This window comes from Tyto alba, unplaced genomic scaffold (assembly GCF_018691265.1).
Source record: "Tyto alba isolate M040663 unplaced genomic scaffold, T.alba_DEE_v4.0 Super-Scaffold_8, whole genome shotgun sequence".
NCBI classification, from domain to species: Eukaryota; Metazoa; Chordata; class Aves; order Strigiformes; family Tytonidae; genus Tyto; species Tyto alba.
This window is the reverse complement of record NW_024881329.1, coordinates 15,332,778-15,476,956: the sequence shown is the minus strand read 5'-3', so window position 1 is coordinate 15,476,956 and position 144,179 is coordinate 15,332,778. Positions and strand designations below refer to the sequence as shown.

The following is a 144,179-nucleotide window of genomic DNA, read 5'->3' as shown; positions in this document are numbered from 1 at the left end:
AACACACACTCTTCATCTGTATTTAAGATTCAGCTATAAGAATATAATTTCAACACTCTCAGAAGCAGGCCAGTAGATACCATACATGCTTATATAAACCTTTGCTCAGCAGCTCTCCTGGTCACTGAATGGGCTTGCCACACACAGTTATTTTTTGCCATGAATCCTTACACTGCTATGGAAGACCTAGGTCTCACACCAAGAAAGAGCTGTTTGTGTGAAACGTCTCTGAACAATCACAGTTAATAAATTGCCCTGAAACCACGAGGGCACAGCATGAACAAAAAATTTACAGGTGTGGAACAGATTCTAGCACAGGGGGAGAATCAAACAAGTGGTGAGTGGAATTTTCTCTACATTTGGCAGAATGTTTATAGAGAAAACACTACAGAAAGTGAGAAAAATTCAGAATACCGAATGTATTTTCCAAGTACCTGTGCCAAGAGTAGTAAAAATTTTGATTATTTACTGCATAAATGCTTGTCATATGTACAAGACCTATGGCAGGTCTAACGTGATCATATCAGTTTTAATGATTATTATGCTGCAAGCATGAAACAGTATTGTTTCCTATTTACTTCAATCTAATAAATAGATCATCTTACAAATATAACAGAATCAATTAAACTTACTGACAAATAATTTTAGCAATTAATGTATAAATTAATGAAATAAATGAATGCATTAATAAATTGCTCCATTTACTTATTAATATATACACTAAACAGCTCTACCTTTTGATAAATAAACAGCAAACGTTTTTTTAACCTGAAAACTAGAAATAAAAGCTGAATGAATTTTTATGTTTGGTTTTCTTTAATTTTGCTTCCAAAACGAAAGTAACACCAAATGACGAGAACTGCCTATTTCCATTGCCTTTAGTCAATAAGCTTCATATGATTAAGAAGAGATGCATTCCTGGTGATGAAACCAGAACAGAAAAATGTTTGCAAAAAGGCTGGATGTCTATTAGTGAAAAGTGATGTTAGTCTATCCTTAGGATACCATAGGAAAACAAGATCAATACAGTACAAACTAAATCAAATTCTGCCTGAGTCAGAAGACTGACTGGCTGATAGAAGAAGGTTTTTCATATCTATATTGCTTACAATTAATTTCTGTAATTCTGTGGATCAGCATATTATCAATATCAAGACTTATGAAGTAGCGTTAGACCCAGAGATCAACATTATGTGAAAGAACGCCATTTGAGGGAGACAGGGAAGCGTACTTTACTAGCAGATATCTCGAGTCTCCCAGATGTCTGAAAAGAAAGACTACATCATCAGTCAAAACAAAAGCCGGTTCATGAACTGTTAAACCAGAAACTGAACGCTCTTGACTTCATGCCAGAGAGGATGCAGTTCATCACAGTTCCACATACTTAATCTCTATCATTGTGCTCAATACTGTGAAACTTTAGAAGAACTCTTCTGCCCCAAGGAGTTGATCATTAAAATTAACAAAAAGCAAGTCATGTAGACAATGCAGTTCAAAAATAACACGCCATATTTTATGATATAGATGTACTAAAAAAATTGTAATTTGATATTCAAACTAAGCACTAAATTACAAGGGACCTTAAATCTGCAAAAGATGAAGAAATCTGCAAAAGATGAAGATGCTAAATATTCTCTGATGTAGAAACATGCCAGCAGGCAACTCCAAGGGATTGATAATATGCAACTGCTATCGATTTCAGCTATACATGGATAACTCACAGCTACTTTCAAGGTATGCATCCTTAATGTAGTTTTGCTCTTCCAAGTGTCTAAGTATTGAGCAAGAAGTCATGATCTTGGTATGCACAGACCCTCTAGAAACAAGATTCTGCATTCCCCAGTTGGGGTGTCCCTGCTGAAAACTCCACTAGGCCATACAGTAAGAACAAAAGCAACATTTATTACAACATGCTCCACAGTAGGCAGCTATCCTAAAAATTTCAATGAACAAAACCTGGTAAGTCCTCTGTGCTATAATCTAGCCTACAGCTAGCATTTTCTTCATCACCTCTTGCTATAAACCAGAAGGAAGAGTATGCATTTTATATACTTGCTCTGAACAAAACAGAGTAGCAAATGACACAAGATAGCTTCACAGATCTCAGATCACCAGCTATGAAAGGACAAATATGCTAGCAGTGGTGAAAAAAAAAAAAACAAACAAAAAAAAACAACAAAACAACTGTCTGCAGGCCCTGCTTCCCTGACATTAGATTACTTCAACAAATAAAAAGTTCTGATGTTGTTCACATGTTTTCCTTGGGTATAAACCATTCGTAACTGTGCATTCACCCAGCTGCATGCCAGCGAGCGCATAATTTTAAGATGTTTGTACAAGCACTGTACAGCTGGGAATCTTTAATTTATAATGCAGCTGAGAGACTAATACTTTCGAACAGTTATTTGTAAAGCTGCAGCCTATCTAGAGAGATGCCAGACAAACATCCCTCGGCGGCCATGTCCTAGCCTAGTAGCAAAAGGACTGAGTGCAGTGCTGGATTTCAGGAAGATTTAAGAATTTATTCATCTCTTTCAAAATGGCTCAAACTTGAATAATACTGTACAGTGATACCTAAAAGATTAGAAACGTTTAAGACAATTTTGCTCTTTAAATGAATGTTTGCTTATTATTTTATTAAAACAGAAGCCTCAAAAAGTAGGCTGAAATTTTCCTTCTTTTATAACTTCATTGACTCATATCAAGCCTGAGTTTGGTCCTCAAACTTCACAGAAGTAGTAAAACAAACATGACATTAGTCTACACAAACAATTTCCCAATATGCACTGCCACACTGGTTTCTAATATAATAGCATAGCTAGGAATCAAATTGTGCATGGGCCACATTTATTACAGACAGATACTGACTGGATACATAATGATACTGAATGTCTGATACTTCAGTAAACAATTTCATATTGCAAGTTATTTAAAAAGGGCATTAAAATCTGGACTACACTGAGTACTATCCACAGTACATCTTAATACTTATTTCTAACAGCCTACTTGAATGGTACCTAATTCCTTACATAAATTACTATAAGCTTTTTGTTCCATTCTTTAACAAATGGCCCAAAAGCCTGATCTAGGAAGATACACAATGCTTTCCTGGAAATGAAGAAATCCACACCAGGTAAAAACGCAAGACGATTGGGATTGAAAGGGACTGCACCACAATACCATGTGCTCCAGTAACCCCAACACAGTGACTTAGTTCAACAAGCCCTTTAATTTTCCACTTCCAAATGCCAAACTACTACAGAACAACTACTATGCAGATTTTCAATTTGGTAATTTTTGTTGAACAGGAAAAGGCCTACCATTAAGTATATAAAGACCAGAACCTCAAAATAAAATCTGAGTATCCACTGCCATAAAATCAGACTCACAGATTTCAGTTTGCATCCCTTTCAAAAACTGTTGCACTCAAACCCCATTACTTACTCTTAAAATAACCCACAGCTGTTCATGAATTGTAACACCTATCATAACCTAGTGACACAATTCATAAGATACAGTAAAAAAAAAATAAAATACACATATAGACAGTAACATATCACAGTCATAAAAATCTATTTCCTGCTGTTTAAAAGTTTGGGACTTTGACTTTATCCGCAGAGTGGTACCTGAGAATTGCAAGATAAAGAGCCAAGTGTGCAGTATTTTCCTATTATGCCAGCAATTATCAACTATTGACACATAATAATGACTTTACCAAAGAAGCTAATAGTGTGTCTGGCTGGCCTAATAAATTGTCATCTCTGAATGCAGCTTGTTTTTCTGCTGAAAACTGCTGTGGACTTTGTGAAGAATCTCTGATACGATAAGTACACAGATGCTTACAGCCCATCTTTTTCTCCCCTTCGTTCATGCTATTTTTGTGCAAGTAGCATAGGTGGATTGTCCATGATCACTCTTCTCTTGGAATATTTAGCAGTTAGTCTTTAATATTTACTTTATTTTTAATATATTTTGAGCTTTCTTCCATTTATTAAAACACTCTTCACATGACAAAGATTTCTACCTTTTCTGATGTTCACTAAAAAGCTCAATGCTTGCCAGCTACAGGACTCTCATGTTGGCTCTACACCTGATGCAAGTGGTCCTAGCACAGAGTGTCTCTTAGCAAAAAGATGTTTTGGAAGGGAATATAGAAGACAGACTTTGGAGCAATGTCTAAATAATGCAAAACCCAACTAGGTTTAGGCTATATTTGAAAGTGTTCTATAAAGATGAGATGTACCTTCGCCAACCAGCATTAAACTAAAAATATATCAAAGCAGCTTCAAATATTTAAGGCACAACAATCTATTGGTATGCCTTGCTATGTAAAAAATATGTTTTTTTTACAGATTGCATTAACTCTGTCAGGTTATGATAACTCAATTCAAACCACCTAGTAAAAGGTAGGCTGTCATCACTGAACCACGCTGTTTGGCTAAATATGGCAAGCTAAAACAGTCTAAAAATGTCAGTCAACCTTTTAACCACACATTATGATCCTGTTAAATTTAATTACAACAGAACAATTGAAAGTGAAATCTTTCTCCCAGAAGTAATGTATCTAAATGCTTGTCCTTAGGGGAGATCTTTAGAGCTGTAGTTTTACAGAAGCAGAGGTAAACTGTTAAGACTAAACTAGTGCAAATACCCCAGGTTAACATTTTGATTAAAAGGTAAGAGTAGCTTTATATTATTTAAAATATTTTTCAAAAGATTCAACAAGAATTGGAAAAAAAGTAGGAAAAGAAGTTAAAGGGAAAATGAAATGTCTCTGAAAAAAGATTGTATATACCTTTAATTATACTGATATAATTATGGAACTGAAAATTCACATCCTGCCTTAGACTGGTAGTATAGAGAACAAATCCCAAATAAATTAACTAGGATGTAAGATGCGCCCAGAAGGTACTCCAAGGTAACTGTCGAGACGTCCTCTCGCCCTATAATAAATGTGTCATAACTTATCCCTTAATGAAAGTGAGTTAGTCTACCTTGCATCTGAAAAGGACAGGCCAGCAAATAAGCAGTTGCCACAGGATACTTGCCATGCTCTAGAGCCATGGGAACTTGCTTGAGTGCCCATATCCCAACATCTGTTTACTGATGAGTCTTTAGAGGCTGACTGAACAAGTGGCATGATATTTGAAAGTACAATTACAATAGCAAGAGCAAACAGCCTTTGTGGTAAAGAGGAGCCCTACTTCCTTCTCAGGAGGAGTGTTCATATTGTAAAAAATACTCCACAAAAATGGTTCTTCCAATCTGTCCCAGTGTCAACTGGTGTCAGCTGAAGATCTTAATGTAAATATATTTCATTACCATCTTTTACATAAAGTAAGATTTGTTCTTGTGACCAGTGTTACTTATGCCAACAAAAGGCATGTAAAAAGGGCCTGTGATTTCTTTTACACTGCAGTATCCGGCCATTCTGCAATGAACTTCAGCTGTATTCCTTAATTCAAAGAGTACTGAATGTTACAGAATAAGTTCACCACTCTCTAAAACCAATTCAGACAAAATAAAATACATTATTTTTTTTACTGTTCAACAGAAAAGAAAGATACTACCTTAACCCTTCACTGTAGCCTACCTGTGTGTGTTGCAGCAGGTGGTGTTTTTCAACAGTTGAGGACCTCTTCCTACATCTGTAACAAATGACTTGTCCATACTGGGTTTGTGGAGCAGACTTAAGTTCCTGCTAAACTTAATTCATCTGCACTGAAGTAAGCTACATCTGCACAGCACAGCTCTTTGTGACAATGTGCATTCTATTATCAACACTGAAAGCATATAAAGTTCAATGCTCATTAGGTCTTTGTTTATAACATTCTTACGGACACATCTCTACTTCATATTAGCCTGGAAGTTCTCCAGTCATCTCACAGTGGTTTGTGTCCCAGCAGGACAGACCATTCTGAAGCCCTCCAAAATTCTGATCTCAATCCTATTTAAAACAGCTGCAAACTGCCAGAGCCTTCTCATCAAGGCTGCCCATAAAGTGAACAGAGAAAACACTCCAGAAGTACCCAAAAGGCTTATTACATTATGGTACCCAGATACAGAGGAAGTAACATGGAAAGAAAAAAAAAAAAAAAAAAAAATGGACGGAGAAAAAAACTTGCCATCTGCCAATATCTGAAGGAAGCTAAAAGTTGCAATAACAATTGAAGAGAGATACTTTATTTCAATAGCATAGTCTTGAAACAAATAACCGTGAATACTACCCACAAGTCCCACAACTCAGTGGACACAATCCACAAGAATGGAATCCGTAATGATCCAGCACTTAAACCTGTGAGGAATTCCAGAAAAACCTCAACAAAATGTGCATTTAGAGATCTCTCAGAACATGAAAAGCAAACACAGATGGCTCAAAAATGCCGAGGATTCCTCCAGTCTGAGTAAGAGGAATTAGCCACTCTGAACTGGTTCTCACTTTGCTCAGGAATTGCTCAAAGAACAATACCATAAAATTATGAAAAAGTGCAGAGGCCATTTCTGAAGATCACCAACAGGCATGCTGGCTTCCTCAAAAACATAGCAAAGCTACGCTCTTCCAGCACAGCAAAACAGCTTCCCTGAAACAGCGCCCAGACCGCAGCCTTAACAGCACTAAATCTCTGCTCAGCACAAGCCGCCGCTTTCGTCCCCCTCCCCAGCAAACCTCGGCCCCCGGCGCTAAGATCAGCCGCCCTGGCACCCCCTTTTCCAGCATCAAAACTAAACGGCATTCCAGCCTGCAGGTTACCTGTGACAGCTGCCCAGCAACTGCAAAAGGCTTAATGAGTTTCAACTTGCACGTTAAGGAACTGTTTGCTCCTAAATTTTTGTCAACTTTTTTCAAAGTGGGATTTCATTATATTTGTACTTCTAATAGTTAAATATCCCTCGGTTTTGGATTTGAAAAGTATTTTTCAAGTACCGAATGCTTAATAAAAATTTAATATCAAAATTATATATACTTCACTATCTCTATATAAATATGTGCAAAAATACTCTCTGAAATGTTATAGAATTAATAAGGAAAATATTATGAGTTTAATAAAAAGTGCATTTAAAATTGCATAACTATATCCCTGTAGGAAAGTGGGAATATGAGGCACTGACTGCATGGTCCCTCCATCCTGCTTGAGGGATTCTCATGTTACATACAGCATTCCAAAAGCCTTGGCCCTTCTGCCTCTTAACCACGGCTGAATACCTCTTTGCTTTCATAGCCAGGGGAAGGAGTATTTTAAGGGAAACTAAACTCTCTAAATTAGGGGATGCATCTTCATGAGCTCAAAGAAACATAAGAATTTTGACAATACTGTTTTAAAAAGAAGCATACAAAATTTTCTAATACAGATTTTAAAGACAAATGACATTTTCATGTATCTATATGGGGACTGATTTGCAAAGAACTCATGTATTCATATGGGCACCCCAGCAAAGCAGTATGTTTTAGAACAGTAAGAGCAGCTCCCCACTGCTACTACATCTCTTCTGCAGAGCACCCCACTATTAATTAGCTTTGTCCTTCATCTGTTACTCATGACAACAAAGCCTGGAAACAGAAATTTCTTTTTCTGCCTCCCCCTCTTGTTATATTGCAGAGCATGGCCATCTAGCACAAAGTCTTTATTTGTTAATCCATATCTTATTATGATTCAAGTAGTATGATACCTTAGGAACAAGATCTTGCCACTGAAATAATTTCAGAGGACACCTTTCTAAAAGCTATAACTCAGCAAAGCTGAACCATCCATCTTCCAAAATGTACCCAGGCAAAAGGTAATCAACTCTGAGTCATGTTAATATAGGCAGAGAAGGAAACATTTTAATTAATGAACTGAATGTTTGAATTCATCATGGGTCTTATAGAAAGGAAGGAAAAAAAAAAAAAAAAAAAAAAGGCAAATTACTGTTCTTGGTAAAGACCCCAAGGAAATAAAATAAACAACATTTAACAGAGCTCAATTTTCATTTGTCACTGAAATAATGAATACTAAAATAATATTTAAATGCCCTGAAGATTTCTATGGTAGCTGGTAATAACCATATCATGAACCACCTAGTAAATTTTTGCTTTAAGATGCCTTAGCTGTAGGTATGTTGGTTTAGTGGCCTGAAATAACTATGGTACAAACCCTCAATTATTCTCCTGCTTGTATATCCACCGTACATGGTTGCCCAGGGGTCTGCTGGTGGGCCAGAAGTTCTGACTCAAGGATCTGCTGCAGCTCTGCTACTACAAAAACCTTTGACATTACCTTAAACCAAACAGTTTTACTCCACTCTGCAGGTCAGGCCAGGTGACCCGAGGGATCTCTGCAATTAGCCTGGTACCTAGACCAAGTTAATAATCTGTACCAACAGCTGGATAAAGCTCAGCCTGTCCTAACGTGGGCTTTTTTCACACTTAAGAACACACGAAGTTCAAGCTTGTAAAAGATCATGACCAGTATCCACAGCTGTGTAAGTGCTCTGACACAGGGTGCTCCTTTTGTCCCTCCTGGTGGCTCTCGGTCCATGACACAACTGGGACCTTGAGGCTAGCTAAGCACCAACAGCACTGTTGCAATACAATTGACAGCAATGAAAAATATTAAGGAAGGAGAAAAAGAAAAAACTAAACCAAATATTTTTCTGACATCATCCTCCTGGCTTTATAGGAATGACAAAAGTTTTTGCTTATGATAGCTACTGGGTTTCACCATCATTAATGAGGATGCAACTTTTCTCCCATGGCATTTACTTTCAGTAAAATGACACTGTCACTCATTATTTATGCCACGTAAACATTAAGCTCTTAAAGATTAGAACAGGAATCCTGCTTTCATGTTCTGACCAGCATGACTCAATAATTTTATTCTAAATTTGTCTTGGAATAAGCTTATTCTGATGAATTGAATGATGTTTTCTACTTTTTCTTTTTTTTTTTTTTTTTATGTGTGTGTGTATAGCTGTGTAATACTTGTTTTTTAATCATAATGTACAGACTGCATATAAAAATTTTATGAAAAGCAATGAAGATGCTCTATGTAATACTATACATACATTATGCATATTGCATATATTTGCATATATTCTTGCCAAATGCTGTGCCAATTACTGCTTTCTACTTACTTAAAGAGCAGAGTAGCAATAAAGTGAAAGCATTTGAAGATGGATTTATATGTTGATTTATTCTTCATTTAAACAAACAGAAATCCACCCTGGGAAGAAACAAAGAGGCAAAAGAAAGAGAATAGAGGTAGTATTGACTATAGTAATCTAAAGAATGACAAAAAGTCAGCATAATAAAATAGAAGAAAGCTCAGCTACAATGTTATAGCAGGATAGATTCAAATATATGAAATAACCTAAGTAATCTAAGTGTGAAATGCTAAGAACATATACAAAAAAGTTTGTGTATTTGTTAAATAATTAAGCCATTCTTAAAAGGCCAGTTCAATACTAAACTGCCACATAAAATCTTATTTTAATTCTATCTTAAATGTTTTAAGTGAGAATAAGGTGTGAATAGACCTTATGTTGCCTTTTGCAGAAGATTAATTTCAGTCTTACAGTAAAACAGAGAGAAATTGGCGTTCTTTAAAATGTCATCCTGTTCATCCCATTAGAGCCAGCCACCAGCTTCTGTTAATAAAAATAAAAATCTACATCCAATCTTTGCAGGTTTTTATTCATGGGAAGAAAGGGAAAGTGTAAATCAGGAGATTAATTAAATGGGTTAAAGAGAGATAAATTATACTGAGAATGACAGAAAAATACATCCTAGCATTAAGGAAGGAAAAAAAAAATAAGGAAAAAAAAAAAAAAGGAACACTAAACTTAACATGTTAACTGCAGCAGCTGCACCCAGTGCCCCTGCGCAGAGGTGGGCAGTGCCCGCCTGCAGTCAGCCCCCAGCCCCCATTTCCTCAGCTCCTACCAGCACCAGCCTCCTGTCCCCCACCAAGATGCCTTACAGGTCCAGTAAAGACCCCATTGTATTCATCCCGAGTAGATGCTGAGTTGGACTGCCTTGGAAATCCCTCTTCCTCCAGCCAGTGGTGCAGCAGGTCACCTGCTCTCACCTGGCTCAGCCTTTCATACCCCTGGGCATCCCAATTCCCCAGGCTCAATTCCCTTTGCTAACCTTCTGCCCAGTAACAGAGTAAAAACTGACCTAAGAAAAGAGAGACTCCTCATTATACAAAGATTGTGCCATGTACAAATCGCCTCCATCTGAAATTCAATGAAGTCTAATTCTGATAACAGCTCTATCTATAAACAGGTGTTCTCAACTCATTATACATACTAGAACTGCTACCAATTACTTTCATCAGAGGGACTGCAGAATTAGTAGTCTAATTTTCCACATCATAAAAACCTCCCTGGATTTTATCAAAAGGAATGTTTGATTTACTCTCTCCTTCAATCCTTTTGTACTTGTGCCTGTCCATTCAGAGGGAACATTGGAAGTTCAATTGAGATATTTTAGAATAGAATTTGAGGCAGAAATGCAACCTGGCTACAAATAATCCAGTTGCACTGAGATATTCTGACCTTCCTTATCTGATGTGGCAGAAAGAGCAAGCTGTCCCAAAATACAGAGCCTGGGGAGAAAAAACAACAAACCCACAACACTGTAAAAGAACTCATATACTTAGATGACTATCTGGGCAGTCCTATTTTGTAGCAATTTGTGAAGTTTGTACCTTCTGTCAAAAGAACATGAAGGAAGAACTTTTGACTCTAAGTCAATAGATGTATTACTGTGACTCAACGGAGTAAAGATTTCACTTGTAATTTAGGTCTACATATTATTCTTTCCTGACATACAATAACAAAAAAAAGGAAACCTAGTGAAAGCAGTGGCTTGCTCTTATTGGCGCAGCAGGAGGAGGAGTTTGAGCTATTAGTTCCTTTCTGTCCTGGTCTATGCCAGTGACAGCAGAAGAAACCGGGTTCATGCTTAATATTTCTTTTCTTTGAAGCATCAGTTGTTTTAAAAGTGACAATCTCAGAATAGATATTATTAGATATTTCCTATAAATAAAGATATACAACACAAGAGGAACCAATGACCCTACCTGCTGATTTCCAAAGCATTCAGGGTAGCACACAAGCAGGCAGCATTAAAACATAACGAAAAACCTGAGGCCATTTCTGTGAAGGAACACTCAAGAAATCTAGGCTCAGAAATCAATGAAGATCACTAAGTTTCCATGGGGATTTTCACATACATCAGTAAAATGGCATTAAATTCCTACAGCTTTATTCTCCTTACATCTCTATCACCAAAAATTCTTTGTGTTAAGAATACTGATGATAGGATGGCAAAACATGTCTGTACAGTTATATACAATGCTGGCAAAATAAATTATCCAACAAGTGCATAAATTAATGTTCAGATATTTCAGATAATCAGGTAGTACAGCTTACAGAAATCAGCATCATTTTAACACATCCTAGATATTCAGTATAATTAAAAAAAAAAAATAAAATCAAACCTTTTTCCCATTTTATTTGTGTAGACTTTAATTTCTCAGACTTTTTTTCCCAGACTGGTAGTTATTGCAGAAAATTATAAAACAACGATGCTGTTGCTGACAGCAACCACCTACTGATTTTACAGCATGGAAACGTTTCAGATTACAGTCACTAAAGAACTGTACATGTGGGTGTGTTTGTTTAGGTGTGAAAGAAAGCTTAATTAATCAGCTGAAAGTTTATGAGCAAACACACCTAATGCTATTAAATTCTGCCAGAAATTTAGTATAGTAGAAAAGGCAGGAAGATTTCACTTCCATCAGGTTACACCTATTTCCCTTATTATAGTCCAATAATTGTCAGAAATCAAATTTAAAAATATAACTGTGAAACATGACCTTGAACAAGTGTCAATTCTGAAAGTCTTGAACCAATATTAGATCAATGGCTTGTGTTCCAGGCGGTTCCACTGCTCAAAAGGTGCGAAATGGAAGTAGACCTAGTTTCCTTTATTTATTAGATCTATATCTTTCTCAAATCATCTCGTACACTAAACCATTTCTTCTAAATAGAAAATAAACAATTTGCTTTTCAAATTACGTAATAGGATTTTAAAAAAGAAAAAGGACTCAAGTGAAGTGAGTGCAATAATGTACTTTTTAGAATAAATCTAAGCTGATATAGAAAAACATAATAAAATTTACTGTCTTTCATCCTATCGCATCTGGAACGACTACATGACTAATTGTTTAAGACAGGCCAACTTGTGCACCTTTGCAAAGGTGTAACATGAAAGAAGAAACTCCATTCCTTTCCAAAGCTTTTGACCCAATCACAATGTCTACCCATTTTCTAAACTGCTGGTTAGGAATAAAGAAAATACAGACTGAAGGGTGTACTTGAAGAAAGCATATAACACTAATGCTGCCAGAAGAAACCGCTGCATATATCCCCTACCCCAGCCATATGTTTCCACATACATATCTTCCACCTTCGCTCTAGCACACACACTCCTGAGCTACAAGGAGAAGCAGAATGAGAAACAATTCAAGTGAAACCTAAGGTGTGCCAGGTTAGCAGGGCCTCTCGCCCACGTAACAACGCGACCACACAAGCGCTTGGCTTCCCGCTAAGAGCGGGCAGGCTGACCAGGGCCCCTCCTTCTGCCACATTAAGGCTCATAGCTCTGTGGAATCACAGCATTACCAGGCTGGAAGCAGAGCCGATGGAAAGCCCCGTCCTTTGGGGCAGGAAAGGAGCCGGGCTGCTCCTCGCAGGGACACAACAGGCTGCACAGAGCAGATACCAAAGCTGAGCTGGCACAGCTCAGCGCCCAGCAGCAACTCCCAGGAGGATGAACAAGCTGTGCATCGCTGGCCTCCTCACTGCTGCATCTTGGCTCCGGCTCTCAAGGCTCAGAAGCAGACAATCCCGATCGTGCACAAACAGTCAATCCTCTTCGTCCTTTCATAGACCCTTGAGTAGATTTATTGGTCTTGGTAACTACTTCCAAGAAGTCAAATAGTGACAGTAGTTATGTACCAGCAGGATGCTCTCAAAAAAGAAAACACACCTATGTCCCCACCCCACCCCCTGCCCAAAACAAAGAAATAAAGCCCTAATGGAATTAAATGGTTCAGTAAATATTTTGGAAGTGAAGGTATTTGGAAAAATAATACAGGCTGCCCATACAGAAATAAAGCCTGATGGAACAGTAAAATGCCATCTCAGAAAGTATGTCTAAAATAATCATATATTTTTCTCTCTCAAGAAGCCCTATTCTATCTGGGTGTAACTTGCTATAGCCCTGCGGCAATTCTGTATTAACTACAAATTCAGTCCTTGAATCCTAGAAATTCACATCTGAGAAGAGATAGGAGAATGGAATTCCATATATGCATGAGAAAATCAGCATTTTGGCTAGTAACAGAGCTGGTTTCTAATGTTGTGTTTCATTAGTAAAGCTAAGGGAAAAAAAATAAAAACCAGTGACTGCTCCATGAAAAATTAGGAGAGAGGTATTTTATAAACCTTTGTTAGTTTAGCTGTTATGAGGCTATTGCATAAGTACTGCATACTAATTTTATTGGCTCATAGCACATATAATTTGAAAGTATTATGTTACCTGCATAAACCATATATGTGGTTCAGAATGTCAGTATAATCTGTCTGTGGGAATGGTAATGCATGGTTCTGGAATAGAGATGGTGTACATAAATTATGCAAGATATTTTCTAATCCCCACAATATTTCAAGGAATGGGACAGCCATTATGTAACAAGAAATGTCTCCTACACCTTTCTGACAGATGGGACATGAACATTATTGCTTTTCCCTGTTCCTTCAGGGCAGGTCACTCTCTCAGTTCACTACAGTAATGTGCCACTAATTCTAAAGGCTTCATCATTCATTCAGATTTCAGCATTTGATTGTGGTGGAAAAGCTACCATTTTCCATTTGCTTCATATGAACTTAATTACTTTTTACTATAGGAGTGCCAAAGGAAAAAAGATTGCCTAGATTAAGCCTACAACAGTGCATGTGATGCACAATTTTGTTGGTAGTATCAAATGGCTACTTGCTTTTTCTGAAAAGTTGCCCTTGAACAGCTGTGAAACATTCAAAACATCTTAGTCTCATAATTAAACAAAGACGTATTTGTGATGAGACCCAGGAATATAAATAGCTGCATCAAGTGGCCAACTGCCACAAGCTCCCTGTATCACCCTGCACAAGTCATTTGATTTCTCTGGACTTCAAGTCTTCCCTTCACTTGATGGGTTTATAGTGCCATTATTTACTTTCTTTAGAATTCTGTTCAATTAAAAGATATGACATTTGGCTGATACCTTTTAAAGTGAGTGCATTTTATATTTAAATCAAGAATTTCACAATCCAGAAACATGACTCGGCAGTGAAAATACTGTTAAACTGTTATTTTTCTTTAACAAAAAACACTGGTATGTCCAGAAATACAGGCAGGCCTACAGATTGTGATTTTGTAACAATGTATTTTAAGAAGTATATCAAACAGCATGGCAATTCATATAAGAATATGAAAATCCTATTTTTACCATTACATTTCAAGAACACTCTTCTTGAGACCAGTTGCTTTAGTTGGACAAACCATTCCAGTTATGCTGTACTACTGCATACGACAGCCTCAAAATGGGAGACTAAAAGAATCAACATATCCAACCTTTGCAGTGACAATTCACACTACAAAATACGAAGCTAAATACAAAGAGAAACAAAAACCAAAGGTCTCTTCTAATTTGTTGGAAAAAAGTTCCTTCCAGACCTTAATCACTAGCTGAACTTTTTACCTCGAGTATATGTGCAATGTTCACTAAGCACTGAAGTCATGATCTTCAGCATAAAGAGCAAAATGCCACTGTGCCTGAAGCTTTTGTAGTGACAAGGATTCATCAGGTGTGTTAAGATTGCATGTCACAGCTGCCAAGATGATGAAAAACATTTGCATTTTTAAGAGGCTCTGTATTTTAGGTTTGTTTGGATATGCCTTCTTGAAGGCTAAAGGAAGAAAAACTTAATCCAACATATGGGTTATTTTTCTGTAACTAGAAGACAACAAAAATCTTTTTTTTTTTTACCTTTTAAGGATTTTATCTATTATTTTTAATTACTTCTGGAAGAAAATGAAAAGATTAATGTAAGGACATTATCTCTACCAACACACACTAATTCTAATTTGCTTCTGAGAATCAGAATACTTTTAAAGCTGCCTCTCTTGATAGCCATACATTGTTTTAAAATAATGCTTCTGGTTTAGCTAACCCATTTCTTGGGCCAACCGCATGGGATACAGGGTTTTCTTCCCACCTCAGATACCTTCTAAAGGAAATAATAGTTTGTTGACTTGTGCTCATCATACTCAAACAGAGTTAGTACTCACACTGTCATTTCTTCCAACTTATACTGCAAAAGTCAAAATATGCATTCTATAAATTATCTTAATTTGTCATTGCTTATAATTTGTTGTGTGTTCTCAATTACTGCAAACTAGCAATAAGCATGGTAATGCAGTTAAGCCAGGTATTTCTGGCATTGTACTTCTGCAAAGCAGAGGTAAAAAGGACTAAATAAAGCACACAGCAAAAGGCAACTGGATTCCATGAGCTCAAGGACTTTAGATCATCATCGTATCAGTTAAATCACGGTAGAACAAAACCACATGCAAGCGTTTAGAGACCACGCTTTAATACAATGTGCACATACACACAGAAGAGGTCCAGTTCACCGAAGCATTACAAATCAAAATGTAATCACTTTTTTGTGCTTGAAGTGCTCTGTGAGGAACTGAAAGGTTAATGAGCAAGGTGGCTTTAATTGCTTTTTTCTAAATACCTGACCCATAAACTAAACACAACTGCTTTTAAAAGCTCCATATTCCAAAATTTCTATAGTAAACCTTCTTCTGTTGGAATTTTCTATTCGTGGAACTGGACTATAAATAGGGATATAATATCTTTAATAGGTTGCAGACACCATACTCTTTTCAAATATCCTGAGTTTGCTAGAGGCCATAATGACAACAGTGAAATAGCTTAGATACCACTGGGAGCAATTTGTCAGTGCAGTGCACAGGGCCCAGTGTTTTCCTGTTGTAATTAGTGGCTAGTGCATGCTCACTAGTACCTGAAGTTACTGTAGTCAGTGGACATAGGGTTGAAACTGGAATTACTAGTAGAGTGTGCATGTGTCTGTTTCTCTAAGTTGTTCCTGTTCTTGGTAATTTATTTCATATTTCCAACAACAGTCTTGAACTAGCAGTGTCAGCAACACGTGTTTTTGACATTACTGAGAACAGAGACAAGAATGATTTATGCCATTTTCCCCCTTCTCAGACTGAACAGGTATAAACACTGTCATATGTAGAAAGTCACAGGACAAAGAGAAAGTTTCAGAAAACTTGACTTAGATGGAAGGTGTGAAGATGAGAATTTTATGTTACCTTAGGAATCATTCCTCAGTTACTTATAAGAAACAATTTTTTTCACACTATGAATTTCTTACATTGGAACTCCTGCCCTACATGTTTGTACAGTCTTTCAAAACCAAGTGCAGCATTTCTTCCTGCTTTGATGGCGATATTGTCTGTTACATTTCACACCAAAATTCACGCTCTATCTTGCTCAATTATAGTCAATGACAAAAATCCAATTACAAACGAAATGAAGAAGTGTTAAGCCTGATCCAGATAAAACTTACTTTCTCACTTCTATTGGATGGCCTCCAATAGTCTTAAACAATGATTGCTTCAAAATGTTACAACTGCAGCTTTTGTCATTATGAGCCATGTGTTCTACCCTACTCTCACCACTCAGAAGATCAGGGTCACTAGGTGTGACAAACAGCAAGATGCAGAATTTCACAGTGGGAAAGGGCCACACCAGTACAGCACCTGACCACTATTTGGGTGAGGTGCTCTGCTGTGCAGCTAAACCAGTGTTTTTGTCAAATCAAGAGCAAAAGTAGGACAACAGCGGCTGGAAGCAAGATGACAGCAACTCACACTCAGCTGTACTGTCACAGCACTGTGAACTCAATGCAAACCTCACACAGTGACTTCATGCTTTGAAAGCCAGTATCCCCCCTGGCCTGTGCTGTGTGACCACACACTTCAACATTTCAGTTGACTCTGAAACAAAGAACAATATGTTGTCTCTAGTAGTAGTGGCAGAAGTCTCCTTGCAGTATAAACCATTTCTCTAGCTGTGTCTGTCTCCTTGGGCCATGAACTATATCCATGCGCTGACAGTAAATATGATGTGTGAGATGAATGATGACACATGCCCAGTTTAAACCTGCCCACTCTGCTACCTCCGGAGCTCACAGGCCTGCTGCCGGTACCAAGCCAGGCTCTTGGCCTCACACAGCAGGAACTCTTGCTTAAAAAAAACCAAACAAAACCTGCCACAAAGCTATTGGCAGCAACAGCAGGAACATGCTCCTGCTCATGTCACAGGTCTGTGCTGCAACACGGTCACACGCTGCATCCAGGAACACACGGTCTTGTAAAAAGCCACACATATTTGCAAACCTTATATCAGGAAGATCCAGAGTACCCAGATTTATACCAGTAGCCAACATCATAAATTGTTGCTTCTTTGCTTATTTTTATTTTTTTTAATCCTCGCTCTTTCCCCTAACATGCCATAGGATTTCACTTGCTTAGACCCTCTTTCAGCCAAGAAACTTTTGCTTGAAATGTAAAAGCAGATTTTAGGAAGACACCCAGTCTCTGCAAAGGATGGCAAGCAAGCAATGAAAATCAGAGTGTTGATAAATTCTTCCATTAAGTTAATTATCTTACCATTACAGAAAACTGAATCTTTCTTTCAACTGTGTCAAGCTTTCTCTTCCTGCTGCAGGATCTTATCCATGTTTTTTTAAGTTAAATGACAGCTTGGAATACCACTTGAAGGTGTAGGGGTTTTTTTGCCTCATTGAATTTTGGCTCATGCAGTAACCTGTTATAAAATTCATTTTAAAATAGGGGAAAGTATTTACTTGTCTACTCCAGTAGTAGTAAGAAATTCTAGTTTCGCATTATAGAAATTATTTTCTGTACTATGGTCATCCTGGTGTTCCCTTAATATATATTATTTTTCAACTTGAACAGGTCTTTGTGTACATTTATGAGGAAGAAAAGGGGAGATGCTTGTTGCATCTGGGGGAAAGCCAGCCTATAAACAAAAAGGCAAAAGACTTAGGCAAATTAGAGGTGAATTCAGTGCTCAAACTAACTTGAAGCAAATAAACAAATGATGGGTCAGATTATTTCATTGGTAGAATCCAGCAAAAAGCATCTTTGTACTCAAGAGTGAGTCAAAAAAGGATCTAGACATAAATTGAACAATGACATTTTCTTGCTTATCACTTCCAATGCCTGAAGATGCCTGTGTAGCTGCCGAGACCCTTCTCATGAGCACCATCAACCCTTCTAAGATAAACACAACCGCTTTGGTAGGAGAGAAACCCTCATGGTGTTTCCACAGGTAGGAAGAAAACTCCATCCGTTTTCTCAAACATTTGGGCAAGACCAAGCAGCTGACTGTCGCTTTTAATATATAGTTAAATTTAGCTTTCCTTACACCTTACTTTTTTACTATGTAAAAGAAATTTAATCTTGAAAACAGATATCATTTACAAGGCCAATTATGAAACACCTGAACTCAGCTACTTGCACCTTAACATTAAGAATGGTGAGGCTGTGAGAGACAACAGTACACAATTTTTTGTCAATAGCATAATGATTTAAAAGCCTTTTCCCAGAGCACGGCATCCTTTCCTAGTTGAAAGGGCAAGCTTAGGCTAGCGCAACATTAAATAGCTGATGAATGACCTTGTTGTCACACTTGTTTTAGGGATTGATCATGTCCAATTAATTCCTAGAAGAAATCAATTGTTCTTACCTAGCTCGTTTACATTCATAAGAAAACAGTAATGACTTCACTGACTATGCTTATTGGAAATACAAGTTGCATTTACATTTCAGCCTGCTAGTATTTCAAGAGGATTCATTATCTCCTCCTATGAGAGTAAAACAAATAAGCCCACATAATTTTTCCCAGTTATTCAGCGTGCAAGTCTAGTATTTCACTAGGCATTTAACTGACAATTGGATCATATAACAATTAGTCTTGTATTGCTGGCTGATTTTTATGGGAGTAATTTTTATCATACACAATAGTAAGCACATAATTTTCTTCCATTGCTAACTTTATGTTGAGAGAAGCACTATGTACAGAAACTCAAGACCACAATTACCATTTCCTGTTCAGATCGTCATAAAGTCTAACACACCATCAGAAGAACAGGGATACAAATGTGCAGGTAAAAGCAGTTCATATCATTTCATCCCTGGAAACGATCCTTACGAAAACATTCGAACTGAATCTTTGTGGTGGGATTTAAAACTCATGAAGACTGCCAAAAACCTAAATAACGCTTTATCAGATGCTGGGATTAGCCTCTTTGTGAGCTACATGCTATGAATAGCCCATGTCTGATCATTCATCCTGGACTTGCTTCCCACAGGGAGAAATATAATAGGAAGGTGCATTTCAAGTCAAAATGCACAATTTGATTGCTATACTCTCTGTTTGGTGCATACTGCTATTATTTCTGGTAAAATGTCCTAGTTAAGAGTTACAGTAAATTGATCACATAATACTACAGGAATTTATCATGTAATAGAAAAGGAATTTAAGAGCTGAATACCTAGTATTATTAATAAAACAGGTCTGTGGATAAAGACAGTTAAGGGATACAGTCTATATTATTACCTGATCCTACATTACATTAAAGAGCTGGTAAAAACAGAACTGCAAGGACAAAATAGACTTTCAGTGGGATTTTTCAGTTGGAAACTTCTGAGTGGGTAACACAACAGTGGGTACTTACTCCCTGCGTCTCTTCTGCCTCTAGAAACAGCCCACAGGCTTGGGTTCTCCCCTTGGCTCAGAAGTCCAAGCCCATCTGTGCAGAGAGACTCTGCTGCCACCCTCTGTGGTATCCGAGATGATTCAAAACACTAACTGTAAATAAAATGCCAACCACTAAATATTTAGGGACAACGATCTCTACTTGTGAAAGAACTGACACAATGAAAAACTATCAGGATATAATTAAATATGTAAAGAAGTATCAGTAACTCTAAGGTATTGGCACACAAGGAAATAAAGCAGTGTTGCTATACGAATGACTTCAATATTGAAGTAGTAGCTACATTAATGAGTTTAACGTAGTTAAATAGTTTTGATGCTACATTTGAAAAATGATAGAATGCATCTTAACTATGTGTTTATCTCTGGTTTAGTTCATTGCTACTGGTATCTTTTTTTCTGAGACATTTAAAAAAGTATATAAGTAGGGGAGAACAAACATGCAATTGTTTCCAGATTGTCTAGCATCTCTCAATCTGAAATTCCGTTCAGGCACATAACTGATTAATAAAAAGTGATGTATTTGGTCAAAATAACATTTAATCCTTCACGAGACAGATACAGTACTGAGGGAAAACAGCTTGCGAGAAGGATTTATATTAATTATTAACTGATAAAAATCTGTATTCCCTGACTATACTTGTGATTATTCAACTCTGTTTTATACCAGGGCAGATAGGATATTGTTCTTTTGCTCTCACCCCTGTTAGAGCAACCCCTATTTAAATAAGCACAGTTTCCTACCCTGCACACACAGCTACATTTCTCATTCACTACCTTAATTTTCTTGCCTGTTAAACCATCGATCCAAGTGGTCATTAGGGAACACAGAGGCTGAGTGCTTTAGCAGAGCAGCCAACATCAAATCAAAAGTCTTTTGATTTTTATTTTTTTTTAATCATAACACTCACAGACCCAACGCTGTCCCCAGCAGTAGGAAGGCCATGCAGTTTTGCTGAAGGGCAAATCTACCCATTCTCCAGGGCCTTCAGAAGAGAGCAGTTTCCTGCCTTTTCTCCTCACCATCTCCACTGGCATTTTTTTTATTTTCATGTAACTGCACATCAAATTAAATAAGCTTCTCAAGCAGATGATTCCCATGCTAGTGCTCTCTGCTGTATTCTGCATGGCAATAGTGTGGGGCCTTCACTGGCATGCTGTAATTGGTCATTCATCCAAACTGTTCATGAGGAATAGAATTTAGCTTTAAATCTTCCATTTTTCAGAAACACTGTAACTAAAATTATCCATACAACTTTATCTGAGCTCTCTAGTTAAACAGTACCTGAAAATACCCTGCCTTATGATCAAAGTATTAGTTTGTCTTCATGACCTAAAAAATACTCTCTTGTACACACACAAAATGTCTCGTCATTGTCACTGAAGAACAAGAACGTGAGATCCTTATTCACCTAGCTGATGTGTGGGGGAAAGAAGCCTTGCGTGCAAAACGATTTGATTGTGTTGTTGGACTGGCCATTTTGAATTTAACAAATGTTCTTTCAGTGACAATTGAGTTCATGTAGTCATCTGAATGCTACCAATATGCTTCTATTTTTTTCATAAATCCACAACTTACTCTAGACCATTTTTCCTTATTCTAGCGTCTAGATATATAGTGAAAATTACTAGAAGAACATACGATTTGTTCTCTTCTAGATTTTGATATAGTAGGGTTATTATACTGTGACACTTCACAAGAAAAATAAGAAAAAAAGCAGCTTAGTATGCAGACATCTCCTAGTATGCCACTTGTGAAGTTATGGTACTGTTTGACAAAGGTAAAACATTTTTTCTTTACTACTAAAAAAAAAAAATAAAAAAAACCCAAACAAAAAAAAACAACTAAAAACAACCAACCAACCAAAAAAAAACCAAAAACCCAACACAGTTGTAGCAAAATGTATCCAGCTTAGCTATTTATTGGGCAAGTAAAATCCTCCTGATTCACTTCACAATCCTTACCAATCTTCTGAAACAGGAATATAACAATTTCTTCAATCATCATTTTAACAGAGAAAAAAAGCAGAGATCTGTTCCTCTTTCTTAGTAAAAAAGGGAAGTGGTCGAGAATGAGGCTATAGTCTGTCATTTCTAGTGTCTTACTTCCCACAACAGTTGAGATTGTTAAGGGCAAGAGTTTGCAAATTTGTGCTGCAAACCTCAGCACACAAATACAAGCTGCAAATACATCAAGTGAGGAGGTTACAGACATCATACTTCTTCCTTTCCTGTTTACAGTTTTATTAGAGTCCCAAAAAACTTTAATTAAGTGTCATTTGCACAACTACCTGACAAACTTGACAAGCATGCTGAAATAACAGGGGATGTGGACTGGTGCATTTATTTCAATAAATGCCATATGGATTTTGGAATTCAGTAATAATGGATCTGGCACCTCTTTATAATGTATTTGGGACAGATCTGAACATTTTTCTGAAATTGCTATAACCAGGTGCTTCTGCTGCACTGAGGCTAAACTACCTTTTACTATTCAGGTTTCCCGTAAGGAAGACATAATTGGAAATCAAGTCTATATGCTCTATACTGGCCCATTCCTTGCCTGCCCCTCCCCAGTTATTTCTTTACTTTCTTAATAAAAATCACACTGAAGGGCCTATTATTTCCTAGCTACTCCAACAGAAGATTCTTTACTTGAACTTAGCTCGTACAAAGTGTAATGATACGTTACTTGGAAAGAAGACATTTGTCTCCATTAACTGAATTTTACAAGAGAAATATTAAGTTTATCAAAAAGCAAGACTTGAAATAGTGCAAGTACAAACTTTCTACAACATCAGATTTATCCTAGAAATAGTTAAAAGCCACTTCAGAAACTTAACTCATGGTCAACATGCTCAGTACATTAGGGAACATATCTAGCCTGACCAGCAAAAACAAGACTTAAATCTCATTGAAATTTGTCACAAGCCTCGGGTACCTGCGAACAGTAAGTTTTTAAATAGTTGAGATCAATTATCCCTCACTAAGAGAAGGAATTCCAGCAGCTTCTACCCAACTTTTCCCACTATATGTCTATGCAGAAGGAACACTGATAAGGTTTGTTTTGTTACTGTAACATTACTGCAACATTTGATATTCACCTTTAACATAGAGCCAGGGAGAAGGGAATGACTTTGACTAGTATCTTTGGGTATATCATTCATCAGGAATCTCTGATAGCAAAAAGTATTCTAACAGACAAAAACCTTTATGCCTGTTAAAAGCGTTAAGAGCAAGCTCAAGTGCAGAATTTCCATACCAAATGCCAAAACTACATAACGCAGGGAACCATGGCTAGACAACGTAAGTTCAAACTTCATGCTTTATACTTCTACAGGTTTTTTTTCTAAGCAAGTTTTAAATGCTTACAGAGAACATTCATACTCTTTTGATACCACAGAAATACTCTGTCCCAAGGTCCACTGACACAGGGCTGTCTTTTAAGACTGACCACCACCACCAGTCCCAGGAGGGGGGACAAGCCTGTTTAAGAGCAAGCAAGACAACTGTCACAGCTGTAGCTCTTAAAATACGTTCACCTGCAGATCTCCATAACTTTACTGCCTCACTGACATGATGAAGCAAAGAATCCAAAGAAAACAGTCATATTTTTGATAGGAGATTAGCAGCATGTCCTTCTAACTATTTAAAGTGTGTTACTCTTGAGTATCTCTGCTGTTTTAGAAGATGAGGAAGAGTCAGAACTTATGTATGTTTTAAATTATTTCCCTGCAAGTTAAAATAGTCATTATTTCTTTTCCCAGATAAACAATATTTATCCCCTGGTACTAACAGATTCCATTTCAAACACTCAAAATCCTTCCTACTCTAGTTTTATCTTACAGAAGTATCTGCCATAATTGTATACAATATTAAACACTATAATACAGACTACTACTCTAATTAGCTTCAATCCAGTTTATACTTAATATCCTGTTTGCATTTTTGAACTTGTAAGCAGAAGCGAAGCACCTTATAACCCCTCCTAAAGGGACTTCAGCAACAGAGAGCTATCTCAGCTGACCTTGCAAGTATGAGAACATGGGCTACAGGAACTCTTCGACAGGTGCTCCACACAAAAGATCAATGTCAACCTCTTTTTGTGGTATTCACCTATATTTCCCCCCATCCTCCTCGACTATTCTCTTATCACACCGCTCACTTTTGGCAGTACAGAGCTAACCACATGTGAACATGTTACCTTTGCATTACAATACTCATTTTAAATGACAGTGATCAGTTAAGATGAAAACTACACTATCAACTTTTGCTTACACAATCTGGTTGAACATAAAAGAATGAAGAAAAAAATTGTCATCCATTAAAAAAGTTTGTTGTTCACTCATTTTTCTGCTCCACATAACAAAAATAAAAATGTTACGGACTATGGAAGAAGGAAGAAAGCCACACAGAACACCCTACATTCTACTGCAGTTTTCTTAGGAAATGCTTGGATATTATCATATAATATAGCAACTAATAAAGCATTCTAATTTTAGAATTTTTCAATAAGCTTTCCAGTTGGCTTTCTCTCACTTTCACTTCAACCCAGGGGCTAAGTCATGTGCAAGAGCTAAAGAAGCATAAAAGCAGCCACCAGAACAGACAGCCCAATGAAGAGAACCACTACAAAATTAACCCTGAATTTGGAGTTGTCGTGTCTGAAACTCTATCTTCCCTTTGAGCTTTTGGTCAGCCTCCAGCAGTTAGAGACAGGACTACCATGATCTTATCTGAACTGTAATATCTAAACAGGAAACTATTCTACACTTGAAACAGAAAGCATTTTCTTCATTTTATTAGGTGAGCAGCAAGTACGGAAAAGAAAAACGTTTCATGCAGTGACCAAAATTAACAGTGAAATTCCAAGAGAGCACCAGGCCTCCCTGAGAGATTTGACATGCAGTCAGAAGCAGTGTGATCAACAGTCACAACGCTTGGTTTTCAACCCCAAGTGAGGTACAGTTTTCTTGCTCTTCTATCAAATAGAGGTAAGCAGATTTGCTAGATTTCAGAAGTTTTCATGTTGCTTTTACGTTCACACACTAGCACTCTGCTTCTTTCCTCAGATATTCCTCTACTCCCATCAGTAGGTCAGTCCAGACACTTAGGCCACGAACATTGAAGTCTCCATCCTGTGCCTTCAGCAGTTTCAGAGCAGCTTGGGTCTGTCCCCTGAGTAGCACAGATCCCTGACAGAGGCAGCTGAAGCGCTCCCTCAGCTCCTCCCAGGACAATTCAGCTTTGTCAGGACAACTTTTAACCCACTGTCCCTGAAATGGGTCATAGAACAAGTGGCTTCCCCAGCTGGTTAAGAGGTCCAAATAAGGTCTGCTTAACTGGGAGTAGTGACCAGCTAGGGAGGCAAGAAGGGAGCCAGGCAGGAAAAGGCAGAAGGCAGAAAATCGCCCTGGCTTCTCCAGAAGCCAGGAAAGCAGGTAACCGGCAACGCATTCCTCTCCCGTTGCACTCGCCTGGTTTGTGTCTAGTCTGTTCCCATCCTGATCCCTGTCCCCGGCCTGCTCAGCGACGCTCCCCTGCCTCAGCAAGAGCAACGCCGCCGCCACCACCCCGAAAGCCCGGGACTGGGGGAGCTGCTCCAGGACACCGGCCAGCCAGGGCAGCTGCCCCGCAGCCCCTCCAGCCGGCTCGACCTCCTGCCCTTCCTCTCGCAGCCGGGTCACCAGCAGCTGCGCCTCCGCTTGCAGCTGCGGCTCCATCGCCGACGGGGCCCGCGGCGGGTGGCGGGGCAGCCCCATAAGGCAGGAGGCGGCCTTCCGGCGGGCGAGGAGCGCCAGGTCGCGGGACTCGGGGCCGGCCGCCGCGCCGACGGGCTGCAGCAGGCTGTGGAGCAGGCGGCGGCAGGCGGCGGGCGGCAGAGCGCGGTTCTCCAGCAGCGCCAGGCCCAGCAGCTGCGGGCAGCGTCCCAAGTGGGGGAAGCCGAGCAGAGGGCTCGGCTGACCCCGCCGCAGCCGCCGCCCGAGGGCCTCCCGGAGCCGAGACCGGGTGCGGAAGCGGTCATGGAGGTGCTGGAAATAGCGGGCCCACTCTAAAGCCCTGTCCAGGGTCAAGGAGTCCCAGTCGCGCACCAGCGCGGAGCGGGATACGGCCAGGAGCGCAGGCAACTGCTCCACCTGCTCTAGCACGGCCTCCATGGCGGCAGGGCGCCCGCTTGGCGCCACCGGTTTGAGCAGAAGTCCCGCCTCTCCCCGCGATACGAAGCCAATCCGAACCGGGGAGGGTGGGGGTTTGTAACTCTATTGGATGAGTTTCACATCAATCCGAGGCGGAGTTGATCTTCCGTTAAAGGAGACTAACTTCCCTCAGGCGCCCGTCGTTTGTGTCTAATCCCTCAGGGAAAGGCGGGGGAATGGAGCCGAATTAAAGCGTTAAAAATCGAGCAGGATTAAAAAACAAAAAAAAAAAGAAAACAAACCACACAACCGCTCAAAGGATTAGAATAAATCTTATACTAATATTCCTAAATATCCCTTAAGAAATAAAACTCCTCAAGAGCAAACATCCCCTGCCCGGCATTTGTGGGTATTTCCCAATTCCTGTGGTATGCCCCATTCCTGGAGAACATCCATGGCCGAGCTCAGCATAGAGCTGGGCTGGCTTCTCTGTGCTGCCAACAGCTCTACACCCTGCCAGGGCTAAACCCTGCTCAGCCCACACAGCAGTGCTGGCCCTACTGACCTACCAACTAATGGCTTTATAGCTCATTAGTGGTTCCGCAGGGTACCCCGCATTTCCCAGTACCCGCACTAAGCCTCTGGCTGCCTGCAGAAGTAATGGTTAGCACCTACCTTAACCTTCTGGGCATCAACACAGCCAGTTTGCACACAGATGCTCACCAAACATCATGTTGGAAATATGCTGTTACTGCTCCTCTTTGCAGGAAGAAGAGGTGATCCCTTTCCCACCTCTGGCAGCTGGAGGACAGTTTTACATGGCAGGTGTCCTGGTTTCAGGGTTATTAGGTGTAGCTTGCAGGATGCAGCCTACCTGTGGGAGAGACTGTCCGCAGGTATTTCTCTCGTGTCCACTGCCTTAAGGGCTTCTGCTCAGCTGGGAGATGGGTCCTTTCCCTTCATCTTTATCCCCACAACAGACCCGCCATGTTCAGCGTTCCCTCACGGTGTGGAAGGGAGCAGGCTGGCCTAGCTTCTGCAGGCACCTCCTGTACCCCTGCTCCTGAGGGGGTGAAGCAGTGGCGGGAAAACATGGGAGCGCTGGAGCTGGTAGTTCTGGGAGCCCCTCAGGGAGTTCACGAGCCCCCCTGGCATAATCCTGGTCACTGGGCAGGTGCAGAGGCAGCAGAGAGGCCCGGTGAGCCCCAGTGCTGTTGGCTGGGGTCGGAGCTGGGCTGCAGGGAAGGGGTGCCTGGGGCCGGGCTGCGCAGGGTGGGCCCGTGGGAAGGCATTCCCTCCTCACACACTGCGGGCAGGACATGGCCCCACAGCCCACCTCTGGGGTGATGGTAGCAGGGGACAACACAAACCCCACTGCCAGCCTGCCTGGGCGACTACTCTGGTAAGGGCTTTCTGAAAGGCAAGAGCAACACCTGGCAGAGTAAGTGAAGTTTGACTGGAATTTATTCCTGGAATTAGCAACGGAAACCAAACTTTAATATTGTGAGCTACAGTACTGTAGGGAAAACCATAACACACTTCCTCTTCTGCAGAACTTATGTTTTCTTCCATACATCTTAGTGCTGGAAATGGTTTCCCCTGGATTTGTTATCTGAATGAATTGCATTGTGAGGTGATGGAATAAGTATGCATAACAAATATTCTTAAGATCAGATAGTAATGGATGCAACTCTTACAGCCTCTGAGTTATGCCAGACTTTGAACTAACATGGGTGAAAGACAAGAAAAAAGCCCACAACTTGCTTCTACTGCCTTCTTTTCCACTAAGAAGAACTGAAGCAGGTGAACAGAGCCACTGTACCCTCTAGACTTCCATGCCTTGCTTGAAACATGCTCAGATCTTGTCCTTTACCTGCAGACCCCTGCCCTAAAGGTTACTGCTAGCTATTGGTGACTGGCTTCTCTAATTCACATCATACTTCCAAAATAAAGCTAAAGAGAGAATAAGAAAATTATAAGTAAGGGTTTAGATACTGGTCTTTCCGCTTCAAACACTCTCCTGGACTGCTTTGGATGGTTGTTTAGGAAAGATGTTTCTCAAGTACTCTGAAGAAAACAGAAATCTTATCCTAGCTTTTATCCTATTTTCTTATTTCAGTCATGTATTTAAAAAAACATGGGGTTATAGACTTCGTGGTCTAGATCACCTGTAAGCTAACAGCCTAATACAGGAATTACAGTGAAATCCAAAGGCTGTTTTGGTTGAAGGAGCTTGTAACAATCACTCAGTATCCATGTATGGAATGTATTTTAAGGTGTCATTCTAAAGTAAATGCTCTTCTCCTGAAAAATCTTTAAGTTTTCTGTTAACTATTTCTGGAGTAATAAACATAAAATTGGATACGGGTGGCTAGACATTTGTTACACTGCTAACAATGGAATTCTTTTTGTTATTAATAAATTCATACTTACCTATTGTCTACCATACCCATATATTCTAAATTAAGGTACATGGTAAAGATGGAACAAGCAAACTTTTCAGTTATATACAATTGAGTGCAACACTTTGGGACATTTAAATTAATGCTTTACTAAAATGGAAAAGTGATAGAAACATAAAGTGGTTGGGATATGATTAAAAAGGGAAAAACAAGAACCAGGGAGCTACAGGCCAGTTAGTCTCACCTCTGTGCCCGGTAAGATCATGAAGCAGATCCTCCTGGAAACTGTGCGACAGCACATGGAAAATAAGGAGGTGATTGGTGACAGCCAACATGGCTTCACTAAAGGCAAATTGTGCCTGAAAATTTGGTGGCCTTGTATGATGGAGTTAAAGCATTGGTGGACAAGGGAACAGCAACTGATGTCATCTACCTGAACATGTGCAAAGCATCTGACACTATTTCACACAACATCCTTGTCTCCAGCAGGTTGAGGGAGGAGGTTCTCCCCCTCTACTGTGCTCTGGTGAGACCCCACCCGCAGTGCTGTGTCCAGCTCTGGGGCTCCCAACATCAGAAAGACACAGACCTGCTCAAGGGGGTCCAGAGGAGGGACACATAGATGCTCAGGGGGCTGGAGCAGCTCCCCTGTGAGGCCAGGCTGAGAGAGTTGGGGGGGTTCAGCCTGGAGAAGAGAAGGCTCCGGGGAGACCTTAGAGCGGCCTCCCAGTGCTGAAAGGGGGTACAGGACGTCTGGGGAGGGGCTTTGTCAGGAGGTGTGAGGATAGGACGAGGGGTAATGGTTTTAAACTGAAAGAGGGTAGATTTAGATTAGATGTAAGAAAGAAATTCTTTATTGTGAGGGTGGTGAGACACTGGCACAGGTTGCCCAGAGCAGCTGTGGCTGCCCCCTCCCTGGAAGGGTTCAAGGCCAGGCTGGACGGGGCTTGGAGCAACCTGGGCTGGGGGAAGGTGTCCCTGCCCATGGCACGGGGTTGGGACTGAATGATCTTTAAGGTCCCTTCCAACCCAAACCCTTCTATGATTCTATATTATTCTGAACTTTGGCCTCTCAGGTAGGTTTAATACAGCATCTCTTGAATTAAGTGCTGTGGCATACAGGAAATAATAATAATTAAAAAAAAAAAAAAAAAAAAGAAACAGCTTCAGTGAATTCTAGACCCACATTCTATTTCAATGAGGGATATTTCTGGAGGTGTGTACACTCCATGTCATAAAAAAGAGAAGAGATGTTTCCCTTCACATCAGAAAACTTTTCACAAGAAATCTTTCACATTATTTTTCTTTATAGCATAAAGTATATGGGTTTCAGTTGAATGAAATCAAATAATCACATTTGCAGCACCAGGAAACTAACAAAAACAGGTTGTGAAAAATCTAACCAGACTGGAAAAATCTCTGAATTATATGGTATCTGGAATACTCTTGCATGTGAAGGGAGATGGCCTGTGTGTTCAAATAAGTCTCTGTAGAGCTGACTGAGAAATGGAATTTCCATTTTATGAAAACTCTGATTATTTCAGCACTTGGAGTTGTCTCAAATTAGGATGAAAACTCTAAATATCAGCATTTTTCATCAAGAGGATACAGTCTGACAGCTCTGTAATGAAATGTTTCATGAAAAAAGATATTTATGTATTTCTAGGCATTGCAGCTGCATTTGGAGTCTCCAGTCATGATGGGGCACAGTTGGATGCATATAATGAAAAATAGAGCCCGACCTGAAGAACTAGCAGAGTTCTGCATAAGGTAGTATTAGAAGAACAATTCAAGGAAGAAACAAATGAAACAAGGTAACACTGAGACAGTTATGATTCGTGTAATAAATTGTTACACTACTATAGCCCTTAAAAGTAGTAATACTTTTTCCACACTCACTATTGAAGGAACTCCCATTTTACTCTAGGTTTTTTGTTATTATTTGAGAGCCTGGCCACTCAGAATGTGTTTTGGGATTTTCCACTGTATGACTGGAATCTGTTTATCTGTTGATTTATCTGTTGATGCTGGCCCCATGCAGTAATCAAATTAAATTAAACAATTTCTTCCTCACAGGTGAATTATTTTCCTATAACTTTTAAGCACTAGTCCTCTTTCTTCCATGATCTAGTCTTAGTTCTAGCTTGAGTAACCCTATTATTTTTCCTATTAACAGCAAGATTGTGAAGTATCAAGGTTTGCATTTTGTGGTTCCTGTCTATTAATTTATGCTAAGTCTTTTGTTACCTGATAGTATCATTGAGTTTTGTAGTCATTGTTTAAAAGCATCTGTATAGTGCTGAGTTGGTTTTCTCCCTGAGGAATGCCTGTGGGATAGTGGGGAGATTCTCAGGAGGTGAGCACAGAGAGTTAAGTTTGGGGAAGGGAATGGGAAAAGTATAGTGAATGGATTTTCAGATACCTGAGTATGTTTGAGGGGTGCTTTCCTGTGTGACTTGATTACTTTTTAAGGAAAAACCTAGAAGTTTATTTCTGGGCCTCATGTAGGTCTTTGGTTGGTTCATATCAAGTCTGCTTCCCCTATTAATGACTCTTGCAGTAGTCTGATACTAGTTTAGGCAGTGTCTGAATTTGTATCTCATGTCACATAAACTATGCAGTCTTTTTATTTTTTCTAACAGGAAATGGAACACACAAAGATGTCTTAAAGAAAAATCATAAAGTCTATACGTATGAGTGCATGAGGCTTCCTTCTATGAAGGATGGAGAAATATCTTAAAGTAGCCTTTTTCAACTATTTTGAAGAACTATCACTTCATTACACAGTCAGCAAAGTAATCTCTTTGTTTTGTCTGATTTTAAAGCAAAGAAGGAAATAAAAGAGAGAATGGTGCATGTTTTGTTTGATAGGCTGGAGTAGATTTACAATTGCAACACAGAAGATTGTTTAAGCTCATTGCGATATGCTTCATGCAAGTAGTTATGATAGAGTGAATGGGGGGGTAGCCAGTGTTTCTTGCATTGTGGGTTTTGGTTCTGTTTTGTTTGTTGTTTTTTATTTTTTCCCCAATAAGGTCTTTTATTTAAATTTCTAAAATGAACTTTAAAATAGGAAATTATTTGAGAGTATTCATCTACTGTTCTGTAAGCTGTAGTAAATGTTTCTGCATTATAGCTTTTGACTGATAAGATATATGGCCAAGAAAGTTGTTGAGCAAGTAAGAAAGTGTCTGTTAGATAGAGAAACTGGGAAGTCATTTCCACAGCTCCCTGAATACAAGCCCACTTTTCAGTGAAGCACTGCAAAACAGTTCCACAAGCCCTGCATTTCGTATGAATTACTGTACTGTTTTATCTAAGTGGAGAAGTCAAGTAAAAGATTCATATGAAGTTTAATGGAATGAGTTTCTTCATTCTGGTTATGGAGCCAGTAAAATTCACCCTGGCAGTGAATCTCAGTTTTGAAGCAAAATTGGTCAAACTAGCCAGAAGTCTGGATTCCATTGTTGTTGTATTTTCCTTCCTCTCAGAAGTCATATTGGCTGTAGCACAGTTATACTTTTTCTCCTGAATAGAAACTTAAGACACTTTACTCAGTATACCTAGCATTATAAAAATGAAATGGCCTTTCCTTATGTAGAAGATGTTATTTCAAATTACAGAAATTAATACATTGAGAGATATATATGCTCATCTTCTATATTTCTGGCACTAATATTCACTTTGTAACTGTAAGGAGGTTTGTTTGGCTGCCTAAGATTGCATGCTAGGCACAAGCTTGCCACACTCGTATAATGGCATGTATATTGAAGACTCTGAACTGGTGGACCATTCTTGTACAATTTCTTCCTGTTTCTGCCACAAACTTTGTGGAAAACTGTGGTTATTAGTCAAGCCAGTACCTGGCAGATTATGTCAACCCTTCCATAACATCTGGTGAGTTCCTTAGAATTTTTTTGTCAGTGTAATTTCTCATATCTCAAAAACTACCAAGGCTGTAATTGGCTTTCGGAATAAGAACAGATCAAATTGAGTAATAAAGTTATTGAACCCACTAATTTCTACATCAGTGTGAACCTCAGCCTGTACAAAAGGCATATCTGGCAAGAGTGGGCTTTCCCCTGAACCCTCCTTGTGCTATGCTCCCATTAGGATAGAATGGTAAGTCCTGCATATGCTGGTTGTAGTGTATCAGTGCAGTAATTGCAATACCCATTTGTTATGGGTTAGACTTGTGATTTCAGTAACCAATATCAATGATCAAGCAGCAGTTTTATACTGCACTAGAGTGAAAATTGACTCAAAATCAGTGTGCTGAGAGAGTGCTATATGTAACATATGTAATTACTGAGGTAACCTAAAAAACAATAATTAGGGAATTTGCCAATGCCTTACTATACCAAAACTGAGTTTTTAGGAAATTGATATAAACAGACAGACTTTGCTGCCTAGCCCCGTTCCTAATTTTGATGCTATGAGTCAGGACTACGGTAGCAAAGCTACTAAACTAGGGTATAGCTCTTCAGTATTATAGACATAAACATAGGTAAAATCGAGGGGCAAACTGTGCCACCTTTTTCTAACTGTGAATAGTCAATTAGAAGTGGTGAAGTTACTACACGCTTACAAAGCTCCCTCTTACCAGATGAGTCACATGAAATGATTGTGTGTGCACACCAAAACCAGTTGCAGTTGTTAAATGTGTATTAGCTACTAGTTTTGCCTTAAGGTTATTTGAGCCGATGTATTTTAGCTTCCATTTGCTGTGGGATAAGAGCATGCATGCAGTTAGGTACTGTTGCTCAGCTGATGAATGGTAAGGTATTAAGCTGTGTGCTTTGATCACTTGCCATTCTTTGTGATACCTTTTAGAGAGGTTTCATTTGCTGCCTGTTGTGGTGGTGGGTTGGATAGATCACAGCATTTTATTAGGTTATAGTATTTGTCTACGTGCCTTTTTCCAGACTTTTTTTCCTTTAAACCAAGAAAACTCTTAGTTATGAATGTTAAGTACTTTTATTGTAGGATCAGGTGCACAAATTCAGCCTTCTGAGGCAATTTGAACCCATTCCCCCCTTTTTAGGGTACCTGTTAAGAAGTGTCTTAAAGAGCTATCTGTTTCAGAGACCATCTATCAGACTCCTCTGAAAATAATATTCCAAAAAGCTTGAGTCATAAAACAGTGGCTATGGCTAAAAGTTTGTAATTTTGGTATATAATGCTGTGGTACTTGTATGAAGTCAAGCATAGTAGGACTAAGCTTAATCTGGCATCACAGGTTTAGAAGTGTCTTTAAGAGTATTGGCGGGGGGGGAGGGGGGGGTGGGAATCTGTACATTTAAGAACAGCATCTAAAAATTCTTTCCTATTCATAGATTCTGTATGTTTCCATGACAGTTAAATTGCTGTCATTCACGAGACTACAGGGAGAGCTTATAAACACACTTTCATCTTGAAATTGGTTATATTTTTCACTTATATAAAAAGATACATAAAACTCGACACAAGACAACCATGTATAGAGCTATTTATACGTATGTCTGGGTTCTAGTAACATAAGTCACTTGGATTTTTCACTTTCATTGTCTTAATATCCTGAGAATATCTGTAATTATCAGATAGACTATTATCACTCCTTCATAGCTCTGTATTTACGAATAATACATGTCTGTATATACAGAGATAGCTATATTAAAACACACACATGCACATGCTGGATAGACATGTCTTTTTTTGAGCAATCAGGCTTTTAAGTATCTGTTGTTTCCATTTTCATGTCTCCAAAGCTTTTATGTGAATTCTTCCAGCACATTTCTCATTATTCTCTCAACCTTTCCTCTGCTGAATGGCTGGGGCTTCCAGACATATAACCTGAAATGTCCTGGGAGAATTTACATAAAAACAATAAAGCCAAGGAAATGGAAACCACAGAATATATACATAAATTTTTTTCAGTCTTTGCTAAGAAGCTCATTGGTTAATCTTTGCAAAGGAATTCAGTTTTCCATATTAACATCCTTTTCACTGTGAAGTAAATGTGGGAGAGTCAGATGGTAAGAATCATTACTTAAGTGAGTGGGGGGTTATATGTTAATCTTGTTAATGATGAAAATATTGTACTTTTCTCTTTCCTAGTATATCAAGAAGAACATCCCGTGAAAAAAATCATATAAATGGCTGAATCAAGCAAATGTTAATGCAAAATTTAAGAAAAGTTTAAGGGTTTTTTGTTTGTTTCTTTCTCTAAACACAAGCAAAGCATTAAAACTAGTACAGCTGCTTATATGATCAGTAGTACAGTAAAACAATTTCAGCTTCCATAGAGAGCTTCTTGTTAATAATGAGTTGTGTACCTGTCTCTGTGAACTGCCTCTGACAGGTTTTGTCAGGACCTTCCTGAAGGTAAGCTTCTCATTGCACACAAACCACTACCATTACTTTCATATTGTCCAGATATTGATAATTTCTGCATTTATAAGGGCAGGCCATATAAACACAGACTTAAACTGTCTTCCTAGCTCCAGAGTTTTTAACTTAACGGTGTTCTTTAAGAAGTTTTTCCCACATTTTACAGAAAATACAGGTATTTAATTAGTAAAAAGTCTCAGAAACCAAACTATTTTGATCTGGTGTCACAGTTTTCTACAACAGTTAGGAACCGTGTATTTCATATTAATTCCATTTTATTTTGGTTGTCTGACTTGGTTTCTGGTCCAGTGCTGAACCACACTTAAGGATTTGTATAATGGCGAAGGTTGGAGCCTTTGTGTGCATCCAAAAAGCATCACAACACAGGTAATACATGTATTAGCAAATGCTAGTTCATAGCTGAACCTGAGGCATTGCCATTAGCTTTCCCAGTAAGACAGGAAATTAGCAGTGCTGAAACAATTATCTATACTTGCAAAAAAGAAATCAGTTAAAAAAAAAAAGAAGCAGAGATAAGATTCTAGCACACAGGATATTTTCATAAACTTAAAAGCCAGCAGAAAAAAAATTGCTGTGTAGTTCATACCTGTGGATAGGAAGAGGGTGGTGGGTGAAGATGAATTTCTAGAATTAAGGAAAAAGTCTAAAAGAGAGGTCTTTATGAAAGATCTCATTTTGGGGATAAGAAAAAGGTAACAATCACCCAGTAGCAAGCCTGGAAATAATCAAATTCATATTAATTCAGTTTGTTCTAATGAAAACAGCAAAGCCACAATTCTTAGTTGATAGGACTGCTGCAAGTATCCTCATATTTCTTGATATTACAGTAGCTTTCCTCAGTTTGAGAGAAATCCATTTTTAATTTCATCAATGAATAATTACTCTATAATTAATGTGTTGGAGTTTTATATTCTGCATTTTGCAAATAACGCTTATGAAACAATGAAAACTTTTTGTTTGTGTCTGTGTTTCTTCTGTGAAAGAAAGAGCTTCAGGTTCTGTTAATTGATAACTTATGACCCTTGAGAGCTGGAATTGGTTCCCTTGCTTTTTGTATGAAGAGTTGGATCTAATAGCTCTTAGAAAAGGGACAATATGGATCAAGTCTTCCAGACAAAACTTTCCTATGACTGACCGTTCAAAAACACCTAAGGGAGTTAGGCGCCTTGCCACAATAGCAAGTCAATGGGAACCAGATGTCTGAGGGTCTTAAGAGCTCTTGAAAATTTGTGTATTAACAAAGATGCTTGTGTCCAAGTTAGGGATCCTTATTCGTCTACTGAAAGCATCCTGTGCATCTGGAAATAGTCATGATCGAAGCTTTACATGGGAAATTTAACAATTTATAATCTAGGTGTAACCCACCTAAATACTGCAGTCCTAGTGGAGAGATGCTACAAACTATAGTATAGAAATTATTTATCCAAGAGAATAGTCCAGAGCATTTCCATGGGAATAATCTGAGTAATTTTAAAATCTCAGTTAAATTTACTTCTATTTTTTACTGTCTTTGCTATCAAACAGTTATTTCACTATGAATGAAGGGTTTTCTACTGACTGAAGTTATCAAATAAAATGACATGGGATAAATCAACATACTGATTTTATCTAAACTAGCGTTTTTTGTTTAATATTTTTTACCTAACTCTTAAATGAATATTTTAAAATGAAATTACTTTAAAGATTTAAAAAATGAAACATTTATTCAAAACAATTTTCAAAAAGCATTCTAATTCTGTAGTACTATTGAGGAAGGAGGGTTGCTTCTACCTCAGCAAATTTTTACTCTAAGTAGAGAGTTTGTCTGGGAAGTTTGACTTCAGGTAAGGCACTTTCCAGCCCTCCACTGAAATATTTTGAACCTTCTCATATTAGTTTGAATGGATGTTCACTGGTTTGAACTGATCTTCTCTGAGTCGATCCATTCAAAGGACTTGGAAAAGAAGACAGGGTCCTGTTGACAAAATCAAGATATGTGGCCTGGTTCAGAATTGCCCTTTCTCTTGCTGGTGTGGGAAGAACTGCAGAAGACAAAGAATTGGAAACGTAGAGACTGCCTGGTAGGACACAGTGGTTCTTCAGACAGTAGGCTTAGCGTGGGTTGATATCCAAACAGAAAATGTTTGTTTCTTCCTTTGCTTACGTTCTATTGGTTTGTTGTTTGTTTCTCTGAATATATAACTGTTTCTAATAGCATTTTGTTCTTCCTGGTTTCCAAGTCCTCTTCTTCTACAGTTTTTGCAAAGTTCTCGCATGGGAATGAATTCAACGTGTATTTAGGCTTTGTACTAAACTTGTAAGGTTCAAGTTATACAGAGGACATTGGTTCTAGGTCATTTGTCCTGCAAAGAGATGCCTTCTGCCTAACTTGCTACTATGGCTGATGCATCTTATCTCAGGTAATTTGAATTAAATAGTTTGGTGGGAAGTAATGACAAAGATATTGGTCAAAAATACTATGGGTGTTGTTGGATTTTTTTTTTTTTTTTATTTTGACATGTTGTTTTAATTAGTAAACTGCAAACAGTGACTTCAGTCCTGTTCCGAGTATTCCTCCAGTTATAATACTAACAGACACAAACAGAAGTTTAATCCATCAGATTTGGTCATGGATTTTCCATTAAATTTGTCCCCAAAATGATTTAGCATCCCAGGTCTTAACAGCTCACTGAACATACCCAGTCAGTTGTAACTTGTCTGTATACAAATTACTGCCATGTTCAGCAAAATCCATGGAATTGTTCTGAATCCCTGGGCAGAGTTCTGTTGAACTTTGCAAAACTGGGAGTCTTTGTTAGATTTTATTTTATTTTTAGTGTATTTTCAAGGAGAGATATTCCAGACTTTTTTTCTAAAATTTACACATTGTGGGCCTGGCATTCTTTGTATTTGCTCCACTTCCACAGTAGTGTAAATCTCTTGGCTTCATTAACATTTCTCCTGATTTCTGTCTTTTACACCACTTCATGAAGAAGCAGCCAGTGAACTCTGTTTATTTGTAGGTTATGAAATATGATTATCTGTTCTACTTAGGCTACCATATTTATTAATAGATTATCTAGTTTTTATTTTTGGAGTAATAAAAATTACAGTTACTCTAAGGAATTTTTCTTTTTTTTTTTTTTTTTTTTTTTTTAATCTATGTCCAGTAAGACTTAGTGTATATTTCAGCAGAAGACGTGTATCACCACTTATGCCGTGGTAGATCACTGCATGTTTTTGTTTACCTTCAATTTTTTGTCTACAGATCAAAATCTCCTATGCGTAACTACTGGGATGGAAATGAAGAGATTCCTGTGATGGATTTAGTCCCTAGCACTTGCATATATTAAGACTGAATTATTTCACATTACTGTCTTTCCCATCTTGTTTTTTATTGAATGAAGCCTGAGGGCCACAGATACACAGTACAGTATTTGGTAGCAAATTCCATATGGAATTACTAGCATCTAGGTATCTCATGCTGTCATATCATTCAGACAGCTGATCTGCATGTTCGGTCTTAGTTGTTTGGTCTACTTGTTCCTAATTCTTCTCATTTATCAGGCCTACAATATTTTGCACAAGTGTTTTTTTCACATTTGATGAATTATTTCTTGATTGAATTCTTTTGTGGGCTCTTTGCCTGCACTTGTGACAGATGAAGAAAAAGCAACATACTAAATTAAAAGATCACACAGAGTGATTTTTAATACTGGAATTCCGATCCTGGTCTTATTTGCAAGCATGTTCACAAGGTAAAAAAAAAAATAGCTTTCTATCTATAGCTTTCTCTCCTCATTGGTTTTGGGCATCTGGCTTCAAGGTTGGTCTGAAATTTGATCTTACTGAAATTCTCTCAATGCATTTCAGCAACATATGTCATTAATGAAGGGAGCTGGGTAACCAGTCTCACCACTCTTTGTAATTCCGCTTGTGACAGGCAGCAGGAAAGCAGAACAGTTTTGGCCAGCCCCAATTAGGAAAACGTGCCCAAGGCACAGGCTATAGCATAAACAGAGATATGTCAGGCTCCTCCCTAGAGGAAAACCAAAAGTGTACACTTGGCAATGACACTTTGCTTTTATTCTGAACAAGAAACCTGTTGAAAAAACCCAACTCCTTATTTTGACATTGGTATGGTTAACAGCAAGGATAAAGAATCGTTCCAAATAAAGAGAAAAATAATCTGGAAAAGGATGATCTGTGGATTGCAGATGCTGAAGTAACATTTATACAAAATAATAACTTCCTAATTTAAAAATGTGCATAATTGAAAAAGCATAATTTTGTCTGAAAGAAACACACTAAAAATATAAACACTAGTCTTTTGTCAGCAACTAGGTGTTCCCTTATCACACTTCAGATTGTAATGCTGTGAACTGGGAAGAGTCTTCTGAAGGAAACTGCTGCTCCACAGCATGCCCTTACATGACGAATAATGTCACAGAAATGATTCTGGAATTGAGCAAATTCTTCACGTCAAGAATGCTTGCAAAAGAGGTAATACATTTAAAAAGTATTATTAATCATTTCTGTTTAATCCTCAGTCTGTGACATCAAAATGTTTAATAGGTGTCTTTTACCTCCCAACCCTCATGAGATATACTTAATAATCATTTTATAGATAGGAAGCCTGAAGCATCTGGAAGATTAAGTAACTTTCCCAAGATCACACACAGATTTCTTGTTTTGTTATGACAGCAAGTGATAACCAGAGCCAAGATTATTCCCCAACTGCCTTACTTCCCTTCTCTAATAGCATATTACCAGATATGTGGTTTGCAGGATAAGGAAGAAGGGAAGAGAGAGAATGGAAATATGTGCGGGACTCTTCTATAAATTGAATTAATAAATCAAGCCCATCTTTATATAATTCTCGCTGTCCACTAATGTGGACTTTACAAGAGAAAGTTTTTATGGCTATGCCTATTTTACAGATGGCAAAACTGATATAAAATCTGATTCAGTGAAACCCATACTACAGATAAATTTGCACGTCTCAGAAAAGGAATTGAGTCTCCCAACCCCCATGAGACAGGAATAACTTACGCTCATTAAATTAACTGGCATTCGCCCTGTTTCATTTGGCAACGTAATACAATGTAAAGGGAATGGTGTTCTTTCAATTAGGAATGCTTCGATGATGCCACTTTAATAGAGGAATGGAAAGGAATGCTGGACTCAAAGCATTCCCTAAGGTATAAGATTGACTGTTTGAACTGAGCAGTTGGAAAAAAAACCCTGGAAATAATAGAAATAGAAGTAGTATCTCAACAATAGCTTCTGAAGAAAATTAATTTGAAATGTTGATAAAGAAAGTGTAGGGTTGAAGGATAAATGCTGAAAAGCAGTGTCGGAAACAGCGGGACAAGCTGGGAGAACTATGAAAGTAGTGTGGAAAAAAAAATCAAACTCACAGAAATGTAGGCGAGCACCTAATCTTCACCTATAAGGACCAGCCTGTCTCTTTTCCTTTATATTGCTGGCCAGGCAATGAAGCTCTTGAATTTTGTTGTTACAAAGGCAGATTTATTAGAAATTGAGAATGCATCACTTCAAATGGTATAGAATTAATTTTCTGCCATTTTTTACATCATGGACAGAGTAATGTGAGAAAAGTTGAACTGAACTTATGTGATAGCCAAAGAATCTGCTGTTTTATGGGGTTTTCACATGGAAACAGGATCCTAAACTGGACTGCAGAAGTTCTTCCAGTAACTAGGCTAAAGCAGATCTATGAAATTGCTGTATTTTCACTAGTCAGTCAGTAGGGAAAGAACACCTATTTTTCTTACACAGGCCTGTAAAGAGATACCTCCGTATGCCACATACTTGCTTCTGCATCGAGATAAGCATTTTCAGTTACAGGTATCGGATCACCAGCTAGCCTATTGAAACACATTTTTCCCCATTCAGTAAAATAATATGATAATGTCTCTGCGAAGTATGGACTGGAGTGGTATGGGAAGGTATCAGTGCAGATATGATGAAGTTATAAAGAATTTGAGATGAGTCCATATGACTGTAAGAAGAGATTTAAAGCTACAACTGTAGTTATCTATACTTCTCTCAGCTTTGAAATAACTGCTGATAATTTATGTCTTACAAACTAGGTGCAAAAAAAGCCTCATCTGATTTCATTAATGTTGAAAGGGAGTTTCACTGCGGGTGACATTAGGAGCAGAACTGGGCCCTGCTTTACTATAAATAGAAACTCAACAAAATATATTCATACAAAGTCCAATAACAAGGGGAATAAGTTAACAGGAAGTGAAATTGAAGCAAAGAATGTCCAGCTGGAGACAGTGACAAGTAGTGTTCCTCAGGGGTGAGTGTTGGAACTGACACTGTTTAACATCTTTGTTGGTGACACGGGCAGTGAGACTGAGCGCACCCTCAGCAAGTTTGCCGACAACACTGAGCTGTGCGGTGCGGTGACACGCTGGAGGGAAGGGATGCCATCCCAAGGGACCTGGACAGGCTGCAGAGATGGGCCTGTGCAAACCTCGTGACGTTCAACAAGGCCAAGTGCAAGGTCATGCCCGTGGGTTGAGGAAATCCCAAGCACAAATCCAGGCTGGGCCATCAGTGGATTGAGAGCAGCCTTGCAGCGAAGGACTTTGAGGTGTTGATGGGTGGAAAACTGACCATAAGTCAGCAACGTGTCCTCGCAGCCCAGAAAGCCAACCATGTCCTGGGCTGCATCAAGAGAAATGTGGCCTGCAGGTCCAGGGAGGGGATTCTCCCCCTCTACTCTGCTCTGTTGAGACCCCACCCGCAGTGCTGTGTCCAGCCCTGGGTCCCCCAACATCAGAAGGACACAGACCTGCTCGAGCGGGTCCAGAGGAGGGACACAAAGATGCTCAGGGGGCTGGAGCAGCTCCCCTGTGAGGCCAGGCTGAGAGAGTTGGGGGGGTTCAGCCTTGAGAAGAGAAGGCTCTGGGGAGACCTTAGAGCAGCCTCCCAGTGATGAAAGGGGGTACAGGAAAGGTGGGGAGGGACTCTTTATCAGGGGATGTGGGATAGGATGAAGAGTAATGGTTTTAAACTGAAAGAGGGTAGATTTAGATTAGATGTAAGAAAGAAATTCTTTATTGTGAGGGTGGTGAGGCACTGGCACAGGTTGCCCAGAGCATCTGTGGCTGCCCCCTCCCTGGAAGGGTTCAAGGCCAGGTTGGACGGGGCTGGGAGCAACCTGGTCTAGTGGAAGGTGTCCCTGCCCATGGCGGGGAGGTTGCAACTAGATGATCTTTAAGGTTCCTTCCAACCCAAACCCTTCTATGATTCTATGAATATTAATGGCTTTAAGAGAAACCTAGGTGTGTGTCAGGAGAAGGAAGACATTGAAAGGCAAAGAGAAAAAGATCGCAGGCAGGATTTTGACCAGCCAGGGTAGAAGCATGTGGTCAGATGTTACTACTCTGTTAGAACATTTTCTGTTTAAAAGAAATTTTGAGTTCTTGAATAATTAATTGGTCTTCTGGTATTCTTGATCTGGAAAAATTGTTACTTTCAAGGAACTCTGACGTGTGCATCTGGACTGTTTGTATATTGCCTCCAAAAGCACAGCATTTATCTGTTAATTCCTATGAAAATTAGTTTGTGTATTTTGAGTCAGATACTATACAAGAAGCAGCTGATAAAATGATTCCGGAACAATTGTGACACAAGAAGACAATCTTGCTATGGTAGCTGTTGTCATTCTCAGAACCTCTTTTTCTCATTGCTGTTCTTGTGCTGGTGGTAGTAAAAGTCTGATGTTTCTATGTGACCTTAGATAAGATGTTATTTTAATGACTTGTCCATCTCAAGTAGAAACCAACCACAAAATCTGGGGCTCTTGTAAAATATAAACCACAGGAACAGAGATCAAATATGCATTTTCCCGTCACTTCATTTCATTTGGGCCAGTTCAGACAGGCATTATAGTTTCAGTTGCTATATTGTCTCCTGAGTCACTCTTGGTTGCTACATTATCTCATGGAGAAGGCAGTGCAGTATAAGGTGTAGTTAAACAACTTGGAGTTCTGTATATGAGTATCATTGATTTCACTTCCAGAAGGAAGGAAGGTGTTATGAGGCCTGTCTAATCTACCTAGGCATTTAAATGATCTTTATCAATGTAGTATCTGAGATCATCATATTTAAGAAAAAAAAAATAATAATAACAATCTGCCTTGTTAATGTTTAAGGCACTGGTATATTTAGCGACAGATCATTGTACTTCACTTATCAAACAGAACATAGACTTTTTCCTGCTAATCATTGTGTCAATCCCTGTTTTTTTCTTTGCATGTCAACTGTGTGCTCTGTATCCATGAATAAACTACTATGAAAGCCAAAAAATAGCTTTCTACATAAATCAGAATTGTGAGGACATCATGCCAGTAGTGCATGTTCCATAATGTATGTCCCAGTGATGCACATACCATACACCTGTAGCTTCTGAGCAGTCTATATGTGCTGCACAGTACGTCTGTTCAAGTATGTGTACTCATGATAGTAGAAAGCTATCTGTTATTGGGTCAAATTTCATCCAGGTGTTTTCCCTGACATTGATGAGGATTACTCCAAAAGATCAGAAGTAGGTATGTTTTAGTAAACATGATTCAGAGGAAACAGTTAACTTATATTTAGGCTTACAATGATGAAAACTTGTCTTTCTCAGATTACAGCAGTCAGTCTAACATTTAGGTTTAAGACAAAAAAAGTTTCTTGAAAATTGTAATTATTTTAAGTCATCTATAATTATATGAATAAAAAGTATATTTCCTGCATAGCAAGTTTACAAGATGAAAGGACAAAACATGCTACTTCCATGGTGAAGGAATTGTTTGCAGTTCATAGAGCTTTAAAATGGGTATTCCAACACAGGTTTGAGAAAAGTTCAATTGATTATGAAGTCATTGTGTGCATTGAACTAAATTATCAGAGGATGGAATTAACTTACAGCATGCTTTATTTTCATGATAATGAATATGGAAAATCCTGCATAACTGAATTAATTTTAAGTTTTACACATTCATGTTTTTTCCACATATTCTTAAAATCGCCAAACACAGGACACATTTTGGCTAGGAGTTATACATTATATTCCAACTGGTTTAGAAAAAATTGCAAAATTAAGAGGTATCTGGCACTGATTAGTGCAGTATATTTCAGTGAGTTCCACAAGGATATATTTATTGATCACAGGCCCTCAAGGCTACTGACTACTCTGCCTTTTTTAAAAGTCAAGGGAGACAGGGAATTTTTAATGCAAAGCACTATAATATTAGGACAATGCTAGGTCATTTATGAAACACATTCTGCACTCATTGTTCCTGTTTATATTCCAGCAAGCTGACTCAAGTATCAGCAATTTTTATTTACCTTTGACTCCACATCTTTTGAATTTAACTTCTGTGAGAGAAAGAATAGAGTAAATGTATTTCTGCATTCCAAACTTGCGTAATTTTCAATTAAATAGTTTAATTGTATAGTCCATTTAGTGGCAAAGAGCAAGAAGATCAGCAGGTATGACATTCTCTACTCAATATACGCTTTAGTCATCATTTCTGCTACTCATCTCAGTTGCTTATAGCTGACCAGGGTATGTCCTTTTAATGGCTGTATGTGTTTTAAGAGTTGATATAGAATTGGGATGCCAGTCATAAATTACATTGTATCCATTATATTTGACCGATTCTATACTGGTCAGTTATGACACTAATTACATACTGAAGAAGGAGTATTTGAGAAATTTGGAAAATCACCAGGAAAGCATGACCTAGAGATGTGCCATACCAGATGTTTGTGTCTTTTCTCTGTCTCTTGAGACCTTCAGCCTCCACTCTACATTCTCCCTCTCCAGCTCCCTTTTCTTCCTCCCATTTAATGACTGCTGCTTCAGCTCCCTGTGCATTGATAACCATTTGGCCTAGGTAAATTTGTCTCCCCATTTGTAAGTGACCTGCAAAGTACCTTCTTCAGAAAATCCTGATAATGCCACAGAATGATATAGCATCTGCAGGTCACCAGGGATGGTGGTTGTAAGACAGTTTTAGAAAAGGGCTGAGGAATTTCAGGGCTTAAAATAAGCCATTGTGATCATCCTTGCTGATCTTGTGCTCCAGCATTTCATCTCTAAATATCTATGCATCATGATTTATAATGTGCAAGCAAGTTAGAGTAAATCTTTCAGAATCTTTAATCCTGAATTTTTGTCCCAAATCATAAAAAGTTTATGATATCTTTAGATAGAGTTTTCTGTATCTCATCCAACTACATATATCTTCTATCTCTTTTGAGAGTTAATATTCCCTTCCTACTGCTGAAATTATCTAAATGACAATGTGTAGAACCATTTTGTCCTAGTCACGGTAATAATTTTGCTCAGTCTTCCTGCATGTGCATATGACTTCCAAACAAGCCTTACCTTACTCAGTCACTGTAAGTCCTCCTCCTCTCTCTCCCATGTCTGTCTTCAAATCATCATTTATTCATATGTCCACTCATCCTCTTAACTATTTGGAAGTAGACTGCGTCAAAGATATTCTCAGAAGATGTGGACACTGGAAGTTGAAAGTGTGGGGATCTAATATTGTTTATGTAGAGGAATAATGAAGAAAATGATAGCATTTCACAAGGAAACTTTTGTGCATTTCCTCCACAAAGGTTAAAAAGGATATTACTGAAATAACCATATGTAGAAAACATATTTGTGCTGTGGGCCCCAAAATTACTGTGTCAAATTTGAAAGCCAAATTCTAATGCTTAAGTGTGAAACCGAAAAGTTGTAGTCCTGCTTGGAGTGCGACTCTCAGTGCATTCATAACTGTGGTGTCAGTGCTGAAACTTCCATAGCATTTATATAATGTACATTTCAGATGTGTACTTGGCACTGTGTTCCACTCAGTCTTGCTTGTGTAAGATTTGATTTAACCTTCAGTTTTTTGGTTTTCTTAACAGTTGTACTAGATGTCGCATATGGCTCATCTACTATTAATTTTTTATGAAGCGATGGTGAGAAACTGGTGACTGAAGTAATAAAATGTAGAATAAGATCCATAGATAGGGTATTTATGAATGCAAACTATTTTACGATGACCTGATGTTAGATTATTCTTTGGTACAAATTGACCGTATCAAGGAGTGCACAATCGATCTTGGCTTCAAAACCTTACAGCTGCTTTTTCAGCCCTCCCCGCTGGTACAGACACAAATGCACATACAAGATTTATTGCATGATGTCTGGAAAATCCTCAGATTAACTCCCTGTGTAGAATTTCTCCTAAACTTAGGAATCTTGTAACTTCAAGAGTACCTGTGAACCTTGAGAAGCTTTTACTGGAGATGAACTGCTTCTTAGGGGAATGTTTTCTGTATAAAGTGTCAGGACTTTTAAGTATAGAGGACACCTTAACAGAATTGGTCTTTTCATCTCAAGCTGTTTTTTATACTGAAGGGACACATAAATTGGATTTAAATTGTGGCTCATTAAAAAAAAAAAAGTCACTCACTCTGTAAGATAATTAAGTGCATACAGGAATCTGATCATTGGCTTACCATCCATTCTGCTTCAGTGCATTTTTAGGATATCTGAGAGGTTTTTTTCTCCCCTCCCCCTCCCTTTTTTTTTTTTTCTGACCAAGAAATTGGATGAGCCACACAAAACCATCATGCCCAGGGGCATCCAAATTTTTCTAGCCACAACAAAACTAGGAGTTCATTTAATTCTGTACTGTTACATAGTACATGGCTAGAGCTCATCACAGTTAAATACATGGGCATGCTGATGAAATGCTCTCATTTAAGTAGCACTCATCACAGCAGTTAATAGTCCATCAGAACAACATCATATGAATATAACGATACAATAAATAACAAAAGATGAGTGTATTCTGATTGGCTAGAAATGAACATCTGCTCAGAGAACAGGAATTTGCTTACAGTGCAATTATTGAGAAATAGCCTAGCATTAATTGTGCAAATCAAATTTTCCCAGAAGATCAGAGTACAAAGGAATGAATGCAAATAAAAAATAAGGGTCAGCTTGATGTGCTTTTCAGAAATCAGGTTAAAACAATTCTTTCAGCATAATTATACATAATGTGCTTTGGCTAGAACAATTTAAGTAAGTGGATATAGCCTGTGAAAGAAAAAATAAGTGTGCTGTTTGACTGAAGCACTCTTATGGAAAGTGATAACATGATACCATTAGGAAACTCAACAAGACAATCTACATCCATGCATTAAGAGAAGCAGAAGTCTGAACATCTGTTTCCCACTATTGAATTAATGAAAGGGGCTCCTCTGTGTAGGGAATAACTGAGTAAATAACACTTGGAGAAGGTTATCTCTGACATTTTAAAAAAATATGTTGAAATGTGACAAAAATGAAAGAAGGTGAGAAAGTAATGACTGAAGTAAAGGTGTGCTAGGAGTTAGCTTGGCAAATGAAGCACAGACATACAAGAACAAGCAAACCCTCTACTCATCATTCTTCTAGAAGTGTAATCTAAGAATGATCAATTTATGAACAGCATACGGTTTTTGTTCAATCAAAATAGACTACACGGTGGCATGAAATTGTTTTGGAGAAATATGTGATAAAGCAGGGTTCCCCAACATGGCCCTTTAGCCAGGAAAAAAAGAAAAAAAAAAAGTGGCAATTAAAAGAAGTGCTATTAAGTGTTAAAATGTTAAAGAGAGTTTTATCTTGGATGTGAAATTTTCCTTTCTCCTCCTCTTTTTTTTTTTTTTTTTTTTTTTTTTTTCTGTTTCCATAATCAAGCGTCTTGGAAAGGCAGTAACAATAATAAAAGAGAAATGGACCCAAGCACCAACTTGCTGCCAAGGGCTGTAATACAATATCTCAGCATTTCAAGGGTAAATCAGTGTGAACCGCGTTTGCCGTCCCTCTGAAAAAAAAAAAAAAGTAAGTATTTAACTTCCGTTCAATCTGTGCGGACTGCTGGAATATAGGAAATCGGTTTCTGAGAGGGGAAGGAAAAAAAAAAAAAAAAAAAAAAAAAAAAGGGTTTCCCAAAGAGAGCTCCGAGCGGAGCTGACAGAAGTATGAAGAGCGGCAGCGCGGCTGCTGCCGGTGTGCTCAGCGCAGCGCGGGGGGACGGCGGCGGCTGCGGGCGGCCGGTGAGTGCGGCCCCGGGAGCCCGTCTGTCTGTCTGTCCGTCCGTCCGTCCGTCCGTCCGTCCGTCCGTCCGTCCGTCGCGGCGGCGGGTGGGGAGAACGCTGCTTGCCCCAGCGGGGCTCGCTGCCGGCCCCATGGCGGAGCCCGCACCCCGGGCTCCTTTAAATTGAGGGCGTTTCGTGTCTCTCGCCGGCTGCCTTCGAGTTTAAAGAGAAAGGGGCCGGGGAGCGAAGCGGGAAGGTGAGCTTTGTCCGGTGTGCTCGTCGCTGTGGAGGATCTGCTTTTGTTTTTTTCCCCCCGTGTTCTTGGGGGGCCCGCGGGGGCAGCGGCAGGTCTGGGCACCGCGCTGCCGGCCGGCTGCGGCTGCCTGAGCGGTGGGGGCTTCTTGATGATTGTGGGGTTGTGTGGTGTTTTGTTTTGTTTTGTTTTGTTTTTTTTTTTTTTTTTTTCCTTCTGCTTTCTGGCTGTCCGGAGTTTGAAAGCACCGCGGAGGGCGGGATGAGAGCGTGCGTGGGTGTGAGGTGGAGATCCGCGGGGGGTTCCCCCGGGGCTCGCCGCGGGCCGCCCCGCGCATCCCGCGGAGGGCCGGGGGCTGCGGCGGCTTTGCTTGGTCCTGCCCCCGAGGGGCAGAGCTGGGAGCAGCGCTTCCAGCGCTCATGGCAAAGCCATTAGCTCAGCTTCAGTGCGCAGGAGCCCCGAGGAGGACAAACGCATCGCGGCTCGGCGGCGGGTGAGAGCGGGGGGGCGGCTCGGAGCGGGGCGGACAAAACGGGGGGCGGGGGATTCCCCTTGCGAGGCGCCGGGTGCCTTTCCAGCCCGTCTGGCGGGTAGTTGCTACACACCGAGCTTTACATTCCTCCGCCTCCCAATCTTTGGTTTATTTTTCGGGGCGCTCCGCGTAGCCCGGGGGTACCGGTGCTGCTGGTCAGGCCGGGGTTCGTACGTTCGCAGCGCCCGCACCGGAGCCTGAGGCAAGTGTTGGGGGGGGGAGGCGGCCAAAGGCTCCGCAGTGCGGGGGCTGCGCAGGGGCGCTGCCGGTCTGCCCCCTCCGCTGCCCCAAAGGGCGGGCGGGATGAAATCCATCTCAAGCCAAAATCCATCTATCCAGGCTCTTTCTTTCCTCCTCGGGCTCTAGATCCAACTCTCAGGAGGGCAGAGTTTGACTTTGAGAGGGCTCTGGTTCTTCACTAGTAGGAAATGAAGGTTGGGGTCTTCCTTATCTAGGATTGCTGTCAGCATCCTGCTGCAGTGGTGTGTGTCAGCTGAGCCTGCTGGCTTTATGTGCTCCTGGGGGAGAAGGGCTCTTGGGGCACTGGGGAGGATGCACTGCAGGCTCCCCAGTGCAGTTCCAGCACACTTCTGACATGACTTTGAAATTAAAAATGAACAAAAGTATTCTTTGGTTTCCATGTACATTAAATTATGAATGGTTTCTTCACTGTGGAGTAATTGATGTGCCAAATGTAATGGTTTTATGATGGTTTTGTGATGTGGATGTGATTTAATAGGAAATTAGCTGACATTTCTAAATTCATTTCATATGGTACTATAGGCCATCTGATCAGCATTATACTGTAGTACCCTTGTTGGAACCGCAACCAAACCTAGGTGGAGGTGGTGAGGTGAAGAAGAGTCAGTACTATCCTTAAGTTTCTAGCTCTTACCTACTTGAAGCTACTAACTTATTTGGTCACTTGATTTTACCCACAGTATTATTTAAATTGGCACACTTACTATCCAAAGTATCTCTTCAACTCTACTTTACACCTCTCAGTTAAGCTTCGTGCTAGTTCAGGACAAGATTTAGAAATGGAACTTCAGAATTAAAAGCAAAGCTGGTGATTGGGAGTCAGCTTCTAATATTGTCTGCATAGTGTGCTTGAAGCTAGAGACACGCTTATACTCCCTGTAAGATGTGATATGTCAGTTTAAATAAGTATTTATTTCCTTTTCTAGTTGGTGGAGGTTGAAATTTCTTTTGTATTAATTTCTGATGGCTTAGACAAGCAGAAAGACATACAGTAAGAGCCAGGCCAAGAGAAGTCAACTTGAAAGTTCTTGGATTGTCTTAGGAATCAAGCTCAGTTTCCAGAAGTTAAAACTTTATGAGTAAGTAGATATTGAACATTCCTAAAGTTTTGTTTTGGTCTGTGTGAGAAGGACTTTTTCCTTTCCTTTTAGTAGAGGAGACATTATCAAGGCAACAAAATTGTTTCGACTAGGCATAGCCCTGAAAATGTCTAGGCTTCCAATGATTAGCTCAGATTTTTAAGTGCAGTTAACTTCATTTTGGTCTGGCCACAGACCAAGGGCCTTACAGGTCTAAAGTATCAGTGAGCCGTTGTGCCAGGTTCTCTGTCCTCTGCTCGAAGTACTGCACACATTTGTAACATGTATATTCATAACGTAATCACAAGAAGCCTTTGTCCTTTAAAGTTTACTTTATCAGTGTAGATCACATTTTGATGTAAGCCCTCAAAAATTCTAATTGATTAATGAGTTTCAGATGGTGGTTCCCCTCCAGTGCCCCTCCCCCTGCTCCTAACATGTACAGTATGCTCCAAGTTAATCTGGGAAAACTCCAGAAACCTTGGGCTAGTTTGGTTGTGGTATAGTTTATAAGAATAACAAAATATCTAGAAAAATTGATTTTCCTTACAAAAATATGCTTGCTGCATTTGTGATCTTATCTTTTATCTGCTTATTTATGGTAGTGAGAAAACTAAAATTACAGATATATATATTTAGGATGATGTAGACAAGAATGACCTGATGTTCCTTACAGAAGTGAAAGCTCTGCAATAGCTCTTCAAGAGGGAGCTATGCAATCTATTAGCAGAATCATTTTAAAAGTTATTGTGTTTCTTTTTACACACATAAAAGGGCAAAATGAGAGTGATTATTGTTCCAGTAAACTGGATATTGCAGATGGTAAGGACTGAGTAACATCTACCAGTGAGTGATAGGTCTCTGGGTTATTTTCCTACTGCTTCTTTTAGTCCATTTTAAAGTTTTCAAGTAAGGGAGCTTTCACGATATCACTTGGGGAAATTATTCCACTGTCTAGCAGATCTCACCATAGGGAACAGTTTCCTGACATGAAAAATATCAATTACAGAAGTTGTTAGTTACCTCTGTGACTCTCAAAGGAAGACATTCATATATCTTTCGCCCCCCCGCTCCCCTTTCTGCATGTATATGTGTGTATACACATATGTATGTATATTGGTGAGGGGGTGGAAAAACAAGAGCAGCCTGTGGACTAATCATATACTCTCCAAATCCGAAAAATATGCCAAAACTGAGACAGGAAAACTGAAATCAGTTTTCTAATGTGAATATATTCATACTTTGATGTGCTACGTGTGTAGAACGGGCACTTGCTCATGTGAAAGTGGTGACTCCAAGTATGGGTCCCAAGTTGTGGGCAGCCTCATTTCTGCTTGCACAAATGTGCATTTTGTTGCTGCAACCTAATCTGTTTATGAACATTGAATCTTTTACTTAAGCCTCTTTTGCACCTAACTTGCAGTTATATTAAGTAAATGCTTCACAGTCCACTTTAACTCCAGTAAAGTTTAAAAAGTTCTGTTCTTTTCCATCTGCTTGAGGTGATTAGGACTAGCAGGGAGATCCAGCAAAGACCCTTGCCAGATACTCATGAGCTCTGTTCTGGCTTTTGATCCTCTGTCTCCTCTCTTTCCAGGATGGCTGCTTTCCAATAGCATTACCTTCTCTCTAAGACAGCAGGAGATTGTCTGCAGTTATAGCCGATACCCTTCTGTCAAAGCCAATGTGCAGTCTAGTGCTCAAGTTCCAGTTCCTTCAGAAAAAAACTATTGCAGTGCTGCTTTAAATTGCTGTCTGCTCTCTGCCACTGACAGTAAAGCTATTGCACAGTTGCGTGCGTGATGTCTTGTTTCTTCTACAACTGATAGCTATTGTGCTTCCTCAATCATATTACAATTTTACATATTACATTTAATTCTACGAAGATTTATGAAATAGTCTCTGAACCCAGTGTCCAAGGCAGAGTTATTCCATCTTCTGTTCCAGTTGTTCCAGCTCTGTAGAGCAACTAGGCCACTGAATTGGCATATGTGTGAATCTTCAGTCCTGGATAACACGGGTTTGTTTGCCAACTGAGCAGAGCCAGGCAGCTAGCTGGCCTGCTAGGCGATAGTGCCTGGGCGGGCCAGGACAGATGCCTGTTGCACAGTGTCACAGTCAAGCTGGTATGCTGCAAAGGGGACATCATGTAGGACCCATGTCACAGATGATTTGATGGATCTCTAAACAGAGTTCTGCATTTGCTTTATGATTTTTTTTTTTTTTCCCCTCCGTAGACACTTTTAACATCATTTTATTCTTTTATAGCTGAATACAAATAGAAAGAAAAACACTTGTTTCACTGCATACTTAATTTCTATGCTAATTGTTAAACCAAGTCATAAAGAACAAATGACTCAGCAAGACTCCTTCATCCTTGACCTGGAAGGATTGCATCTAGGAGCAAGTTGAAAAGAGTGTTTGGAGCCTCCTTTTGTTTGAGAACTAATGCATATGTTGTAATTAGGATTAAGGCCAAAGCAACAATGAAACTTGGGTAATAGAGAGAGCACTGCATAACCAGCAGCTACTCAGAATAAGCCATTATGTACATATGCTGGAACTGGATGGGTAATTTGGGGTAAAAACTTGGTGGTTTGTATGATTATTTCACAGGGTGGAACATGTGCATTTTCTGTGTATATATCTATGCATACACATACAGTTTTATATATACGTTTTTACTGTATAGATAAATCTTTTTCCTCCTAATAATTCTTGGTTTTGGTTGAAGGGACATATTATCACAATTTTACAGGTAAGGAAGGTGGTTGGAATAAGAAATTGAGTTGAATCCAGGAATCTGCAGCTGTGAGTGCCTAATTGTGCAGCCAGTTTTACTTTCTGGATTAAACAGTTTTTCCTTCCTGGGTGTTTTGAGTACAGAGTGTATTATTCTTGAATCCTTTTGTTCTACCAGTTAACCCCAACAAAAGCTAGTGGAATTACAGAAGATTACTTGTTTGATTCTCATTGCTTTCATCTGATGATCACTGACAACAATCAGCAGATAGTGTAAGTTACACTGCTGGCAAAAGACAAGCAGTGAGCTACAATATACAGAAAACTAAATGTACTATTGTAAAGCAAAATAAAAACTTCACTGTTTGGTAGAAGCAAGGAGAGAGAAATAAACCCTTTCAGTGTGTTGAATCTGTTACATGTCACTGGGTGTACTGTAAACTATCCCATGCTGAGTTCTTCAGCTAGACAATAAGTCTAAGAATTTGAGATGTCATCCTCTTATTGAGAGAGGTGGAAAAAAGGGCTGTGCTGCATAAATACGACCTGTAACAAAACCAAATGCAAAGTAGTTAAAGACCTTTCCTTGTCTGCCTTCAGAATAGTAGGGGGAAGAAGTTGCTTTTTGAGGAACAAAGCATTTAGAGGTAAGTTTTGAAAATGCATGTGCATATCTCATGTCAGCTTCAACAGTTTATAGAGAAGTGTAACATTCTGGAAAATACTTGACATGTTTGTGTTGGCTAGTTTTCAAGAGCTTTATATATGATGATTTGATGTTGCTGTTAGAAAGTAGTGAGATCGGGAAAACAAATATTTTTTTGGCTACTTTGTTCATACCTTATGTCTGCCAAAAGGGTAGGATGAAAGTCGTTGCAGCCAAAGAGGCTTGCCTCAGCTGTGGTGGTGTATCCTTGAATGCTACTCTCTGCCTCTGTGGCAAGCTAGTCCATTTTTCTGACCAAATTCCTCACTGCTAAATTGTCAATTTACTTTTCTCCAGCTAACCAGAAAATAAATATGTTAAGACATTTTAAGGAGGTGAATTGATGGTATCTGAGAGAAGAATCAAGAGCTTGGCCTTGACTAGAGATGGGATCTTCAAAGGGGTCTCGAAGGTGGAGCTCAGGACCCAATTGCTGCTGCCTTCACCTAACTAATTCAGTTCAGCTTCTTCACAGATCCCGGCTACTATATGATGATGTTTTAGTAGTTAATGTATGGGCTATTACAACCGATGAAGTAGATGAACATTTTAAAGAAGTTTATGTGCTTCAGCACTTAAGTATTGTGGAGGCTTAAGTTAAACTTAGAAGTTCAGTAGCATTCAGTGTTTACATAAAGAATAATTACAATATCCCTTACAGAATTTGTGAGAGGAGCTACAGGTAACAAATTGCACTCTGCTCCTTGAAGGGTGGTGGATTTTTTTTTATTTTGTCTTTTAAAAATCCAAGGTAGGAATTCTATTAATTTGGTTCTAACAAGAAGGTATTTTACTGAAGTGTAGGGCAGGTTTTTAGAGAAGTAGTGGGGAAAGGGATTTTTTTTTTTTTTTTCCAAACATGAAATTAAAGAAGACTTAGACAGAGGCAAGGTTGGATGCTATGTGATTCATCTGTGATTCTTCAGTGTTCTTCTCAGTGGAGACACTTTATCAGTACTAACTTTTTAATTCCTCAGCTTGTTTCACAGACTGATGGGGAAACCCAAAATGCCTCCATGTAGCTGCTTCAGAATCCTTCCCTCTCCTTCCTATAGTCTTAAAAAAAATGCACTTTCCAGACCTTAGAATTAATTGCGCCTCACCAGTGGCAGCAGCCTGTATCTTATCTGCCTGGCTGTCAGACATATTATAATGTGGTTGGTTATTAATTAGTTCCAAATTTCATAAGGCACTTCATATACATGGTCTTGAAAGTGATAATATAGGTGGACCTTTCCTGAGGTGAGAGAAAAGGATGTTGTCTCTGTAGATTTCCTCTTAACACAGCCCAGCTCAGTGTGTGTACTGTGCATTATACTCCTAGCACTATACCCTGCTTAGGGTCCCATGACGGATATTGCGGTGTGCATCCTTGAAATACAAAATTACAGACTAATTTAGGTTGGAGGGAACCTCCAGGGCTCATCTAGTCTAACCCCCTGCTGAAAACATGTATGAAGTGTGAAATTATTGCCAGTGAAGAGGTGCTGTGTCTAACTGGTACAGTACAATGGTGCTTATTTTTTCAGATTTCCTTTCCCAATCTGTATGTCAAAAGAAACAAATTGCAGCATTTTGTTTCCTAAATATTTAGGTACATCGGTGTTAATAAACTGAAAAAATGATGCTAAAAATGGATGTATTTTTACTTTGCTTTATATGTGTATTGTATATGAAGTGAACATTCAGGAATGATAAATCTTTTTTATTACTTTTTACCGATATAATTTCAGAGGTAATTCAGGATAATAAACTAGTTTTGGTTCTGGGTCTCGCCCTATTAATGGAGTTGATAGATTCCAGAGATTAGTCAAAAAAAAAAAAAATTAAGGCTTTTTTTTTGCAATGAAAGCATGTTATAGAGGCTTTTATACTTGATTTTTTGCATGTAATCTTTGAAGACAGGGTGGTATCAATTATCCATCTTGCCTTTATTTCCATCCAAAATTAAGCAGTGATTTGAAGCATGAAATTGTGTGGTTCTAAGTGACTTAGAGCAACTTTAAGTATATTGTTGTTGCAATTCATTAGCTGTTAATATCATCTAGTCTGAAGGAATCTATTTTGAGAGTGACATTCTGGATTGATTTTTGCAGAACTAACAGCCTAAATCTTCTCCCTCCACTCCCTCGCACCCTACCCGAGATGAACAGGTATGATTTGAATTTAATCAAGCAGGAAACCATAAATCCAACCTGACGTTTTTACAAAGTCAGTTTTCAGAGCAGAGCTGTGCTTAAATTACATACTTTAGTCTGCCTTAAACTCATAAGCGTTCAAAGGAACTTTGATACATGAGGATTGTTTTTTTTTTTTTGTTAGAAAAATATAAAATCTACTGATTTATACAGAAATGTGTATTTATACAAGGGAATTAAGTCTTTTCTTATGTCTATTTTCCCCCTTCCCCAACTGAAAAAAATGTCTAATTTCAGTAAGAAGTGTATTTGTAGTGAGAGCTGTGCCTATCTCAAGGGCAAGCCAAATCTGGAATTTGGGGTGAAGTACTCTCAACAAGACCTTAAGCAGATATATTTGCAAACAAGGAGTTTAGTTACCCAGGGTATTGTTTAAAAAATGCTGGAGTATTTTAACGTAAGGATTAAAATACCCAAATAGGTTTTTAGACATTTGGAAATGTCAGTTACAGCACAATTTTATGGAAAGACAGGTACTTTTTACATTCAGTAAACATTTTCCTTTTTTTGGCAAAGGAATTATTTTCAGTGTCCTTGTGATGCCAGGCCACAATGGAATAGTATAACAAATTGTTCTGTTTCGTTGTTGTTTTTAAAGTCACTGTTACCTCTGACCTGACTTGAAAGGTATACGATGAACAGAAAGAAGCAGTGTTTGCAGGGTATTGTCAGCTGAAGCTGGCTGACGCGTGTAGCCACGGTTGGTGTGGATTAGCCAGGTGGCAATAGGCAAAGAACTGTTCCTTACAGACCTCCCAGCCCCACTTCATGTCTGTCTAGTGCCACCTTCGTAAGAGTGCGTCACCGGGCTTTCAGCTGCCCACAGCATGCCAGGCGAGAAGGTATTGTAGATCATTGCTGAAAGCATTAGGGTCCAGGTCTGAGTTTCTTTTCAGAGAGAAAAATAACCTGTCCTTAGTACATTTCTGCCACAGATGGGGGAATTAGTCCTTCAGGAGCAGAGATATAAGTCCAGTGGGCCTAACGTCTCTGGCTGCTGCAAGATTGAGAACACTAAACTAATGTTTAACACGATGTATTGTCTTACCTGAAACTAAAGTTTCAGTAGGTTGTCACTGAAGCAGAGGAATAGTTGTATAAAAGGTGGAAGTGAGAAGTGTGGGTGACTTGTGCTAGCTGTTGTGCTGCTTTCTGAAGAAATAGCGCTTTTCAGTAAATATATTTGGTGTGGTTCTGTTTTTCTTTAATTATTCTAAAGCTGTAGAATAGGCTGATTGCATTTGGTAACTGCATTTGTTAATTGTTACTAAGTTTGCTCTAGTAGCATAACTCAGTTGTTCCTCTGTTTTTCTTGGGCCTGATCCAAAAATCTCTGAAGCTTTCCATTTATTTTAAATGGTTATTGGATCAGGCATTGTAGTGAGTTGTTGGTGTTATGTAAAATGTTTATTTTTATTTGATTTTAATCATTCCTTGCAGAATATTTGGTTATGTGTTGGCAACATGTATGGCTTGGTGAGTACAAAAGAAGTTGACATTTATCTGTATGATTTAATCCCTTGCAGAGTGATCCATTAACAAAACAAAACTTCAGTCATCAATGTTGTATTCGTGTGTTAGATCCACATCTGTTTGTCTGACATCTAATTTCTTACAATCATAGCTACTGTTGTCTTGCACAACTCTAAAAACAGAACCCACAAAACTTTATTTGGTTTAATGGAGTACTTATTTTTTTTGGTTCCTTTTTTTTTTTTTTTTTCTATGATAAAACAGGTACACCAAGCGGATAAGCAATGTGCACTGCTCTGAGCCCGAAGGCACGTGGGCCTGGCCTCTCTGATATGCATCAGTACAGCCAGTGGCTTGCAAGTAGACATGAGGCCAACTTGTTGCCGATGAAAGAGGATTTAGCCCTGTGGCTCACAAACCTACTGGGTAAGATACAATAAGATGACATGCAGATACTGGGCAATAAGAGAACTCTGTACACTGTTAGCTGGGAATTCAGTTCTTGAGAGTTATTTGCATTTGAAAAATAAAGGTAGTTATGATTAAGTAGCTATATCCACATAGTGCAACTGTTAGCAAGGTCAGAAAAACTAACAAGTAATTTGCCTCCACAGTGTTTCTGTGAGTAGCATAGTTGAACTTTGTTATTCATTTTGTGATTATTTTTCCTCAAATTTCCTTTCAACTGTTCTTTTGCATGTGTTTTCTGTATTAATACCATTAAGCTGAATGGTTCTAATTACTGCCATCAACTACGTCTTCCATTTTTATCGACTGGCATTCTAAAGAGCATGGGTGTACTGACTGTCCTGAATGGAAGGAGCCGTTAAACAGTTCTTTGCTGACCAAGCAGTCTAGTGATCGATAATTGCTGCCCAAGGCAATGCATGCTAAGACTTGGGGAAGCTTGTGGATGGAGGGGCCTGACCTAGTGACGGCAGCTGGAACCCGGCAATTTACTGGTTGCAGCTGTATGTCTTGGTGTGTGAAGCCAAAACATGTTGTTGATGAAGGAGGATACAAACCAAAAGCCAAGAAAAAAATGAAGTACACATGAAGAGGAGCGAATGAGAGTATGTCCCTGGCAGGAGGGAGAGAGACAGTTCTTCAGGATATACAACTCATTGAAGAAGGTGGAATTTAGAAACTATGAGCCAGGAAATAGTATGTTGTTTGTTGAGAACATTCAGGGGAAAATGGATTTTTTGAGATCTCTGTAAGTCCAAAGGATTCTACCAAAGAAATATACGACTTACAGAATACCTCATCCTGAGGGAAACATGCCAGCAGTTCCTCTCATTAAACAGAGAGGAGGAAATATTTCAGAGGAGGTGATGTTTACATGAAAATTTAACTGATGTTATTTTTGAGGAAAATTTGGATGAGTGTTTCTAAAATTGGTGTATGTGGTTTTGGGGTTTTTTATTTATTTATGTATTTTTCTGTAAGTCTCTTCTGGTGAGACATAGGCAGTGTCTTCTCTTGGCATATGCTGTAGCTGAACCATCTCAGTGGTATCATGAACAACAATAGAATACATCTAGTGCCTTTCATCTGCATGTTCTACATTCCTGTACGCCCTCTTTTTTTTTTTTTTAAGAGGAAGGGGTGTATCACTATGAGAGGTGTAGTCAATGAGTACAGTGTCAGTAGAATGCAAGAACACACTATTTTGCAGGTAGGCAATACCTGCAAAATACCTGCAATACCCATTTCAGAGCTGGAAAAGTTATGAATCCACAAGTGCAAAAGTGGCACTTGTTTTAAATTACATCTTTGTGTGGTACTTCAATTTAAATGAATGAGTTTTGAATATAAAATTCTCTGGGCAATGCCAGAACAAAATCACAAAATCCAGAAATCTTGACTTTTCATTCCAATTACCACAAGACAGCAATCCAAAAGACTGTTTTTTGAATCAGAAGAAGCCATTTCATTAAGAATTTAATATATTGTTTAAATGATTCGAACAATGAAGTTTTAGTGAGCCTCTCTAAAACAAATAGAAGCTTGTTTGCAGTTCATAACAGAGTTGTCACAGTGACAAATTTAGGAATGGGGTCACTTTTTTAGCAAGAAATTAGCAACCAGCAGGAGGTTCTGAAATGCCAACTATAATTAAAAATCTGATTTTTCGTATGGACATCAAGTTCTGCACTGCACAACTAAATGGGCATAACCGTCTTTTAATTAAGCAGCATACACAGTTCATTTGCTTAATGCATTCCCCCACACCTTCTCACACCAAGCTCTTTTCTCGGAGTTTGTCCCAAAGAACTGAAATTAGTGATTTGTTGAAGTGCTTTGAATTCCTGTGTAGACGTTGTTATTCAAATTAATAATTCAATTAAGTTAAAATTCACATTCAAAATAAATTAAGTGTAACTGAAATAAAGCAATTAATATTCATATAAATGTATTAACTTGGAATTAAAATTTGGTTTAATTACTGTATAATTTAGGTTAACTTTAATGAGAGGAGGGACATGTGAGCATGTTGCTGTAAAATGAAATATGTATGAATTTATAACATGCCATTACCTTGTTGTGGAAACCTGTTTGTTTTCTCTCAGTTTTCAGCATCCAAAAAGATATTTAAGACTCTTTTTTGGTTGGTTAGTTGTGGGGCTTTTTTCTTCCACAGGAGAAATAATGTACTTTGCATTAATGGTCAATAGATTTTTATGCTCGTGGCTGTGCAGATCACATATATCAGATAACATTCTGTGTATCCATACCCTAGTTTGCTCTGTGCTGTAACTTGTGTGGCCTCATTGTAAGTGCCTTTATGCCAGTTTTAATGCAATAGAATTTCTCCATTTAGAAAGAAAATTAATATGCATTTGAATTAATTTTTGCCATGTTAGGTCATGTTTTATTTCATCTGTATTTTTGTTAGTCATTTGTTCTATGACTCAACAACGACACGTAATCTTTTCAAATAAATGAAGACTTAAAATATATATATATATTTTAGTCAAGAATAGAGCTGAATCTTTTTGAGGTAGTTTGATCAACTGATGGTGCTTTTGTAAACTTTTGTGGAGAGGCAAGTATGTCCTACATAGTGTTATTGGAAGTTAAAATGGTGATAGTTTTGCAGCAGCAAAGTCTGGTGTGGGTATAAAATTACAAACAGAAAAACGTTAGAAGGATATTGCACTTCATAATATGAATGAAGGATTTTAATATTAGATGGAAATTAGGCATTGCTAGAATTTTATCTTACCAAAGTGATAAATTGGAAGGCTGAGATACATGGCGCAGCTGGAAAATAATGCTGTAAGAATTTTTAACCCTAAGATGTTTTAGTAATCCCTAGTATTTTTGTATGCATTTTGCTATTTATTTTTGAAACCATCTCAGAAAAACTCAGAGTTTCTGAGGGGAGAGTTTGTCATTGTAGCTCCACTGAATAGATTTTATCTGCCTGTGTTCTGGGAACTGGAAAAAGGACAGTGCAGATGAAATCAATGTGTCAGATGGGATTTACGCATACAATATTGTGCATTATAACATTCTCAAAGTGGGATATGTCAGCATTGTAGGGTGGGGAATTGCATGCTGGAGGGGAAGACTGGAGCTATGGATGTTGTGTCTCTTATCCTTCTCTCTGCTGAGCTCTGATGGCTCAGCTGAGATCCTTTCAGTGGCAGTGTTGAAGAGATGTGTTGACTCAACTGCCTTGCAAATCACTATCATCTCTCAGCCTTGTTTTTATTATGTATACAGCCAATGAAGCACTCAGCAATGCTTTCACTGCTGACACATTCCAAATTTGGTAGGTTACGTGTATACTTACTTTAGCAAAATGCTCTTGTGGATACTGAGAAGTTCTGTTCCACCTTGAGCAAGCTTCTCATGGGAATTAGCAGAGTTGGGCTTTATTAATCTTCTAGCATAGGCAAAATTGCAGTTTGGAAGCAAGTAGGGTTTGCTTGTCTGCTGTCCTCTCCAGTACTGTCTTGTTTCCTTTTGTACGTCTGCAGAAGCGAAAGGGCTGATGTCAGGAGGAGTGGGCCTGTCTGTACAGCAGTCTCTAGATTAGAACAGGTACAGAGGGATGGTTTCTCTGTTTCCTCTTTGGCTGTTGTGTAGACCTCTGATCTTTTTTTCTCCATTCCCAGAACCCATTTGCAAGCTGCAAAAGGTTATATTGTTGCTTACCCCATCTAGCTTCAGTTAGCACGTGAGATGATGGAATAGACCTGTAAGATGTGCCCTGAGGACATGTCTGTGGGCTCCAAGGTTTCAGTGCTGAGGCCTCTTTTGAACAACTTTCTGGGCTTCAGAAGCTTGTAGGTAAAGAGCTGGAGAATGCAAGGTGCTGGAGAATTGGACGTGTAAATGCTGAATGTTGTATGAGACGTAAAAGTTATTTGGGTGCAAAAGTGTAGTAGACTTGGAGAAAAGGAACAGAAAGGAGAGGATGTTAAGAGTTAGGATGTTAGGAACACTGAATTGAAGATGAGGCTTGGAATTTAAAGGTGTATGGGAGGGGGTGTAAAGTTTGGGGGATGAAGATGGGAAGTCTTCCACAAGAAAACAGTCTTTGATTCTCAATTAAAGCAAAACCTGCTTCAGCCCAGTGTTCTTGCTCATATTGCTAAGAGGATTCTGTAGCAGTACTTTTATTTTCAACATCAGCGTGTTCAGCTCAAGTCAGTGGGAAATGCAGGTTTTATCTATTTGAATATCAAGACATTCATGATACTGATACTACTAGTGATCCTGCTGGCACTGATTCAGGTTCTTATTTAATTGAGTGGTTTTATATTTTTCCTGAGTATCAACAAGCCTTCGGGATTGTTTATATGTCCCACTTCAAGTAACTGATAATGTCTCAATGCTATCGAAACTATTTCTCTTTCTGTCAGCTACTGTAGGAAACAGAATAGCCTTGTCAGAGAAGAACCAGTTTTGCATGTGCATAATATCATTGGCCTTTGTTTATTTTTATTGAGTTTTGTTATCTTGGGTTTAAATGCCACACAATTGGAGAGGGTCAGAAGTTATTCCACTGGTGCCTCAGTGTTGTAGAAGCTCATTCTTCTGCCGATGTGTTTCAGAGATTCACCTGAGTGAAATGTTTCTATTTGTAAACTAGTAGTTTTGTGTTACCACTGAAGTGTACAATTAAAGTAGTCGATGAGCTAGTTGTGAGGCTGGAATCACTGTTTTGCATTGTAGTTATTAAACTAAGCGTGGAAAAACTCACTGCAATAATAGAGGAACCAACTAGTCTGTGGTGCTTTGTTTTAGTCTTTGAGTCCCTCTGCCACCTTCTGAAGGCCCTGGGTGTCTGAGGCTGCCCGTAGGGAATGCTTTATCTTTGACCTCTTGGGCACACACCCTGGGAATTGACTCTTTTTAGTTACTCATTCACAGACCTTCCAGTCTGGTTGCTTTAGGACCCTCAGGACTGGGTGGCTTTGCAGATACCTGCCCACAGTTCCCAAGTGGTAGGTGTTCAGGTATAACAGTTTGTCTTTTTAAGGGGCATCTGGTAATTGCAGTAGAAGAGAGAGTAAGCAATGCTTGTGAGATTCAAGAAAGCCTTCATATTCCTGTTTCTTTTCCCCATACTTTTAGTGTTGTTTTTTATTATACTTAATGTTATTACCATTCTATAAAAACATTGCAACTGCTTTCTTGTAATTATAGGGGGAGTTATACATTTTTAATGGAGTTTAATGCTTTTTCCATACAAATATACAGAGCCATTTTTTTCCTCAGGCTATGAACATTACTCTCATTTGAATCAATACATTTCAACTGTTAAATATGTCAGAGTGTCTGTTTCAGCAAAGAAATGCCACCTTTTGGAGCCATAAAATACAGTGAATTGAAAGCTGACACCTAATATATTTTTCATTGGATACAGATGTTCAATGCAAAACTCATTCTTTCAGCTTTCATAAAAGGGAACAGAACTAAAATACTCCAGCTTAGTGTACAATATGCAGTGACCAAACTGCTAATGCTATTTGGCATTTAAAACAGTATAAGCGTATTGCTAAATAGCAGAAGAATATAGAATTTCTCCATGTCAGTGTAAAGAGAAATAGATATGTAGGATGTGATTTTTTTTTTTTCTGTGTGAAAAATTATGCTTTCCAAAATAAAATAAAAATCTTGAGTGGATAAAAAATATTTCATATATTTTTATCGAAGAAAACGAGTTTATTATAAAATGCAATACTCTATTAAAAATAAAGCAGTTCCTATAACAGTTATTTTTCAAATTTCACTTTCTAATGGCTCTATACCTCTTGCCAAAAATGCCGATGGAGAAAATGGGAGAATATGTAGAGTAGAATGGTGATGAAGGCTTTTGAGGTGCCGAGGAGTTCACTTTTTTATTTGTGGGCTACTGCAGTTTCAGCCATGGCTTCAGCTGAGTTGGAGGCACTGCTAAAGTATTGTCAGCTATGTACAAGCTCCACTGAATGTCTGCAGTGCTGCTACTGCTCTTTTGCCTGGAGAAGTCATTTAGGTATACAGGAGCTATAAAGCGGGCTATATGACAGAGAGAGTTAAGAGGGAATAAAAAGGAGAAAAATCTTCACATTAAACAGATAATTCTGAAATAGAAATGTGCTAGAAAGCCCAAGTTTAACTTCAACCAAACATATGTCTACTGTTGTATCTGAAGATGATTTGCTGCAGAGATCTTTATCTTAGTTTTTGATTTTAACTGACCAAACTAACAATTTTTTTCCCAAAGCATGTTGAAGTATCTAACAGTTTTCAGGCTAGGGTCTAGAGAAACTTTCCTTTAGCATTTTTGTAATCATACTGCTTTATAATACTGCTGTCTTCAGTGTTATAAGTGACATGGACTGTCTGATTAAAATGTCCCAGCAATATATTGCAGATATACAATATGAATTTTTGATTATGTACTTAATTTTTGTTACTTTGGAAAGTTAGTTTTCCCTTTTCATCTGAATGAAAAGGTATACAAAAGCTTTACTACTTTTCTAAATTGACTTTTACTAGGTTTTTTTGACAAAAAAATGTCGTGAACCTGTTCTAAACAGATTAATGTTTTCAGTTTCCAGACATCTGATGAAAAATAAATTTCCCCAAACTAACTAGAAAACCAAAAAATCCCCTGGTTTAGTCAGGCAGCTGCTTGTTGGTCAAAAAAATCTGTGTCAAAAAAACCCAACTAGCAGTGGGCAGACTTCTACCTGTTGTCCTGCCTGCTAACAGGCTGGTTTTCAGGAGAAGGAGTGGATCTGGATGGGATGAGGAACCACTCTCACTTCAGTTTTAAATTTTTTTTTTGGCAGGGTAGAGTATTGTTACTGATGATTGCTGTGTAACAACCTATGAAAAACGGTTTGATAGTATTATTCCTGTTCCCAAATGACTTATGTAAATATCACCAAAAATAAATACATCCTGTCTTAATAGGAAGAGCAAGAATTAGTCCTTGATGCTCTCTTGATATTAGTAGAAGGTAAGAGTGCTGAAAAATAGAGCTTCTGGTCAAAAAACTGTCCAAAGAGAAGGTGAATTTTCCAGTAGAAATGCGAAAATGGAAAACATTGAGTAAAAAATGGGAGTATTTTTACTTGGAAATAATGTTAAGATCCTGGAAGTGTAGTCTAGGGCAGTAAATGATTCCCTTCTCACCCGGCCTGCCCAGCCTGGTCAGAATGGACATCTCATTGTGGGACTCCTGGGATCTGCCCTGCCAGAAGGGTGTAATTACGGTGTAATGGAAGGTCATCTGCTCTGCTGTAGCCAGGGAGAATGACCTCTGGCAGCAACAATACAGCATCATCTAGCATGATAATAATTGATACATTTTCAAATAAGAGTAATTTGGCTTTGTTCTTTGGGTGAAAATTTTAATCTGTGTAGCAAGTAGATACATAATGTGAAATTTCATTCTTTCCCTTTTTGTAAATATACCTGGCTACTGAAAAAGCTCTTTCAAAGGAGCATAGCAGTTGTCAACTTCTTGCAGGATGAAGTCTTAAATTAAAAAAAAAAAAAAAACAACAAACTACAATACTTCTTCACGTGGTTTTCTATTTCTGCTAAAAAATAAGCTGCACTAGTATTAGCAACTCTTACACTATAGCTACCCATGCACACTGGTGTAAACCCTTTGTCTGCTGTTCTGTGTCTTTTAAAGCACTATGCTAAAAGCAGTGGAATCTCACAAGTAAAGTGAGATATGTCTGTTATCTTAGAATCATTTTTCAAATACTTTCTCAAAAAAAGCTTGTTATTTTTGAATAATTTCCTGTATGTCTACCAGTGAAGTAGTAGTGAAGTTATTCACTAAATATTCAAAGTAATGCAAGTTTTTCAGTTACAGTGTATTTCAAATTGTTGCCAATATATTTATTGATTTCTCTTTTTATACAAATGTAGTCAATACTGTTGCATGCTTTCTGCCATGTTAACTTTCTGTTTGCTGTTCAGGTAGAGAAATAACAGCAGAAACATTTATGGAGAAATTGGATAATGGTGCCTTACTTTGTCGGTTAGCTGAGACCCTGCAGGAGAAATTTAAAGAAAACAGCTTTGATGCAAACAAGCCTGGCAAAGTAAGTGTCGGTAAATGTTCTAGCATGTGTTATCAGTATCTGAGGTATCTGATTGTTTTGGTACTGACCTTTCTTGTGCAGTTAAGAGATTTCATTTGTGGAGGCTCTGCAAATGCTCAGGGAGGTGATTGCTCTGTGCAGAAAAATGACAATATAAAATTGTGGGAATGAATATATCTTCAGTAAATATTAAAGTAACTGTGAGAGGCAGTTACTCAAAAAATGACTTGTAGCATGTGGCAGATAATACACAGAACAAGATCTAGCAGTGTGATGTAGTAGCTAATAGAAAATGTGATCCTTGTATTTATTTGCAAGGGGAATATTAAGTAGCTGTGGGAGGTGCCTTTTCCTCCATCAACAGCTCTGGGGAGGCCAATAATAAAATTCTATAGTTAGTTTTGGTGCGTTGAGTTTAAAGGTCCTGCTGGTGTACTGGAAGGGGTTCAGTTAAGAGTTTCAGGGATGATGGAAATGTGGAGAGAGGATGTGGAAAATGTGAACCTTGGTAAGGTCTTTGTGAAGAGCTTTGCAAAGAACAGGTTAAGATCTTGCTTGACTGCAGTGTCCCTTCAATTGAAATGAGTTTCATAAGACAACCTTACTAGGAGAAATTCAAGAGTGTAGCAAGTTTCTTTCTGAGAGAAGTTAAATAGTTGACACTTCATTTACAGTGCAACTGTTCTTATTTTTCTTGATACATCTTCCTTGAAAGCTGAAACAGGCAAGTAAACAGTAGGTAAAAAAGAGCCCAAGAGCAGAAATCACATAATGCATCTTCTATTCTAGATCTTTTCATAACTACTGCGTAACAGAAATTAGGGCACAGCATAAATGTTATCAGCTGTTCTGAGAACTTGACAGCCTTGTGTCAGCTGCAGCTGCATACATTGTTTTTCTTGGTTACAAGCTCATAATTTTTGTTGTGGAAGGAATTATCTGGACTAAGGCAGACTCTATTTATTTAATTATTTTTTATCTTCTGTGTGTTGGGGGATGTGAGGGGAGCGTTGATTGCTTGCTTTGGGTTTTTTTCTAAAGAAAAAGGAAGAGATAGCTGGGAAGAAGGATAAGAAGTTAAGTAGAGAAAGAAGGAAGCCTTCCTCCACAAAGGGGGAAAAGACAGCTGCAACTCATATTTCATATTTCAAATTATAATCGCAGTTGGGTTAGTAGAAGTACTGGATGACTTCTGAGTTCCTCTTTGTAATATGGCCCAGCTTGTCTTCACCTAAGTGGTGGCCTGCTAGTGTCATGGGAGCTCCCAAGTCGAGAAAATACTTATGTCAGTCTTTTCATTTGAGCCTAGGAACTAGCTAGGCAGAAAGAAGAGTTATTTGTTTTGGTTTTTTTTTCCTTTAAACAAACAAAGGGTAACATTATTGACAAAAACTACTAAAAGCTTTAGTGAATACCCAAACGGTAAACTTGGCTACACAGTTCTAAAGCATTCCCTTTTCATATCTTGCCCAGCTGGCATACTAGAAAATCAATTAAATCATAAAGTGTAAAGCATTTTTTTATAGACTGATACCTCAGAAAGCCATGTGTATTATAAAATTCTCAGGAAAAAGAACAGTCATAAATTCTACTATGAAGTTTTAGTGAATATTCGGAAATTCAAACAATATGTTTTTGTTAGATATCCAACTACTGTCTTTTGGGAGTTTGGTTGATTTGTTGTTTTTGTTGTTTTCTTTTTATTATCAGACTTTTGTCTGATGGTGAGAGTGACCATTTGGAAAGATAACCCAGAAATGTACCAATGTTTGGCTGTTCTGTGTTTTGCTACAGAAAAGAGGTAGAGCTCCTTTCTTGTATTAACTTCCTCAGCTGAAAATATGGCCTTCCTTACTTAATTAGCTGATCCCCTTTTTATGAACCTAAGTTACATTAGAAGCCAATTAGACATTTGTAATCCCATATATTGTAATTACTTAGATTTGTCAAACTGGTATAACAGGCAGTGCACTTAAAGGGGAAATATTCTGCTCCACTGCTATTTTCTCAACGTATGTTATTTCATACTTAGTGTAGTAAGAATTCAAGGAAATGGCAGAGTAATAGATTTGTGTCATTGTAGAGTATTAGGGAGCTATTCATCCTTTCAGATTTTAATTCCCTGTGTAGCAGTCCTAGGCAATAGGACTAGTCTACACACAGGAAAATTTGACTTGTGGTGCCAAGGAAATTTATAAGATTATACTGTATGAAATTTAGCACAGTAAGAATTCCACAATCCTCCTCTGAATCATTATTATGCACTCTGTTAATAATACTTGTGGAATTTTTAAGTTATTTGGCTATTAATCTGTGCACAGGAAAATGGAAACATTATGGTCTTTCACCCAGGTGCCCTGGTGATTTCACTGGCAGCTGGAAGAAACTGCTGACTTCTACAGAGTTCAGCCACTATCAAAATAGATAATGTGCTTTTTTTATCCAGATATGTAATTTTAATTTTTTTTTTTTTTTTTTTTGATGGAAGCAGAGTGATATAAAATGAGTGGCTGCCAGAAGGATGAGCTTGCAGGTAGCACCAGGTTACAGTTGGGTAACGAGACAGGATAAGGCTATAATGGGTGTATGTGTATAATCTTACAAAGTCTCTCCAGAAGCTTGAAGATATCATCTGTTCTTATAAGTGAAGTTTTTCCTTGTATGTGAACTACTTCCTAGATGGCAAAACTCCATAGAATATTTTAGATTTAGTTTTGTCTTAGAGGAAGATGATGTATCTTGTTCTGCTTCATATGTACTACTGATCATGAATTCACTTGTGCATCTCTTTGGGGATGTCTGGCCAGTTTAGCAGCTATAGCAACATATGTAAGAAGACATTAAAAAATAATATTGCATGCACTGACTCATCAGTTCTTTGCTGTAATTCCATATGTTCGTTTTGCAGTACTCTGTAGAACGGCAGAGGTTAAATCCTGTTGCTTCTGGGTTAACTGCTTTTGCAGTATGTTTCTAATCACTAAGTTTTGCAGTTTGTTTCTTAACAGGACTGTATCATTCCCTTTCTTATTAGAGAGGACTGAACTTTCCTCAGCTTTCAGGGACCCCCTCCATCAGCATCAGCCTTTTTGAGTGAGAAATAAATCAGGAAAGCATAAACTAAAAAAGTTATGTCTCCCAAAATAGTGAGTTTTCCAAATCAGGAAAAAGATGGTAGTATTGATATAACCATTTCCTTTTTGTGTCTTGTGGAGACAGTTCTGGTTACTGGGGAGATTTTCAAAAGAGTTAGGAAGTGACTGGTAATATGACTTGTGAATACATCTTTAAATAACTGAAAAACAGATTATAAAGGTGTGTGATGCCGAAGTAAAGTCTTCTTTCCTTAGAAGTCGGGGGAATGCAACAAAGGAGTAACTTTTTATGAGTGAAGGAGATCAGTGGAGTAGCTTCTTATGAGTGACTTATGAGTAGGATAGGATTCTTCAGTGTGGAAAGAGGTAGCATGGGGGCATATGATGGCACCTGCAGAATCAGGGCTGGCATGACAGTTGTTCAGTGTTTTCTGTAGAAAAACCATAGGACTTGGAATGAAGCTAGCAGGAGTCAAACAAACAAAAAGGGGTCTTTGTGAACCATTTGGAAACTTCTTGCCAATGAGTGCTGAAGTTTATGTGGGTTCAAGAAAACACTGAATAAAGTAATGGAAAAGAGATCTTTTAGAAGGCTGAATACATAGAAACCTCATCTAGATGAGGCATTCCCCATAGCTGAAAATGGTTGGAACTTGAGAAGGTACTGAGTGTTGTAACATGTTTGCTATGGTTTTAGTCTTCCCTGGTTACGTATGGCCAGTTTGCATCTGGGTTAGATGAACCTTTAGCTGACCCAGTAGGGTCACTCCTATGTGTTATTGCTTCTTGGGACTGATTACCTTGCTGGTTGTGCAGGTGGACATGGGCAAATCTATTCTTTCACAAGGGTCAAACTTTAAAGACATTAAATTAAATTTGTACTTTTTGTTCCTGTCTAAAGACGCCTCTTTTGGATTGAATGCCTGCGGCTAAAAATAGCACCTGAGTCATACTCTGCTTTGGTATCTGTTATCCAGGGGAGTAATGTGTGATTGAGAGCAGTGGAGTTTGGCAGCCTCTGGTGCCATTTGTGCAGTCTCTGCTCATTGCTCGTCTGAACTTAATGCCATGATAGGCACTTTTGGATAACATAATAGATACTCTGAATGTGTCTTCCATGAGTCTAGCTCCCTAATCTTTTGGTGTTTGATTTGTTAATCACTCAGTGGTAAGTTATTAAAAGCATGTAGGTTTCTAAAGATGAAGCATTTAACAGTTGTTCATTTCAAAGGATGTTAGGTGCTAGGTTCTTTTGCAAATCCCAGGAGACAGTGTTCTTCATGATTAAACAGCTAAATCATGCTTCAAAACCTGATAATTCTGAAAACATTGATGTCGCATCTGATCCTTTGCTTCAGGCAGACAAAACTTTGGGTTTTAAATGAAAATGGATATTTTTAACAGGGAGGGCAGTACTAGACTGGTCCGACTGTAGGATATATTTTTAAAGAAGTCATTTTTTTTCCCCTTTTTGGAGCTTTTACAGTCATAAATAAATCTAATTGTGTAGATTTATAAAATGACAAGGAGATGATGGCTATCAATCTTAATAAATGCTCAAGATTTGTATGGTAGTAAGTTGTTGGAACTACCTGTGCTGCTGCTGCTAATGATCTACTGTCTAGAAGCTACAGACTTATTATTATAGCAGGAGTTATTCTGTAAAAGTGATTCATGTCACAGGATGCCATTTTGTAATTTTCTTCCATTGGCTTGGATTTCATCTCCATGCTCTCCTGGCAGTATTAAACTTTTCCTGACAGATAGTTAATTTGAGAATTTCACAGCTGTACAAACAAATTCAGAGCATCAAGGCATGTGCAGTATGCACAGATCACACATTTGCTTGGGTTTAGTTGAGTAAGCACATTAATTAAGATTTTAAAATAAACATAAATAAATTGTGTTAATAGTTATCACCATTTTAATAGGCAGGGCATAGTAGTCTGCCCACCATCCTTGAAGCTGCCTATATATTTATGAACATTCTACTGAAAACAATGTTTTCATGGCAAATGAATGAAAACAGGTTGAAGCTGAATCATCCATTTTCTCTGAGTTCTCAGGGGTTAATCAGATAAATATAAACTCAATCTCTCTTAGAGATAATTTTGAATTATGAATTGGAATCTAAAATTCAACCTAATTTTCAGGAAGCTGTGATCTAGATTTTATTTGACTTAAAAAAAAAAATACAAGTAAGTACAAAATAAATCCAGATGCAAATATTTCTTAAGTCCTAGAATGCCTAATTCAAATGTGCATTTAATTTTATTCTTCCAAAGGGGGCTGATTTAATCAGATTAAACTGAATGTGCACTGAAATAAAGCTGTTGTGTAGAAAACAGTGAGTAAATTTTGTCCTTGGATGGGCATCTCTGCTTCCATTGAAACTGTCTATCAAACACATGAACATGTATGTGCAGAAATTACTATTTCCTAACATTAAGAGAATCTGTCCATGTTTTACCCATAGACCTAGTATCTGAAGTTTATTTTGCACTTGTTCCATATCCAAAGCTTTCACTTACTCCTGGGAAATGTACTTAGCAAATTTGATACTTGGTGGGTGTAGATCACTGTGACAGCATTGGCTTCTCAGAGTCATGCAGGTTTACCTAAGATTATTTTTGGCCTAGCGAGAGCCCTTTGAGAGTCACATTCTGTGTTTTCAGAGTTACAATTAAGGTATCTGAACTGCTATTTGGGATGGAAATTTTTTGCCTTTAAGTTCTGATATTGAAGTTGGATCTCAGAGACAAAACAATTCATCAGTTTCACAACTGAAAACTCACAGTTTGATTTAAATGTCAAGATGTTTATGTTTTTAAAGAGAATTATGTATATTTGTGGAAATAGAGGCAGAATCCTGTAAACTGACGGACTTGAAAAGCCAGGGAACGGACTTGGATTCTGTCAATATGGAAAGAAGGTTCTTATGGCAAAAGGACAAGATTATAAACTAGGGGCCAAGTTAATTTCCCATTTCAGCTGTAATCTTACTGTTTTCTTTTCAGAGAATACATCTCCATGCTTTCATTTTACGCATCTGTACTCTGGGAATACTGTTCACTGTATAATAGTGACTTGATTTGTGAACATTATGAAGTGCTTTGAGTACTGCCGCTCCAGTTGGTGAGCTGAGAGTAGTATTAGGTAGTTCCCATTATGAAAACAAATTGGTATTTGACTTCTCATTTACAGGAAACATGGAAACTCATGTTTCTTTAAAGGTAGATAGAAAACAAACCTTTACTGCTGAACTGACTGCTTCAAAGAGCTTTGTGTCTGCTGTGCAATGAGGACATGAGCAAACATAGGGAACCTGGTCCTCCTAAAGTAGGATCTGGACCAGTGGTTTAGGGTTTGTTTGACTCACATCCTAAACCAGTGAGAACTGGGATTGAGTAACAGCTCTGGGATTGCTCTAACAATTTATAAGAAAAAAACATATGTTTATGATTGTTCTATCTTTTCAGTCATTCCTTTGCATGAAGGGAATTATGTGAATGGAGAATTTATCAGAATCCTAGAGGTTCACGAAGAGAAACAAATGCCTCAGAGTCTCCAAGGCATGCATCATCAAAGAAAGCAAAGTGTCTGGCAGCAGTTTAGAAATGAAGAAATTTGGTTTTAGAAAATCTTGTGTATCTTCATACTGATATATTATCACATACGTTAAATGACAAAGGACTAGGCTACTGTAACCCTCATTTGTAAGTAATCCAGGAAGATCCATTCAAGTCTTGGTCAAGGTGAGACATTTGTACAGATACTGTAACATTAAACTGTTATTTTTGTTTACAGAAGACTATATACATCTGACAAATTGTAGAAGGTATAACAGGCCATATTGGTGTATTTTCATCCAAACTGATCAAATATCAAACCAGGAAGACAACAAGGGAAATATTTAATAATTTCCTCAAGCAGATATCTTGGCTGGTGGACAGGAGGCAGGCTGTGCTTGGCATAATTCAAAGATTCAGTAGTTAAAGATCTAACTAAACTGGAATAAAGGAGTAAAGACCACAGTACTTCTGAAGGGCTCTTAAAAATGAGGATACTAGTTAAAAATTATTTGGGCTAGGTGTCATAGTTCATAAAATCAACACCGAAGCTCTTTCAGCTTCCCTTACTGAAGATGTCAAAAAGTGGGTGTACTTCAAAATTATTCAGGATATTAAAATGCAAAAAATAGGTCAAACCAGATAAGTTGATTTTTCTTCTTCAAGTACAAAAGATCCTGCCCTGAGGCAATCTTCCTCTTGGCAAATGATTGAGGTGCTGTGCAATGAAAATTAGTAAATTCATAATTTCCTTCCATTTGGTCTTTCTGAAATAGAATACTTGTTGAATTGACTGCATCAAACTATTCCCAATTAAGAATAAGTTGAACAGATTCCTAAACAGAATCAGATATGTGTGATTGCTATGAGAACACTCATAGGTACAATAGAGAGAATTGCTTCAATGTTTTTTAAATTTGGAAAGGGTAAAAATTTTCATGCCTAAAAGTGTAATTCAAGTTCAAATTGAAAGGGCTAAGAATACATTTTCTCTTTGGATGGTCTCTTCTATTTTTTTTTTGGTCTGCTTTGAAGTGTCTTCCTTTGAAGTATATGGACCTTGCTCTTCTTAGACCCTGGATGGCCAAGCTGAAAGTCCGATTTAATCAGCATGGTGGTTTTATTTTTACTGTAGGCTTCAGTTTCTCAAGCTGTCCTGTAGATGTGAGGGATTCCCAGCAAATACAGTATTCTGTAAACTGGGTGCCTTGAGCCTGTCTGCCTAGTGTAAAGAGTGCTCAGCTATAGCAGAGCCATGTTCAGGTGCTCTCTGTAAATTATAAATCTGACTCTCCAGCTGAGAATCGCATGAATGTGTTTAGGCTATGAACAGATTCTTTGTGGTCTGGGGCAGCAATTTGCTTGTCTGCACACTTGTACTTTCTGGAGGCTTTTGTTTTGCAGTAAAATCATGTGGAGCCAATTTCTAATCATACACAGTGTAGATAGGGCCCTCAATTACTTGGGAGGGGAAAAAAAAGTGTAGCGTTGTCTTTTTGTGTATTAATCTTTATCATGGTACACTGATGTGGATATGAGAGGAAAAGAATAATCTTGCAAAATGACTCACAAGTGCTAATCCATCTGGAAGGAATCATTTCCACAAGACTGTAAAGCTGTTTGTTAGAGAATTCCTTGTACCTTTCTCAGACATGTCAATAGCTTGCTGAGCTTATGTTCAACTGGATTGCTACCAGGTTTTGTGCAGATACTGTGATTTGCCTGCAACTGGTCATGTGGACAAACCCTGTATGCCTCAGCAAAGAACTCGTACAACTAAAGCTTTTCTGCTTGCAGGAGGATTGCGTGGTAGAATAAGTTCTGTTTCTCACCAGATCATAAAAGGAGGTTTCTGAACAAATTCAGGATATTTTATAGTTGTCTGCTTGACACCTTCCAGGTGAATACATTGAAAAACTTCATATAAGCTTTAGGTGCACTTCAAGCCATGCACTGTGGTGGGGGCAGAGCTATGCAATCCTGGAAGGAACACTGAGACATCATGTCTCTCCAGATCGTTCTTCCCACTGATACTTCTTGTCCTTGGGAAAACATGTCTTGTTGCCTTGTTTGGCTGGAGCACAATTAATCCCTGTGTGAATTGGCCTTGCTCTTGAGGGACTCTGAGGGAGGGATTCTCCTGCATACCCTCCTTCTGCTCCTATTTGAAACTGCAGAAATAATCAGAATTTGCATTTCAAGGTAATTGTCATGGAAAAAGCAGTGCAGATTTAATCAGTTAACTGTCTGTTAGCTCTTGCTTTGGAATGTATCGTAATGATTCAGACTGCAAATCAGATCAAGAGGAGAACCAAACTTTGATTTCTAGTAATATCATGTAACTAGAAGACATCTCAAGCTTTTTTCAGAGATATTTAAATAACATTTGGTTTGTATGGAATATTAATTCTTAGACACTTCATCAAACTTGCATTAAAACTGGAAGTTTTCATAAAATTTTTTACATTACTTCAGTCCAGGTACTGCATGTAGGGATGGCATATTTTCTGAGAGAAGTATAGAAACAGGCATTTTTATATTTGCTGGATTTTGCCTCTTATGTGAAATGCATTGTAATATTCCTATTATTTATTTTGTTAAGTCATTCAAGCAAACTGTAAAAATTTTTGTAACATCTTTCTATGTGGATTTTTATCTATACTATTAGGAATAGGCTGGAGCAGAAATGTAAGATTAGGGACTTGAATGGAAATTAGCAGGTATTTTTAAAAGCTTGAAAAAATATAATTTAGTCCAACTATTTTGGGACTAATTGTGCAATTCTTAGGTCAAACTTAGTATTAATGGCTTTTAGGGAATCATGAATAACCAAGAACGACAGAAGCTGGTCCATTTATGAACAGTGAGTCTTGAATTTACAATAATGAGCCAAAATTTCTGAAACAATGGGAATAGTGAATATACAGCCATAAGTCATGACTGCATTGCAAAAAGAGACAACAGAAGTCATTGTGAGGCATAGGCACTAGTTTAAAGATATCATAATTATGTCTAATTTGTTTATTTAAATAAACATGTATTCCCATTTGGGCTTGTAGATGTAAATTGGCCCCAAATGCTTTAAGTATACAGTAGGGCTTTGTTTGCAACTTTAGAGGCTGATTTAAGGCTGGTTTGGAAATTTGGCTGTATAGATTAACATTCCAACATGTTTTTCAAATCATGGACATTTTAAAATTCTGCGCCAGCTTAGAATTCCCAGGGCTCTAGAAGTTTCCTTGTGGTTTCTAATTGGAAAACTAACAGAAAATCAGATTCTTTATCATAAAGGCAAAGATGCATTTTTTTCTTAAAAATTTAACATACAGAGCTTTGGAGAATCAGTGTTACCTGCACTGAGCTACATGTGAAATGCTTTCTGAATGTTTTCATCATCTGCATAAAAATTATATCTTTGTTAAACATCTGGAAATCCAAAAAATGAACAGATAAACTATCTGAAAAAATTCTGTCTTCCTTTAGACTGCATAGATCTTTATCACAGTCTTCCTTGACACTTGGCTCATGTTAGGTAAAGCACCATTTGGAACTAATCTTACAGAACAGGCTGGGAGCCCCCCACCCCGCCTCACACTTCAAAAAGTCACAAAGAGTGAGATTGATCATTGAGAGAAAAATAGGAGGAAAAGGAAGATGAGGCATGACTGTAATACAGTAGTATATCCAGCATTATAATTATTACATCAAGGAATTTGAATGGCTTCTGACATTTGTTATTCAGACTGCCAGTGAAAGGTTACCCACTAAAATTCCATAGATCAAAGTAGTATGTTGCCTATGTGAACTGTATTACACCATACTGCAAGTGAAAGTATGGAAATATCTTTATATATGAAATATTAGAACCTATAGTGTGTTTTGATGGACTTTAGCTATTCCTATTGAAATTTTCTAAGCATTGTCTTTAGCTTGTGTTCTTCTGGAATGATTAAGTGGAAAAAGTGATTTTAAAATTTCTGAGACTAAAATGAGTTGTTTTTGCCAAAATTCAATATTTTTCATGTTTAACTTTGAGAGAATCATATCCCCTTCAAGAATGTAACATTTGATAAGGTGTGATTGTGGGTTAATAAGATGCTTTTAGAAATATGTCCTATGAAAATCCACTCAGATTTGACCAGTCTATATCTCATATTATAATATAATTATATCATAAGATTGCTACTTAGGCATGTAGTTGCCATGTTCATTCACAGGTCATGCTGTGTGACAATGAAATAGCCACAAACAACTTACTCAAATGCAATCCTCCTGTTTTTCTAATTAAATTATAATATAAATGAGGGTAATTCAGAAACTAGGATTCTTCAACTCCTTCAACTAACTCTATGTTAATTCAGTGCTGACTTCGGTAATTGTGATAGGGAAAAGCTCATGATCACGTGAAAGGTAAGGTGTAATTGTCCTCTGAGAGAGCAACTGTGAGAATTGCCCTATTCTGTTCTAAACAGATACTATCTAAGAAACCTATTATGAAATAACTTTTAAAAATCTCAGTCTAAATATAAATTCTGAAAATCAGGGGTCTAAGGACGAAAATTTAGAAAATTGTAGGAAATTTACTGAGGGGGAATGAACTATTGAATTCGAGGCTTTGCCCCTTGCATTTGTTTTCAGGAACAATTCAAGGAGGTCTTTGCCATGACTTTCCTAGTTCTCTGTCTTAGTTTCTCTCTTTATAAAATTTTGATTAAACTTTTTTTTTTTTTCAATTATTACTGCAGTCTCTCTGTAATGATATTTAATGCTAGTCTCTCTCTTCAATGTTATTACAGCATTAGAAAAAACCCAAACCTCCTCTGATTTTTGCATTTGGCCTGCTAGTCTTTTCAGACTGTAGATAAGTAGAATTAACGGCTTTTTATTTGTGGTGCCTATGTTCCTGGAGTTTGTAAATTACTTCTACAAGATCTTTGATAGACTATTAATAAAAATGAACTTGTCAGTAGGAATTGACATGTTATAGAGTTAGATGTCTGGAAGTTTTGAAAGTCAATTTATAGACCTCTCCAAGCCTTTGGACTATAGTGACTTAATCCCATCCTCAAAGACACAAACTGAGTACTGGGCAAGAACAGTGTCTGACATCTGTTTAAACGGGCTTTTTTTGTCATCTTCCATGGGTTGTGCCTCACCTGCTCCCTGGTGGAAGGTTCCTGGTTGCTGGTCTCTGTGTGTATCCAGTGGCCCAATAGCCAGCCTCTCATAGGTGGCCTTCTGAATCTGGCAGACATCATGATTTTGCCTCCGTATGTTGAAATGGGCATGACCCTTGACTATTTAAATTAGACAATAGTCAAGTAATGGAATGTGCTTAAGATGGTGAATGCAGATTGTGCCTTGCTAATTTTTGACATTATTTGCTTGTGGGTATCCCAGTTGTCTGGTGCACTGTATATGAATTGAATCATCTCTTGTATTCCTTGGCTTCCTAACACAGTGCTAGAAGTAGGACTTGTACTGTTTCCGTTAAATTATTTTTTTCATAGCTATTTATTAACCCCATCTTTTTTGGAATGTTAGCCACTATTTTCATTTTTGCTATGTGGACAGCTAGCTGTGTCTTGGACAAAGCACTTAGGATAACAAAGTCATGAACAAAATCTTAACTTTTAAAACTGTGTTGTTGTTAAATTAAGCTTATTCACCATCTATGCTTACTTTTAAGAAGTGTAATGCTATGTGGAAGAAGTGGAAGAACGTATTCTACTTTAATAACATGGCTAAACTATTCACTTAGTTCTGTATTTATTTTAACATTGTAGTCTGTATGTTGATATAAAGCCTTCATGATGTTAATTATTTTTATTGGCATATCATAAATCTGTTAGGTATTCTGAAGTGATCACAAATGCTTTCTTAGGATCTAGGAAGTTGATAATGAGTGATTTTTGGCTTTTGATGATCTCTCCAGTGATTAATCAGGGTAAAAACCTGGTCAACCCATGATCTTTAAACTTGAATTCCAACCTGCTATTCCACTGAAGTGACATGTCTCTACAGTACTTAATATGACAGTGCAAAGACTGTCTTTTACTGAAGGACAATATTTTGCCAGTTGTTAAGTTAGTTGCTTAGGGATGCTTTCTTTGTTGTAAGTGCAGTGTCATTTTTCATTAATCTGGAAGCTATTCCTGGTTCCATGTCTGTTGAAAAGTTTGGCAATTTTTATTGATGTCTCCTAAACCTTCAAAATTTCTATGTTGATTTTTTTTTTTTTAATTTTTTTTTTTAATTTTCCTAGATTTTAACTTCTATTGCAGCTTTGGGAGGGCTGGAGAGAACTATATGCTTTTCTTAGGTTTTATTTTTTGCAGTGAGAAATGTTTAATTTTAAATTCTATGTATGTATTCCCATAATCTGAGTTTCTTCTATCCATTTTGCATATGCATTTAGCACATACTTTTGATGGTTGGCCCAGCTGTTATATTTGGAAAGTGTTCTCTCCCATAGTAAATGGGGTGGAGGGAAAACAAAACTGGGCCCACCGTAGTTATTTTACCTTGTCAGCATTACAGTTTCATTTATTTAATGTCTTTTTCATACTTGCCTATATTTTATGGCTCTTCACTAAACCTGGATTTTGGCACTGCAAAGCAGTCTTAAGGTAAACTTAATTTTCCTTTGCTGAAATGAGTGTCTGGGACACCACTTCTGTGATTTATAAATAGGATCTGACACATTTTAGGTTTGAGTTCCTAAAGAATTAAGAATAGCAAGTGAATAAATGATGGTTGCTTAGGGGTATTGCCACTCTGTGGTGAGGTGAATTGTAACAGCTCAATAAGAGTAAATTCTTGTAGCAATGGGCTCCATTTCACTTACGTTTAACAAAACAATAAAAGAAAAGGTGCAAAATCATGTTTACAGAGAAGACTTTGACAGAACTTTTTTGTATTCCCTGTCTGAGTGAGCTAATCCAGATTTTATAAGGGGAAGGTGAGCTTTTCTAAAAATACCTGAGCGAAATGAGGGAAGAATTTAGGAAGGAAAAGAATAGCTCTCTGGCCAGTAGCAAAGTTAAAGGGAAAATTTTAAAAAGTTCTGAAACAGATACACGTTCTGTCTAGCTGCCATACTCACATTTCAGTATAAATTTATGCTTATGTCACACTAAATAGCCATATGAGAGGCACCACTGCAGTCAGATGCTGTAGCCTCCATAAATTTTTCCCCCATTTTGGTTCATGTAGGTCATCAGGTGATAAAAGCAAATTATACCTATGAGTGCCTAGCTAACTTGGAACTCTCTTCCATAACAAATAAAATTGCTAATCTTTTTCCTTTTATTCAAGTGAGAATGACAGTTCAAAAAGATGTGAAATTATCTATTCAAAAAGGGAGGTATGACTAGGTATTTTGAAAATATGGCTTAAGTCTACTAAAAAAAAATAGGGGTTTTAACACTTACTTGTGGACCCTCATTTTTGAAAAACAGTACAAAAAATACATTTTTCCATGTGATTTCAGAGCATCAGTGTAAGAGAGTCCCTTTTGGGTTGAGAAGCAAACCTGACAGCATTTTTCCAGGATTGCATAATCTATTTCACTCACACTTCCACATCCTGCATTAAACCACATGCATGCACATCAACAAGACAAGATTGTAAAAGGAGTGTAACTGGGGAATTGTTTTCATGATATTTGATAGGAGTAATTGCGACCACTGCTGTTTCAAAGCAACTGCGGTTATATTATACTATGTCAACAAAAGTCACTTTTGCCATATGGAAATCTAATTACTTCAGAATGATCTGTTAGAAAACAGTTTTGAGATAGTCAGGCCATTTATACAAATCAGTGAAAAATATTTGTGCATGCAACCTTTCTTAAATAAGATCTTTCATGTGTTTTAGGTTGAACATTACAGTGATAGTTTTGGAAATATTAAAAAGTAAATTTCTATTTAAAAGGTGGTAGGGAAATTTATTAGGTGATAAGAAGATATGAGTATTTCCCTGTGATTTCTGTGATAAAACTGGTTGTTGAATGGAGAAGAGGTTTTTTTGTTGTCCTCTTCAGCAAGACCCTGGTATTGTTGGAAATAAGATGAAATATAGAATGCTACATTTTAGTGAGATCATGCGATGTCAGGGATATTTATCTGTGTAGTATTTGTTCCATAAAATGACTTAACTTTTCTTTTTCCTTCAATAATATAGTTTGTTTTCTATAAACCAGGACAGACCTTGTTTTTACACTGAGTGTTTGTCATTTCAGAGTTGTTTAGGGCACCTGTTAATCAGACATCTTTTCTGTCACTATGAAACTAGAAAATATTACAACATTTATTAAAGTGTGCTGGTTTTTCACCAAGACTCTTACTATTTGCTGTCAGTAGCTGTTACTACCAAAATGTACTTCTAAAAGACACTGTAGTCTCTATAACTGTAAAAGAAAAATTGCAAGCTCTATGAATGTCTAAGCTTTACAGTGAATTTGGGTTGACTGATGTGTTTAAAGGTTTGTCTCAGTTGTCAAGGTACAGAAGTGTAATTTATGGATAGCCCGTTATGTACATGAAGTTTTAGATGGTTTATCTGCTGACCAACTGCATAGATTTCTGACACATAAACCATCTGTTCTGAGTTGCTTTTCTTGAAAACATTTCTGTATTCAGCCATTACCATCTACCTAAATCAGAAGACATAAAATATTTAGACTGAGATTTATTGATGTGTCTTCAGTACTGGGAGCAGCAGTGGCCCAGGGGAAGGCAAGAGTTGTTTGCGTTCCTTCCAGGCATTGCAGTGCCTTCCCAATAGCTCCTTAAAAGAAGGGCAGGGCTGGTTCTCCTGGCTATCTCCTCACTTCTAGCTGCTTTTGTGCTGCTGAGGGCATCTGTGCCAAGGAGCAGCTCCTGGGCTCCAGGACTAGAGCTGCAGACTTGCTCGTGCCCTGTGGGCTCCGGGCCAAGTAGAGCAGATTGGTTGTGCCTGCACTGGGCCCAAGTCTCCTCTGGTTGCCAGATGGCAGCCACCAGCCATATAGCACAATATTTCTTTATTTTATGTTCTTTTTTCTAGTTCAAATTTCCTGAAATAATATGAGGGTTTTATCACAGACTTCCAGAACAGTGCTTAATACCCTTAGCATGACATGAAAGAATAGGGGATGTGTCAGGACAAAGTAGTTTAAAGTCTGGGCTGGAGTTGGAGAACTGAGTGGAAGGAAAAAAAGCTAGTATGATTTCACCTGTAATGCCCTTCTGAGCTATTCCTCGGCTCATAAACAGTTTTTGTCTTGCAGAAGGCTTGCAAGTTTTCTGCAAAGGAGAGCCTGAGAGTAAAGTAACATGTAGGTACAGTGGAATATCCAGAGATGAGAACTGAAGAGTGAACTGGGAGGTGATGTGATCTGACATGGCAGGCCTGCTTTCAGACAAAAAGTAACTGCAGCTTTATCTCCTTTCTGTGCTCTCTGAAGTAGTTTATGCACAAGCCTGCAAGTACAAGGACTACTGGAGATGGCTTCTTGTCATCTTGTTCCTGTCACAGTGCTACTAATCCATTATAAAGTAATTCAGGATTTCTGCTTTAAATTGGGCATTATCATTCAAAATTTCCAAAGAGTATGGTTTTGCCAGATCTAATTTGTTTTTTTTTCTCCTCATGCTGACCTGTTAACTCAGTTGGTTCAACATCCATGTATCACTTCAGATACTTCAGTCCAAGCAGAGGTACTATGAGAAAGGAATTTAATTTCGTTGGATTTTTAATGGTGTTAAACCCATTTATAGCTGCTGGTAATTTGGTTGTGTAAGAATATGATTAAGTATGTACAGTGGATGTTTTATGTAATTAGATTAAGGTACAGTGCTATGAAATGGCACCTCTTTTAGTCTACTGACAGAGTTGATTATAAACTAGCTATGTATTTCTGAAGGGGGTTGATGGCTCTGAAACACTAAAAAACAGAATAGTTGAAGTCATGACCTGAAGGAACCAAAATACCTTAATAATGATGACCAGCCTCACCTGGGACCCAACCTGCACTCTCTGCCCATGGCCCAGGAGCTCCCTGGGACCTCAGCCCCACTTCTTGCCCGAGCCATGTTGTGGACAGAACATCTCTAGCCTCGCTCCCTGCTGGCTGGGCTTTGTGGCTGGAGCCTCAGCTTCTCCTGTAGCCTTGAGTCCAGACGTGTCTTCTGCTGTTTCCGACTTGTCTTCCTGGTCAGACACTAGACCTGACTTGTTGCCTCATCTTATCACAGTACAGTTGGCTAAAGCTGTTCTGTCCCCAGCACTGCCTTACTTGAGGGTTGTGGGACTGCACGGCCACCAGTGAGGGCTGCCACTGCCTCTGCTGGCTCACCCTTGGCTCCTGGCTTCAATTCCTTCTTGGAGCAGCCCAACTCTTGCTGCTCCCTCCCTGTGTCCATCTTGCTCCATAATGCTGATAGTCGAACATCCCTGCCCACAATGCTTGTTCCTCTTCTGCACTGGAGGGAGTAAATTCAGGTTAGACCTTTGCTGTGGAAATTATTTTGAAGAAAGAACTTTAAGGTTTTTGCAATGTTTTGCGTAAGATTTTAGTAGAAAATCATGAAACAGAAGGCTTGTTTTGACAGCTTTCCACTGAATGCAGTCTGGACTAGGTAACCTTCCTCCAGCAGGCTGCCAGAGAATTTTGTATGACTCCTTTTAACAGAAGTGGGTGCTCTTTTGAGATTATTAGATTTGTCCAATTAAAATCTCCTGAAAAGGTGTTGGGGGGCAGAGATGGACAAATGCTGCATTACATCTTCTGAAAGGCTGTAAGTCACAAGGGGAAATTCAAAGTGTGAAGCAGTCTGTGGAGTGTAATGAGAATTTGCCTCAGGGTACAGATACTCATTGTTTCTTTGAAGAAATGAGTGTTATGTGAAAAGGGTACTAGTCTAGAAGTGTATCTAGTGCTAACAGCATTTTTTTATTTTAAATCAAAGGAAAAAAAAAAAAAAAGCCCTGGTCTGTGAGGAGCTGAACACTTTTCTCCTTTTTCCCTGCCTCTCTTTCTGCTCAGAAGACTGGAAAGGGATTAAATAAAACCACTAACAATTCCCTTGTGCTCCGATATGTAAGGTTGTCCCATATCTAGAGCCCATTGGAAGAGTTTAGGTTTCACTGTTTTTTATTTATTCTGGTTTTAGTGAATACCTGTCTCTGCTTCCCTACTTTGTTCCTCCTTCCCCTCACTTGTTCCACAATGGTCCAGGAGGTGATGTGGTATCTGTGACACAAGGTTTACTTGGATTTTTCTTTAAAATATAATGTAAAACTTGTCAGTAATACAGTGTAGAAAAGCATTAATATCTCCTTGTAAATATTTTGAAACGTAAACATAATTTTTGCAAACCAAGGAAATGTTAAGAAGTGTAATTGGAATAAAAATCAGGGGGGAATGAGAGCTAGATGGTGATGAGGAACAGGTCTAAACATTTATAATGCATGTGTGTATGTCTAAGACAATTCATAAGCTTCCATTTACATATCGATGAAATAGAGTGGTGTTTATGCCTGGAGCCATTCTATTTGCAGTTTATTTGGTTTACCAGAGTATGTAGAGGTGAGTAGTTCTGTACATGTAGATGTATTCTGCAATTACATTGCTGCTATCGTATGTCTAATATAAAATCATATATAAACTTTCTAAACTGTCTTTATATACATTAGTATGCTACCAGCAGCTGTTGTCAGGGGAAGTTGTAAGCGGAAGCCTACTCCTGTGTTTTTTTGTTTTTTTTTTTTTTTTTTTTTCCTTTTTCCCCTCTCCACATTTCCAAGAGTTATTTTGGACTGTTAAAAACAGAATCTTGGACATAGATCTAGGAACTAGTAGAGACACCATTTTCAGTTTTTTACCTCTTAGCTCACTTGCCATTAACTACTGACTCCAGAGCAGAAGCGAATATTTCATAAATCAGCGTTAGAAAAGCAGCACATTCAAATGTACATGGCATCTGAACTCCTCCATGCTTTAGATATTTCTAAAGTTACATAGTAACAATGTTTCATTCTTTCTTCATTTTGCCACGGGTGATGGCTATTTTTTATTTCAAGAAAAGAAACCTTAAATGAGAACTAAATGGTAAAGTATTCTTTGTATGTGTCTCAGTAAATATACCAATACAAGCAAAAAGCTTCCTGTGGTAATTACACTGTTTGGTTCAGATACTGCCATGCTATATCAGTAGCATCTCCTCTGGTATTGAAATCATGTACATGAAACTACTCTGGTACAATGGGAGCCTGGCTCCGTGTTAGACCTTGATCTTGTAAGGACCTATTGCTTTACATTATGATTATCTCCTAACGTAGATCTGAAAGTTTTTCACCCTTAATTTTGGGAAAGTTCAGTTGAAAGCACTAAATCCCCAAATCATAGTTGCTAATACAGATTCAGCTCTGAACTTCACATCGGGTAGCCTGTTGTGATGCTTTTGAAAAGACTTTGTGGTTGACAACTTCGTGCTGCTAAAGAACTTCTCATTCTTCTTTACTTGGAATTCTTTAGTGGACAAGGAAATATGTTGGTGGCAGTCAGCTATCTGTGCAAAGCCTGCATATTGCTGTCTGAATAATTAAGTATCATACTAGCATGTATCATTTATCTAAATAGAGAGCTTCTTTTTTTCAGACCTTACCAGTTCGGAAGATTCCATGCAAAGCCAATGCTCCTTCAGGGTCTTTTTTTGCACGGGACAACACAGCAAATTTCTTATCCTGGTGCAGAGATGTGGGAGTGGATGATACCTGCCTGTTTGAATCAGAAGGTTTGGGTATGTATTTGTTTATATAGTAGTTGGTAACTTTAAATAACTTTTCTTTTGTGGTTTGCTCTGAAAGACAGAATGACTGTCTTAGTAGATCCTGACTCCAAATCTGACCTGTGTCTGACTGTTAATTCTGCCTCTTATCTGAAGCATGAACAAAGTACATGTCGCTTAAAATTCATTTAAATCGATTTGAAGTGAAGCTTGAATGAGACAAAAATCTTGCTATGATTTCTTGCATGCAGTTGATTTTTCACCCTACACACACTTTTTTGATCATGGAATGCTGTTCCTTAGTTGAATATATAAGGTGGTACTTTTCTGTTTTGGGAGAGTAGGATACAAGTGCATGCTCAGTTTTGGCTGCAGACATTTATCTATTCGTGCAGGTTCAATGGGTTGTGCAGGAAGCAAGAAAAAAATGATATTTTTCTCTGCATCTTATACTGACCTTTTTTCAGCTGATTCCCTTGTGCAGCTCTGGACAAAAATTACCCAACACTAGTGCTTCAGGGCGTTCCATCAAAAGAATTGGACTGCTTAGAAAATCGCTGTTCTAATACTACATATTCTTCATTGTTTTAACTCGTCTTTCTTCAAAGGAAAATTCATGAATCTTACCTTGAGAGTTTTTTATCCAAATATTATGAAAAGAGGAGAATGAAATGTTTGTTTGTTATGTGAACTCAGATAAAAGTGTAAATCCGTTGTGATGATAGCTCAGTTTATATGGAAGACAAATGAACACACTGTACTGAATCAGGAGGCTTCTTTGTTCTGTTGCTCAAAAGGTCTTTGACTGCACAGTTGAAGTTCTTATCTGTGTTGCAACTGATCTGTTACCCTTCTTTCACAGTCTTGCTCTAACAGCACAGCTATTTCTGAAGCAATTATTTTTTTTCCATTTGTCTGTTCTTTTATCCTGTGAGGGTTTTTAAATTAAATCAAACTATTTTATATGTCCAGGAAAAAATGCTTGGCAGAGAAGAAACTAGTATCACAGAGGTGACAAACTATGAGGAGGATATATGTATTGTCTCTGCTTTGTTAATTAAATCCTCAAGATAAAACTTTTATTGGATGTGGTAAATTATGTGGAAGATGAACAATTGTATTTCCAAAGATTTGAAACGATGGAGAAGTTGGACATTGTCTAGGATAAAGAAACTTGCAAACACAAGAAGGAAAGAGACCCAGACCTCCAATGTATGAGATAAGCAGAAGAACCTGTGGTTAATGCAACACTTTAGACTTGTTACTGCTATGGTAAAAACAACAGTTGACCATTGTTCGAGTAGTAGGTTAACTGTGTAATTGAGAGCGTGTTTATAAGGGATTTTCTTGTGCATTCTTAAGAAACCAGATCTCATTTAGAGATGGAATTGGCATAGCTGAAATACTGACATTCCCTGGGTAAGTTCATTTTTACACATACACAGTGCTTTGCCTCCTACAGTATAACACTGAATTCAAATGCACCTGAAAAGTTGATGTTCAATATGGCCTTCTCTCAGAAAAGTCAAATGTGCCCAAATACACAGTACACAAACCTGTGCTGTTTTAGATCTGTTTGATTAATGACTGATGTTCTTCATGGATTGAAAACTAGGTTCTGTTTTTTACCTTCTCTGAGTGTTACTGTTTATAGAATGTACTTGCTGAAAAGACTTACGGTGCTGAAAATAGAATTAGGACTTGATAATAATTTGACCTATTTTTCTGAACTTGAGAAGGTGATAGTATGACATTTCTAAAAAAATATAAAAATAGAAGCTAATATTGTCCCTTGATTTGAGCTAGAACTCTTAAAAGTTTTTGTTTCTTTTGAGGTTTTTCTAATGCATTAGAAATAACGATGAATCATAACAGTTGTCAATCTAAAGCTTTTATGTTCCTCTTTTTCCTACAAATCACTTCTCCACTGCACAGGAAGTAAAAATTCAGTGAAGGTAAGTAATATCAAAAGCTCTGTTCAAAGTGGTGACAAATGTGTGTGAATGACATCTATGTGTTTGCACTGACTCATGGAATTATGCTGTTTTTTTGATAATAAATAGTTGTGGTGAAGTTATGATTACAGAGGTAACTGTTTTTTTTTTTGTGTGTTTTATTGTGTTTGTTTATTTCCCCATGACTAATAAACTGTATTGATGTCTAAAATGCTAGTGATAAAGCAACTATTTTCTGTCTATATTGAGGAACCTCACTGTGCTGCTGTTCTTAATTGACTTGATTTTTAGCCTCCTTTTTTACATTATTCTGCCTGCCTTACGTTATGTAAATACTGTGTTATTTAATTAGATGCCCATACTTATATCTTCTCATGTCACTGTGTCACATAAAATATTCCTGAGGCCTTTTTCTGGCAAATTCCTCTTATAACATTATAAGAGTAATTTTGAAGATTTATGGCACTGAAACACTTGAGTGGTGGATTTATGACACTACTGATAAAAAAAAAAAAAAAAAAAAGAAAAAAGAAAAAAAAAAAAAAAAGAAGGTCCCAAGTCTATTCAGAGATCAGCAAAATTGAATTTATACTACCTAAGAAATTAATTGCTATTATTTCTCATTACTTGAAAATATGTTCTCATCCTGATGAGTTCTGAAGTCTTTGAAATCATGCCAGTATGACCGCACACAAATGCATCCAACACTCCCCCTTTTGTAGCGCTGACTGAAGTGATGTGAAGGCATTCCTCACTGGAACAGAACGGTGTCAGACAGACACTGGCAGGTAGGTGCAGGCTGTGCCTGAGGAGTGTGTGGGTGAGTGTTGTTAATGGGAAACTTGGGTGTTTCTAGAGGCTTGTTTCTGTGAAGTGTTAACGTTCTAGGGCTGATCCATACAAGCAGGTGAGTACACCTAGTCATGTCACTTGGAGTCCTTGTCCATCACTTGTGGACTGATCTAGTAATTTATTTAATTATTTGAAGCTAAGCATGGGTTCAAATGCTTTGTTGGATTTGAGCTATTCGGCTGAGCTAAACAAGGAAACCGGATCAAATTCTTCAAAATAAATAAAAGGAAAAAATTTGGTGTTTGTTACGCTGATAGATATGATTATGCCTTCTCATCAGTGGAGGTACTTTAAAGATCCTTGAGAGAGCTCAGAAGTTTGAAAACAATGCACTTGTACTACTAGCTTTTAGCTAGTAGCCTATAATATGATGTTTTTTGTCTTGCTGAGTGTTATGATACTTTAATGTAGTTTAAAATACAAACAAACTGGAAATATGTTTTTCTGTGAAGATTTATGATACAGCCAGAGCTGACGGGTAGCCATCTATATGTATTTAGTCCTTTGAACTTACCTTAATGCATAAACGTATGAGGAAAGTCTCAGAGTTAATGTCTTTGCAACGAAAAGTGGACGGTGTACCTGTTGTATGAGCTGCAGAAAAGATATTAGTGTCTGTAACAAATACAGCAACACAGCATGTAGGAATAACCTTGATTGCTCCAAAATAGAGGTAAGTGATTCGTGCTCTCTGCACTTGTTGATTGATTTTTCATATAGTTAGTGTATTGAAAGAAGGAATTAGCTTTGTTGATACCAAAACCTATAATCCAAAGTACACACTTTAATCATCTGAGCAAATCTTGAGATACGCTGTCTTTCAGTGGGGTTCTTTTGATCTACCAGAGGTCAAACTTTGTCCCATATCTAGGACCTGGAACATGATGCACTAACTCTTTGCAGTCTAAGAAGAATAATGCTGTCTGTAACTCCTCTGTGTCTGATATGTATATTTTGTAAGTTGCCCTTTGTAGGTTTTAGGGCAGCAGATAGACACAGCTATGGTAATTCAATTTATGGAAGCATTCTGGGTGGAGATATTTGTAATTATGGTGCTCAAGCCTGATGAGTGTGATACTCAAAGAAAATTCTTCGTGACAAAATAGTAGGAATGGTAAGATTTTCTGTGATTGCTTTAGTTAAGTGAAATTTAAGCATAAGTTGTGAACTTCTGTTGATAACGCAGTGTTGTTGGATGATTATAGGCTTTGGAACCAATGAATATTCTTCATCTCTTCTATGATAAAGAGTCTACCCGGCAAGAAAAGGGTTTGCCACCAAGTGTGCCAGCATGCTCATGTGTGTCGTTTGTTATGGGAGTTGGTGGATGATATTGTTGTATGAATGTTTTGTGCTTGTATATTCTGTAACTGTACTTATGTGACATGGACTTCTTTTGATGCGGCTTACTGATCAGAGTTTAACAGACAGGTTCCCTAAACAAAAGCATCTAGTGTTTTAGTGGAAATAATAGACTTAAACATATCTCTATTTTAATGTTGTTCTTTATAAGTTGTTTTTTTAAAAAAACCCACACTAAAATATTGATTGCTTAAAAATATTTTATGCATAGAGACAAATGGCTTTTTTTAAATTAATACTTCGGTTTTTGTAACATCAAATCAGTTACAGTAGAGTATTTTGACCATTCTTTCACAGTGACACATTTTGAGCTTGTAACAGCATGTTAAATTTTACATCTAGTCACATCAGAATAAGTCTTTGTCACGTCTTTCACAACATTTTACTAAACAACTCATAATACTGTTGAATATGTCTCATTTTGAGGACTATAAAGGCATCCTGGACACTGTGTTTTTACCATTGGGTTATCATCTTAAATTCATGAATTCCACTAAATTATTAGTGCTTAGATGATCTCGATATTAATTCTAGATTAATTTGTTGTTATCCATGGATCTACTCTGAAGCCTTTACTGTTTTGAGACTGCCTTAAGAGATAGTGCTGAAATGGTGAGTGGGGGAACACAGCTCTTTGCTTTAAGTATGTCAGATGCAGAAGCAGGGATATGTTTGGGGTAAATTGAACAGAGTAAGTCTTGTCAAAGCAATGTTTAAAAAAACCAATCAAACAAAAAAAAAAAAAAACCAAACAAATGAAGAAACCTCTACTGTAAGATCAGAAGAAAAAGTATTAAAGGAGAAAGTGAAAGACAATAGAAAAAAGGATCAAAGTATCAACCTTTTGAAAAATTTCCCTGAACGTGTGAATTCGCATGGCAATTGGAAGCCTATGAAAATAAATACTAAGTCCCTTGAGAAAATCTTTTTGCTTCTGGTGACTGACAAGTGTTCTAGAAGCAGAAATCATATTAATTTTTTTGATTCAGCTATGCCTGAAATCTTTTAAAACAACAACAACAACAAAAGTTTATCTTTAGAAGAAAAACTGACTCCACTAAACATGTTGTATAAAAATGTTAAGAGCCCAGGCTTGAAACTTGGCAGGGAGGTGTCAGGATTTGGTTCTTGTATCATGGCTGGGCATTTTGCTAATTTGAACAAACACACATTGTGAACAGTCTCAGTTTAAATGTGCTCAGCAAACACCTGGTCTCCATGTGCAGAGTGTGTTTGGTCTCCTCACAGCCACAGGTCTGGTCAGCACTGAAAGCAGAGGCTGTTCCTCCTCTGCTCCTTCTGCTTCTCCAGGTAGCATCCAGGCACTGGGGAAGGGAGCAGCAAAGGATGCAGAAATGTGGTGAACAGTAGGTAGGAAAGAAATGAAGTACAAGAAGGAGAACAAGGGGTGGGTCAGGAGAGGAGGACCTGTAAAAGGCAAAAGGGCAGCAACAAGATAGCAACAGTGTGGAGAAAGATGTTATGGCCAGAGAGGAGCAGGGATAAAAGCTTGCTAGGAGCTGAAAATGAACTATTGTTAGAAATGAGTGGCTGGAAGTAGGTTGAAAAGATGCAGGCAATGAGGACAGCAGATAAGAAGGATTTCAAATGAATGAGATGGAAAGCAAAAGGGTCTGTAACTGTTGGAACACCTAAAATAAGCTGGACTTGTATGCAGTATTTTGAAATCTTCACATTGCTTTCTTGTCAAGCAAATATCATCAGTGAGATTCGCTGGCAAGGGGATATTTCCATTCATCTTATGCAGTAGATCTGCATAGCATATGCATTTCTACATTTACAAATTGCTACTTGCTTATAGTCACCTATTGAGATGATTGACCTTGCTAATGTTTGATAGTGAAGGACTGGCCAATGATTTTCCAAGAACATTGTTTTCTTCTGTATATGAAAGTTTGAAAAATTGTAGGACATTGCATACAAAAAAAGTATTCATAGTGCAAAGTGAGATACTTGGGCTATAATTAAAGCTGACTGTACTACATTAGTTAAACTACTTAACTGTTATGATACACCTACCAACTTTTCATGTGGTCGTGGGCTATTTTTAGCCTCTAAGAGCTGTGTTCTCTTTAGGATGGACCTTGCTCTGCCAACATGTTGGTATGGTATGGTTCATGAAGGGAAAGGAACTCTTACAACTCTTGTTTTCTCCTCGCGTGCTTCATGTGCTGGAAAAACCTGCAGACGTTTGGAGAATAATGCAAGATGCTGAAGGATAGTATCTTGATGTTGCTCCTGAATGGCATCAGAAGTGACTGTGGCTGTATCACGTAGGTCGCACGTGTAGTGGGATGATCTATATTGGACTTTGTGATGAGATTGCTAGTTGTGTTTGCTATGATTTCTTACAAAATGTAGGATTAGGAAACAGCAATATCATGGAGATCGGGCAGTAAGTATTTCAGAATAGCAGCTAGATAAGTGTGCTTTTTTTTATCTAACACCTATAACTTAATTCCATGTGTAAGATGGGGATAATAATACTACTTACATCGTAGGAGTGTTAGAGAAATCTTAATTTTTGTTTTTTTCTTTGAATTCTTCACAGCATACAGCAGCACTCCTGTGCAAATGAATTGTTGACTGTAGACTTTAAATGATGTGGTGTGAATTGTGTATATGGCTGTAGATAGAATGAAGATGGTTTCTCAAAGTAATTTTTCAGCTTCCAGTACTTACTATGTCTAAGTGCATATAAATTGCTACAGTTACAAAAAATGTGTTGTTTAGCAAATGTCTGTTTGCCATATAGGATATCTGGGATTAAGCAACTGGTCAGGTCAAAGAGTTGAGGTGGTGCCTATTACTGAAATGCAACTATTAATGGAGATTATAGTAAGTAAATCAGAAAATGGTAGCTGTAGTTCCCACAGGTACAACAGAACAGCATGGGTACAGGTGCTACATTTCAACATGAGCCTGTAACCAGTCGCAGAATGAATTGCCTGTAGTCCTCAAATGATATTAGTTGTCATTATATATATATATATGTACAATTACATGTTTATAAAACTGTGTACAGGTATGTAGTGTAGTTAGCCATGAGCTGTACTACAGTCAAAATTTAAATGCAAACATAGATTACAGTAGAGTGAGAATTTAAATGTGAATCGAGGACTTCTACAGATTTTTTTTAGTAGCATACTTACTTTAAATAATGAAATAAGGGATTTTCATGCTTTGTAGTGCCTCTGAAGTAGTTTTCGCTATCTCTCCTATCAGATATCTTGAAGTGCTTTGAAAATATCAGTTTACTCAACTTCTAGAAGTAAAACTAAGAGAAGTGCAAAAAATGTTTCTCTTTCCATTCTCTAGATGGAAAAAGGTAAAGGTACTTTTTTTTCAAAATGTTTAGAAGGCAGCCTTTTGAAAGTGACTGTAGGTATGGAGTTCTTTCAATTATTGTGGAATAACACTAGACAAAAAGTATCTCAAAATAAGTACTTGGAAATAAATGCACTTGAAAGTGCTACTTGTTCCAAAAGGCAATGGTCGTATTTGCTTGCTCAAGGTTATACTGAACGTTTGGGACCAAGACAGGTGTGGAAATGCCTTCTTATGACTCTCTGGCTTTTGCTGTAACTCCTGAGCAGTCTTCTGCGAGGTGGTAGCCCATTAAACAGCAGCCGTGCTTTTGTTAAAACTTGGGAAACTTTGTTTTGAGAACCAAATTACTTCCAGTGGGTACTGCAGTATACAAAATAAGGTTTGGTTTTCCCTGAAGTTCCCAAACACATATGCTGGTATAGTCCTCAGGAATGCTAACATTTTCTTGTTGGAAGCACTGTGACACTGTCTTCTTATTAGATGACCACTTGTTTGTTTTCTGTGGTTGGTTATTGCCTGCACAGCTCTTCATCCTCTAACAATCATTTCACTGTGTCACGTTGTTCAATGTGAAATGCATGAAGTATGTCTAGATGATATTGAGTCAGATTTGCTAAATGACTTTGAATTTTGGTTGGGTAGAAGAGCTTTAAGCATTGACAGAAAAACTTTTTACCTTTCTTAATCAACTCCTCTTCCAGTTCTATTTATGGATCTTTTTGCAAATAATGTTACTTGAGCCTCACTTTTTCTCCTCCTTTCCAAAGTCATTCAGATGTGCATATGTGTGAATTCCAATTCAGAAGTATCAGACTCTCTCTGACTATTCCAAAACCGATTTATTCTATTTATATTTTTGGGGATGCATTATTTCTTAAAATCAAGTTTTATTTTGGGACAGTCCCAACTAGTTTAAAACCAAAGCAGCAGAATACATTTATAGGCTCATTAACGTAACACTTCAAAAATACTGCTTACTAGCAAAGGTAAATGTTTCATAAAATTACTGTTTTGTGCCAAGGAAGAATATTGAGAATAGCTGAACGTCCAAGTCTGCATCTTTTATATTCTTAATAACAGATGGCTAAAGGATGAATATACTTTTCCTAGTGCAGTGCCATTTTAGTTTTCATGCTCTGCAGTTTCACTTCTGGAAATATATTTGGATGAGATTAAAGAGGAATGCATACATCTCAAAGTGCTACATATACATGAGTAAAAGATACTGGGATGAGCATTCAACTCACTCAATTTACCATACGTTTTTTCAAGTTAGTAGAGCTGGAAGTTGAACTTGCAGAAGCTAAAGGTCTGCCACAGGGCATTAGTTATTATAAATGCTTAAGTCTGTGGATTCCCATTCTGGGTCTCATACATATACAGCATAGGACAAGGTAATGACTTTCAGAGCATTAACTAGACATTGAAATATCTTTTTCAGGTATGGTATTTTTTTCTTCATGCATTTGAGTTAGGTGAGTCTTTAGATAACCAAAATGTTTATACAGCAGATGTTTTGACCTTAACTCAACAAATCAGTTTTGTTGCTGGCTTTTTATTCACTATTTTTTTTGTGTCAATTCAATATGAAATATTAAGATTTGTAAATCAAAAGATTTGTAAAACCTGAATGTTATCCCCATCATGAGGGTTTTACTGCAATAGGTGTTTCTGGAGACAAGATGACAATGTACTCACCATTCCTTTTTTCTCTTCTTTTTTTCCTTTCTTTTTGGAATTTTAGGGAGGTTATTATGCAAACAGCCACAGGCCTTTCCTCATTTATTGGTTTTGGATTTTGCTTATGTATTTTGTTGGACTTCTCCAGCAATTGGGGTGGGGGGGAAGGCATTATCTTGGATTATGGTGGTATTTCTTAATGAGAAGTTCATGCTGTGCTACAGCTGCTTCTGAAGCTTAAAAAATACAGGTTTTATGTGGAATTGAGGCATGGAAATTTGCGTATGTGTGTTTATATATACAGAAGAAAAGTCTGGGATTTTTTGGTTAGGATCTTTTTCTATGATGAGCTGAATTCCTAAAATATTCTAGTTGCATATTTGCTTTAAGTGTAGATGTATAACAAATTTAGGACCAAATTTCTAATGAGACATATCTTTGCTAATGCAATTTTGTTATTTTTGTGATTTAAACAGGCTAAGAAAAATATTGATCTAAAGGATAGGAATTCTCTTAGTTTGCAGAAACAAAAGTATCACTTTAATATTATTACTTTATTTTTTGACATTTTACTAATTTTAGTGTTCAGCCAGAGCTCATGATTATTTTTAAATAGTTATGAACTGCTTGCATGTTGCCAAATAGCCCAAATAATTACACAGTGATTTAGATTAAAAATGGTATTGTCAAAGGAACTAAAGTATAATGAAATGGGAACTTGCTAATTCATCTGCACTCTGAGAACCACTTCTCAATCCTATCCTTTTTATTGCAGAAAAACTCCACTGTAAGCCAAAGAAAACCAAGCTTTATCTGAGTCAAGAGTTACAGATGTTGATGATTAGGTTCCATTCATCACTAAGATCTTTAAAATAGCTTTTATTTATAAAAGTTTTCCATCTTCATTTTGCTTTTCCAGTTCTCCACAAGCAGCCAAGAGAAGTGTGTCTTTGTTTGCTGGAACTTGGAAGGATTGCAGCAAGGTAGGTGAAAATATTTAAAGAATTAAGAAATGCTTACATTCTTGACAGCAGTAGCTATTGAGAGACTTACCAGATCAGCACATCTCATGGTAACTTTTATGCTCATTAGGTTCAAGGAGAATGCTTTTCTTGAGGTCACTCAAGAATATCTTGTGGGCAGTTGTTAACAAATACAATGAAATCTCTGTACCGTCACCTCAATGAAGGCATTTTTTGGCTATCCTCATATTAGGAGGGGAAAAATTGAGAATTTTTTTTCTAAATAAAGCTTTGAGCTGTTTCTCCTTCCAATAGTCAGCTCTCTCTATAAAGAACTGAGACTTTACTGATCATAAACTGACCTTCATATGACCTAAATCTGACCTAAGCAACAGTGACTCTTATGTTATTATTTAAATAAATTTAGCTTTGATTTTCACCAACAGAAGCAATACAAGAATTGAGTTTACAGTCTGTTCTATCTCTGTCAGATGCTTCTAGCCAGGCTGGACCTTCAATCCATTGTAGCGTTACTTCTGATGTCAAGACAACAGTGGCTTTTGCTAGACAATCAAAATGACAGTAATTAGAATGTGATTTTTCCCTCTGCATATGCAGATTTATCCAGCATAGCACATAGGATTTGCTACAAAATATATGAACAGCAGTGCAGTTTTGCATGCAAATTGCACTTGCATTCATCCACCTGTATCAAATTGGGGTGCCTTGCTATTCAAATAGTTTAATGAATTTCAGAATAATTCCTTGTGGTTACAATCAATGTGGAGGAGACCCCCTTTTATTCCTACCTTAAACTAGTATTTTCATGTCATAATTGCATTATGGGTATTCATATTTTGTGAATGCAACTCGGCTGGGAAACTGCTCACCTACAAATTTGTCTCTTGGTCAAGTTTCAGAAAAGCCCTTGCTGTCACTGGAAGCTTGCATAGGAATAGTGTTGGCCAAAAAGGGTTGATTACCAGTTTTCAGGAATTTTCTTATCTCTGAAACTTGGATTCAGTCCAACATGGTCAAAAAAAAAAAAAAAAAAATCAACTTCTCATGAATAAGAAAGTATTCTCATCTGTAGGTGCTCAATTAAATTGATTTTCGTGAACCTTATTTCACCTGAGCAAACAAACTGTGCTTTCAAGTTCCCCGCCTTGGGGACAGACCTTCCAGCATCCAAAGACCCTCTACCCAGGGTGTAGCTGTCAGGAATGTCTGCCCCAGGTTGATTATTTGATAGTATCCAGCTTTCTCAGGGAATGCAGGTCAGTGCTTAGACAGTGTTGGATTCTGCTAAAGTTGCTTGAGTTAGAGTAATCTCCTTCTGCAATGAGATTTGATTTCTCAATAGATCTACAAGGGAAGTAAGATAGAATGTCACCCTTTGTATTTGTCTTTTGTCTTAAGCTTCCATGTCTCAGATGTTTTCTGTTCCAGGGTTGAAAACAAATACTGAACAAATAAATGAACCATGTTTTCATTTATTATGCATATCTATCCTTTTGCCTTGAAAATATTTTTTATTATTTTTTATTTATAATACGTGTATATCACCACACATCATTAGTGTATTTTATATATTATATTTATGTTACTGGATTTTATTTTTGATTATAGCTTAGGGGTCAAATAACATGTCTGTCTACTTGTTCCTGCTCTAATATCTCTTCAAAAACAAACAAAAACCCATTTGTAAACTTGCAAGTTTCCAGGGTGCAGAAAAACTGTTGGAGGGAAACATCAGGTTAATATAATTGGAAAACAAATAAGCGATGTCAGTTCTGCATGAGCTGTGGTAAACTAGAATTATATGGAAAAGGAGAATAGATAGCTACCTCCACTAAGCATAGGAAAGAGCACTTTAAACTGACATTGTTGTGCTGCTCTGAACAGTAGAGGAGTCAGATGTACACTTGCTTTTTAAAGCATACTGTGTCTGCTGACAGTCTTAGGGGCCTGCTTTCCAGAACAGGACCTGCAGAGATCTTTGAAAAGATGCCTCAATATGTTTTTAAAGAATGAATTACTTTTTATCTTCCTTGTCTGTTTTAGAGGCAGAAAGATACGTTCCAAGTGGTTTACTCATCACGAAGATCCAGCTCTTAGCGCACTTTGCCCAGCTAGATTACTGTTAGTCTGTAAGACAACCTAGGCCTTTCCGCTTAATGCAGATAGGCTTGGGCCTGAGGCCCAACGGAGCAGGAGCGGGGCGTATTGGAGAAGGAGATAGAACTGAGCTCTGTTCTGCTAAACTTGAACCCATTCAACAGATACTTTGTGGATGAGGGGAGACAGCTGATAATTTACCTACTCTCTAGCAATGCTTTTAGCATATTCTCTCATAGTGTCCTTTTAGCTAGAGACGTGGGATGGGTGGAGGGACTACACAGTGAGTGGGAAACTGGTGTGACCGCTTGGCTCAAAGAGTGGCGATTCAAAGCACAGATACTGATAAAAATAGAATCACCTGATAAACTATCTTGGATTTCAGTTGTTTATGAAAACAAAGTCCTGAGGTAAGCTATGAAATTTCAATAGCTAAAATGGGCCATTATGTGGACCAGCAGATATCATGTGGGTAGAATGGGAGAGGGAAGTGTCGTACAGGATGAAATTGAGCGTTGACAATAGGCAGGGCTGCTGCAGTGGGTTGCGCAGGTCCAGTACTCTCCCAGAGTATTTTAAAGTCAGAAATTATATAATGGAAAACAGCTAAATTATCTTTTCTGCAGAAATAATTAAGTTCTTAGGTAACTATTAAACCCTGGGGGGTTAAACAACCCCCACAGGTCTTTTGAAATTACTATTGAGCAATTTCAAGATGTTTCTGCTATTGTATTTAATTTTTCCCTGGTAAAAATGGGAAGTGGTGCTCTAAGAAGTCTATTGGAGATCATGTTACAGTACAATGTTGCTTCTTTTGTAGTTACGAGAAGGCAGGCTAGAAAAGGAAATTCTCAGCATACCTTCCAGAACAGAATTTGCACCTCCACCCCTCCCAGAAAATATGTGTATTTTACCATTTCAGGTTTTCAGCAACTTTGCTTCAGGTTGATTCGATATGTGGAATATGTTTGTTCATTGGTTTTATTTTTCAATTCCTTACTGGAGGAATTCAGAATACTGGAAGCACAGGGAACTTTAAAAGTCTGTCACAATGACAAAAATTGGACATTATGAAAAGCAGTAGAAGCAAAGAAGCAGCATTGCTTAGAGTGGAAGAGTTTTATTTGATGCGTAAGGCTGCATGCAGGTGTAGGCTTAGAGCCCGGTGGGAATTTAATGATTTACAGCCTGTCGGCATCTGCAGACAGACAGGAAGTAAATGGATTGTATGTAAGTGCTTGTTTCAGTGTTGGCTGACTTTTCATTAGGCAGACTGCACCAGCTAGAAGCCAATACAAGCACAGATTTGGTTCTTAGTTTTCTTTATATTAATTTACTAGGCAGTAGTGTGTCTAAATTAAAAGTTATCAGAAAAATGTGATAGTATGTGCACTTATGCCCTTTCTCTGTACACCTTTAACATTATTATGGTATTTAGCTTCGATTTTTGTAATATATTTGTTACTTCTCAATATTTTAGTGTCCAGGACTTTACCTTGATAATTCAGCATAGTTCTACATCTCGGCTATGGACTTTTGTACAGCAGAAGAAAATATGGTTTCATTTATGCAAGTAGTTTGCTATGAGAACTCTACCTGTCATGATAACTTTTCCAAGCTGAAGTCCTCCTCTGAAAAAGGAAATATTTCTATTTTTCTGGGTTTTGTTCAGTGTTGGCAAATTAAAAAAAATAAACAGAGGGGAATTAACAGTGATTAGGAAAATGGGATGGGCTTGTAGACTTCTGACATCTGTCCAAACTCTGCTGCTTGCTGTGAGATACTGGCTTAAGCTTTTGAAAGCAGTCATTGTTTTAAAGAGCTTTGCTCTCCAGTTACTATGTTTGAGATGCTCCATGCCAAAGTTGCATGTATTTTGTTTTAAATGCAGCTACATGTGTTTAGCCACTGTAAACACAGATCTGAAGATTGGCTGTCTAAAATAGGTTAGAATAAGGATTAGCCAGTTCTGAAAAATATTGGTCATGTCTCGATTTATCTATAAATTCAGTGCAATAGTTGAGACCAGAATAATCTTTAATCCCTATTCATCTGTATTTCTTCAAAAAATCCTAACACAAACTATAAATTGTTAAGTAATTTGAAAGGATGTTTGGGGCAGGGGGGAAGCCAAAAAGAAAAGGAGAAAAAAAAAAAAGATGTACTGAACTTGAGTCTGCCCTACATGGTATAGCAATTTTTGAGGCCCAGTGTTGTTCATAAATTAGTCATTCACCAACATATATGTTATCATACAGAGAAGTTGAAAAAAAACATGTATTTGATCAACTGAGAAATTACATCTCAATTCATTTTTTGTATTAATTTGAAATGATGGCATTTAATGATAGATTTTATACATGTTTACTAATGTATGAAGCATTTTATTATTGCACAGTAGTGCAATACAGAAAGTATAAATTCTTTCCACCGTTTGATTTTAAAATATGTAATGCTTGATAAGGACTAGTAATTTGTTTGCATGTTTCCAAAAGGTTTGGGGTTGAGCCTCCTGGATTAATAAAGTTGGAAAAAGAGATTGAACAAGAGGAAACACTTTCAGCCCCCCTTCCGTCTCCTTCACCATCGCCGACGAAGTCTCCTGGGAAAAAGAGCACAGGGAAACTGTTGGATGATGCTGTAAGTTGTGGAAGAAAGCTTATTCCTATCTGACCTGTTCTGGTATGAATTTATTTACAAAGCACACAGAATCCTGAGTTTAACATCCCACTGTATTTTAAAGATTTGCAGGCTGATAGAGTTAATGTATTTTTGACCACAATTATTTATGCCTGAAGTTTGGAAAAAATGTCACACTGTATATGAGATCTGCAGTTTAGCCTAGCTTTGTGCACGGGGCCAAGTTCCCTTCTTGTTATTCTGTTTTCTTTTTCTGTTCACTTCTTATTCATCAACTCCCACTTGGTGTTTTGTCTGAGAAAAGACTGAGTCAGGACTAGGAGATTTGGCCCATACTGACTTGCACAGAATATTAATAAACACTTCAAAGCTATCTCAGCCTAATTTTTATGCTGCTGTTCTGCATGTTTCTTTCATGGTAAAAAACCAAGCATTTTTTTCCTCATTGTTAGAAATAAAATATCTTGCTTTGAATTTCATTAAACTCTGCACTATCCTGCACTGCTAATAATTCTGTTGCAAACCCTAGAGGGGTTCATCTGAAACAGCTGGGATCAGATTAAAATGACACATTTTGAGACCACGAAGAGGTTAAATTTGAAAAGTATAAATATATTCTATAAAAAGAAGCAGTTACTATAGTAACTGCTATATTACAAGGTAGATGTGCCACCCGGGAGTTACAAAGCACTTCTTGAAAAATCCATGTGCCACTTCTTTGTTACAAAGAGCAGATGGAATATAATGTTGGTTCATTTTATTGAAATACTTTGTACTATATGATGCAAATAATTACATTTAATTTTCTGTACGTTTTGTATTTCTTCCTTAGCTCTGCAAAAGCACTCAGTTATGTTTCAACAGAATTGACAAAGAACAGTTATGTGTAGAAGGAGAGTGGTGATGGTGTATCTTGTAGGAACAGAACAGAGAGTATGAAGGTTGTCTCCAACCACCTCCTTTAATTTAGAAAGCAGTAGGGATAGAAACAGAATGGAATTCATCCAGCTAGATTCCTGACCTGCACTGCCCCAGACACTCACACCATAAAAGAGCAGCAGTGCTCGTATAGTCCAGACACAAAATAAAATAGGATATAATTCTTCCCTCTGCTTCCTTATTTGATTTCCAAATTCCACGGAATAATACTTCTGTGTCCTTTGGGATAGTAAGGTAATGGAAGCCTCAATAGCAGGATCAAGCAATGAAGGTCTCATTATTGTGTGTTTTACGCCAGTATAAATCTGTTGGCTTTCATTCTGCCCAGGCCAAAGATGGCTCTGTTTTGTTTACACCATTCAAAACAACCTTGACCTTGTTAGGTCTGGCTACTCTGGGTTTTTGCTTGCTTATATGAACCCTGGTACACGCAGCTATTAAGGCGTAGTTCACACTATCCATTTTCAGCTTCAAATTTGAGGAGTCTCTCCAGAGGTGATAAATGCCATAGGATAATATGTCAGAAATCACTGATTATCAGGCACCATTCAGAGGGCTGTTGCCAGACAGTCCTCTAAACACAATCCAGGTCTTGGTGCCACATTCCAAGAGATACAGGAATGTACCTTTTACATCCTCAGGAACCTGCACTTGGATTTAAATCATCAGCCACTGACTTGATCTAAGTTATTCCTATTGTACACTGGCTATCTACATAGTTTGATTCTACAGAAATGGAGGCTAATGCTCACCCATGTTAATATAAATCACTAGAATAATCAATCATAAATTAATTCAGTGATTGTACATTCAAACTGAGGACAACTCATCTGATAGTTAAGAAACACCTTTTTTCTGTAAAATACAAGTAGAGTTCCTCTGCTAAGTGTTATTTTAGAAGAAAATTTTTCACAAAAATATCATGCCCTAATTTAAAAAGAAAAAAAAGATAATCATAAGAAAAAACCGAATAAAATAATAGTTATTCACATAACAATATTGAACAACTTCAATAATAACTGGAAAGCCTTTAAATCGGTCAATGGGGCTAGTTTCAAAAGCAATTTTGCTCCCTATTCTAGTATAGAAACAATAATTGGTTAACTTTTCAGTTCTTTCTGGTTTGTTTAACATACTAGAACTTTATTCTAAAAGTAGATCTGAAAAACATTTGTTGTGATTCGGAAGCCTTTCCTGTTCATTTATTCAAGATAACCAAAACACCTATCAGAGTGCCATAGATTTGCCTTGATTTTCTTTTTTTTTTTTTTGTTTTTTTGTTTTTTTCCAGAAACAGTTTAACACTTTAATTTATTAGCTATTCTGAAAATATTCTTTCTCAAATCATTTTTACAGGCCTTGGTTTAAAAACTGAATTTGAAAAGGTCTTTGTAATATTATTTGAAGTGGACAAAACCTCTAGGAAGTTCCTCTGGCATTTTGCATTGTTTGGCACTGAAATAGTAGCTCAGTCATCCTTCATGAAAGAAAACTACAGTGTATGAAAGTGCCACACTTGTTACTGCTGTTCCTATGCAGTAGTGCAATTTGAATGTCAGAGTTTCTCAACCAGATCTGCTCTTTTGGCATTGATAGCTGTACTACTTTCAGATCACTGAAGAGTGTAAAATATATTTTTACTAAGCATTATTACCTTTGGTAACACATGCAAGACCAAGTTTTCACAAGACCCTGAAGTCCAGCTGATGTAGCTGATAAAAAGCAGGAAGGTAGCTTTTATTGGTATTTTCTCAGCCTTTATGGTTGGAAAAGATAAAGTACTCATGAGGCCCCTTTAAATTACCCTTGATTGCACTAATGCCCTCAGATGGAGATCATCAAAGGGAAGTTAGCAATGCTGAGGAACATCTTGGCATGGATTTGAGATAATGTCACAATATTCTCTATATACTTTTTTTTTAAGGTGTTACTGCACTGTTTGGAAGTGCCAAGGGAAGGTATTGGGAAGATGCTTCTGTATTTATTATACCTATTTAGAAGGGAAAATACATCATATTGACATGTTCGTTTTGCCTGTCAGCTTCATAGTTGAGTTGATTCATCATAAAATACTGAGAAAACATCTACAAAAGTTTTTTGATGCTGAACTCAAATCAGCAATCTGTTTGACTTTAGTTCAACACAAAATTTGCGCTGTTTAACTGTGTGACACTTGTCTCTATTTTTAGGTCATTGCAAGAGTAAAACTGTTCTTAATACTGGAAGCACCATAGTCTGGGATTATGGTAATATTAAGAAAATTAAGAAAAACTAAGAAATTATTATCTGTGAAGGCTTAGATCAGTGATGCCATGTTACACCAAATGTCTTCTTGAATGTTTTGCTACACATACTGTTTTAAACAGGTTCTATTAATAAATTCCCTGTTTTTCAGGTGAAACACATTTCTGAAGATCCACCTTGTAAATGCCCTAATAAATTCTGTGTGGAGCGTCTTTCACAAGGAAGATACAGAGTTGGAGAGAAGATCCTCTTTATTAGGGTAAAGGTTTTATTTTTTATTTTGCAGAGAATTGCTAGTATCTGCTACTTTCCACTTTGCAACTGATATCACTGATTAACAGGAGAAAATATTTTCTTATTAACTAACACTGACTAATTTTTATTATGCTATCAGGGAATAAACAAACTACAGGGGGTTAACTGACCCAGGGAATTATTAGCGTGTGGTAGATATCCCCTCACTTTAGGTCATTGAATTTGCTTTGTCTTTGATCAGTGGCAACCAAAAGTCTTCACAAGCGGTGATGGCGACTACTTCTCAGTTTGGTTTGCAAGAACATCCACTGCACTAAACCAGCCTTTCTCTCACTTTGCTTTGACTGATACTATTAAACGGGTTAGGAAACAGATCAAAGACTTCTTGATCAATGAATTGCCAAATCATAACTAAGACATATTGCTGTAGTAGGGTGAGCAAAGCATTAATGTCCATAGTACTTCATTTGATGAACAGATATTTCCAAACCCAGTGTGGTATTTCAGACTATGTATGTAGTATATTAATGCCCATTGCACAAAGTTAATTGTTAATATAAATATTTGCTAACATTAGTAGCTGGCTGAATTTAGCACAAATATACTATCCAAATGTAATTTTTATCCTCTTAATCTTCTCTATATATGCTTATGGTAATAATGAAATTATGCTAATCGTATTATTCTGTAATAGTAGGTTAAGAATCTGATTTGTGCTATGTTTCTTTCCATTTTCCTCTCCACATGTGCTATCCTTGAGTAAAAACTTGAAAGAACGATAGCTCTTGTTCTCAATTAACTGTTATCCCTATTTTGCTAAAGGCATGCAACTGTGACCCAATAAAACTGAGCATTTAGTGCTTGTGAGAATAAAAGAAGTCAGAGGGACTCCTTCCCATCTGTAGAAGTCAAATTCCTAGTTCAACAAAACACCAGAGAGCTTGTTCTGTCATAAAGTTATACTTAACTTACAATGAAGTCAAATTTAGATAAGGATTTAGGTTTTCTCATGTGTATAAAGTTGAGAACATGTTTAAGCATTGTGCTGAATAGAGATTGAGAATTCCCAATTAATTCAGTAATAGCCCAGAAAGAAGAAATAATACAGGATTTGTCACAGATAGTTTGAGATTTAACATGCTAGTATAAAGGATTAATAGCTTTTCTGTTTCATAGCCAGTGAGACTTTTTTTTAATTCTGCAGTATTTTTACGTACTAACTTTATTATTAGCTTACTAGCTTCAAACGACTTTGAAGAAGGTAATGCTCATTAACTAAAGATCCCAGTAATCCGGCACAGTTCGACACTTATGTTTTCTTCTTTCTGATTTTAATTTCAAATAACAATATCTAAGTATTTTTAATCTTCTAGTTTTGAGAAACTTAAGTTTTTCTGCCAGAATGGTGAGTGTCAAATTCCCTTTTCCTGGCTTCTTTATTGTGCAGTCTAGTCCAAGTCAGATTTCTTTCCAAGTTTGCAAACAAAACGCCCTTTTCATATCACGCTACTGCATTCCAAGTTGAATTGTGCCAAGAAATAACAGTAATATAGATTAGACATTAAGCTGCATTATTAGAGATCATTCCTACAAAACTGATATCAGTGGAAACTTGCCATGAACTTCAGTGGGAGCAAGTCTATATTCCTAGTTTTTTTTCAAGTTGATTGTCTTTTGGTTTTGATTGGTTTGAACCTCGTTTTGGAATGCTTCACTGCATCACGGTACGTTTTTACTCTTCATTCTACATGTTCTTATTGTATAACTAAGTAGATTTGCTAGCCTTTCTTTGGAATCCTTTGGACACTTGTGACAAAACACATTAGAGGTGTGTAGCTGACTACTAATTTTGTTTCTATTTGGCACTTGATTTGATGCCACTGAGGTAGTTCCTCCTGCATTGTACGTTCTTTACACAGCATGGCACAACCTGGTATATGCTATTTGTTTATAACCCAACATATTCCAGTTGAATTGAGATAGAAATTTCCTTCTTTTAAGTTGACTTAGTATACCCACTACTGTCTCTATTAGCTGTCTTCAGCAATCTCTATATGACTTAAAACCTACATAATTTCATTGATGCTACAAGCATGCCATGTGATAAAACATTACAAGAGCTAAGTTTAAAGCTCCTATTACTTATTTATTTATGGTTAAGTTTTCTTTTTTTCAGAAATTAATAATATTATATCCATAAAAAATATCTTTAATTCTCGTTCTACAAGTTCTGTAAAACAAAAATATAAAACAAAAAAAAAGCACATGCAAAAAAAAAAAAAACCAAACAAAAAACAAACAAACAAGAAAAAGCATCCAAGACCCTCTTTTTGTTAATTTATATCTGTATATGAAACAAGTAAAACAGGAATAGCAAAGAAAATAAAACCTGGCAGAACATAGAACTCATGCGAAAAATCACACAAAATATTATACGTGTAAATCTAAGGTAATTTTAAGGAAAAAAACCTGTGGAATAGGTAGCAAAAGGCAGGAGGGATAGTCCTTCAAAATTTCTGTTGTACTGTAGTAACTTCTTAAGGTAACGGTCCCATTAAAATTACTTCAAGAAAGATATTTTTTTTTGTATTATGGAAAAATGTTTACATTTGAGATGAAAATAAGCCATGGAGATCCATGAAGTAATGCAAATGATGAAAATGCATGAAAACTTTAAGATACTTAAGTCTGCTGATAAAAAAGTGTGTCAAAAAAGTAGTTCTTTATGCATGCAGTAGTTCCGTAACGCATAAATTGAACATGTTTACCATAACGTCGAGGTGGCTTAGACACTAAAAATTTATTTTCAAAAAAAATTTATCTGCTCATGAATTTGTTAGCTTTCCTGTCATATAGGAATGTAAGAATCTAAATTCTGCTTACCCAGAAATGTTGAAGACATGTTTTGTAATAATGGTTATGTTAATAATTTGGAGTAAATTAGATTACTAGTTTATTTAAAACTGAGACATTGGTTTCGAATTAATGCAATCTCTGTCTGTGTGCCATATACAATCTATTATTTGCCTACTCATTCTTAGGTCCTACCATTATGCTGTGAAGTGTTTTATGGAACAAGCCTTAATCTTTCAAAGCAGAACTGAATTAATAAGCCTATTTTTGAAAATAAATAATAAGTCATGAAAACTTAACTTGTACAAATGTGTGCTTTATAACTTGGAAAAAAGAATCCTAGAGTATGAAGTGCTTTTGTTTTGCAGAAGGCAGTAAGTTATTTAGATTAATAGAGATTTTTACAGTAAAAAAAAAAAGTCAGCTAGACTTCAAAAAAAGGTAATATTTTTGGAACAGTTTCAGTGGCAAATACTCTTATATCAAGTTATCTTGGGTTTATTACATTGTATATGCAGAAGGATGTACACTTTCCACAAATTAGCAAGTTTCTCTCAGAAAGATCTGTCCTGTTGGTCCATACCCATAATCACATTCAAATCATTGGGTTCAGCACAACAGAAGAATTCTTTCTTTGTGCAGCTGGACTCAGAGTAAATGATATAGTGGGTCCTGGCTTTAAAGTCTATCAGTTTTCCTATAGTGTTCAGGTGTTCTCTACCTTGAAGACAAGGTGATAAGCACGTGATTGCTCTTACACCTTTTGACCTTGTACTTTTAATCATTAACTTCACTTAGCATTATTTTGCTGTAGTAATAATAAAATACTTTTTTAGTAGTAGCTTCCTTTAAATCCCAGGAAATTAAAGGTATTATTTGCCTGCTACAGCACCTGTGTAAAAACTTTATTTTGAGATTCGCTATCAAAATGCGTGTGTATATGTATGTGTAATGTATGTGTGTGTGTGTGTGTGTGTATAAAATCACTCAGCAGACAACCTGGTGTATGCTACTGACTCATCCTGGTGAGAAATATGTTCTTATGTATAAATATGGAAGCATGCTTTACTCCAAACCATCCAGGTAGGAATGATATACTAAGAACTGGAAACAAGGAAAAATGGAAAAGCAGATTGATTATATAGTTCTCAAGATTCAAATGTCTTGTTCTGTTTTTCCAATCCAAATACATAAGTCATACTCATGGCTTTTGCTTGGTCTGCTTTTGTGTTTTGTTTTTATTTCAGCATCATTTACCTGTGTTTTATTCTCTTCTTTATTCCCAGGATTTTAACAGTTGTTCTGTTTTTCCTAGGCTTGTTCACTTCTAGTCTACAGAATAGTTTACCTGTTTAGCACAGAAATTTCTTTCCTAGAGCTTTATCCGTATCAAATACCTTTCAGGGACATTTAAAATGTCAAAAATGTAGGCAGATCAGGAGTTTTAACTGAACTAACTCCAAAGAAGATGTGGTGGGATGCCTGGGAGTCATCTTGTGAGTGAATTCTGAAAACTTGTCTCGGGCCTCAGGACAGTGACAGTCCTTGGCCTCTTCTTGGGGCTTCTAATCTCTGTTTCCTCATGCTGATAGACAAACATGCTAATTCTCAACTCTAGACTGCAAGACCCAGGGAAGGGCATATCCAAAGTCCAGTCCTAATTAATGTCCCAGATGTAAGGTGTTTTTGGCGACCTTCCAGCAGTGGGTAGCTGGACACATTTTTGCTATGTGCCAATTCCTCTCTAACTGCTTTACATTCACAGAGTACTTGGCACATTTCAGTCTTACTTTGGCTAGTAAAGGTGGAATTCTTTTTTTTTGTTTGTTTGTTTGTTTGTTTTTTGGTTTTTTTGTTTTTTTTTTTTTTTTTTTTTTTTTAAAAAAGGCCTTTAAAGGGCCCGTAAAATTCAGTCCTCAAGACTCAAAAGCTCTTGGACAGACAGTGATACTGAACATGTCAGTGGGGTGACTGGAGTCCAGTGCTGCCTATAGGACAGTCAGAAAATCTGTTTTTTTCTTTATGCTGCCATTAATCTGTTGAGTGACATGAGGCAGACCCCTGCTTTCCCCCAGTTTAAGTTACAGCTTTCTTGTTCTCATATTTATACATTCTCTCTTGATTCTCCCTTTAATTTTTTTTCTCCCTTCCTACCTTGAGCCTGTCTTATTCAGGCCTATCAGATTTCATGGAGCCAGAAGCCCATGGACATCTCTGTTGACTTTGTACTTGATGAAGCTATGTTTGAGCTGAATACAAGAGAAGCTGCAGTTCCACTATCTGGTTCTGTGAAGACTTGGTATTTCTAGTTAAATGGTTGACAGACTTCTACTGAGGGCTAGACAAACCCATAAGGTATTAGAAACAAAATGTTTCCCCCCTGTCCCCCTTGATTTAATTTCCTGTATTTTTTCCTCAACATGGTTCTTTTGCATGACCATTTGTGTTAATTTAATGTCTAGAATTTGTGTGTGTTGGAGATAGCTTGGAATGCATATTGTGAGTAAAAAGGCTTTGAAATGATTCACTGTAAACTTCTTTACCAAAAAGAAAAAAAAAAAAAAAAAAAAAAAAAAGCTGTGTAAATCAAATTCTTAGCCGCTAATTTAATGGAAAAATGATGGAGTTACTTCTTTCTACTTTCACTCAAATGGTGTTCTCGTTAGTCTTGCTTGAAAATGTTTTGACAGAATGTGTCTCTGATGCAATATTCTGACTCAGTGGAATGGACAGGCTGTGCAATACCTCAGTGGTTTTTCTCACTGGCTTAGACCTGTTTGCCTTAGTGACCACCTTCTGGGGACAATTAAATATTGTGTCTTCTTTAATTACCAGTGTTTCCCTCTATGCAATATTGCATAGTGAGAACTCCACTTGGATGTTTGAAAAATCTTTAGCAAATCATATTGTGCTTTCCTAAGATGTAATGTGTCTTCAAGAAGTGTCACGTTCTAGTTCATGAAATGACTAATATATGTGCAGTGATTTCCTGCCAAGGTATTTATAATGTAGACTGCTAGAGCTGAAGTTATAAAAATATTGGGTTCTCTGTATTCAGTGGAAAGAGAAATCTCCCTTGGATGGTGGATCAGAGCAGGAGGCCAGGGTAGGGTATTCTGAAGCTATATCTGTAATATCTTTAAAAACACCATCCAAAAATTCAGCTGATGTGCTTAGTGATGTGATTCAGGCTTCAGAAGACTTTGGTGTGCTCTTAGTGCAGTCAGTGCCTACAAGAGCTGAAGATGGCAAAGCGAGACCTCCTTGGGTGCCTGAAGTTTCTCTCTGGCAGGGACAGGCTGGGATGAAATCGCCCTGCACACCAGGATCAGCAGTGTTTTCTGTGTGGTAACTAATTATACAAAAAATTTCTCAATACTTTAAAGGTAGATAAGGATGAGTAACAAAGCTAGATAAATCTGTTAAGTATTATAGATCTCATTATTTCAGTTTTTTTCCCTCTCTACCCCTGCCCCCAAATGCTGAGAACAGAAAAATAGATCAAATTATATAACTCCCCTCCTGTGTGACATCCCCCTCACCCCCTCCCTTTTTTTTTTTTTTTTCTCTTCTCAGTCCCTTTATATGAAAGGTACTGGATGGGTATCTGCATATCTAAGTGCAAAGATGAACTGCTAATGCACTCCACCATTGGAGTCATACAGGCAAGCATTTGCAAAATGAAAAAGCCTTTATAGTTTATTGTTGAGGACCACAGATTGGGTCCCATAAATTTATACTGAAAATGTTAATGGGGGAAGTATTTCCCTTTTGGTTCAGTTATTTTCTTGTTGTGGTTCTGTTTAACAGATTAATCATTTTGTAAGAATCCAGTTAACACTTACTAGACATTAAAACATTTTACATTAATGATGAGACAGCAGTTAATGCTCTCAGTTTAGAGCTAGTAAGCCTGACATATTAGAACTGGAGATGCATCTATTTTTGGTGTTGCTCTTTAAGAAGGACAGCACTGAGCCTTACATTTTCCTATTTCAAGATCTTCCTTCATGGGGTGGAAGGTCTTGTATGACAATAATGTGAATAATACTTAACACAGTCAAGGTAAGCACATCTATCTTTTATAGGACAATGCTGCTTTTTTATGGGGTGAATGAAAATTAATATTTCTTACTGTAGCTTTAGGTAATTAGTATACAATGCTAATTAAAAAGGAAAAAAAAAACCAAACACCTGAATCTTTTTTGTGATACACGTTGTATACAGTAAACTTTTACACTATAAACGTAACTCATGCTCCCATCTAGAGAAGTGACAATAAATGAGGCTTCTGTATTATTAAACCACGACACATCAGTAAACCAAAGTTTCTGCACTGTTCATCAGAGATTCTCATTGAACATTTAGGATTCAGGCACAAGTACACTGATTATCTATTGCAGTATTTTTTAACATTAGGGTAATGTTCTTAAAGAGCTCTTAGTTTATGTGGGAATTTCCAACTGGGATCTATATCTTGTCTCAGAAATGGTGGTTCTACATTGAACTGAATTGGCTGTGATATAACAAAAATGGTATGTAGACTTTTTATATATCTATTACAGTGTGGCTTGGCCGTTCCATTCTTGAACTAACAGGAAAAAGTTAAAGTGCATTTTAAGAAGTGTTTTATTTCTTTGTCATTCTCTTATCAGTGTGAAAGCAATGGCTTTTCCTCCTGTTGCATCCAGTTACACTTTGTATGCATTCATGTTGTTCACTAAAACCTATTTATATCTACTGTATTTTATTCTGAAGCTCCATTACACCTCTGTGGCAACATGCAAGATGCATCACACAGGATTTTATCCCGTGTGTTTATTGATGAGTTTGTCCTCTATGCTGCCTTGTAATTCTGACCAGAAGAAAATCAGTAAATGCTCTATTTCCAAATCCTCCTTACCACGTTGAAATATAGAACGTATTTTAATGAAGAGTATTCATGATTTGCATAGCAATGAAATTATCAGTCTGTTTCACTAGGATGTTTTTTTTCTAGTAGAATTTGTGAGGTGCCCACTCTTCTGAAATAGACAGGGGGAAGCTGAGGTTTTATTTTTGATTTTTGTTCTCTTAAAAAATGAATACTGTTTTTAGAATCTGAAGGCTGCATTCATCTAGCCTAGGTTGATGCTTACAGGGTTCTTTCAGTGGAGAGGAACAAGCAATTCCTCTTAATTTCTATTATGTTGATTAACTGGATTGTTAATCTGTTTACAGAATTACATGGCATTTTATAATATTTATCTCAGATTAAAAATTTAGAGTAAACTGTCAATTTGAGATAATCTTTGTTCTAAATTACGGGGAATTTTTTTTTAACATGGATTTCTTAAAATTCTATCTTGAGGTGTTATGTTCTGACTTTAACAAATAAAAACCAAAAAAAAATTTCAGCTGCATCTGAGTGAGTCAATAGGATTGATTTCTCTTTCAAAAACAAGCAAAAAGTATTTATCAAGAATAAACTCCCATGGTAGAGAATGGATAAAACAGTGAGACATTTATCCATAACAGCTGTGTCCTTGAATTATGTATTAGTCTGTCTAAGAGATAAAGACTATGAAATAGTCATGATAAATTTAGTGTATCTATATTATGCAATAGAATAGAAATAATACTTTTAGGATATATTAAACAATGCTTTTTAAGTGGGGATTTTTAGATTTTTATGTAACTACAATGTCATATAGTTTTCCTTTGAAATGAAAATTGCTCTTAATAATTTAGCACAGTATTAATAGTTATTTTTACTCCATATTTTAAATTTCATTTGCTAGTTAATAATTCAAAAATGGGTTGGCAAACGTTCTTGTTTACAGTAAGAGAAAATTATAGAAAAGAGGTTTTAAGGTTATGTGTACTCAAATGTGATTGTATGTTCTGTTCTCATATAATGGCAACTTGCCTGTCCAAGCTGTGCTGAACATAAAATTTAATTTATGACCAAAATACCTGAGCAGGTTAAAATATGTTTTACTAGTCTTCCACAGATAACTGCCAGACCCTGGGCTAGACTATGTCAGTTGCTGTCTCCACTTCTTGAATGTGTGACATCTTTGTCACAAACTGAAATATTTGCAACAAATGCAACTTGGTTCACATGGGACCAAAATTGTAGTTCCATGGCTTCTCCGTCAACTGAAACTGCAAATGCTCAGTCAAGGTCAACATTTGAGCCTGACTTCAATTTCTGTGGTTTTGTTTCATTTCTTCTTGGCATTAGAAGTAGCATCTTTTGAGTCCAAGTCCACTTATATGCTTTGTACATCAAATAATTAATTTTCACAGAAGCTATTTTCTTCACGTAGTTTTACTCCTTTAGCAATGGAACATTAAAAAGCCTGTAATTACTACCTTTTTGCCTTGATTAGAAGTTTATTAATTATCACATGAATGGTACAGAGTAAATGCCAACTTAGAGGTAGGTATAACTTGGTAGACAAACATTACAGTCAGTGGTAGCCCACAAAAGGCATGCGCTAAAATTTAGAGCTTCTCCAGATGTGGAATTTGGAGTTAAAACTGGATATGAAGTTCTGTTAAAACATATGCCCAATACCATTATTTATCCTTTTCTGAAAACAACATTGTTTTCTTTACATAAGTCCAGAAGTGATTTCTTGTTATTGTCTGTAGTAATGAACTATTTATTTGAGGGATATGAAAACAAATTTTCCCATACATGTTGATTTTAAAAATGGTGAATGCAAGAATTTCTAAAACTTTTTTGAACCACTTTTTTTAACATCACCTTGTTTTGCAAACGTTATTGAGACCTAATACATGTAAAACAGATTAAACCATGCACATTATTTAAAAAGTTACATCAAAGTTTAGCAGGATCTCCTGCTTTTTTTTTTTTTTTTTGGTGTCAATTTTTGAAACTCTGAGCAAACCAAGAATATGTTGCTGTAAGAAAGTATTAAATACAGCAAACATTTTCTCTGGCAAAGATTAGTAAACTCTGGAGATTCTAGACTCAACTATTTATCTGAAGGGTATTTTCCAAAAAACAGCAACTATTAAACTGAAGACCAGATATAGTTTATTCCTCATAGATCAGCATCAGTCGATTCAGACTTCTTTGCAGTGTTCTATCATGCTGTGTTTTCAACTTGCCAGAAATGGATTTACCCTAAGGTTTAAAAAACAACCCAAAAAAACAAACAAAAAAATCCACCATACCAGATCATTGTAATTGTATTATTTGATCAAGTTAGTATTTCAGTCATGGCAGTGGATGCTGAAATGTTTTAGTTGTTATAAGCAGTCTATTTAGATAAATACAAGTGAAATCAGAACTGATTAGATCATTTTAGGTTTTGCAGTCAAAAATATGACTTTTATCTACTCAACTAGATGCAACCATATTTACACTTTTTAAAAGTGAAAAGAAAGCTGGAACCATTTCCCTAAACATGCCAAACATGTTACCCAACCAGTTAAACTAATGTGGTTCACTTAGTTTCAAACACTAGTTTATCATAATATTTGAATATTGTTTTGAAAAGTAAACTGAATTCTTTTAAATGTATGATAGGATTTTAGAATTTCTAACCTCAAAAGTTTCCCAGTGAAAAAATTCCTAAGTTTATCTTGCTGATGCTTCTCTTTATTCTTATTATCTGATCATCAGGACAATGATCTGTATTGTTTCATTTCTTCATCTGTCTTCACTATATTGGATGAGGGTTTGTTTTTTTTTTTTTCAACACCAGACGAAAGCAGCCAATATTTCTATGGAACCTGACTGACTCTCTGAGGACTTGATTCATAATTCTTCCTACTGTATTACCCTTTTATACAATCTTATAAAACTGTTTTCATATTCTGTTTCCAGGCTTTGGTTTGGGTCCCATCTTCCATGCATTTAAATCTTGTTCTAAATCCCAAGAGGGAGTATCTTGGAGAAACAGTCATGAAGAGTAGTGCTTGGATGAAGCTGACCCTTGCACACACACCTGACAGGAATCACTTGGTTTCCTGGGTACTCAAAAGTCAGGTGAAGAATAAGCTGTCCAGAGTCCACAAGGAAGTCTTTTGCAGATACTTTTATTGTTATTTCTGTGTCATTCTAGGTTAGTAGGCACTTTTCAGCACATTAAGATGAATGTTGCTGAGATCCAGTGTTATGATGTAAGGACCAGAAGGCAGGTAAACTGAAATTAGAAGAAAGGAATGACATATTTAAAAGTTTCACAGATTTAACATAGATTAGTAAAATTCAATATTGAAAGCATGGAAAAAATGAGTCTACAAAAGGTTTGTACGTTGGGGGAAAAGCAAAATCCAGCCTAAATCCATCAGGATTATCAGTATTCCTGGTCCAATACTCTGCTAGCTAGCTGAGATTTATCAAGGAAGTAGGGAAGGTAATATAAACTGGAATGTTTTAGTTAGGCAAAAGTAAACATCAAGTGAACAAAAGCAATTCCCATTTTCTTTTTTGTTAGTATAAAAATTTCCAACTGTTTTGTTTAGTTTTTTAGCATGGCTCTTTTTGTGTTCTGGGAAGAATTTTCGATGTGGAAACCGAAACCAGATATTCACTAAACTTGTTGCAAAATGCATATTATGTTAATGGATTTTTCTAACCAAACATTGATTTAGATCATCTTTAATTGCCTAATCTAATTTTGCTGTATATAGGAAAGCACAGCAAAAATTAAAAAGTGCAACACGTTGCCTTTGGGCTGCCGAAGTGTTCCTGGCTGGTTAAGTGCCAACAGGTTATAATTTCCACTTGTAAACAGGGTCAGTTTCTCTCTTTTGGCATGTTTAGAATGGTGTTCATTTTCTATGTGCCATCAAATACATTTCTAGTCTGTTCCCTGTTGAAACACATAAAAAAATGTAGTGAAAGCCAATGGGATCTGCGAGTGGAAAATAAAATTAATTTTTAAAAGTAAACTCCAAGAGAGTTTACAGCTTGAGCTAAAAAACCCCAAACACATGTCCCCCCCCCACGTCCTGATGTCAAGGCATAGTTACTATTATGATGTCTTCTCTGTATAGATGAAAAACACAGACATCTATTACAAAGAACATAAGGATAATTGTGGCTGACCTAAAAAGCCTTCTCTGCAAAAAGTACGTATTTTTAAATAACAATATTGTATTGTGTCTCAGGTGTAGAACCACAGTGGCATTTGGGATTCTGTGCAAAACCTTCTAACCAAGGTCACATAAATCAAGTAAAACGACAGGCTGGTGTTTTAGTTAAACCAGGTTTTCCAGAAATGACTATGTTGTTTGTGCTAATTTCTTAGTTCATGTTACTTAACTACTTCCCTGTGATTTACTGAGGGGCAAGAGGGAGAAGGAGTCATTTGGCATTTCATAAGGGTACAAAGAACTCTGTTTCTGTTTCCTTCCCTACTCCCTGCCCCAGTCTCTCAAAATATATATATATTAGCAAGCCAAAGAATGATATCATGGCGCTTTCATGCTGAAAGTGTACCTTGTTCTTAAGTCTCCCTCCTCTTTAGTCCGCTTTGGTAGAGCGGTGAGTTGGATTGGGTTTTTTCTGTTTGTTTGTTTAAATTCAATATTGTGTTTGCAAAAGATGCCGTAGGAAGTCCTACATCAGGCAACTCTGAGTATAAGCCCTGATTTTTAAGGAGTCAGTGAAAGCCTGGTCTGTATGTATTGATAATTGTGTTTCATTATCTTACCAGTTCAGGTATAATGTAGCTAATTTGCTTAGGGTTACTGTCTTACTGGCCTAATTTTAGAACACATTTTCCAGCCAAGGAAAATGAATAGCAAAGTGGGGGGCACTGTTTGTTTATTTCTTCTGGATTTTTTTTTAATCAGATACTATAATTTAAGAATTCAGTCTAGACCTAGTCCTGATTGATTCCCTTTCAAGCAGTGCCAAAAAAAAAAAAAAAAAAAAAAAAAAAATCTCTGTGGAGTTAAGCTGGTTCTCAGTGCTCTGGCAAACCCCATCAGTACAAAAAAGCTAGTATGGATAAGTAAGTGACCAGTGGGTTAGGAGAACCTGAGTATGTGTAGAACAGTAAGACCTTTTGTTAAATGTGCTAAGCATCCAAATCCCTTCTTCCAGCCAGTAAAAAGCATTGCAAAACGTCCTTAACATACTGACTAAACTTGTGATATTGTAGGATTTTTTTTTTTTAACTGCTCTGTCTTTTCTCTACTGGGTTTTCAATTTTGTCCAAAAAGCTGGCCAGAGGGTTAAGCCAGATGAGATGCCTTCAAGCTCAAAGCTTTATACTGTGTAATATGGTGTCCGTGATATGAAATCTTTGCTTTAGGAAGTGTGGAGATCAAGTGTTTGATCCAGATCGAGAAATGTATCTATTTCTGTATAAAAGGTTGATCAGTGAGTTCTGTGAAGCCAAGAGTCTGGTTGTATTTGGCTTAGAGCCATCAAGTAATTTTTTTACAGATTCTAGTGAATATTAATGTAATGACATTTAATACTTCAGGAATTGTTACATAATATCCCCATTTTGCTAATACTGAAATAGAGATTCCAGTACCAAAATAAGTCCATACTGATGATGAAATATGATGTTGATGTGAAAATGGAAATAATTACATTTTTACACTGTCATCTTCACAAGAGGAAATCATTCATGTATCTTAGCTGTCAAAAATTGATAATATTGGTTTAGGAGATGTTAAGAGCAGAAAATAATATAGAAAGACTTTCTCGGAACTGGTGCTTAGCATTACCAGCATTAGTCTAAGGGGAAGATCTCTGTAGCTTTGTCTCTGTCTAGAGCTACGGCTTGAGGTTATCAATGACCAGGTAAGAGGTAAAAACTAACAGTCTTATCCTAACAATTAGTTTCCACTTTCAGTATTAACATAACAAAAACTGTTTTAAAAGCAAAGTCTTTTTGCAATGAAAGCTAAAACCAGCTTAATAGATTCTCCAGTCTGAAGGTTTGTTTTACAGCACACAATTCTTTGGCTTCAGTCGTAGTGCAGAAGTGGAAAAAAATGTTATGAAAATATTTTATGAACCAGTTGACCTACCACCTAAATACATATGTTTGCATTTAGGAGCTCTCGTCTGCTTTATACACCATGTTACCTGGCCACAGTGTAATTTGTGTATTTTATGTGAAGGGGTGTATGCATATACCTACACATGGATGTGTCCAAACACACACGTGCCACACTTCTATCAGTGAAACCATAGCTTTCTGAATAAAATTTATATGATGTCAGCTCAAAATGTCATCAAAGAGCAGTGGTATCCAGCTGATAGTTTAGTTTGCTGAACAATGACTGCAGTTCAGACCAAAGCATAAGGCAGGCACTGATCTGGAATTGCATGTCAGACCACAGCTTCACTTACCGTGTGCACACTTACACCTGCTCCCAGGTACAATTCCTGTGTCAGCTGGGTGGTTCTGTGTTTCTGTTGTGCTGTACTTTGGTGGTAGCAAAGTCTCTAGGGCCAGTTGTGAATTTCATAAAATACAGGATGAGAAGATAAATCAGTTCAAATCTAGAAACACTTTCCTGCCTTTTCTTGGTGCTTGAAATTCACCACTCCTTCTCCAATGATTGCCTTTTATCTTTAGTTATTCCTCCAATTCCAGATATTTTCCTTCTGAGAAATAGCTCTTGACCTATCCTAAAGGCATGCTTACTGCCCTAACTGTTCCACAAAATGACTGTGGCTTCAAGCAAGTTCAGGCTAGCTGTTCTACTTCTGTACATACGCTGGTCACGTAAATGCACTGACTAGCCTGAGGGCAGCCCCTTCCTCTTGGTGTCATCTGACCCTGCCAAATCCCCACCTTGGAGAGCAATCTGTGAAATTGCATGTTTTGATATTATTTTTTTTTTTCCCAATGTGCCTAATTACATATTTTACAATATTCAAGGACTGTGACATTCAATCTGTTTTTCTTGCCATTTTGGGATATATATTATCCGGGTGTGTGTTAGACACCTAGGGTGAATCAAAAGGGAGAACTGTGCCCTTTAAATATTGTAAATGTAATAAGGGAATGTTGATTAAATCTTCTCTGTTTTGGCCCTGAATTGGAAATATTTATGTCTATATGCTACTTTATAATCTAGTTAAACTGTTTCGCAGAACATATACGCTGTAGTGAAAAGAATCAATTAAAATAGCATATGGTCAGAGACACTGTGAAGACAAAGATCAGTGCGCATGGATTCAGTGGAAATGAATCTCCCCAGTGCCAGCTGGAAACTGATTTCTCAAACAGTACCCTTGAAGTAGGACCTGATTTTTTCCATGAGATATATGCCACCAGGATCTGCTTTCAAGCAGATACAGCTTTGTAACTGTATCTAACTTGTCGTGCAGTTGCAGTGGATTTCTTTGCATGACTTTGGCCTTTAGCATCTCATTTGAAAGGATGTGCTCATTCACTTTCATTGTTTAAGTTTAATATTTTACATTTGTAGAATTTCAGTATGTGATTTCAAGAAGTCAAGAATTGTCATGCTTCACGCTTAGATTGTATATAAATTTTTAAATCATAATTAATTCACCGTGGATGGACTAGGGGATCATAATAAGGCTTTAGGGATTTAAGAGACATGTAAATTCAAATAAGATTGTTAGGAAACTGCAATGATAGTTCCTTCTAGTCAGCTCTGACTATGTTTAGGTTATGAAGTAGATATAATTTTGCACATGCAGGATTTCTTGAATGTCCAAATCGAGTATGCAGCCAGAGCTGTTGTGGCTTCTCTTCTGTGGAAACCTGAAAGTAAGAGGAGAGATAATGTTAAAAAAAAAGTTTTGCTTTCTCATGGATTAACATGTGGCCAGGGCACACCATACAGATGTAGGACACAGGAATTAATTTATACCCCACAGATCAGATGCAGCAGCAATGACAGAGAGAATATTTGAGAAAGCATTTCAGCCAAGAAAATTTCCATAGCTTTTTCAGACTTGACTGAAGCACCACCTGATTACCCTAATGGAAAAAACAAACAAACAGAAACCTCAAAACTCTTCCCCCCCACACACCCCCCACCCCATCATACAAACAGATGTCATTCTTGTGTAAGGTCATCTTGAAAACACTTTTTAAATTCTCTTTTGGAGCATTATCAAAGGAAAATCTATTATGCTGACAGTAAGCAGAAGGCACTTCTCTGAAGGAATTGCTATCTAAGGATGAAGTATTGAAGTACACAAGTATCCTTGCATACTTGATCCTTGCCTACTGGATTTGTCTAAAGGCAGTCCTTCCTTTCATTAGAAAGTCTTTTTTTAAGTAGTTTTCTGTAGTTCTTGCTATTGAAATCATTGTTAAAGAGCATGCATGCAATAGAAGTACTATCTCTGTCCCTATCGTGTACCCGTTCTATCTCCTGCAATGTAGGACTAAACAGTATACAATTTATTTGTGCTTCCGCATAAGTGAAAACTGGGTTGTGTTCTCTAAGACAGCAGTCACATACAGTCTGGCTATACACGAACCAGCACTGAGGAAAACACCTTTGCCAGGACCCTCAGTTCTAACTCAGAAACAAGTTAACATACTAAAAGGGAAAGGATAGAAACTCCAGGCTACTCTGTTACAGTAATCAGTGCCTTTTTGGCAACTAGCACATTTTCCCATTCCAAGATCTTTGCCAGAACCTAAAAAGATCTTTCTTCTGGTATTTGCGGAAAGATATAAAACTGATGAGTGCAAAGAGATCCAACATACTAGAATATATACAACAGGGGATTTCCATGTGACTAAATCTAAGTGCCGTCAGGTTACAGCTGGCAGTGATCAAAACTAACTAAATTACTAATACTAACTTTAAATAATTCATTCTTGTGTCAGGAGAGTTATCAGAGTCTTAAAATTATTAAATATCCCAAAGAAAAATAGCACAACATGAAAAATATATGCACTGTTTAAGTCTGATTTCTTCTCTCCTTGACCCCGTCAGCTCTTTATCTTAAATTCCACACCAAGGAAGTGCCTTTTTTTGGTAGCACTCACAGCACTTAAATGGATTTCAGGGTTTGGCACCCAGTCAGCCACTCACGAGTGTCATGAAAATACAGTACAGTAAGCTGTCCTAGAACACATTCCAAAGATAAACTTGGAATTCTGCAGAACAAAAGTGATAGGATTACCATGATTTTTTCCTGGATCTGTCCTGTGGAAAAGTAAGGAGTAGGCACAAAGTTAATATCAGATGTGCTGTCAAAGTAGGGCTGAGGAGAACTAAAACATCAATATTTTCTCTTTTGTCACTCAATTTTACCAAATTAGTAAATCTTGGCAAGCTGATGTCCATGTAAAATGTATTGTCTTGTGTCAAAAGAATCAACACTATACATCAAACCAGATGAGACTGTGATTTCAGTTGAATTTCACTTTGGGCTAAACTGTTTTAAAGGAAATGCCTGATTAAAAAAAAGCCTCAGATGATTTATATGTGTACAGTTTAGAACACTATCAAAGACTTGTTAATACTATTGAGAACTGAAATGACTGTAATTTGTATGTTCAGTTATTTTCAGTGTTGTTGGAGTAATAGTGTAAGACTGTATATTGGGTGCTGGTAAGGAGGTCCAAAAATGGGTGTAAAGACCGTGTCAAAGTAGTTCTGTGTGTGAAATGAAGTCGTCAACTTCAATATGTAAAATTCATACATTTTGTAAACTGAAATGCAGATTCTTCATTTCTCTATGGCACTGTAATTTCAGAGTAAACCTATATCGGGTTCAAATGCATTGGAAATTTGATTCAAGATGACTGCAAGTGCTCATCTGATCCCCAAAAGAAAGGAAAAAGGTGAAGCAAGAAACGTTAGTAATAGTGAAAGATCATGCAGTCGTGTTGTCATATATTAACTTCTGCTTGTGCTACCTTCATCACTGCAATTAAATCACCTGTGATTTGAATTTGGGTGACTGTTTTTAGAAGCTAGGAGAGTGACCAGACATGGATTTCCAGGTTTCACATTGTATCAGGAGTAAATTTTGTCCACTTGACATGCTGGTTTAAATTCTCCAGCCATTTGGACTCTTCTCCAGTTGTTTTACTTGGTATGTAATTTTCGGTATTATTTATATTCTGACCAAATTTGGCCCAAAGACTTCCATGCAAGCTGAAATCACGTGAACTATGGTGGATTTGAAATTAGATAATATACCACAGATTGCGCTTGACTGGATTTGGCTCTATAGCTAAATATATATACATTTGGATCTATAGTCAAGACTGATGATTGCAGTCTCAGATAAATATTTTCTAGTCTGTGCTATATTATTCAAAGTTGTTTATTCCATTCAGATTGTTTTCACAATTTTTTAACACATTAGTATATCTTGGGTTCATTACTTACAATGTCGCTTTCATAGATTTGCAGTGACATAATTTCATTCCAGTGTTGTAACATCATACCCCATAGACTCTCACTGACATCATTTTGAAAACTCTGAGAGGATGCTTTGTACTATTTAAAGGAAATTAAGCCTAAGTATAAACATTATTGAAATTATGCTACCCTCGTTCTCCCCTCATTACCCCGGTGTAAATTAGAAGACATCTAAATGAAACATGTGGAGTTAAATACATTTATTTCAGACCTGTTCATTTAAAATAATAATCTCTAGTCTTAATTCAACCAAGATCTGATAAAATAATCTGTCTCTAGACACTTTCCAAATGTAATTTTCTTGGTTACGCATGTAGCTCTGTTGATTTAAAAAACGGGATAGAGGTAGGAAGCAGTTTCCAAATCTCTGCATCTTACTTTGGGACTTCTGTGACTGTTTTCATAATTTTGGTGCTGCCCTGATTTGTTCATATATAAGACTGTGGAAAACAAATCTTGAGACTTGTGTTCTTTGTCTATTAGATCTTACCTTAAAGCACATGGACTAAGGTTTCCAGCATAACTAAGAGTCACAAAACAGAAGTCATCTAAAGTGATCTATAGCCAGCCAACCAGTATCTTGGGCTACTTGTGCTTTGAACAAGTTTTCTGAAGTATTTTAGAGAATCCTGACAATTCTTGTGAATAAAATCATACAGTGATGATTGCAGGAATGTTATGTGAATATTGTCAGCTCACGGCTATTCTTATTTTAAGCCCTTTATCTCTGTTATAGGTGCTAGTAACAAAAAGATTGTGTTCGGAGATAATTTTCCTATAAAACCTGTAGCTGTGCCACCTCCAGTGATAGGTCAATGTGAGCAATTACACAGCAGGATAGAGCTGGCAGTGTACTTACTGCTCGGGGTCTTAGTTTCTTAGATAATGTTTATTCCCTTATTGTGTTATTTAATTCCAATTTACATGAAACTAAAAATTGTATTTAGACTGTACCACACATGTAAAGGCATATTGTAGTCTGAAAAGAAATTGAGCTGGAATTTGACAACAGTGAAAACATCGTGTTGCTAGAAGAGATAAGGGTCAAATTTGGGAGGGAAGTGACATTACAGTGCAGAGACTTGCTGGCACTCAGGACTACCAAGGAGAGAGAGTGTGAAAAAGAGTGAAATAAAATATACAAATAATGCATTTTTCAAAGACAGCTGAATTAAGGGTTAAAAAGCCCTCATAACTTAGACTGAAATTCATCAACAGTAGCTGTTAGAATGAGTGTATAATATATTGATATACAGTATAAATAAGTATTTCTAAATATCAGTTGTTTACTATCTGTTCACCAGATACGTGACAAGTAATAGAGGAGAGATAGACATACGCACATCTTGACTTTTAATCTTAAATATTAGTCAGTTCATGGTTTTTACCTTACTGTGCTCTGCCTACAGGGTTTATGAATTTAAGAGGGTGTTTTTCAAAAGAGGAAAAGGACACTCAGCTGAATGGACTTGTAGAGGTGGAACTGTGTAAAGTTTTGTGGGGAAAAAAAAAAAAAAAAGTCTTTTTTTCTTCTTAACTATTCTGTTCATTATTTGTCCTTTTGTCCATGTACCCTTCTTTACATACATGACATACCCTGGATGAGGCAGGAGTGGTACTGGTCTGGAGCCCAGAGTTCCTTACTGTTGACAATAAGTAGTGAGTGTGTAAGGTGCTTAATGCAACATGGTGCTCCTGCAACTCATCAGAGGAAGGAGGTGGAGTCTGGCATGGTGAAAGCATTCCTACCAGCGAGAGCAGGGGTGAGAGGAGGTGGGATTACAGCTTCTGGTGCACGACACCATGGGGGGAAGCAATTGGAGGCCAAGCCTTCACTCCATGGTCCAGAACTTTTTGGAAGAGAGTCAGACTAGAATATTTGTTTCAGTATATTGGGAATTAATTTACATCTCTGTAGAGCTAGATTATGCTCCTTAGATTTTGAGGGCAAATTAACCAAATTACTTTCAGGGTGTGGGTTAGCAGCATGTCAACTACTCCACAAGTACTCACATGCAGTCTTACCTTAAGGTAAATGTTAAGTAATAGTCCCTACTGGACTGGTACTAAAATTCTATTGCACCTATTTGAAGTATATTGTGGCCTCAGAATACCAGAAAGCTAGGAGGCTGGGGCGAGAGCTGTTCCCTGCTTTCTCCTCCTTGCCATTTTAGAGTACTGGATTACCGTGGGGCACTTGTAAAGAGAAGACTTGCACCCTTCTCCGTTTCCATACTTGTTCCTTTGTGCTTTCATTCTTTGGCAGGTTTTAATTTTCTCTCACCTATAATGCAGAGAGCAGATTTCCCTAAAGCTTGTGGGTTGTGGAAAGTGAAGTAAAAAAAAATTCTGTAGAGGAAAGATGAAGGAAAAATAGCTGATTAAATTATTGAAATGTAAGCCACCCTCAAACATGATAGATGTACCTCAGTAGTGTTTACTAATTCCTGTTGCTATTAGAAGAGATTTTGTAAGAAATATCCTCAATGTAGCTACATTTTAAAGAGTCATTTTCATAGAGAATAGTATAAAGGAATAGTCTCTTTCTAACAGACCATATTGTTAAATACATTTTATGATAAGACTAGATAATAGCATGTAACCTTTTGAATTAGTCAGAATAAAGGCCCGGTGGATTTCTTTACATCTCTATTCTAGGATCGCTAAGCAACCAAGGACAAATAGCTTTATGTCTGGCTGGTATATTGTATTGCTTTTAAAAGCTTTTTAAAAGAACATTAGTTCTTTGGCACAGGAATAAATGGATTGTAAGCATATTACAGCTCGTCTTGAATAATTTCTGGGTTTTGGCACATGATCTCCCCAGGCTGGTGTAGTCACCTGGCTGGAGCTTCCCCACTTTTAAATTTCTCACTTTAATTAAACTTCATAACTATCATCATTGCAATGCATTGTGTTGGTAGTGGTCTTTTGTGTGTGTGTGTTTGGTTGGTTGGTTGTTTTTTTTAATCTGCAGTCACAGTGTCATAGAGGCCTAGTACACACTGAAATTGTGCCCTATGGTTTCTGCATCTTTAGGCACATGTAAGCATCTTGATCATTATAATCACAGATCAATTTCATCTGCAAGTGTTCAGTTAGGAGTCATGATAATGCATGTGTTAGTCATAAAAGCTGCTTTTAATTTCAACCATAGCTACCCTCTGACTGGTTTACATCACTTATTGGAAGCTGCACTTTCTAATGTTGATGTTTTATCCACATATATACAAAGATCCTATCTTTGAATAGCCGGCAAGCCAGTACACAGAAGAAATGGAAAAAGTAAGTCTTGTTATGCCCAGCCTAGAGACTTGAAGTATAGAATTACAGTATATTCACTTGATGAAGGTCATGCAAAAAGTATGTCTTGGAGCTTATAATTAAACGTACATCTCATAAATTTGAGGAAGTGAAATGCTATTATAGTCATTGTATATTATTTACTCCCATGGGTTGGATCAGACACCCCAGCACTCTTCCAGTCCTTGAAGTAATGCCATTGAGAGGTAAAAACTCTGACTAATAAAGGCATTATTGAACTTTTCATCAAAAAATATTCTAGGCAACTTCTACACCTGAAAGTATGCAGATTATTCTGAGGATGTCCAGAAAATTACAAATCTTACTGCATTCTTTTCTTGGGCCCTCACTGCAGGGTGCTCTGTAAGGTTTTTTATGATGGTTATTGTTGTTTTCCTGGAAAAAGATGTAAAGAAATTGCCTTTCAAATTTACATTGGAAGTTATGTTATCTCAATATAGCACAGACTGAAGGCAATGAAGAGATGCTGTTAGATGCAGCAGTGGACTTTGTGGATATGAGACCTTCCCTTGATACAGCAGCAAGCTCTTCATGGCGGATGCCTAAGCCCAGAGACACAGCAGGAGCTGTTGCCATCAGCTTCAAGTTCAGTATAACAGTTGTTCTGTGATGATTCTTACTTGTGACATAATTCATCTTGTGGAAATTAAATATGTGGGTACAGGAAGAGAGAAATAATCTTTTTCAAAAAATCTCTTGAAACAAAAGGTAAGCCCGAATGGAAATTGAAAATAGGGACATGCCTACCCTTTCAGGTATCTGTGCTCGAAACAATGGGTCTGTGTTCTGGCTTAAACCTAGAGACCAGATTTTCCCGTTTCCAGTGGTCAGAGATGGTCTGTCTGATCACTGGAGCATACAGTCTTTGAGATCTGTATCATACAGCTAAGACATACAGCATGTTGCCACCCTGCAGGCCTCCTTCCTCCAGTCCATAAAACACCTCAGGCTATTGTTTTTCCTTTTGCTTACTTGATAGTGTCAAACCAAGTGATGAAAGTACTCATACCAAATAGGCATATAGACTGCAGCAAATTGTCTCAAGTCAAGGTACTGGTTATACTGATCAGTGCAGGAGATTTCTACAGTGTCAAATATTTTTTAGTTCTTCACAAAGATAAATCTGAAAACATAAAATACATGGCATTCAGTTCCTTGTAATATGTTAAAGTATCTGGAAATTTATAGTTTCCATTAGTTTTCACGACACAAGCAAGTGAGAACATTCTAGCTATCCTTCGTTAGGTCTTCGCTTGTCCTGAACATCCTTATTTGTTCCTTTTTCTCATGCATTTAATTGATTGTGGTGTTTGTCTGCCTCCTTGCGATTTTTTTTGTAATTGCAATCCTGATGTGTTTAGTGGGTTTGGTTCTGGTTGTTTTTTGTGGTTTGTTTTTGTTTTGCGTGGGCCATGCTAAGCAATTGAATTCTATTGTGATGACTGTAGGCATGCCATTTTTTATTTATTTCTCAGAAACGCATAGGAGTGATGCCCTTGAGAGACTCATTGATGAACAGATGAGTGTGATCCCATACGTTGTCATCATTTTTGGTTTGCGTAAGTGATAGCTGATGCTATCTTACCTTCCCATTGCTGACTAGGTTTTTAATCCCATGACTCAGTAAGATATTCACTATCCTAAAAAATACTTTATCTTGTGCGTGCCTTTTAGCTACTCCAGACAGCATTTTCTATTTTAAGTAATGTTATGTTTGTAGCAGGGGATGCATAGCTATGATAAGTAGCTGTTTCACTAAAAAAGGGATGAAAATAAAATGGCTAGAACCAGATCCAACTGTAAAAAGTCCTGAAATTTGGGAATCCTGAAAAAATTATATGTCTGTTTGTTTACAGGTTAGGACAGAGTGGTGATATTTTTGCAAGCCTTTGGTTTGCAGTATAAGAAAATGGTGTAGTTCTGTTTTACAACTTCATTAACATTCTATGTTCTGTTTTTTTTCTTCAGTGAAGTCTGCAGGATCTAAACAAGATCAGGTCTCTCATTTTAGACATTGTAAAAACTTGTACTAAAAGCTGATTCTGTTTAGGTTTTCAGATTATCAGATTAGACAAAGTAAATGGAAGGGTAGTGAAAGAAAATAAGAGTGTGTTCATAAAATTAATTTCTCAAGGTCATGGAGAAGGTTGGTCATATAACCTGGAATAATGACCAGTCACGCATCCAGTTTTTAAACCACCCTGTTTCACTGACCTGCTTGGAAAAATGTTTAAAAGCACCAATTGTTGGGGTTATGTTTTAATGTTGGGGTTTGTGGTTTGGGTTTTTTCTTCCAAAGTATTATGACTTTGGACTTAACACATTAAACTGAAGTGCTGATGGCTAACTTGAGGATGATGACATACCTATCTCAGTTGGAATTAATTTTGAATGTTGGGTAAATCAAAATACCTTAAACATAATTTTAAAATTCATGTGACATGATTTTTACCACTAAGGGAGCTGGAAGCATCTTTATTTCAATAAGAGACAAAAGATGGGCATATTATTTTTCAACACACCGTGGTTTCAACTGGAAGAAAATCCAGACATGCAAGCAGGAAAGGAATGAGGGGACAAGAGTGATGGTCTGGCTTTAGATGCTGATGGTTTAGAAGAGATGCTAGTGAATCAACATCTCTGTGAAATGCAGTTCTAACTCTCATTGTTTGAGGTAAGGTAAGGGATTTCACCTTCCAGCTCTAAGCAATGTGTGTTCATAAATGCTTTATATCAGAATCTCTGTGTGATAGGAAAAATATAATTACAGATACTGAAAATATCATCTTTGAAAAAATATTTTCAGTTACTTTACTCACATGTTTTTCTGCTCAAAGTTTTTCCAATCTCCACCACACACCTCATTGTCATGTGCTTTAAATAGAATGAATGACATCTAATAATGAAATTTCCCTTCCTTTTCCTCTATACTTGTGAGAAACCATATTTGACTTGGTTGCTTTTCTGTACTTAGGGTAATCTCCTGCTGCAACACTGGTTCTGACAGCGCCCTGTTAGGTTCACTAACAGGTCTGTAAAGGTCAGAGCCTATCTTGTCCACTGAGGAAAATAGTGGTTTGGGGAAAACGGCTTACAGTCACTTTTGTGACAAATATTACAAAGATCACAACTGAACAGAAGTTATTGCCAGGTCTGCTGTACTGACATCCCTAAGGATATGGATGCACAACGAAGAAAGCACATTAAACATTTTAAATCCAGCTCGTGCATTAATCTTGCATATATTTGGAGATAGCTGTTTGAAGCAATTTGGAATGTTAAAAAGAAAAAAATCCAGGCAGAGTTATGAAAACACACAGATTATTGCAGTCAGATGCATGTGATAAGTCAACTCAATCTGTGCTAGACTTAGATCATGTCTGTGTCACTTATCACATGCACATCGCTTCCATAGGCAAGCAGTGAGAAGAATTCTGTACATGAAGGTAGGGATTTTTATTTGGTTGTGGGAAATGTTATATTTTATTTGACTGTTTTGAGGATGTTATTTAGCAAATTAGGAGAGGCAGAATGACTCCTGAGAAAATAGCTAGAAAACAGATGGCACTTCAGGGTTCAAAAGAACATTTTCATGTACTTCTGCAATGCTATAACACGAGCGTGTTCCCATGCAACCCACACACATTTGCATGGTGAAATCCTAGATTCGCTGATTTCAGTGGCAACATCTAAATGGATGATCACTCTGTGCACGAATACACTCTGTAAATGATATGATATCCTTAAAGGAATGTAAATTGAGAGAATCTTGATAGTCTGGGTGGAATTAATTCCTTTTGTTCTTAGAGAGGTTTCTGTTTTAAATTTGCACACTGTTTATAAGTGGAACTCATAGTTTTATTCCTCATTAGATTCTGCCTCTCTAACTCATCCTGAGTAGTATCTTACTGCTCCAGTACATGATTTCAGTGGCATTCCTTGATGGGTAAAAACTTACTTAACTTTAGAGAGTGAGACAGAATTGTCCCCTTAACTGTTTGTTTTTAAGGGAGACTTTCCAAAGCTCAAAATGCTAATAGAAACATTACCTATCTATAATTAAGAAATTTTTTTTCTTTTTTTTTTTTTTTTTTTTAATGCAAAGGTAATAATAAAGCCTATTTCTTCTTTTTAAGCAATCACTCATACATTTATTTTGGCAGCCTCGTGCTTATGTTTTTCAAATGTTTTTTTTCTGAAAGATAGTCTTCCTTCCCCCCCCTTATTTGATCTTAGTACATCTGGTTTTCCATTTCTCCATCCAGAAGAGACAGCATTTGCCAGTTTATGCTTTCTCTTTCACTTAACCTCATAAACTCTGCCTGATTTCTTTCTCTGTATTTAATGTTTGCCATATTCTCTCTTCTGCTGAGCGTTGCATAAAATATTTCTTGAGTCAGTGCTGTAGCTAGAAGCAACTAGATTTCTGTTAAATAGCCCACATTTCAGATGAGAGGGAATAATTCTGCTTTGTGGCTGGCCCCCACATAAATATGTGGAGGGGAAGCAACAGGAAAGTGTCCTTTTCGTTGCCCTCAGCCAACCAGGTGCAAGGTCTCACCCAACGTGCTTGGAAATGCACGGTTCCTTTACCTACTAATGCTATTCTGAACATGAATCCCACATCAAATTAATTTTCCTTGACATTTTTCCTCTTTGTCCAAGAAATAAAAGGCTCCACTTGTCAGAAATTCACTTGTCTCTTAATGAATAAACAAGTGTGTTTACTTCTCTCTGCATTTGAGTCATTTCTTGAACACAAGTGCTTGCCTACACAGGATGCTTTTTTTCAAACAGCAACCAAGGTCTAGTGTTAATTAGACACGAAATGTGTACTATTCCCAAATTCTATAAAATTGTGTCAGACAGAAACTAAAAGTATAGTTTGAGGGAAAGTTTAATCAAGAGTGAGAATCCCAAATGTCCAAACTCTCATGTTATTTGTATCAAAACACATCCACAGATGTATCTTGATTTCACTTAGTTAGGCAGGAATACTTTGAGTAATTATTTCAATGAGTCTGCTATATTCTGAAAACAGAAATAAAGACTAGTTTAATTAGGTGCAATATTTGTGCAACAGATAATACTTTAATTTGAACTTCCCCAGTAGTTTCCCTTTGTAAAAATGTTTTGTGCAACTTTGCCTTTTCCTTAATCTCCAGAGGTCAATAGGCTGTTGACTTTAAGGTGTCTATGCCACACCAGATTTACATGTCTGCAGTTTCACCCTCTAAGCCAATTGCTGGATTCTTCAGGTATATGAACAGTGCCTAAACATACTTGCATTAGTGTTTTATGCCATTACACCAAGCATATTCATTTAATCTCTTTCCAAGAACAGAGGGAGGAGGTTGCATTTTTGCAATGTAAAAGGGGAAAAATTCCAGTTTCCTCACTTGATTATTTCTTTTGCAGAGGGTGTGATGCTACTTCATGGGTTCTAAGTATCTTTAATGGTAGAATGAGTGTGGAAATGCTACTCCTCAAGCTGGGACCTCTACACAAATCAACTAATTGTTCCTCAATGCCTTAGGCTTAATGAGATCTTTCCATTCACTTCACTGTGAAAGTAGACCTGTCTTCTTTCCTACCCCATTCCTATAAAATTCTCAGTTCCCCTGATACCACCTCCCATACATGTCTTTGTGCTTCAGGTTCCTATGCTGGGTACTGTGTACAATTCTCATGATCATTGTGCCATAGTTTTAATCTCTAGCATCTCTTTAGATGACTGGGCGTCAGCTAAGAATAATCTCTATGCTAGATGCCATAATTTATGGGACAGTGGTGTCAGTCACACTTTCAGTTTGTCCTTTGAGTCTTTAAATTGTCTTTCAATAGTTTCAGTAATAACTGTTAGTTGCTCTGAGATCTTCCTCTCCACCCTTTAGTATTCCATGTCTTGCATCAATTCATGGTTTCAGTGTGGTGATTGATTCTTGCTTACTGTTAGATGCTTGTCAAAAAGAAACTCTCTTTTCCCTGGCTCTTAAGTACTGCTGTCTTCAGTGTTTCAGTGGGTGTTTCTGGGTGATCCGTCTGCTATCATCTCACTCATCCCCACATCCTGGGACACCCTCTTTTCTGCTCTCCCACCCTGTTGTTACTGTACTTCTCATAAATCCACAACTGCTGATCATCCTTGTTACCCATGTATGGTGTTACATGAGATTTACAGTAGAATTGTTTTCAGCAATTGCTGTTGCCCCTTTTGGGAGGCTGTGTGCTGTTCTAGTATGACCTTCTGCTGAAATATCGAATGGAAAAATCTTCTCGCACATCATGCCTTGTACAAGTGTAAACATGTCATTTGCCTGTTCTCTGACTGCTTTAAGTGAAGGTCATGGTCCTGGTTATCCTCCATTATTTCCCTTGGATTGCACGAGGCTTTAGTCATCTAGCATCCTATTCATTCTGTTTTCTTAGATGCCCTGTGTTGTTGTGCTCCAATATATGCTTCCTGGCTTCTTTCATACATTTATAAACCGCCCACTTTAAGCAGCAGTTTGTTATAAATCAGGATGTAACTATGAAGCCATCTCAACTTTTCCACATAGGTCCCTGAACTAGGGGAAAGCTCTAGGAACAATTTATGAATTCCTCTTCATATTGGGTTTCTAACCCAATTAAATGCTAGTTTGTTGAGCTGTGACTAAATGTAAATTAATTTGTGTTTTCATTTCATATTGGTGTAATGCTTGATGAGAAGGATTTACCTCTGGCATAAACAATAGCAGAGGAGCAGGATTTATCTCTGTGTAAGGGTGAAAGGCAGAGACTTGATATACTTGTTCACACTGTCCCCAGATTTTTAAAGATTTATACAAGTTCCGCTTGCCTTCCTATTAGCGTGAATTTACAATCATGTATGCATTATATGTCACTTAAGCAGTGTTAGAGCATTTCAGCTTTCTTCAGCAGGTGACCAGGTAACAGAGGTCATACTGAAAAAGCATGTTAATATATGAAGCCTTTGTTTTTGAGCTACAGCAGTTTGTTTTCAGTCAAATCACTAGACACTTATTTTTGTGCCTCTCTGTCTTCAGCAGGATACAGATGTCTTCATTTCCCAGTTGCATCATCAGCCTTGTGCTGAAAATGTGATATTTTATAACAGTTTCATAAGCATTATAAAAAAAGAGTTTTGACTGATAAGGTAGTTTAACAACTTGGATAAGTATTGGAAAAATAAATTGAAATGTTTTGAGGTGGAAATCTCAGATGAGGTCCAAAGTTCTTCTAGCAGGATTGTGCAAATGGAATAAAGAAGATTTGAAAAGAAATGGAGTCCCAGGAGGCAAAGGTGTTCTCACTTCAGGTCAGCTTTATTTGCCCTCCTTTTGCTTAAATTTTTCACAGAAAGGAGTGTTTTTGCAAGTAGAAGCAGTTGCAGAATGGACAGTTGATGAATGGACAGTATTGTCAGTCTAGAAAAAGGAGAAATCAATGTGCAAGCAAAATGTCTGACTGATCAAGTAAGGGTGAGTTAAGTGAAAGCAAATCACTTCATATTGTAGAATAGAGCTCTCCACAGTGTGATTTAGTGAAGTAAAAATGTTGATGTTGTTATACGTCTTTTCATAGAAATATCTGTGACATGTAGAGAATGAGAGGGCTATTTTGTAAGGAATGGATTTAATTAACAAAGGACATGGTGGGTACACTTTTAAAGTCTTTATCCTTGGGGCTTTTTCAGACAAGAAAAAAGCCCCCAACATACTTATTTTAGCAAAAGGGTCAGGTTCAGATTTCAGAAAAACATGACCCAAAAAACATTTTGAAGAATTGGATAAATCCCCATTGACTTCGGTAGGAACTGGATCAGTCACTTAATGAAAAAGTTGTCTAACTGGTCTCATTCAGTTTTATTAGATTTCATTATGTTTCCTCTGAGAGCTTTTGGTGCATATGTTTGTTCATCTGGTAGAAGACCAGGAGTTAACTTATGTACATCACGTGGATCATTTTAATATCAGTGTTTAAGTATTTTGAAGGTTGCAAGCATTATGCTATAAGCAGTGTTAGTGAGCCTTCTGGTTTTGTGGCAAAGTAATGCTTCATCATGTTTCCAACACTTCACCCTTTGACACTTAAATATTGGCATTTTCGTGTTGATGTGAAACAATGTGAAGAAGTCAACTTCTATTATCACAGAAAACCTGTGAGCAAGGGAGGATCCATAAATAATACACTTAAATAATTTCATACTTGTAATGGCCACCTTTACTACATAGTATTTAAGAACAAAAATTAGATATGACTTTGGCTTCCAAAACTTCCTCAGGCAGACTGGCAAAGACCTAAACTGGCAGCATCATTTTGAGAAATAAGAGTCTAAATCATGGCTCAGGCTAGCCAAATCTATGATTTTTTTGCTAAAATGATCAACAAGTAGACATAATTTACAATTGGGCAATGGCTCTCAGCTTTGAGACCACCAGCCATTTTACAAAACACACAAAGAATTATATGTTTCAGGTCAGATTTGAATAAGCAAAGTAGGAGTAAGAAAATCTCCATATACTGTCTACCCAAATTCACTACACTGTGTGCCAAGTTTCAGTTTATTAACTCCCAGTTAATCCTTTCTTAAAAGAAAAAAAATAAAATTCCCTCAATCAGAGAGGAACATCAATCTCATTGATGTTAAACTTCTGTTCTTATTGGGACTAGTTTTGGTTTTTCTTTCAATGAGAAGTGGAAACACGTACAAAGTCCTACTAATTTTGGAGAAGGAGTAGGAGACAAAGTGTATCTGTTATTGAGTAGGTTTCCAAAATTTGGAGAGTGGTTCTTCATCTTATTTATATATTTAAACATTTCCATTTCTACTTTATTGCAAAATCTGTTAACAGATTTAAGTGTGAAACAATAGGTAATACCTATTTATATTAATAGTATGCTACAATAATAATGATAATTATTACACAACATTATATTGTATAATAATATCAATTTGTAATTATAATATTAATTATATTCTAATATGATAATATTTATTATATTGTATAATAAGTACATAATAATATATTGTATAATAGTTCTATACACTGCTATCGCTTTACAAATTCTGAAGAATTTCTACATAATTTTAGAGGCTCAATTATGTAATAGAAAACTGACAAAAGTCTGGGTAGGAAAAGCAATTTAATGAAAACACAGGTATAATTCAAAATCAAACGTTTTTCCTTTCATACAATAGTGACTGTTAAAGGTGTCTTGGTTGCTCACTAAACCTTATGAGTCTCTCATTATGTCTTGACTCATCTGAAGATAGGTGGCTTTTTTTCTTTTAAAGATCAACTCTTCTTTGAAGGTATAACAGTCCCTGTGATAGAGGACATTATTAATTAATACTAATATCTCATTCCTATTGCTGAAAAAAACCCCTCACTATCAATGTGAGTCTGATGTGTGTATCTGAAGCGGTTTGGAGTTGAATATGGAAAATGATACCAAAATACGTCATCATACCTTAAGTCCTTAGTTGTTGTGTGATGATGCATTTGGGCACCCGACAGAGATCTTGCCATATAGATAGTGAAAGATAGTATTTTTCTGGAAGACATCACTATATATAATAGTTACTATATATAATATGCTGCACCACTAACATTCCTTCTTTTATGTTTAGTACTCTAATTATACTATCAGTTCTTGCCTAGGAGGATTTATGAAAATTAGTACTCAGCTCAGTTTTGCAGAAAGTTTTACTTAGTGGATTTTAACTTCGGAAGAGATCAGGATAAGCTTAAAACCTCTGTCTTTACCATGGCTGACCTCCTAAATGAAAGTCCTGTCTGCGGAGAGATAAGTCTGTAGTGCTCTTCGATGAATTTTGTTTGAATGAGTGAAACGATAGCCAAATGTAGAAAAAGATAAAATTGGACGTTTATACCTGCCATTTTCTGTTTGATACTTGTCAGGTTTAAATTGGCTTTTGGGTATTTACATGTGCAAATGATTATTTTAGCTGCCTTTTGTATTTGCATACACAAAATCTGCTTGTTCTTTTGATCTGAAACACACTTTGAAACAATGACTCAATGATTTATAGAAGGCTTCTGATCTATATTTAGTGTAAGGCCTGGTCTGTATATGCTTTGAAGGCTCTGTTAGTGTGAGCCTCTACGGCTGCCTCACCTGGAAAATCTATCAGGCTTCAGTGTATAAGCAGTCACTGAAAATCATTTCAGCTGGAACTACAGTGATACCATCTTTGGTATCACCTATTTAAGTCAATAGTTCTTTCAGTTCCCCCTACCCTGTATGACAGTCAATAGACATGGAGAATATAAATGTGGTGGTGTTGCTGAAGCAGTTGGGAACTTTACTAGGTTCTACGTGAAAACTGAGCTCCTTGTTCAGTGGGAAATATTGCTTGACACAAAGCAGTAAAGGTTATTCTGCCCAAAACTCAGGATTTAGGGATCCTGATTAATGCCTCCATTCTGGTTTATTTTCCACCATTAATATTTACTGTAAAATCCAGAATGTTTGCATTTGATTTATTTCAGGAATTTAGACTCAAACCAATGAAGCTTATAAATCATTTATAAAGTATCATTCCATTCCCTTCTTTGTTTATACAACAGAGTGTAAGAGATTGTTACCTGTTGATGTGTTTGATACAGCCCGAGATATAATGTTAAAATATAATTCTTTATAATTCAGGAAGTGTGTTACTTATAAAATCCAACTCTATCACAGCCAGAAATATCGTGACAAGCAATTAACATGCACTCTTGACATCTTTTTTTCAAGCTGAGCTTTTTTTATAATGTTTTTTCCAGCTAAGTGATATTCATTTAGTGTGATTTACTACATACAAATCCCTGAAAATCAGAGGAAGACGTTAATCCAGTGAACTGCCTATTTTCCATGACATTATCATGATGTCTGCAGAGAGGGGAAGTGCAGGCTCCTTTATTGGGGTTTTAGAATGACAACACAGAAACTTGGAGGAGGTTCCTAAACAAATCCATGTGTAATGACTGGAGTGATACAAGTTGCATCATTTGGAACTTTTACAACTAGTAGACATAATCCAAAACAGTTTTGTATATCAAGAGAGGGGCTAGGCAATATGTGACTTAATGAGGAATGACAAAGAAAAATGAGGAGTGTGTTTTTCCTGTTTTCCAGGTGGGGAAAGATTTTTATTCTTATTAATACAATTGGATCATAGGATAATTCAAGTTGGAAGGGCCTAATATATTGTTGCCTGCCAAAATACACATTAATACACTGCATGTAGATTACTTCAGTGTGGATAAATAATTAATATCTGAAATCAGCTACATAATTTGCACTTTTTCAGATTTGCAGAGTTGAGGTTTAATTTGAATTCCTTACATGTGCACTTGGGCACAAAAGTGAGATCTTAAAAGTCTAAAATAAGCTTTATGTTTTATTAGACTCAAACTTTTCTCTAAGACAGACAACACACAAAAATTCAGTGACAAAAGCAGAATTAAAGCCAAGAAAAACAATAGTTGGAGAGAAGCTTTCTAGCTTTCCATCTGGAAGCTGGTTTTCTTCCATATCCTCTTGGGAATTGCTCCTATGATCCCATGTGTCCATAAGGGTGAACGCTACGTATATAGCAACAGTAATACCTTTTGTAAAATATATGCTACAGTGGCTGTAAACCTTTTAAAATAGAAAAGTACCTAAGTCTAACCTGATTGATGTTTAAATCTGATGGTACTCCAGGATTTTTCTATGAATTTTACAATGAACTCTAGAGATGAAGTTGCATAATCTCTGCTAACAAGGTATTTTTAATGTCTGTAATTGTGGCTTGCAGCAGTTAATCAGTAGACTATTACACTCAGGGAAGTAGAAAAACTCCATGTAGCAACAGTTACCTACAAGTTTCTGAAAATTCACTTCCCCATTTGAATGTTTTTAGAAGACTTGGTGTAAATGCATACTACCACCTACTACTGCATTTACTGCACAGCCATTTACTGGAAATGAGTAAACTGTCACTATGATAACATTAATGATTATGGAAGTATGAGGTTCCTAAACATCACTATTAAGTACTGCTAACCCATGACCCACAGGGCAGCACTGCAGCTCTTTTTCTTTTGCCCAAGGCCCTTGTACTTCCTCATGTCAGGTCTCGGCACCGTAACTCCAGTCTGCTGCTGGCTTGCCCCATCAGAGGCCAGCCACTCAGAATGTGTTGCACAGCTGCGTAGTTTCCCTCAATTTCTTTTTTTGTCAAACCCATTTTCCGACCAATTGTCAGACCTTTATCAGACCAATGGTCAAGGCCTATTGGGCTCTCCTCAGTGTCATCTCCTTGACCAGTCCCCAGTCAACACTTGTTTGAATGGACTATTAGCGTTACGTGTTAACATGAACTTTTGTATATTTTGGTGACTGTCAGAGATGTTGAACTAATATAGTCAGAGCTTCTGTGAAGGCACACAGCCAGACAGGCATCTCTGCACGTTGGCAGACTTTCTCAGGGCCTTACCAGGCTAGACCTGGCTCCACATTAAATGATAGATATAAGAATTTTCAGTGGCCACCTTCAAGAGGACCTAGGTAACTACTAAGCATTGGAATTGCTGGGGATTTTGAGGAGCAATTTTTCTGGCTTGAGAGCTTTACCATTAAATTTTTTTGCCACGAGAGGGAATAAAATTTTGATGCTTGATGACACAAGCCTTGTTCTCTGAAGTGTTTAGAGTCTCCAAATAATAGTTCTTCCTTTTCCATATAGATACATGCACCAGATTCCCAGACTTCACCTTCTGTCAGCCACACACACAGCCACAGGCTGAAAGTTCTCTCCTAACATCAGTCCTTCAGGCCACAACTAGGAAGATGCTGAGAGAGACCATAGTAACTTCTATGGAAGAGATGTCCTGCTCCATAAAAATGTTCACATGAGCTATGCCCTGTGAAATAATTTGATGAGCTGGAGCAAAATATTTGCTAAAAGCATCAGCTGGGGTTGCAGCAAAATCACCAAGTAGAGGTGCCATGTCGGCTCACCTCGGGCCTCGACACCTGCAGTGATGGCAGCAAGGCCTTCCAGCTTCCACTGACACAGTAATGTGGATAAGTCTTAACACCACTGCCATTTCCTTGGTGTTGGCCTGCGATGTCTCTGGAGTCAAAATGAAAATATATGGATCTAGAAGCTCATTTCATGACATAGGTCTGAATACCTCTCAAAAAGGTCCCCTAAAAAGCTAAGATATGAGAAACAAGGGTTTTATTTACTAATGACAATGAGTTTAAGTGGCTCGTATTCAGTAAAAATTAACTGACATTTATTCAGTTCTTCTCTTTCCCAATCTCATTAACATTTCACTTTTGGAGTGTAAAATTTGCTTTGCACAGCCACTGGTGTGATGCATTGTGTTATTTTGTCAAACACCTTTGGATTTTATAGTCAATATTCTCCCAGTATGTAGTCTATGCTTTCTCTGAGGTTGGCCTAAAATCACACCAACTAACTCCAAGCTATGATTTGCTCTATGTTGCTGCATTTGGCTTCCAGAGCCCAGCCCAAGTTCCTGTCGAGTCAGTAGGATTCTTTCCATTGGCTTTTGCAGTACTTGGATCAGATTGAGTGTGTAATTCCTCCTCCCATTTCCCCTCCTCTCTCTGAAATATTTTTATAATCTGAAGAGTAACAATATTGGGACAGATTTTCAGTTCCTGTGAAACAGAATAGATTTCAAGTCAGTAAAACTATTCTTATTTACACAAGCTTAATATCTTTACATACAGCATAATATCTCTTTAATAAGCCATAGAGCTCTCTAAACCTACATGAAAACCAGAACTGTTTAGGTTATATTTCACTCTGATGCCAAAGTCTTATGCAGTGACATCTTAGTTCACCTAGCTTTTATTGACTATTTTTCATGTTATCTCTTGATACGGTCTTAATGCATACCCAAACAATCTATAATTTCTTCTTCTGCCATGCTGTTGTCTGGTCATCTGGTTTCTCATATGTTTGCTTCACCACAAATTCAACTTAAACACAGATTCTAGAGAGGACAGCTTTAGTGACAGCATTGCTTCAGACACAACTGAAATAATGAAGATTTATAGCAATCGTAAACATATGTTGGGTTTTATTTTACAGAAAGAGTTTTATTAGTTTCAATTGGCTGGATAGCAGTGTGAAAATACATGTATGTCATTAATTTATTTACATGAATAACTGACTAATAAACTTTATTATTGTAGAATCCAACTTTTATTTTCTCAGAGTTCTTATTCAATGGAAAATCTGATCGGGGTGGATCATTAAATCTCAAAGGTTTCTTCTTCAGCTGAAGTATGTTGGGGAGGAAACAGCTTTTTCAGTTAGAAAGTAGAACAAGTTTGGTTTGGGTTTTGTTGTTGTTGTTTCTTTTCCTTTCTTGGTGAGAAATCCTTTGTACTTCTATGAAACTGGAGCAATTCTGAAGCTAGCAGAGTTATCCTGGATTTGTGCTGGTGTTACTAACATCAAATTATGGCCGTAGGAGTAAAATGGTGCTTTTGTGGAACAGCACAGCATGAACAATGACTATATTTAGGATGTAGGAAAACCCAGTCTCTATAGAAAGCAAGCATTCAGTGAATTTTATAATAGTATAATGATATAAAGAGAAAGAAAAAAGAGGGAAAAGTACATTTAAAAGAGGGATGTACATTTAACCTGAGCATCAGGAAATAACATACCAGCAGTAGGTTTTATTTGTCTGCACAGTAGTCCCTAAGGGAAACTGAACCAAATATACTTTTCAAGAACTTTCCATTCCTAACTCTTAATCAAAAGTCCAGATACTAACTGCTCTTGGAATGTGAACCCCCCTGTGACAATGTGTGGAAGCTGAAATTCAGCCACAGTTAACTCCTTCCCACAGGAGCATCACATGTTGTAACAGACTGCAGCTGGGCTTAAAATGTTTTAATGTGAAGGGTTTTGGGCGCATTTCTTGAATGCTTTTTTAGCCATTCAAAGAGGAGAAAGTTGCTAACTAAAATTCTGTAGACTCTGTTGTCTCAAGGCTGTGTAAATATTTGAACTGCAATTTTCTAACTTGATTTATACACCATTTGCTGCTTTTGTGATACATTGTCCAGACCAAAACATGATTGAAATCTCATACCACTGAAGGCTGATCATACCATTGTCAGTTCAAAATAAAGTGTTGAAACTAAAATACAAAGCTTGAGATGAAAAAGTGTGGTGAAGATGTGAGTCTGAGTCTCCTTTCATAACCATGTAAACCTAGAGAAAAACCTCACCTGTGTATAGCTACTGAGGAGGCTAACGCTCCTACAACCCAGAGCAACAGCACAGACAGTCTCAGTAGCTGAGAGATGTTACTTCAACTAAGAGCATATGAGTGTGCTCTTACTGGGATGGGTCAGAAGTAACTTTATTTTTCAGTATCTGTAAAGCTGAATTGACTTCCCACTGTGTTTCACATAAAGACCAAAATGCAGAAACAAGAATTTCCTTGTATTAAAATGCTTTAAATGAAAACTTTCAGACAAGATTTCATCTGGAGCTGGTCATTCAAATGAAGAGTTTGATTCCTTATAAATTTACCCTGATTTTCAAACTTTAGAAAGTTGTACAGCTTTCCATGCTTTCTTCACCCCAGGTGAATCTGTCTCCTCATGTAACAGAAGTCAAACAACCTATTTTTAACCTGAGGTGGGGTGTTTGTTGGCTTGAGTTTTAAGAGTTACATTTTTGCCTTTTATTATCTGTGATTTTGTTTGACTGAGAGCTTTTCTTGTTTTGTTGACTGTGCTATGTGTACTAATCTGAATTGCGCTGTGTTACAAAAGGTTTATGTGCCACGTAAATCTCAACTGCAAATAACTGTCAGCCCTTGAGGGAGTTTTGGACATGTAGAAGAGCTCATATATGCATCACAGCCATAAATCCAAATGTCATTACCCAGACTACATTAAACATCTTCTAGCATGGCTTTTACAGGGCCAATTTTTAATTTCTGGCACTATGGCTAAGTGATGTTTTGCATTTCATGAGATGTACTAATCAAAGCATTTTTCAATGCATGATTTACAATGTGGCTTCTCTAGAATATGCTGCTTTATGATACCTCACTGATATTTGATTGTTCTGCATGGAACACAGGAGGAGAGAAATGGCAGTGAATTTACCAACTGAACTCACAGGTGCAGACATGGGAGAAGTTACATTGGTACTTGGTGAAAAATTTTATTTGAGTTTAGGCAGAAAATGAGTGTGGATCTTGAGGATATACATTAGAGATCGGTACTCAATCTGGCAGTTAGATACCCCTCTCAACCTGGAATTGCTTTGTAGGTCAAACCCCAGGGTTTCTGGAATAAAAACAGCAAGTGTAAGCAGTACTGATCTGTCCCACTAGTAAGAGCCTGGTGACTTTTCTTGTATTTTCTTTCACAACTCAGCATAAATTCAGGTTTCTCCAAACAGTTCCAGATATATTATTTCTGATGTCCCTCATTAAACTAATGTAATTACAGCATTTGGCTATTTTAGTTAAAATATATGTCACCAATACTAAATTGTTAAACTAAATGGTACTTCATTTTCTTAAATAATTATTTTGGTATTTTAGGAGATGAAGACAATTGTTTTATTTGGTTATCCTTTACTATTCCTTTTCTATAGTTCCCTATCCTATACAAAAAAGCCAATTTCAAGACCTGTAAAATGATGTCTCTACTAACACATTTTCAAAAAATTCATCTGAAAAGCATTCGTGTTCCCTAACTTGTTTATACTAAATGCATGAATAACAGGGTCACTCAGTACAACAGGACTAGAAGATCATGTAGCATTGTTTACATAAGATATGAAAATCTTTAGTTTTAAATACTATCTAATTTTCCTACAGTTTTTTAAATTTACTTATTAAATTCAATTAGAAACCATTCTGCTATTTCTTTTCCTTTCCTTTTATTATAAATCAGACTACTAACATATGTCTGTGACTTTTAATTAAAGTAAGCACAGCTTTTTCCAGTAAAAAAAAAATGCAATTTGTCAGTGAATGGTTCACTTTCAAGTTTCTGTATTTTTTTTCTTGTATGTGTAATTTCAGATGCTGCACAACAAACATGTGATGGTTCGTGTTGGAGGAGGATGGGAGACTTTTGCAGGTTACTTACTGAAGCATGACCCATGCCGAATGTTGCAGATCTCCCGAGTGGATGGGAAAACTTCTCCAATCCAGAGCAAGTCTCCAACCCTCAGGGACATGAATCCAGACAATTATCTGGTGGTTTCTGCCCATTACAAAACCAAGAAGGAGATTAAGTGAAATAAGCTTCTCATGTGATTGGGACTCTATGTACGTAGGTCCAAATTATTTTCTCAAGTGTAGTAAATTTAGTTTCTGCTTTAAAAGGACTTTGGAAAATTTCAGACAGACTGGAAATGGCAACCCATTTTGAAGATCTCTGAATTGTAGAACTATTTATTTCTAGTACTGTATCTTTTATAGCAAATTACCCTTGATAGGCTAATTACTACAATCAGATAAGAAATAGACATATATTTTTAGCCAAATTATTACTCTTTAATATGTGAATGTATACTTAGAGTTACATAAAGGAGTGGATCCTGTTAATGGAAGAAAATACACAATACAATTTATTTGTATGAAAATCTTATTACATTGAATCCTTGACTGTTAGGCTAGTTGAAAAATATATATGCAGGTGGAAAACGAATATTTGTGGAAATTATTTGGTAATGCCACTTGAAGTGAAATAAAAATTGACTATTTTTATGGGTTGCAAGATTTTCTTAACCAGTAGAATATAAAGATTTATTGCATGCCAAATGACTTCCCAAAGCGATTCCTTTTTAAAAAAACGAAGCCCAAGAAAAAACCCCCACACCTTCTACTCTTCAAAGCTAAAGACAATGCTCAGTGCTAGATCTGTACGTAGATCCTTCCTGTTTTTCACAAAGTTGCCCAGTATAGAAGCATGGGGAAGTTGAGAGGTTGCCCCTTCCTCTGTCAGACAATAGAGCTGTACTAGAGGGGTGATGGACTGCAACCCACGAAGGGAAGCGACAAAAGATGCCCCCACTTTGACCCAGGGAGGAGCTTCAGAAGATGCTAGTCCCTCCTGAGTCACAAAACACTACGCTGTTCTTGAATCCGAGCTTTTCCTTCCCCTTATTTTTAATTTTGTTGGTCATGCCAAATGTTAAATATTCATTACCCTGTCAGTAGAGTGATTCACATTCTTGTAAATCATTCACACACCTCTAAAATAGCTAAAGGCATATGGGGGCTTAGTTCATTATTTTGGCTACTTTTCTATGTTTATATTTGGTAATTTATGTGCCTTGTAACATCCTAGAAAAATCATTTTATAGGATTATTTCACTGACTGTATAAATTTGAGCAGAACTCAGTTGTTTCATTACAAATGAAATAAAACTTTTTAAACTACTCATACATTTTGAAAGTCTTATTTATTATCTGTAATCTGTGTTCCCACATTTTGTTGCTACAGACTGGATACAATACAATATTGCTTGCTAATCTAATAATGACCTACACAGTGAATGGGGCAAGCTTTCACTTACTATAGATAGCAAAGAAATACCTGGATTTTATGGAAAATTAATTTGCCTTTGCAAGGAAAGAAAAAAAATCAAAAGTGTTCTTGAAATATTTCTTTAAGTACCAAGTGGTATTTTTCTGTAGTTTTTGATATTTAATTTTAAAACATAGCCTTTTGATCTGCTCCTGTGGTCTTTAAAATTAACAGCAAAATACTTACTGGCTAGACAAGATCAAGACCACCTTCTTCCATGTTCCATGACTTACTAAAATCAGCACGTTGTATCTCATTTCTGTGGAACCATTCTACCTCACCGGATAAAAATACCTGCTAAATACAGACAATTCACAACTGCTTGGTACACCATACTAAGTAGACGTACAGAATTTAAAACATGTTTTTTGAAAGAAAAATTGCAGCCTTTTATTCTTGAGACATGTTCTAGGAAGATTAAATATATAGTCAAGCAGTAAATCCTCTGAAAAGGCTTAGG

General features: G+C 37.3%; 2 protein-coding genes across 6 annotated transcripts; one reads left to right on the top strand and one right to left on the bottom strand.

Annotated features, from left to right (window-relative positions):
- Nucleotides 1-24,707: 24,707 nt before the first annotated feature.
- On the bottom strand, nt 24,708-26,092 carry FANCF (FA complementation group F). Its single transcript, XM_033006949.2, has one exon. The coding sequence runs from the start codon at nt 26,090-26,092 to the stop codon at nt 24,983-24,985; it is 1,110 nt and encodes a 369-aa protein (XP_032862840.2). The 3' UTR covers nt 24,708-24,982.
- A 21,711-nt stretch (nt 26,093-47,803) lies between these two features.
- GAS2 (growth arrest specific 2) lies at nt 47,804-143,577 on the top strand. 5 transcript variants are annotated; one of them, XM_033006946.2, is made up of 11 exons: nt 48,497-48,707; nt 53,429-53,475; nt 55,631-55,687; nt 57,173-57,208; nt 57,470-57,631; nt 65,651-65,775; nt 85,083-85,224; nt 95,332-95,395; nt 99,988-100,132; nt 103,467-103,574; nt 142,207-143,577. In XM_033006946.2, exons 5-11 carry the CDS (start codon nt 57,490-57,492, stop codon nt 142,423-142,425), a joined length of 945 nt encoding a protein of 314 aa, XP_032862837.1. In that variant the 5' UTR covers nt 48,497-48,707; nt 53,429-53,475; nt 55,631-55,687; nt 57,173-57,208; nt 57,470-57,489; the 3' UTR covers nt 142,426-143,577. The 5 variants fall into 5 exon arrangements, with proteins under 5 accessions (XP_042641299.1, XP_032862839.1, XP_032862837.1 ...); XM_033006947.2 differs by lacking the exon at nt 57,173-57,208; XM_042785365.1 differs by lacking the exons at nt 48,497-48,707; nt 53,429-53,475; nt 55,631-55,687; nt 57,173-57,208 and adding an exon at nt 47,804-47,979.
- Nucleotides 143,578-144,179: the final 602 nt, after the last annotated feature.

Bases quoted from the DNA above. Each gene is read 5' to 3' on its own strand.
- FANCF (XM_033006949.2), bottom strand. From the start codon at position 26,092: ATGGAGGCCGTGCTAGAGCAGGTGGAGCAGTTGCCTGCGCTCCTGGCC.
- GAS2 (XM_042785365.1), top strand. From the start codon at position 57,490: ATGTGCACTGCTCTGAGCCCGAAGGCACGTGGGCCTGGCCTCTCTGAT. The intron at 65,776-85,082 runs GTAAGTGTCGGT...TCTTTTTTTCAG, and splicing joins ATGCAAACAAGCCTGGCAAA to ACCTTACCAGTTCGGAAGAT. The intron at 85,225-95,331 runs GTATGTATTTGT...TTGCTTTTCCAG, and splicing joins GTTTGAATCAGAAGGTTTGG to TTCTCCACAAGCAGCCAAGA.